We start from the raw sequence: 144,179 nt of genomic DNA, 5'->3' as shown, positions 1-144,179 counted from the left end.
TCTTCACTGTTAAGAATGATGTTTGCTGTGGGTTTGTCGTATATGGCCTTTATTATGGTGAGGTAGGTTTCCTCTATGCCCACTTTCTGGTGAGTTTTTATCATAAATCGGTGTTGAATTTTGTCAAAAGCTTTTTCTGTATCTATTGAAATGATCGTATGGTATTTATTCTTCAGTTTGTTAATGTGGTGTATCACATTGATTGATTTACAAATGTTGAAGAATCCTTGCATCCCTGGGATAAATCCCACTTGATCATGGTGTATGATCCTGGATTCAGTTTGCTAATGTTTTGTTGAGGATTTTTGCATCTATGTTCATCAGTGATGTTGGCATGTAATTTTCTTTTTTGTGTGATATCTTTGTCTGGTTTTGGTATCAGGGCGATGGTGGCCTCATAGAATGAGCTTGGGAGTGTTCCTTCATCTGCAATTTTTTGGAATAGTTTCACAAGGATAGGTGTTACCTCTTCTCTAAATGTTTGATAGAATTCGCCTGTGACGCCATCTGGTCCTGGACTTTTGTTTGTTGGAAGTTTTTTGATAACAGCTTCAATTTCAATACTTGTGATTAGTATGTTCTTATTTTCTATTTCCTACTGGTTCAGTCTTGGAAGGTTGTACTTTTCTAAGAATTCATCCGTTTCTTCTAGGTTGTCCATTTTATTGGCATATAGTTGCTTGTAGTAGTCTTTTATGATCCTTCGTATTTTTGTGGTGTCAGTTGTAACTTCTCCTTTTTCATTTCTCATTTTATTGATTTGAGTCCCCTCCCTTTTTTTCATGATGAATCTAGCTAAAGGTTATCAATTTTGTTTATCTTCTCAAAGAAGCAGCTTTTAGTTTTATTCATCTTTGCTATTTTTTTTGTTTGTTTCTGTTTCATTTATTTCTTCTCTGATATTTATGATTTCTTTCCTTCTACTAACTTTGGGTTTTGTTTGTTCTTCTTTCTCTAGTTCCTTTAGGTGTAAGGTTAGATTGTTTATTTGAGATTTTTCTTGTTTCCTGAGGTAGGCTTGTATTGGTATAAACGTCCCTCCTAGAACTGCTTTTGCTGCATCCCATAGGTTTTGGATTGTCGTGTTTTCGTTGTCATTTGTCTCTAGGTATTTTTTGATTTCCTCTTTGATTTCTTCAGTGATCCAGTGGTTATTTAGTAACATATTGTTTAGCTTCTGTGTGTTTCTGTTTTTTACATGGTTTTTTTTTTTTTTTTTTTGCCTGTAATTGATTTCTAATCTCATAGCATTGTGGTCAGAAAAGATGCTTGATATGATTTCAATTTTCTTAAATTTACCAAGGCTTGATTTGTGACCCACTGTGTGATCTATCCTGGAGAACATTTCATGTGCACTTGAGAAGAAAGTGTATTCTGTTGTTTTTGGATGGAACGTCCTATAAATATAAATTAGGTCCATCTGGTCTAATGTGTCATTTAGAAATTGTGATTCCTTATTTATTTTCATTTTGGATGATCTGTCCATTGGTGAAAGTGGGGTGTTAAAGTCCCCTATTATTATTGTGTTACTGTCGATTTCCCCTTTTATGGCTGTTAGCATTTGCCTTATGTATTGAGGTGCTCCTATGTTGGGTGCATAAATATTTACAATTGTTATATCTTCTTCTTGGATTGATCCCTTGATCATTATGTAGTGTCCTACTTTGTCTCTTGTAATAGTCTTCATTTTAAAGTCTATTTTATCTGATATGAGTATTGCTCCTCAAGCTTTCTTTTGGTTTCCATTTGTGTGGAATATATGTGTCCATACCCTCACTTTCAGTCTGTATGTGTCCCTAGGTCTGAAGTGGGTCTCTTGTAGAGAGCATGTATATGGGTCTTGTTTTTGTATCCATTCAGCCAGTCTATGTCTTTTGGTTGGAGCATTTAATCAATTTACATTTAAGGTAATTATCAATATGTATGTTCCTATTGCCATATTCTTAGTTGTTTTAGGTTTGTTTTTGTAGGTCTTTTTTCTTCCCTTCCTCTTTTGTTCTTTGTTCTCTTCTCTTTTGGTTTGATGACCGTCTTTAGTGTTGTGTTTGGGTTGCTTTTTCTTTTTTGTGTATGTATCTATTGTAGTTTTTTGGTTTGCATTTCCCATGAGGTTGTTTTTTTTTTTTTTTTTTTTTAAGGAAGGAAGGAAGGAAGGGAGGAAAGGAGGAAGGGAGGGGCAACTGACAGAGTGATTATCTTGTTAAATACATATATGCGTTACCTCATTTAATCCTCACAACAACCTTATGAGGTTGGTACCTTTATTTTTTTTTTAATTAATTAATTAATTTTTTTATATATATTTATTTTTGGCTGTGTTGGGTCTTCGTTTCTGTGCGAGGGCTTTCTCTAGTTGCAGCAAGTGGGGGCCACTCTTCATCGCGGTGCGCGGGCCTCTCACTATCGTGGCCTCTCTTGTTGCGGAGCACAGGCTCCAGACGCGCAGGCTCAGTAGTTGTGGCTCACGGGCCTAGTTGCTCCACGGCATGTGGGATCTTCCCAGACCAGGGCTCGAACCCATGTCCCCTGCATCAGCAGGCAGACTCTCAACCACTGCGCCACCAGGGAAGCCCTCCCATGAGGTTTTGATATAGCAGTCTATATGTATACAAGGTTGCTTTAAGTTGCTGGTCTCTTAATTTCAAATGCAGTTCCCATTTCCTGCATTTGTACTCTTGTCTTCTTACTGTTGCTGGTTTTGATATCATATTTGTGTATGGATGATGTCCTGCTGTTATTGTATGTTTGCTTTCACCAGTGAGCTTTCCCATTTGTGATTTTCTTGTTTCTACTTGTGGCCTGTTTTTGTTTCTCTGCCTAGAGAAGTTACTGTTTCATTCGTCATAAAGCTGGTTTGGTGGTCCTGAAGTCTCTTAGCTTTTACTTGTCTGTAAAACTTTTGATTTCTCTGTTGAATCTGAATGAGAGTCTTGCTGGGTAGAGTATTCTTGGTTGTATTTTTTTCCCTTTCATCACTTTAAATACATCATGACACTCCCTTCTGGTCTGCAGAGTTTCTGCTGAAAAATCAGCTGATAACCTTATGGGGATTCCCTTATATGTTATTTGTTGCTTTTCCCTTGTTGCTTTTAATGTTTTGTCTTTGTATTTAATTTTTGTTAGTTTGATTACTATGTGTCTCAGCATGTTTATCCTTGGGTTTATCCTGTATGGGACTCTCTGTGCTTCCTGGACTTGGGTGACTATTTCCTTTCCCATGTTACAGAAGTTTTTGGCTATAATCTCTTCAAACATTTTCTCAGGCCTTTCTTTTTCTCTTCGTCTTCTGGGACCCCTATAATTGGAATGTTGTGTGTTTAATGTTGCCCCTGAGGTCTCTGAGACAGTCCGCATTTCTTTTCATTCTTTTTTCTTTATTCTGTTCCACAGCAGTGATTTCCACCATTCTGTCTTCCAGCTCACTTATCCTTTCTTCTGCCTCAGTTATTCTGCTATTGATTTCTTCCAGTATATTTTTCATTTTAGTTATTGTATTGTTCCTCTCTGTTTGTTCTTTAGTTCTTCTAGGTCTTTGTTAAACATTTCTTGTATCTTCTTGATCCATACCTTCATTATTTTTCTGACATCTTGGATCATCTTTACTATCATTACTCTGAATTCCTTTTCAGGTAGATTGCCTATTTTCTCTTCATTTAGTTGCTCTTGTAGGTTTTTATCTTGTTCCTTCATCTGCAACATATTTCTCTGTCATCTCATTTTTTCTAACTTATGGTGTTTGTGGTCTCCTTTGCACAGGTGGCAGGATCATAGTTCCTCTTGTTTCTGGTGTCTGCCCCTTGGTGAGTGAGGTTGGTTCAGAGGCTTGTGCCATTATCCCCTTGATAGAGGGTTTGACTTGTGTGGTGACCAGAGCCTGCCCTGGATATTGAGCAGGGCCTCCCTTTTGCTCTATGGTTCTCATTGCCCTTCAGGGGCGTGTTCTGCCCCCTAGTTGTTGGAGTAGAGGCCCCCTAATCTGTTTCTTCACTGTGTTTCTGATCTGTGATGCAAGCTAGGTGGGATTAATCACTCACACTAGGAGGGAAGTGACTGAGTATTCCTCTTCTGGAGCTGTTCATCTGTAGGTATTCTCTGTTGTGTCACCTTTCACCCTTTGTGCGAGCTCTCAGATTACACTGTTGTTAACACTGCTCTTGGCTACACCTCAACTCTGAGTATGTTAACAGTTGGCCCTGGTGTCTCTCAGACGTTTTCACCAGTCCACCAGCACAGATTCACTGAAGTTGGTCCCAGGATTGCAGTAATCATGGATCTGGACCCACTGTGGGTGCTACTGGGGCAACTCAGACTCTAGCCTGGCCCAACCCCCATGTGTGTATGCCCACAAAGTCTACAGCTGCTAAAGCCAGAACCGTCTTGGCTTCAGGAGCACTTGTTGTTCATTCAGATGTCTGTAGGCACTGAGTTTACAAAGCCAGTTGCAGGGGTGTCAATTCGTGGTTTGCACAGCCGCAAGGAGAGATCTGAGCTTTTTTTCCTTAGTTGTATGGCCCCCTGGAGCTCAGCTGTGGTTTCAGCTCCATCTTTACGTGTGGACCACCCACAGAGTCTGCTCCCAAGGCTGCTCTGGAGACACAAGTCTACCCTGGTGAAGAGGGTGTGTGGAGGTGGCATCGTGGATGGGGTAATGGGATCCTAGGCAGCAATGGGTGCACATGGGAGCTGGGAGCCCCAGGTAAAAGAGAGTCGGCCCCAGCAGGGGCCCTTCCTTGTGCCTGGCCACAGGCATGAGAGAGCCAGCCCTGGTGGTGACAAGTTGTGTAAGGGAGCCAGAGGTTGCAGGCACAAGAGAGCCAGCCCCAGTGGGGGTCCCTCCCAGTGTCCAGGGAGGCAGGGCCAGTGCATAGGGAGAGAGGCTGCAATGGCAGCCTTGCCCCTTGTGTGTCACTTAACAATGGTGCTTCGTTTCTATGGCAGTCCATGTTTCCTCCACAAGCATTCCTGGTTGCAGACTTCCTCACTCCCATCCCCTCAGGCCTTCTCCTTGCAGCCAACAACAGTCCTCTTCCCGGGTTTGCTCTCCAAACCCCAGGTTCCAGCACCCAGCCCCCGTCTGCACTGGCAGACACATGTTTCAGGCTGGGATGTGCAGGGCTGTGGCACGGACTGTCTGTGTAAGTCTCACTGTGTCCTGCCTGCCACAGCCCGGTTGCTGCACTCTCCTCTGATAGCCCCCGAACCTCCCCTTCTGTCCCAATTGATCTCACCACCAGTGAGGAGACTTCTATGGATGCAGGAACCTCTCCTCTCCTTCAGCTACCCCCACCCCTGGGAACCGGTCCTGTCCTGCTTCCTCTTCTCTTCTTTTTCCCTTCTTTCTTTCATCCTACCCAGTTATACAGGGATCTTTCATGTCATTTTAGGTGTTCGAGGTCCTCTGCTAGTGTTCAGCTGGTGCGCTGTGAGAATCGTTCCCTTTGTAGATGTATTCTTGATGCATTTGTGGGGAGAGATGAACTCCACCTCTTCCTACTCCTCCACCATCTTGACCTCCTTCTAAACAGCATTTTTGATAGCTGTTTTCCTTCCATGAATCATTACAAAGGTGCAGCAGTGTCTCAGGATTGAGGTCAGCCCTTTTCCTCAAGGACGTGCGTTATATGAGAAAACCACCACTTTTTTTCCACTTTCTGTGACTGCCCCTCCCTCCTGAATTTTTATTATTGCACAAACTAGACTTTCTAACTATGAGTGAGACTTGAATCTTTACATGGCACTCTCTCTTTGCCATGCCTTGCTGGGGCTTTGGAAGCCAGAGGAGGAGGAGAAACTAGAGTCCCTACCCTCAAGGGCCTGCCAGTCGTTTGGAAGAAAAGTCTAGTACCTCCACTGTGACATTTAGCCAGAAGAGGAAGTAGTTCAGGACCAGAATGGGTGTTGTTAAGTTCAGAGATTGTTGAAGCCAATGATCTCCTCTCTTTCTCTTTTCCTCTCTACACTGAGGACCCTGTGGTGAGGACCTGCATTATGAATCCTCTGCCCAGCTCTGCCATCCTGGGGCTGCCTTAAGCCTGGTAATGCTCTCCAGGGCCCAGGGAGGGGGCTGATGTGGCAGTCCCAGGTCTGAACCACCCTGATTCTCCTAGGTCACAGATGTTCTCTGCTCTCCCTCCCCCACAACAATTCCCCAGCCATCTGCAAGGCACCAACTCCTCCCCCACATCTCATGTCCCTCCTGCTTCTGTCCTTCTTCAGCATCCAGTCTTCTCTGGGCACTGACCTGGCTCCATACTCATCCTGCATGCTGCTGCCATGCTTCTGAAGACAGATCAATCAGTAGTAACCATCATCTGAAGTCCCTCTTCCTTCCCTCCTCACGTCCTGCCCCTGCTTAGAGGTGGGACCACATTGTGGTCCTCATTTTACAGGGGACGGAGGCCCAGTAAAGGTGGGCCATGATGTGGATACTAAGTAGCAGTGTCAAACTAGAAAGGATGTCTCTGGCTCTGATCTATTCACTTAGAGAGTTGGGGAACATTTCGTTCTTTAAGTTTCCTTCTGGTCTAATGTCCTCCGTCAACTGTTGTATTTCTCAACTGCTAGCATTTCAGTTATCAACTCTAGCCCACAGCACTCTAACAGGTCTTTGTGAAATGAGCGGGGCCCTGTGGTATGAAACACTGCCCCCATTTTAGAGATGAGGCCACAGAGTAAGAGAGAGAATTACGTGACTTCCCCAAGTCTCCCAGGCTCACAAAGACTCTCTTGCTCATGTGTTCCATGGGAGCCCCAAGCAAGAAACCTGGGGTTCATTGCAGATGCTGCTTCCTTCTCCTTTACCCCCCACATCAAATTGGTCATTACGGCTATCTGTTCTCTCTCATCACTGTCTCAAGATTCTTTCTCCTCCTCTTCATTTCTGCTGTATTACTGTGTAGTATTAATTTCTGTATTACTGTGTAGTATTGATAAGAAAACAAGATACATCTGTGTTTCAGGGAGGAATCTCTGTCCTCAGACTCATATAAATGAAATATAACTTCATCTAGATTTACTTCAATTTCTATTTGGAGCCCCACGACCACCAGGAATGCCACTTTCCATAGGAAGAGTGGAAATTTAATTCCAATATATTTTGGTTCATCCCTGCCCCACCCCACAGCTCTCTGCCTCCTCTGTGCCATCTCTCTGATATCACTGCTTGTTCACTGGCCTCGGGTCCTCTAAGATCTCTCTGGAGTCTGAATGCCCTTTGCTCTCCCCACTCACCCAAGAACTCTGCTCAGTTAGCATCATGCATAGACCCTCTCTTCAGGACCCATCCAATGCTCTGGGCTTCAGAATTGGGAACAACCACTGGGAGGCTATAACCATTCCTTTCTGGAATCTTCCTACTCTTCGGACTCCCAACTTCCTCCCAGCCCCACCCCACCCAAAGGAACTCTTAATTATGGTTTTAGGTTTAAAGGCACTCCCTCTATTGTGGTGTTTACCCTCAGATACATCTCACTTAATCTCCTTAGTGAATTTGAGCTTTAGCCAGAGACTAGCAGGATGTTTTCTGCTCTTGCTCTTCTTCCCTGGGACAATTAAACTGGACCAACTTCTGGGATGGAGATGGTTGAGGGAAAGTTCAGAAAAAATAAATAAATAAATAAAGGAAAATACACAGAGGAGAAAAACATCAATTAATATCTCAATTAATATTACTCTAATGCTTGTATTTATTTGTATTTCCTCAGAAGAGGGCTGGTGGAGGGAGGGAACAAAAAGTGCCCACCAAACTGAGAAGGCATCTTGAGATTGAAAAACGAGGCAGGCAGCTCCATATAATCAATGGATCAGTTTACTATAGGGTAACGTATTCACCGGGTGGGATCAGGCAGATGACGATCCGAAAGCATTAACAAATGCACTCTGCACCACCAAAGGGCCATTGGGACAATTTTGTAGTTAACCTAGGGTATGGGGGTACGTGCTTGGAAACAGAATATGCATTCCCAAGTCAACATTTATGAATGGGTAACTAGTCTCATGGGTGCCAGGACTACATCAGCAAAGGTCTTCATTATTGTTTGGGGACTAACAGAGCATCGAGGCAACCTGGTCCTAACGATTATTAAATAATATGTATTAACTACAAAGCCCTTGATAACAGAGAAGTGATTTGCCACATAGTACAGTCCTGGGTAGGGTCAGTGGAAGGGCAGGAGGAACTCTATGGGCCCAAGACGGCATCATTTATGCTAATAGCCATACAAGGACCCTATCTCTAGCTCAGATGATTTTATTGTACCTGGGACTGCCAACTCACCACTTCCACTTAGATATCTAAGAAGCACAATGATACAACATAATTGTTGCTGTTTTGAGCATTAAAAATCTCCATTGACACTGAACCCCTGACACAAAGCAGGATTAAAAATAACCTCAAATCTACACTTAAGCCATACCTGGTTTATTCCAGTATAGGTAGCATCAACTTTCTAGTATCCTCATCACAGAGAGGAGCCCCGCACCAACTGGGAAGCTGGTTCTTGTGTGTTGAATAGCTACAGGGGTAGAGGCCATTATCCGTTGGATGATAATCACTTCTGATTGGGTAGTTGTATGGTACTAGCTAATTAAGAACTTTGTGAATTATGCTTTCTCTGAGAAATATTACTTAATGGGTCCCAAAGTGCTTTGTTAAATTTGTGGAATGTAATTATAAGAAATATATTCTCCTGAAGGACTGTTGGATGGGGAGTGGGAGAAATCTCTCCATCAACAAAATAGGAATAAACTTCCTAATCTCAACAAAGGCAAATGGCAGAAGCTTAAGATTACACTTTCAGGGACCATTTCTATTGTATGTTACCAGAGAAGTGTTTCTAAATAACGTCAGGCTTCAAAAACCCTAATGAGCTGTAGTGCTTTTTTCTGAGTGTGAAGCTGGCCAGTAGTGCCACCTGGTGGGCCGACTGCTTGCTCTTGATTGTTCTTTTTTTCCTTTGGGAAGGATAATAGGGAGAAAACTCAAGCCGAAGGATTCATTTCTGATGTAATTGCTTATGTTTTGTGCTACATCCTCACGGTTTGTTCCCTTTCCTGAAGAGGAAAGGGAAGGGGTGACATCGGGTATATTCTTTTATTTTAATTTTCTTATGGTAATATTACGGGTGTGTATTGTAACAAAACTCTCAAAAAGTTAGGAATTCCCTGGCAGTTCAGTGGTTATGACTCCCTGCTTTCAAAAAAAAAAAGTTAACAGTTTAACTCCTTCATGGCTACTCACCCTTTACAAAATGTTACCAAATATTTCCTTTCTGTTATAAGGCAAGCAGTTCTTTTCACTCTGCTTATTTTTATATGACACTGTATGATACTGCTTTGCTTTTTTTTTCTTTTTTGGGGGGGATCTTAGTTCCCTGACCAAGGATTGAACCTCAGCCCTCAGCAGTGAAAGGGCAGAGTCCTAACCACTGGACCACCAGGGAGTTCTCAATATTGCTTTACTTTTGAACCTACATCTTCTCACCGAATGTCCACATCAGTACATATGTAAGTAATTTTTAAATCTGTTGTGTAATGTCGTAGGATAGAACAAACCACAGTATATTTCGCTGTTGATTTGTCACACTATACTTAACCATCAAGTTTCTTTCCATTCTTTGTTACAACAAGCATTTCTGCAATGAACATTCTTGTGTGTGTTGTGCATATGTGTGAGTTTTCCTTAGGAGTAGATAAGATGTGGAATTACTGAGTCAAAGAGTATGTGTACTTTAAGTTCTAAGATACTGCCAAATTTCCTGTTACCTCAGTACTGAAATCTTAAACCCTGTTAACAATGTGTGGAGTAAATACCTTGTCTCCACTTGTATTCTCTCTCTGAAGAAATAATCTTACTGTTGCTCTAATTTTAATTCCCCTGATTACAAACTAGATGGAAATTGTTTTCAGATTTCATGGTCATTTATATTATTTTCTCCTGTGAATGCTTATTAATATATTCTCTACAGTTCAATATTGAAGTATGTGTGTTATTTTATATGTATGATTTCTTTGTATATTCTGGATATTAGTCGTTGGTTATAACTACTCAGTCTTTAATTTTGTTTATGATTACTTCTGTTATTCGTATCAGTATTGATATACAGGCATACCTCATAGATACTACAAATTTGGCTCCAGGCCATCACAGGATAGTGAATATTGCAATAAAGTGAGTCACACGAATATTTTGGTTTCCCAGTGCATATAAAAGTTATGTTTACAGTATACTGTAGTCTATTAAGTGTGAATAGCATTATGTCTAAGAAAACAATGTACATACCTTAATTAAAAAATACTTTATAGACCAGAAATGCTAACCATCATCTAAGCCTTCAGCAAGTCACAATTCTTTTGCTGGTGGAAGGTTTGAAATATTGCGAGAATTACCAAAATGTGACACAGAGACACAAAGTGCGCAAATGATGTTAGAAAAATGGCATTGATAGACTTGCTCAGTGCAGGGTTGCTACAAACCTTCAATCTGTAAAAACTGTAGTATCTGTGAAGCACAATGAAGCAAAGCACAATAAAATGAGGTACACCTGTGATCAGGTTTATCAACCTCCCTCATAGTTTTTCATTTTTGTTTTAAGTGAATTTTACATGCCTGGTTTTTTTTCTTTTAATTTTGTGACTGAAAGTTTGTGATCTTTGACCAACTTCACCCCTTTCTCCCATCCACCCACCCAGCTATAGCAAGATAGAGGGAGAGAGCGAAGATAGTGCCCACCAGTCTCCAACCCAGCATCCTGGTAGAGTGTTCTAGTAGACTCATAGTTTGGGTGCGATAGGCTGCTTCTGCCCTGGGCCCTGGAGCAGGTGAGTTCTTGAAGACCCGTTTCTCAGATAGCTACAGTCTTGTGGAAGCGAGTCCTACTGGTTTTCAAAACTAGATGTTTTGGGGCCTCATCTCTCTGGTGCAGGTCTTAAAATTTGGGGTGCCCAATATAGGGTTCAAATCCTTCACTCTTCAGAGAGAAGCTTCAGGTTTTGAATTCCCTCTTGATTGCGAGTTATAAACTGGGGATGAGGTTTATAATGAGATTGTATCCCAGCCTCTCCTACCCACTTCAATGTGGTTTTCTTCTTATTTACCAGTGTGTAGTTGTTGCTTAACCAGCCTTTAGGTTTTTTCCAGGGGAAATTGTTCCATATGTAGCTATAGCCTCAGTGTGTATGTGGGAAGAGGTGAATTCAGGACCTTCCTATGTCACCATCAAACTGGAATCTTCAAATATACATTCCTTTTATATTTCTTCTATGACTTTATAATTTTTTTATGACTTTATAATTTTTATATCAATTTCTTTAACCATTAGGAACATACTTCTATACTTGGTTAAGGATCTAAACTTTTTTCTGTATGTATGGACACAATTTTTTGAGTAATTTACCTTTCTGAACTGATTTGAATAGCCACGCTTTTTATATACTAAATTTCAATATATACAAAATTTCAAGGTCAAAAGAGATATCTTGGCTAGAGATGCAAGATTGGTACAAATTGGCATTTACATGACATTTGGATCTTGCAAGTGAAAACAATCTCTGAGGTTAACGTGTAGAGTAAGAAGAGGAAAATTTGAAAGAGAAGACAATTAAAGAAGGATGAGGTATGGAGTAGAGATTCAGTGCCTGCTGCATCTAAACCCCAGGGGGAACCACATTCCTACCCTAGGAGCCCCATCAGGGACCCAGGTTCCTGCCTTCAGATTAGGCTCAGATCAGCCCTGACGGTTCCTGTGACTGTACTTTGTCCCTTGATATCCCTGGGTCTCTGATCAGCATTAACTCCTTTCTAGCACCACTTGTGGGACGAGAGGTTGGTTCTTACAACTAGGGGGCACTACTGACATTTCATGCATGCAATCATTGGATGCTGGAACCATCTTGCACAAATGCACAACTGTCTTTCTCAAAATGCCAATAGCATCTCCTTTGAGAATCCATGGAAGAGAGATTAGTAAGGAAGATATTGCAAATCTACTGGAGAAATGATGAAGAGCTGAGCCAGAGAAGTGGCAAAGAATTCAGGGGAAAGAATAGGTATAAGGAATATTTATGTAGTAAAATCAACAAGAGTTGGTCTTAGATGGATGATCCAGGATAAGCAAGATGGAGGAGTCAATCAAGATTCCCAAGGTTGTACTTTGGGCAGTGGGGTGGCTGAGTATTTCATCCATCAAGATAGAAATGCAGGAGCAGGAACGGATCTGGAGAGGTAGGAAATGATTAAGTCAATTAAGAACACATTGAATTTGAGATTCCTGTGGGAGATTGTATGGGAATACCCAGCAAGCCAGGAAACAGGTACAGATAAAAATCCAATACAAGAGACTGAGAGGGAACAGCCAGGTTTGGGAACCACTCATGGCCTATATCCATATGGATTAGTAGCCTCTGTGGGAAACATCCCACTAATACGTACAGACCACTGTGTTACATGCTTCTACAGCCAAGGCTGCCTGTGGCCTTGAGGATCCAGCACACTGATAGTCTGGATGCTCTGCTATTCCAAGCCTTTTCTTTGACTTGCTCAGGTTTTACAGAATACTGGGGAAGAGGCTAGGGCTTAGAAGTGGACAGGCTCTGTGAGGAAACTCTCACCATGTTCAAAGGCAGAGGACATTAGCACCATCTCTGGGACACCTGAAGGATTGTCCTTGAGAATTTAGGAAATGGGGGCCCTTCAGTGACCCCCCTGAGAGAGTAATCCCAATCCCAAACCGTGAGGTCGAGAATGTGTGAGAGGTTTTAGGTGTCCCTAACAGGAGTATTTGTGTCCCAGTTTCAAAAATATTATCACCTGAACTTTAAGTGTGATTCCCGTGGCCGTCCATAAACCTTTCTCAAAGTTTAGGAGGTAGATTTTCCTTGTTATTTTTTTTCACATTTCCTAGATGAAGTATTATTGGGAGAGAGTTTTCCATGGGTCTCTTGAGCTCCTACGTGTCTTAGTGGGTATGCTATCAAGACCATTTATCAAGACTGAGTTTACAATGAGCAACCTTGAGGGATAAATGTCCATGTCTCACCAGGACAAAGCACAGGCTTGTTTACTGCTTGCTATAAAAGCAAAGGATTTAGTAAGTTCAGTGTTCCTCAGCTGTGAAGCAAACCCATTGCATGTACACCATCCATCTGTGCCCATGGTGTCAACGTGTGGGGTTTGGGGACAAAGGAAACGTTTGCAAACATGCTGATGCTCATGCTGCTTACTTCTTGTGCCATCAGTAATAAAGTCCTTTGTCTCAGGAGTCTCATGTCTTCTACCAATGTCTATGAGACAAAAACAACTTATTCACTTGTAAGCAGGGGAAAATCAAATCCCAGTTCCTTCAAGTATGTGTTACTCCTGTGATAACAAACCAATCAACATTATTATACAGTTAGAAATTATTCGTCTCTAGCAAATTGTTATTTTCCTTCCCTGATTCTCTAGGTAATGTTGATTAAAATGCATTGATATGTGTCTATAAACAAATACCTAAAAAGAAAGTAGAAGTCTAAGTCATTACATTTTATATTTTCTTTCATATAAAACATACTTCTCAAGCTAGTATTCCTCAAATCTTAGTGAAATTCAGTTTTCTAGTAAAAATAATTCTGGGTAGTCTAGGGTTGATCCTTGCAGCCATCTCTTTCCATAGTTGGTATGCTACAGTGATTTCCCCATCTATCTTCCCATATGCCTAACAGTAGGCATGGGATTCTGCCCACACATCATGTATTCCTCCAACTCCCACCCTCCCGTTCTTCTGTAGCAGCTCAATCTGCTTATCTCTCTAGGACCAGTGGCCCTAGCCCATCTCTCTATCTTTATCTTCTGAGGTAAAATGCAAGTGAATAAGACAAGCCTGATCTCTGATCATGACTACCAGTCATAATTATCTTTGTCTCTCCTCCCTTTTTACTTCTCTTAAAGGTTTGAAGTATCCTTTTTGGGTGGGCAGAGAGAGCCTAAAATTAGCTAATCTGAAACTTTGGTTGTGTAATTCCTTGCTATTATAAGTTAAATTCTGTTCTAATCAAGGAAGTTGGAGTTAAAAGAAGACTTTGTCCCTCTTCACAGTACTTTGAATTCTGTCCTCAGAACATGGCTCGCTTTCTTTGAGAATTTTATTTTTTATCTGTCAACTGAAAACTGTGGAAGGCTTTAAACTGGGAAAAAACAAGGACTAGGTATGCATTTCTGAGCCACCTTTTTGGTTTTTATGTGGCGAACGACTGAAGGGAACTGGAGGCAGGAAGACCAATGAGAAGACAGTTGCAGTGGTTTGCAGTGATCCTGAGGAGAAAGGATGGTAAGGATTAGCAATGTGGATGGGAGGATGAGAAAGTTTAAGATATTTGAGATAGTTGATGGTGCCAGGTGTAGTTTTAGGAACTTTTCCTAGGGAGAGACATAAAGGAATCAGAAATGACAATGAGATTTTTGGCTTTAAGCAACAGATTGTATTTTGAAGCCATTCATTGAGATAGCTAATACTGGGGAGGAAGTTTGGAGGTGAACATAGTGTATTCAATATGGACACATTGAGTTTGAGGTTCTTTGGGACATTAATTCAACTGGAATGACCAATAAGTAACTAAGTAATCATCTCACTCTTGTGATGCTCCAAGGACAAAGAACAAGATAAAGTCAAAGGGCCAATATTGCTGGAACAAAGAGTTAGAGGACTCTTATCACTATGTCACATTGCGACCATTACAATGTCCCAGAGCCCTCCCAAGCAGCATGCCCTGTCCCTTTCCCATCCCAAATAAGGAAAGGTATTTGTCCCATTCTTCTCATGCTCTGCACACTGTAAGTATACACACCCTGCCCAATCAGCAGATGACTCCCAGGTTCTCTTGTTCCCTGGCTATAAAAACAGACCAGAAACCCTTGCTCAGGGTTGACTCCCCCCGGCTATCAGGAAGTTGGCCCGCTGTTCTGACAGTGACCCTTCCCTCTAATAAATTCTATCTTCTTTTCATTCTGCCTTGTGTCTAGAAATTCTTTTCCAACCTGCATTCAGACCACGACAACTCTGAGTGTGAAATCCTTCCAGTGGCACACCATTGCCGAGAGTACAAATTTCAAATTTCTTAACAAGACTTACAATTTACCTTTTTAGTTTTCATCTCTGCCACCTATTGGAAGCAGATAGGGTAGAGGGTCCCCAGAGGAAAAGAACCAGTTACAGCTTTTTGACATAAGAGAAGACATTTTGGGCTTAAGCCATTTTGTGATCTTGAAACTGAGCAGGACCCTGTGGGGCCCCTTTGGATACAAAAACCTTTCTGCGTCCCTTGTTTCTTGTTTTTAGGAAATAGGCTTCATTCAGCTTCCTTGACCTTCTGTGAGTTCCAAAGGGCAGATTCAAACCATTACTAATCAGGGAAGGGAGGGAATGCAGAAAGAAGGAGCAGTCAAGAAACAAAACTGCAGCCTTGGGGCAGGGTCCTGGTTCCTCCTCAAGTAGGATACAGAACAATATCTTTGAGTTCTTCTGCAGAACTGGGGCCCCCAACCAAGTGGAGGATGGTAACTTCAAGTTGAGTGCAAGATTCCTGGAGCATCACCCTGTTACCTCACCACCAACCAATCAGAAGAAAGTCACACACCCTGCAGCCCTCACCCCAAATTTTGCCTTCCTTTTCTGGGCCCAGTGATGACAATCCTGTTTGGCCCCTGTGTGTTTCAACTGCTTACAAGGTTTATCTCCTACAGGGTCCAACAGTTTCAGGATAAACTGTTGTTACTACAAGAGTGGAAGCCAGTTTCAGACATGGGATAACTTGATTTAGATCAGGTAGAGAGAGACTTCTACTCTACTAGGCAGAACTACACCCACTCTCAGCAGGAAGTAGTTACAGAAGAAAGAAACCTCTGCCCCAATTCCCAAGATGTATCTTGAGTATGAAGTCTCTCAGTGGGGAGTTGTTAGGGGAACCACTGACCGAAACTACCCACCCTGGCCAGGCACAATAGTAACCACTTGCATACGTTATCTTACAACAGGAGGTCCTGGTAAGGAATGCGGAACTAACAAGCTACCATCAACTGGAAGAATTTGGGAAAGGTCAAAAGGAGAGAGGAGACTCCAGTCCATATGTCCTACCAACCTCCCAGAATCCTTCTCACTGAAATCCATCTTGGCTGAATGATGCATGTGCCACCAAGAAGGACCCTGAGTTACAGTGATTGGCCAGAGATAACCCAGGAACTAACCCCATTACCATAAAACCTGAGACTGCAAGACATGTGGCAGAGCACTCTCCCAGGTTCCCTTACTCTGCTGCTCTCTGCCCACGTGCCCCTTCTCAATAAAGTTTCTTGCTTTGTCAGCACCTGTCTCCTCCAAAATTCATTTCTGAGTGTTAGACAAGAGCCCTGGAAGGGGTCCCCCTTCCACAACAGAAGAATGCTCACAATGGAAGGGAGTGTTAGGGAGTGTTTCAAAGGAGGAAAAATACCAGGTGTACAATATAACATTAACTAATAAGTAATCATTTGTAAAAGCAATTAACTAGGAAAAGAAATCACTTGTGGGAGGCAGGTGAAAGAAAGTGAGTAGAGCATAAAATACTGGAGACTAAAACTGCTTTAGCTAGCTTTTAGCTGCAACATTCTATGCTGGATTCTCCTTTTCAAGCCCCTTCATGAATATGCATGTATGCTTAGCTTAAGACTTCCTCAAATTTGCTGTGCAGGGAGACACTGCTTTGGGAAAGATCCCAGGTGTTCCCCTTACTTGCTGTAAGTAATACATCCTTCCTTCTCCTGATATTGGCTTGGTTGTGTCTCTTGTCTCGACACCCAAAAAAAGGCGAACCCAGTTTTCAGGGTAATATAATCCCTACCTACAGTTGCTCAGCCCAAACTCAGGTTTAGCTCCTCAAGGGAGTAATGCTCACTGTAGTCTCAGGGACTTTGTGCCACCCCTTCTGTCAGGAACCATTTTCTTTTCCTTTTTTTGCATTCAACAAAGAGTGAGGACCAGCTAGATGCTGAGAGAAAATGGTGAGCAAAAGACAAACTCCATGCCCTCAGGAGCTTACAGTATAATGGCGGAGTTAGACGCTAATCCAGTAATTACACAAGTAATTAAAAATTAAGTTAAATTAAAATTGCAAATGACATCAGAGCTGTTAATGGAAGAATGAGAGCCTATAATGAGAATTTTGACATACTGAAGTCTTGCCTGAGAAATTGAAGATAGAGTTGATTCAAAGAGGGAGGAAATCTTTCTAGGCTGAGAGAACACTCCCGTAGAGGGATATACCTTGACACATGCGGAGAACTAGAAAAATACAGTGCACTTCCCCTAAGATATCCGGGCCCTTGTGGGGAGTGGGGGTGGGGTGGGTGGAGAAAGACTTGGCTATTTTGTCCCTTAGCAGGCGCCATCTGACTCAAGTGACCGCGACCTTGTCGCACTGATTACTGGGAATTGTAGTCTCGACTGAGGGAGCAAGCATGGCGGCCTCTATTGCCAGGGGCTGCCGGGCTGCAATGGCCCTGGGCCGGAGCTTTCGATGCGTCTGGGCTCTGCGCCCTGCGCCGGCCTCTGTCGCCTGCCGTAAGTGCAGTGGGGCTTGCTAGCCGGGGACAGAAGGAGCTTAGGGTCAGGCTAGGGGGAGGCGATTCTGGAAGTCAGGGGCGACATGGGAGGAGGCCTCTCGTGGGACCGCGCATTGGGGGCGATTGCAAGGTTTCGCGGGAGCTCTGGGCTGGAGCGAGCAGTCTTGACCTCTGTGGTGCGCTCCCGCAGAGACCCTCGCGGGGCCAAGCTGGCGGCAGATCACTGGACCTTCTGAGCCCGGCGCGTTCCAGCCACCGCCGAAACCGATTATCGTGGACAAGCGCCGTCCCCATCGCCGGGAAAGCAGGTGAGAGCCCGGACCTGGACGCGACTCCTGCCTTTTGGGTCTGTGCGCTCTAGAACCTGTAGTTGCTTCCGAGGTCTGAAACGGGTCTTATCCTGGGGTCTGGAACTCCCAGATAAGAGCTTGTGTTCAGGATTCACGAATGCGTGAAGCGCACCCAACTCAGGTTTGACTTCCTCGCTTCTCCCAAGCCGGCGTTGAACTTTTTCTGCAGTCATATTAGATCAGAATTTCAAGTAGGGATTCCCCAGATTTGAAGCTCTTTGGCCCGTATCGAGAATTTTTCTGTGAAATATATTGTATTTTACCTGTTGACGTTAAGGAACGAATCTTTTCTCCCTAGATGAAATGGATTGGCCAGAACTCACCCTGTTTCAGTTTCCCAACTGTGTTTTAGTGTCCCTGAAAAAGCGATACGGTGGTAAAAATTTCTACTAATTTGTTTCTGAAATTTGCTCTTCAAAACAGTGTGCTTAAAAGCCTGGTTCACTTAAGCAGGCAGTGGTAACTTTGTAGGTATGTGTAAATTTAGATATCTAGGATTTGCAGATAGTGTTTCTGTAGAATTGTATAACAACCTTATTAAAAAGCAAATTTTGGGGAAATTGGTGTGATTTAGGCTTTATGAAAGGGCTCTATATTGTCGATTCGATTATCTCTGCATATGTATTTGTGTTTAATATTTAAAATATCCTGTGGTTCTAAGTTGAAATAAACTTGAATTTATGGACCCTAGAGATTCAGAAAAGATTTCTCTGTACAACTTTTTTTTAAGGTAGAAAAGGGAATATTTCTCTTAAATGGCAACACAATATAATTCAGTTAAATGGGAGTAACTACTTTGGGAAACAATTTGACAAAATTTAGTAAGTTTGAGGTTGTCTGTACCTTCCCACCCAGACAGTATACAACTTAAGGAAAGTAATATGTACAAGGAGACATGTACAAAAATGAACACAAAAGTAATGTTTGTAATAAAAGTTTAGAAGCAGCCTAGATATCCTTCAGTAGGTGAATGAGCAAATACATTCTCATAATGGACTATTATACAGCAGTGAAACATGAATGAACTAGAGTTAACATGGATGAACTTCAACTATGATGTGTGAAAAAAGCAACCTGCAGAAGAATTGACAAGTATGGTAGCATTTTTGTATTGCCCAGACATACATACATATGTAAAGTATAAAAAAATATACAGGGGAAATTCTGTACTTTCACAGAGCAATCAAACCTAGTTTTCCCAATAGCCGTTCAAGTTGACATTATATGTCTCCTGATGTGATGGAATAAGAAGGTCACATCATCACCTCTGTAATATTTTTACCAAAAATATATATCCTTGGTCTAGGCATGTGGAAACAGTAAACAAATTCAGATCCAGGGATGGTTTATAAGATGATCGGCTTTGACTCTTCAAAAAAGTCAATGTTACAAAAATACAAAATGGGGAAGGGTACTAGTTTAAGAGACTAACAACCAGATATAATATGTGAAGCTTGATTGTAGCTTGGATTGAGCAACAAACAGCTATAAAAGACCTTTTCCAGGACCAATTAGGTACATTTAAATATGAACTGTATTAGATTATACTACTGAATTAATGCTGAAGTTCTTAGGTGTCATAAAGGTATTGTGATAAATGTAAGAGAAAGTCCTTATTCTTAGCAGAAGCCTTCTAAAGTTTGAGGGATGAAATGCCTTGCTGTTTGACATTTTCAAATGGTTCTGGAAAAAAATTATATGTACATATAAAGCAAATACGGCAAAATGTTGGCAGTAGGTGAAATTAGGTGAAGTATATATGGGTGTTCATTGTATTACTATTTCATCTTTTTGGTAGGTTTGAAACATTTTAAAGCAGGAAATTGAGGAAAAGGAAGAAATTAATAGGAATAATCATCACACCAAATTTAGTTAATTACCCCACAGTAATTAACTATGGGGGTAGGGAGGGGTGCACAGGGGCTTCAACTATATTGTTAATTTATTCCTTGAGATGGGTGATAGGGACATATATTTTCATTGTAATGTCATTTATACTTTTCTACAGATTAGATATTTCATAATGACTTTAAAATCAGTTTGCTAATAGGGAGATTATTTTTAGTTAGTTTACAATTGATGATTTATATGTTTATATCTTTTCCAACATAATTTACTATAACATGTACAACTCAGCGTGAGGCCTGTGGGTCACAGGCTTTGGAATCTGACAGACATGATAAGTTTATAGCTAATGTAGTAATAAGTCTGTTAATCTTGGCTTGATAAGTTTATAGCTAATGTAGTAATAGGTCTGTTGTTTACCATCTCCAAGCTTCATTTTCTTGATCTGTGAAAAGGAGATGATGACACCAAACTCACCTTGTTGTTGTAGGGTTTAAGTTATGCTATAGATGTTTAATAAAGCTTTTAACACAATGCCGGGTGAGTACTCAGAAATTGTTAGCTATTTTCATGAGAATTGACAACAATTTTAGAAATAAGATGGACTTTTCTTATTTAGAGAAGGAAGAATAAAACATGTCAGCATCCTAATCTTTCACTTTTTTTGGTAAAGCAGTGGTTTCTCTTTTAGTGGTCTTTTAAGTTTGCTTTTAATTTATTTTACTCTATATTTTTCACAGGTTCTTGAGTCCTGAATTCATTCCTCCAAGGGGAAGAACAAATCCTCTGAAATTTCAAATAGAAAGAAAAGATATGTTAGAAAGGAGAAAAATACTTCACATTCCAGAGTTCTATGTTGGTCAGTAAGAGCTGGATGCTTTTATTATTAGTGGTTGGAGGGTTAGTTTTCTCGACAAAGAGAAAATTGTTTTTCACCTATCTGTGTTTTGCCCATATGAGGTACTTATTCCTAATATTATATTAAAATATTTAGGAAGTTTGAATTACCTGGAAATGCCATTGTTTGATTCTGCGTCTCATGTAAAAGTTCACTTTTCTTTTGAATTTGTAGGAAGCATTCTTCGTGTTACTACTGCTAACCCATATGCCAATGGAAAAACCAGCCAGTTTCTGGGAATTTGCATCCAGAGATCAGGAACAGGACTTGGAGCTACTTTTATCCTTAGGAATACTATTGAAGGACAAGGTAGGTTTCATTTCATTATTTTGATTTTCTGGAAAATGTTATCTCAGGAGTCTTTTTTATTTTCTGCATCCTGGGTGAAGACATCTGGAACTTGAAAGTGAAAGGGAGCTCGGAGGGATGACATGGAGCCTGTGGCCTAAGAATGGTATGAGAATTGAGGTTGCTGAGTAAATACAGTTGGTGCTTTGCTTTCTCCTGAAGGCTTCTTTTGTTATAGGGACAACAACCATTAGAAGTAGACTTTCCAAATCATGGCAACATCAAAGGAGGAGACAAGTGACTATAAAGCAGTACGGGGACATTCATTTTAGGAGCAAATAACCCTTGAAAACATTAAGATAAGCATAATGATGTCCTTGCAAGTTAACTTTCTCCTAAAATGAATGGCCCCCATTTTGCTTTATATTACAACAGTCACCACAATTATTAGTTTTATAAGAATTGGAGGAATTTTTTAAAACGCAAAATTACATTTGTTATGCCAATAAGATAGGGGAACAAGTGGTAAAATTCTAGAAAAATTATGAATCAAAATGGCAGGAACATGGATGGACTTGGAGGGTATTATGCTAAGTGAAATAAGTCAGATGGAGAAAGACCAGTACTGTATGTTATCACTTCTATGTGGAACCTAAGAATACAACAAACTAGTGAATATAACAAAAAAGAAGCAGACTCACAGATATAGAGAACAAACCAGTGGTTGCCAGTGGGGAGAGGAAAGAGGAGAGGGGCGATATTGGGGTAGGGGATTAAGAGGTACAAACTGTTATGTATAAAATAAGCTACAAGGATATATTGTACAATATGGGGAATATAGCCAATATTTTATAGTAACTATAAATGGAGTATAACTTTTAAAAATTGTGAATCACTATATTATATACTTGTAACTTATATACTATTGTATAGCAACTATACTTCAATAAAATAAATAAAATAAACATGAATAAAACTAAAAAAAATTTTTTTAAAGAAATAAAGCCAAAAAAAATTGGCAGGAACAGTACATTTTTCATACTTAAAGTTGTGTGCTTCATGGTCCCCAACAGTGAAGTAGTATATTGAAAGAAATTGAACATGTGAGAATCGTTACTGTCTTCCTTATCCTATAATGACCTGTGGTGCTGTGCATGTAGGAACTCAGCAGAACTTGATTACAGAAACTTGGGCCTCCAATCAGGTTGTGTACTTGGAGAAATCTTGTAATAGAAAGGCAGGAGCAAAGGTGTGATAGACCTGAGATGATTTTTTTCTTTAAAATTGAGATAATAGTTTCTACCTCCCAGGGTTGTGGTCAGTTTATTGTGATGTTCTATATGAAGTACTGGACACAGAATACTCAGAAGTATTAGTTCTCTCTTGCTATTTTCTACCATTAACATTTTGACTGTTTGTGACCTGCCTGTATCTTCCCCATTGATACTTCCTACTTTGATGATTCTTTCTAGTCCATTGGCTTTAAATACCATCCATGTGGTATTAACTTCCCAGATTTATGTGTCAAGGACTGACCCTTTCCTTGTTCCAAATTTGCACATACAACTACCTATTTGACATCTCCATTTGGGCATCTTATAAGCATAAAACAAGTTCAAAACAGAACTCTTTGTTAACTTCACAATGTGTTCGTTTAACAGTTCTTTCTATTTCCATAAGTTGTACCACTCCGCACCCATTTATTTAAACCCAAAACTTAGGAGCTATTTTTAGTTATTCTCTTTCACACATCCAGTCAATCAGCAAGTTTTCATGGCTCAATTTCCAAAAATTTTATCCCAATTTTGCCTGTTTCTCCATCTCCATTGCTACCACTCTTGTCCATGCCACCATCGTCTCCTGCCTGCAACTGTGCAGTATCTCTGGCTTACTTTCCTGGCCCACCAAGTTACTATGCTCCAGCCAAATGGACCTTTTTCTAGTTTTTCCAACATGGCAGGTTTGTTAAGACCCCAGAGCCTCTGCATTTGCTGTTCTTTCTGCCTGGAGCATTCTTGGCTCTTTATAGTATCAGCTTAAATGTTATCTTTTCAGAGAGGCTTTCCCTGACTATACTATTTAAAGTTGCCCCTGGGAATTCCCTGGTGGTCCAGTGGCTAGGACCCGATGCTCTCACTGCCAGGGGCCCAAGTTCAATTCCTAGTCAGGGAACTAAGATCCCGCAAGCCGTGCAGTGTGGCATGCATGCATGCATGCATACATACATACATACATAAATTTGCCCCCTCCCCAGTCACAATGTCATCACCCTGTATTGTCTTCACTATATGAAAGTACCTTGTTGGTTTATTTATCGTTTGTCATCCACTAGAATGTAGGCTTTATGAGAAGAGAAGAATTTTACCTATTTTGATTTTGCTATAGGCACAGCTCCTAAATCAGTGCCTATACCAGAATAGATGTACAGTGGATACTGGATTAAATCCTGACATTAAACACTTGATGTTAACGTTGATCATATGTTTTACTATTTATATTTCTCTTGGAATTATTCCAGGAAACCTCAGAATACACTCTTCCCTTTAAATGTTTGATGATACAGATGATACATATTAACCTTTTATGTCAGCATCTTGGAAACACTCAAAGCTGTTTCTCCTATGGAGGGCTCCAGAGTGTTAACAAACCTAGGCCATCTTAAGATGACTTCTAAATCAAAGTTAGAACTTAAAAATGTACTTACTCTTTTTGCATCATTAATTCTGTTGCTCAAAATGTAGAAGATAGAGTCAAAATGTAAAAGATAGAGTTTTATTTAAGTAATTGGGAAATAAACAAGAACATAACAAAGTGAAGAATTTATTCAAACTTCCAACTAATTTAATACTATCAAAATCGAAGAAATAAATGGCTCAATATATTTATAGAAGACAGTTTTCTTTAGACTTTATCATTCTAATTCAGGTTTTCTCATTTTTTAATCTACATGATTTTGTTCATTTCTATTTCTTTCAATAATCTTCATTTTAAAGATTACAAATTTATATCACATTTCCTACATGCAAAACTCTGAGCTAATTCCTTCATGAAATAGCTTTTTTATAGTATGAGATGTATGCAGGAATCTGAATTTAGATTATAAGAATATGTTTTCTTCTCTTTTAGGTGTTGAGATTTGCTTTGAACTTTATAATCCTCGAATACAGGAGATCCAAGTAGTCAAATTACAGAAACGGCTGGATGATAGCTTGCTATACTTGCGAGATGCCCTTCCTGAATACAGCACTTTTGATATGAATATGAAGCCAATAGCACAAGAACCTAGCCAAGAAGTTCCTGTTAATCAGGTATAAGTTGTACATTTGGAACTGGAAGTTCAAATATAAACTAAGAATCATCTTAAAGAAAACTTTTAGAAGAATTTTTGCTTGCAACTCTCAGCCTAATTTGTTCCTTTCCTTATATCTTCCTTAGCTGAAAGTAAAAATGAAGCCCAAGCCGTGGTCCAAACGCTGGGAACGTCCAAAATTTAATATCAGGGGGATCAGATTTGATCTTTGTTTAACTGAAGAGCAAATGAAAGAAGCCCAGAAGTGGAGTCAGCCATGGCTTGAGTTTGATATGATGAGGGAATATGACACTTCAAAAATTGAAGCTGCAATATGGGATGAAATTGAAGCATCGAAAAATTCCTGATCTGAGAATGAGTTTGGTTACTTGCAGAGGATATACTGTCTCTCAGAGGATTTATTTAGAAACCAATTTAATCTCATATATAAGGACATAGTCATTAAATCAACCAAACATTCATTATTTTATGAATATTATTTAAAAAATTAGCACACCAGTTTATTACTTTAAAAAGAAAAATGTACATGCCAAGTGGTCTGATGTCCATTCTCTTAATGGAGGCAAAGCTACAATAGAGTCAAACTGTTACCAGAATGGTCTTCATTGAGCTTGGAATCTGAGCAAGGAAGTGGATAGGATGATTTTTTAAATTTGTGAAGTAAATTATAAATTCAAAAAGTGTATGATTTAAAGAGTAATAATAAAATGAGCATTCATATACCCACCATCAGGTTAAGAAGTAAAACATTTGTAATATCTAAGAAGGTCAAGAAATAGAGCATTTACTAGAATCTAAGAAGACTGTTGTGTGTTGTAATTGCATCCCTCCCCTCTTCCAGATGTAGGCACTATCCTGACTTTGTGTTAATCATTCCTTTGCATTTCTTTTATTTTATTATATACACATACACTCTTAAACAATATATTTACTTTTGAAAAATCTGTTGGCAGGTATAAAAGGACAACATTGTCATTATTACATGAAAGCTTCAGGGAGAGCATAACGAAGTCTTTGGGTCATAGTCTGGCTTCAGCTTCCATGAGAGTTCACAAAAATCACTTTTGAGGAAGTTCGTGGCTAAGCTCATGAGTGAGTCCTGCTAAATAGAAGGCTCACCAGAGGGTATCTGGAAGGGCCTATAGTGTGGACTGCATAATTGATGTCTGACAAAAATGTGGTTGGAGGGAGTAGACTTCTTTGTATTTACTGGTTCTCAGTCCATGAGGAATTAAATTCTAGCTCAAAGGAGTAGGTCAAGACAGTACTTCCATAGGGTGATGTGAGTGTCTTTGCTGATCCTTGTAGCTGAGATGGAATGGAAAGCTGGCATGTAATCATACATGGTAAAGACCAACCTACAGATAATTAGGACCAGTTTCACCTGGGCATGCTGTTCCTCAAGTTTAAAAGAGTACAGTACTAGCACAGATCTTGATGAGGGTAACCATTAACCTGTCTCTTGAATTATTCTGCTTAAATCTATGTTCTTGTGCCTAAGCTTTTGGGATTTGCATTTACTCTTCTCCTGTGCTGATCTGTTTTCTGGAGTTTTTGTTTTCCATTTTACTGGCTTTATTGTTTTCCATTTTGGTGAAGCACACCCTTTGTTAGCTTCTAGAGAAAGTATCTATATAGGTAAATTTTTTGACCTTGCATATCTATCATATTTGATTGATATTTTATAAAATTCTGGGTGGGAGATAATTTTCCTTCAGAATTTTGAAGGTATTGCTTCATTGTCTTATTTCCAGTTGTGTTGAGAAATCCAAAACCATTTTGATTTCTGCTCTTTGAATGTGACTTGAAAGCTTTGTAGAATACCTTGGTTCTCAGGGTAGTGCAATTTCGCAGCGACAGGCCTTGGTGTGGGTCTATTTTTATTCATTATCTTAGGTGTTTGATGAACCCTTTCCATGCGGTAGCTCATATCTTTCAGTTCTGGGAAACTTTCAGTGTTCATTGATTTCCTCTCCTCTGCTTCTCTCTTTCTGGAACTGATATTTTGATGTTGGATTGGATCTCTGTTTTCCTACCCTCTCTCCATCTCTTCTTTAGCTCTTTGATTCAGTCTTCCAACTCTTTGCTATATTTTTAGATCTCAAGATCCCTTTATGATTTCTGAAAGTTCCTTTTCTTATATAGTACTCGGTTCTTATTTTATATTCTTGTCTATCGATTTGTTCTGTTACCATTGAGGATGTTCATGATAGTGTTTGTGTTTGTTTTTAATATTTATTTATCTTTATTTTTTTTGGCTGTGTTGGGTCTTAGTTGTAGCACACGGGATCTTCATTGAGACATGCGGATCTTTCGTTGGCTTCTCTCTAGTTGTGGCATGTGGTGGCCCCCAAGCTGTAAGCTTATTCAGCTTTCTGCTTTCCGGAGAACTGCTTGTCTCTTTCTTGGTATGCACTCCTGACGCTGCAGTATTGAGCGTTAAAAAGGAAAATGGCTTGCAGCCAGTTTCGTTCCAGGTGCCTGCTCTGGATCTAAGAGCCCCTGGTTGTTCCCCAGAAGAAGGACGTGCTGCCCTGAGGGGGAAGTCTGTATCTCCAAAGAATGGCCCATAAGGCATGCTGACGCATAGATAGTGGCGACAGAATTATGTGGAATTACAGGGTTTACTGATTTATTGTCTAATATTCGTTCCGTACTAAACCTATATATACATTCATGCTCTTTGAATAAACTTGCCTTGCAATCATCAGTTGTCTTGGCCCTTCTGACCCCATACTGGTGCTTTTCAGTTCCTTACCCCTCACCGCCAGGAACTTCTAGCTTTCTGCAGCCGGTCTGCGGCAAGTGGCGCCCGAACAGGGACCTGAGTGCGTGAGACATTTTCGGAAGATTTCAGGTAAGTAGAACTCTCGAGTGAGATAGTGTGGCCACAAGAAATAATTTCGTTTTTAGGACGGTAACTTGAGAAAGAGTCAGAAGTAAAATAATATGGGACAAAAGGGCTCTAAGGAGCATGATTTATTTGCTCAGGTTTTGCTTTCAATGTTAAAAGCCCGTGGAACTAAGGTAACTACCTCACAACTTCTGGAATTTTTGCAATTAGTATATGATGCTTGTCCTTGGTTCCCTGAAGGAGGATCAGTGGACTTAGCAATTTGGACTCGTGTAGGAGATGAGTTATCTAAATATCATGAAGCACATGGACCATCTTCTGTTTCAGTTTCCATTTTTAGCTTGTGGAATTTAATAAGAGATTGTTTTAATCCAATTTATGATTCAGTTCCAAAATTAACAGCTAAATCTGTAGAACATATTGCTGCAGTAGCTACTGCTCCTCCGTTGCCACCGAGGATAAAGAGTGTTAATTCACTTGATGATGATGACTTTTCTTTTGATCTAGCGGATGAAGAAGCCAAATATGAGGCTGAAAAATATCCTGATGAAAATATTCTTCCACGGTTACAGCAATTACATGTCTCTGTCCCTATTCCTCCTAAGCTTAGTCCTTTACAACAAGCAGTACGGGGAGCTCTTAATAGAGGGGAGGATCCTTTATTCTGCTGTCCGGTGGTGGAACGACCCAATCCTCAAAATCCACAACAAAATAATCAGGAATATCAGCCTCTCTCCTTTAAGGTTTTGAAAGATTTAAAAGCAGCCTGTGCACAATATGGGCCTATAGCCCCTTTCACTATTACTATGTTGGATACTATTGCAACAGAAGCATTGCCTCCAGCAGACTGGAAATCTATTGCTCGTGCTTGTCTCACTGGTGGCGACTATTTACTTTGGAAATCAGAATATTATGAAAAGGCTGCTGAACAAGCTGAAAGAAATACTGCACATAATGTGCTAGTAAATTATGAGATGTTGACTGGGGAAGGACAACATCAGTTATTACAGGATCAATTAGCTTTCCCTTTTGTGGCTTATGCTCAGATCAATCATATAGCTCTACATGCATGGAAACATTTACCTGCCTCCACTAGGACTGAAGACCTTGCTAAAATAAGGCAAGGGGCAGATGAACCTTATGCTGATTTTGTGGATAGATTATTACAGGCTGTTAATAGAATTATTTCTGATGGTCCTTCTGGAGCAATTATCGTCAAACAATTGGCTTTCGAAAATGCTAATAATATTTGTCAAGCAGCTATACGTCCATGGAAAAAGAAAGGAAATTTAGAGGATTATATTCGAGTTTGTTCTGATATTGGATCATCTTACTTACAGGGAGCAGCTATAGCTGCAGCCCTAACTAAGGCAGGATTTGGGCCAAATGCTAAAAGTAAAAACTGTTTTAAATGTGGGAATCCAGGTCATTTTGCAAAAAATTGTACTGTTGATACTCCTAATATGCCTATCGTAAATTCTGTGCCTCAAGGTAAATCTCCTCCTCCCACAATTTGTCCCCGATGCCAAAGAGGACGGCATTGGGCTAAAGAATGTCGATCAGTGACTCATAAAGATGGAACTCCCTTGTCGGGAAACTTCCGGAGGGGCCTGCTCCGGCCCCATCAAACAATTGGAGCAATGTCAATAATCCCCCCACAACCTGCTCCACCGCCTCCAGCTCAGACCTTTGTTCCTCAGGGAATGGAATCTCCTCCCTTCAAAGGGCCACGCCAAATAGTGCAGGACTGGACCTCTGTGCCTCCACCCAATTCTTATTAACCTCGGATATGGGACCCCAAGCCCTTCCTACGGGAACTTTTGGGCCTTTACCCCAGGGAACGGTTGGTATAATCCTTGGAAGAAGTAATATGTCTATGAAAGGCTTAACTATTATTCCTGGGGTGATTGACGCTGATTATGAAGGGGAATTAAAGGTTATGGTTCAAACATCAAAAGGATCTTTTCTTATCACGCCCGGTATGCGAATAGCTCAGCTTCTATTAATTCCATATATACCAGAAGGAAAAATTTTACAACATAACAAAAGAGGAACTGGGGCTTTCGGTTCCTCTGATGCAGTTTATTGGAGTCAACAAATTGGTAGGGAAAGACCACAATTGGTATTAAAAATAAATGGAAGGCCTTTTTCTGGGTTATTAGATACTGGTGCTGATGTTTCTGTTATTTCGTTTATACATTGGCCAAAAAATTGGCCCGTGCACCAAACCATTACACAGTTGCAAGGTATTGGCCAATCTAATTCTCCACAACAAAGTTCGCAATACCTACATTGGCAGGATGCTGAAGGTAATCAAGGAATATTCAAACCCTACGTATTGCCCGGATTGCCAGTTAACCTTTGGGGAAGAGATATATTACAAGAAATGGGAATCCTATTGCTTAGTCCCAACCCTACTGTAACTAATATGTTGTTAAATCAAGGGTATGATCCTAGGAATGGTTTGGGAAAAAATCAACAGGGAAATAAATTACCCTTACAGACTAATAATAAATGGGATAAAACAGGCTTGGGTTTTTTCTAGGGGCCTTGGATTCTCCTCCACCACATGCTGACCCTATAACTTGGATTTCTGATAATCCTGTCTGGGTGGACCAATGGCCCCTTTCTAAGGAGAAATTAATGGCGGCCCATAATATAATTAATGAACAGCTTGCTTTGGGCAGACTAGAAAAGTCTAATAGCCCTTGGAATACTCCTATATTTGTTATAAAGAAAAAATCGGGAAAATATCGTTTATTGCAAGATTTACGTGCTGTTAATCAAACTATGGTAATTATGGGAGCTCTGCAACCAGGTTTGCCTTCTCCCGCAGCCATACCTAAAAATTATATGATTATTATTATTGATCTTAAGGATTGCTTTTTTACTATTCCTCTATTTCCGGCTGATAAGTTGCGATTTGCTTTTAGCTTACCCTCTTTAAATTTTATAGAACCTATGCAACGTTATCAATGGAAAATGCTGCCTCAGGGTATGGCTAATAGTCCTACTTTATGTCAACAGTTTGTAGCTCAAGTTATTGCCCCTGTTCGTAAACAGTTCCCTCAGATATATTTTATTCATTATATGGATGACTTATTACTTGCTTATTCTGATAAACATATTTTACTTAAGGCTTATAATTCCCTTCAAAGTCATTTGTCACGATCAGGACTAGTCATTGCTGCTGACAAAGTACAGATGAACCCACCTTTCTCATATCTTGGTAAGTATATCACAAATTATAATATTACACCTCAGAAGATAGAGATACGGACTGACGTTCTTAAAACTTTAAATGATTTTCAAAAGTTATTAGGAGATATTAATTGGCTGCGACCTTCTTTAAAATTAACTACGGGTCAGTTACAGCCTCTTTTTAATATCCTAAAGGGAAGTCCTGATCCTTCTTCCCCTCGTATTTTAACTTCTGAAGCTCAACAAGCACTCAAGCTTGTAAACAAAGCAATACAATCTGCTCAGCTAACTAGAATTGAGCCTTCTTTACCTATACTATTAATAATCTGTGCTACGTCACATACCCCAACCACCTTATTATAGCAAGAAACAGGAATTCTTGAATGGATTCATATGAAAAATACGCCTAATAAAGTCATTACACCTTATTATGAGTTAATAGCAACCCTTGTTCAATTGGGTCGTAGAAGAAATATTCAGTTGGTAGGATATGAACCAAATTCTATTATTATACCTTATACTACTTATCAATATTCTTGGCTATTATTTGTCTCTGATTTTTGGGCTCTTGCTTTTGCTGGATATTCAGGAATTATTGATAATCATTATCCTTCTAATAAGCTCCTTCATTTTGCTACTCAACATCTATTTATTTTTCCTAAAACTATCTGTTCAACTCCTATTCTCAATGCCCCAAATGTTTTTACTGATGGTTCTGCCAATGGCATCGCTGTGGTTATTTCTGATGACTTACTTCATAAAGAACAAACAGATCATACCTCTGCCCAACGAGTTGAATTACATGCGATTTCCTTGGCTTTTCAAATCTTTTCACATTGTTCTTTTAATCTCTATACGGATAGCCATTATTTGGTTACTATTTTGCGTAACATAGAAACCGCTATAATTGGCAATACTGTTGATTCTCAATTGTTTCAGACTTTCTTTCAACTACAAAAGATTATTCATCAGCATGACTTTCCTGTAGCCATATTACATATTCGAGCCCATTCAGGTCTCCCTGGCCCATTGTCTTTGGGAAATCAATTGGCTGACGAAAATACAAAGATTATAGCCTTAAGTTTATCTCAACCTCAGGATCTTGCTACACAATCACATAATTTACATTATCAATCTGCTGCTATGCTTCAAAAACAATTCTCTATTTCTAGAGAAACAGCCCGATACATTGTTAAGTCCTGCTCTAAATGTTTACCCCACCTTCCTGTTCCACAATTTGGAGTCAATCCTCGGGGTTTACTCCCTCATCATCTTTGGCAAATGGATGTTACTCATATTCCCTCTTTTGGTAAATTACAATTTGTTCATGTAACTGTTGATACTTACTCTAATTTTATATGTGCTACGCCTTTGGCTGGGGAATCTACTAAATATGTAATTACTCATTTATTTCATTGTTTTGCATCTATGGGAATTCCTAAAGCTTTAAAAACAGATAATGCTCCAGGATATACGAGTAAAGCTTTTGCCAATTTTTGTGCAACTTTCCATATTTCACATAAAACAGGCATTCCCTACAATCCTCAGGGTCAAGGTATTGTAGAACGTGCCAACCAACAATTAAAAATTACATTACAAAAAATAAAAAAGGGGGAATATGATAGATCTCCTCAGATTATGCTTAATCATGCTTTATTTATTTTAAATTTTTTAACTTTAGATGCATTTAGTCACACGCCTTATGAACGATTGTTTACAGGTCTTTCTGGAACCCCTCCTGAAAAAGCGCTTGTTAAATGGAAAGATCCCATGACTAACCTTTGGCATGGACCAGACCCTGTTTTAGTATGGGGCCGAGGCCATGTTTGTGTTTTCCCTAGGGAGGCAGACTCTCCTCGGTGGCTCCCGGAGCGCTTGGTTCGACATTATCATGCCATCACCAATAAACACCCTGACTCGAAGAATGCGTCGCCTGAGGCTCTCGCAATCGACCACAGCACACCCCAACCGGTTCCCCCGGCGGACAAGAAGAATGCGGCGACGGAGTAGGAGACAACTTGTCAGGGAGGCGAGGGGAGATCGAAATCAAATTACTTGGTATCAATTGCAATGTTTAGTATTTCAAGCACGTATGATTATGGAGGAGAGTGCTCATCCTCGCTCTCTTCTTACCTTTTTTTTAGCCATGATAGCTGTATTGGCAGCCCCACCTATAGAGGCTAAATCTTATTGGGCTTATGTACCCGATCCTCCTTTATTACAACCTGTTACATGGTCTGAAGCTGACCTTCCAATTTTCTATAATGATTCTACTTTTGGAAGAGTGCTAGGAAATTTGCCTATTACTAATACTTCTGTTAATTACTCTAATTGGTTTAATACTCCCCCTGTTTGTTTAAGTCCTATGAGTACCAATTCGGGTTGTGTTAAGGCTGTTGCTTTAGAACATGCTATTTCTTAGCAAACCACTGTAAATTCTCAATTTTTTACTCATTTACGTAAAAATTATAAAGCTGTGGGATCTAATATTTGTCTTCCTTGCAAACAGACTGTTTCTAGACGAGAAGATTTAACCACCTTTGTATTTCGGTATAAGGATAACGTTCCCATTCACATGAATGCTAGAGTAACTAAGCTTGCTTCTAATACTTCGTTGGATCATTCTCTGTGCATATATCGCTTGAGGATTAAAGATACTGGACATTATTTGTGTATTGAAACTACCATGGGTAATCAAGGGACGTTATTAGCTGGACATCAAATTACGGTCATAAAGACTGTCACAGGGCTACAATTTCCTGCTTTTATGGCTTCTGAATTCCCGCAGTCTGATTTTCCTGTTTGTAATGATACATGGACTAAAGCCTCTGTCTGGTGTACTTTAGATTATGATAATGGCACCATACTAGTTTCTTCTGTCCCCGTTAATAATAACAGCCTTGTTTTTTACAAGCAATGGGAATTCTGGAAACTTGCCTTATCCTTTTCTTATAGACCGGTGATTACTTGCGTCGCTCCTCCTTATGCTTTATTGATTGGAGATTTAATTGTAGAAAACACTATGAATCCTATAGGTTATAATATTACTTGTGTTAATTGTATCTTTAGTAGTTGTGTTTTGCCCGTTAAAGGATCTGCATCTGTTATGATTATGAAGCAACATTCTTATATAATGTTACCTGTTAATTTGTCTGAACCATGGTATCATAACACTGGCATGCAAGCCTGGCTGGAATTGACTGAAGCATTAAAATGACCAAAGAGATTTATAGGTGTTCTAATATGTGCAATCCTAGCCTTAGCAGCTTTAACTGCTACTGCGGCCACTGCTGGGATTGCTCTTTCACAAACTATTCACCAGGCTCATTATGTTAATCAGTTATCTAAAAATACTAGTGTAGCATTAGCCCTACAAAGTCATATTGATACCCAACTAAAAACGGAAGTAGATGAATTAAAAAATGTTCTAATAGGAATAGGGGATCAAGTTATGGCTTTAAAATTAAAAATGCGTTTGATTTGTCATGCCAAATATACCTGGATTTGTGTAACTCAACATTTATATAATGATTCACAATGGGATTGGGAAAAAGTAAAAATGCATATATTAAGTGTATGGACTGATGGACACATTAGCCTTGATATTCAAAAGTTAAATGCCAAAATACAAGCTATTCAAGAGGCCCACCTGGACGAAGATGGACCCCAGAATTTGATTCAAGGATTATTAGATCAACTACAATGGCTAAATCCGATACAATGGATTCATGGAGGGCTCTTGGGCCTGATATCAATTGGTGTACTACTTTCATTGGTGATCGGTTTATTACCTTGTGTTGTCAGATTTGTAATGGGGCACCTCGCTGTCTTGCGTCAGGATGTTCATGGCTTAAAACTACATTATCAAGCTTTAAAAAATAATAAAAAGGGGGGAAATGTGGTGGCCCCCAAGCTGTAAGCTTATTCAGCTTTGTGCTTTCCGGAGAACTGCTTGTCTCTTTCTTGGTATGCACTCCTGACGCTGCGGTATTGAGCGTAAAAAAGGAAAATGGCTTGCGGCCAGTTTCATTCCAGGTGCCTGCTCTGGATCTAAGAGCCCCTGGTTGTTCCCCAGAAGAAGGACGTGCTGCCCTGAGGGGGAAGTCTGTATCTCCAAAGAATGGCCCATAAGGCATGCTGACGCATAGATAGTGGCAACAGAATTATGTGGAATTACAGGGTTTACTGATTTATTGTCTAATATTCGTTCCGTACTAAACCTATATATACATTCATGCTCTTTGAATAAACTTGCCTTGCAACCATCAGTTGTCTTGGCCCTTCTGACCCCATATTGGTGCTTTTCAGTTCCTTACCCCTCGCCGCCAGGAACTTCTAGCTTTCTGCAGCCGGTCTGTGGCAGTGGCACAGGGTCCAGGGCCTGTGGACTCCGTAGTTGTGGTGCGTGGGCTCTGTAGTTTGTGGCACGTGGACTCTCTCATTAAGGCACACGAGCTCAGTAGTTGTGGAGCACGGGCTTAGTTGCCCCGCGGCATGCAGGATCTTAGTTCCCCAAGCAGGGATTGAACCCACGTCCCCTGCATTGGAAGGTGGATTCTTTACCACTGGACCACCAGGGAAGTCCCTGTGTTCTTTCTTTTGAAATTGTTTTTCTGTAGAATCTGTTATCTCCAAATTTCTTCTCATGTATTTATTTCTTTTTCTATGTTTTAGGCTTTTCTAGGACATCTAGCAATCCTTGGCTGTCTACTTATGGTAGACATATAGTGGACTAAAAAGCTGATTAGAAGCCTTGGACTTGTGGAAGGGGTTTGCTTTAGGGTTATCTGGGTGGGCTTTTTTTGGGAGTCCCCTCCTCCACATGAATATCTTGCTTTGGTCAGATTCTCCAGAGTAGAGGTTTCCAATCTCCTTCCTGGAGGCTAAGGGTCTGTCTGCTAGTGTTCCAGTTGCCATATTAGAGAAGAACGGGATGTCTGGCATTCTACATTTTTATGGCCATCCTGTCCATCCCCTCCCACACATACACTTTTGGCTTAGTACCCAGTGCCTGCAGTCCAGAAAACTGCTTTAACTGCTCTAGAGAATAAACCTCTGGACTTTAGCTGGTGTGGGGGAAGGTCAGACAAGCAGTGGTGGGGAGTTGGGAAAGGGATATCAGGAATATAACCTCCAAATAGTTTTCATCATGTTCTCATTATTTTAGCCACTGTCCAGTACCCCCTGAGGTACTGCATCTGCTGACTGGCAATTGTGAGAGGTGAACTGGGTTGATTCTCATCTTTCTCCACTGCTGGCTTGATTTGCCTTTCTTGAGTCTGCCAGTCCATCCATATGCTTTTTCAGCTTTCCGAATTTTGTTCTGCTTGTTTCTTGTTCTGTTCTCTCTTGTGGTTTTATATCTCATCCATATGTTTCTCAACATTTTGTACTACTTGCATCTTGTCCTGTTTTCTCCTTCCTTGAAGGTTTGTCTTTTTCCCTGTGGTATATTCTTGTGGTTATTTGAATAATTCATCTGACAAATAAACCTATTTAGCTACTTTACCCAGTAATAGATTTCTTTTGAGAGAAATATTCAGATATTAACCCTTGGGGTTCTTAACATTCAGTGCTACCTTGCTTTTTCACTAAAAGTTACACAGCCATCTAACTATTTTCAAAAAGCAATGAACATACCATCATATACTTATTTAGATTACTTGCTGAGATAGCCTCTCAAAGTAAAATTTTAACAGCCTATATCCTATATTTTTCTTCTGTTTAACTTGTCAGAAGAGAATCATTAAAGCTTGTTCATTTTTTACCTTGATAAACACTCTGCAGTCTTCTTGGTAGAAGGGCAGATGAATGGTACATTTCGAGATCTAAAGCTGTGCAAATGTATGATTGGCTCATAAGTACCTGTGCTCATAACAACAAAGCAAGTCATGTTTTTACTCTGTAAGATTCTCTTTAAAATTCTTGTGAAATTTCCCTCAGAAAAAACAAATCTTAATACATTAAATTTTTTATTGAGGTAATATATATGTATATTTTACCATAATAAAATTGTTATTAAAAATGTTTAAATAATATATATAACATAAAATTTATCATTTTAACCATTTTTAAATGTACAGCTTCAGTGGCGTTAATTACATTCATGTTGAGCAGCCATGACCATTATCTTCAAAACTTTTTCATCACTCCAGAGAGGAACTCTAACCAGTAAGTAATAACTCCCTATTCCTCTCTCCCCATCAGCTCCTGGTAAGCTCTTATCTACTCACTTTCTATATGAATTTACCTATTCTGCTTCTTATAAGTGGAATCATACAATATTTGTTCTTTTGTGCCTGGCTTATTTTGTTTAATATGTTTTCAGGATTCATCCATGTTATAGCATGTATCAGAATTTCATTCCTTTTTATGTCTAAATAATATTCTATTGTATATGTATGCCATATTTTTGTTATCCATTCATCTGTTGATGAACACTTGGGCTATTTCCACCTTTTGGTTATCATGAATATGCTGCAATAAACACTGATATACAAGTTTCTCTTTGAGTTGCTTTTTTAATATTTTGAAAATATATACTCCAGATATATACATACTTTGGAGTAGAATTGCTGGATCATATATTTTGAAATTTTCCTTATACTTTCTTCTTTGACCTATTGGTTTTTAAAGAGTGTGTTGTTTAATTGACACATTTAATATGCCACAAGTGAATTTTCCACTTTTCCTTTTGTTATTGATTTCTAGCTTCATTCCATTGTGGTCAGAGAATATACGTAGTATGATTTCAGTCTTTTAAAATGTACTGAAAATTGTTTTGTGGCCTAACATATGGTCTATCCTGGAGAATGTGCCTTGCGCCCTTGAGAAACGTATATTTTATTGTTGTTGGTTGGAGTGTTTTATATATGTCCATTAGGTCTAGTTTGTTTATAGTGTTATTCAAGTCTTCTGTTTCCTCATTGATCTTCTGTCTAAAGGTTTTATCCATTTTTTGACAGTGAAATATTGAATTTTCTAACAATTCTTATAGATCTATCCAGTTTTCTCTTTAATTCTGTCAATGTTTGCTTCATATATTTTGGGGGCTCTGTTGGTGCATAAATTATATCTTCTTGATGAAGTGATTTTTTTATCAATATGTAATATACATTTTTGTTTCTTAAAACAATTTTTGGCTTACAGTCTATTTTATCTAATACTAGTATACTCACTCCAATTCTCTTTTGGTTACTATTTGCACAGAATGTCTTTTTCTATCCTTTCACTTTCAACATATCTGTGTCTTTGGAGCTAAAGTGAGTCTTTTATAGACAGCATATAGCTGGATCATTTATTTTTATTTCTCTATTATCCATTTTGCCAATCTTTGCTTTCTGTTTGGAGAGTTTAATCCATTTACGTTTAAAGTAATTAGTATGGGACTTCCCTGGAAGTCCAGTGGTTAATAATTCACCTTCCAATGCAGAGGGTGCGGGTTCAATTCCTGGTTGGGGAGCTAGGATCCAACATGCCTTGTGGCCAAAAAACCAAAACATAAAACAGAAGCAATATTGTAACAAATTCAATAAAGACTTAAAAAAAAATTGTCCATGTCAAAAAAAATCTTAAAAGTAATTAGTGTAAGGAAGAACTTCTGCCATTTTATTTGTTGTCTTTATGTCTTATACCATTTTTGTTTCTCATTTTCTCCATTACTGTTTCCTTCTGTGTTGATTTTTTGTGGTGAACGATTATGATTCCCTTCTCATTTCCTTTTATGCGTAATTGTTAAATGTTCTCTTTGTGGTTACTGTGGGGATTATAGTCAACATTATACAGTCTAATTTGAATTGATACCAATTTGAATTCAATAGCATACAAAATTGCTACTCCTATAAAGTTTTGTTCTCCCTTTATTGATGTCACAAATTATATCTTCATATATTGTGTGCCTGACAATATAGATTTATAATTATTTTGTATGCATTATAGATTTATAATTGTTTTGTATGCATTTGTCTTTTAAGTCTTGTAGGAGATAAAAACGAGTTACAAGACAAAATTACAACAATAATAGCTATATTTTCCCATGTATTTACCTTTACTGGAGGTCTTTATTTCATCACAAAATAGATGTAGATTCAAGTTACTTCCTAGAGTCCTTTCACTTCTGCCTGAAGGACTCCCTTTAGCTTTTCTTGTAGGACAGTCTAATAGCAATGAACTGCCTCAGGTTTCGTTTAGCTGGGAATGTCTTTATTTCTCCCTAATTTTTGAAGGCCAGTTTTGCTAATAGGGAATTCTTGGTTGACACAACTTTTCTTTCAGCAAGTTAAATATCTCATCCGCTGCTTTCTGGCCTCCATGGTTTCTGATGAGAATTGTCTGTTAAATTTTTTGAGAATCTTTTGATCATGAGGGGTTTCTCCTCCTTTGCTGCTTTCAGGATTCTCTCTGACCTTTTCTTTTGCCAGTTTGATTATAATATGTTTTGGTGTGCACCTCTGAGTTTATCCTGCTTGGACATTGAGATTCTTGGATCTGCAGATTCATGTCTTTCATCAAATTTTGGATGTGTTTGCCCATTCTTTCTTCAAATATTCTTTCTGCTCCTTTCTTTCTTTCTTCTTCTGGGACATTCATAATGCACATGTTGGTCTTTTGAATGGTGTCCCATCAGTTTTGTAGACCGTGTTCACTTTTCTTCATTCTTTTTTTCTTTTTGCTCCACAGGCATGATCATTGTAATTGTCTTGGTTTTAAGTTTGCTGATTCTTTTTTCTGCCTGCTTATACAGGTTGTTGAACTCCTCTAGTGCTTTCTTTTAACGTCAGTTATTGTACTTTTCATCCTCAGAATTTGTTTGTTTCCCTTTTATAATTTCTATGTCTTTATTGATATTCTCATTTTGTTCATATATCCCTTTTCAAATTTCCTTTTGTTCTTTTCCATGTTTTCCTTTAGCTCTTTGAGCATGTTCAAGACTGTTATTTAAAGTCTTTGTTTGTTAATTCTGATGTCTCTACTTCTGCAGCAATTGTTTCTATTTAATTCGTTCCTTTTGATGGCCATGCATTCCTGTGTCTTTGAATGTATTGTGATTATTTTTGTTGAAAATTGGACATTTAAATATTCTAATGTGATTCTGGAAATCAGATTTGCCCTCCTTCCCTAGGGTTTTCTTCATTTTGATTATTGGACTGTAGTAGTCCATTTGCTTAATGATGTTTTCAAATTATTTTTGCAAAGAATATATTCCTTGTGTGTGATCACTGAAATCTGTTTCTTACCTTGTCTTTAGATAGTGTTTTGATAGGTTTCCTTAAAATTCAGGAGCTAAAACAAACACACCTCTCCCAGTTTTTGCAGGTTATCACTTTTCTAGGGTACTCCCTCAACACTAAACCAGGCTTTCACTAAGCCTAACAATTAGCCTGAATTGAAGGCTTAGGGTCTTTTGGGTCTTTTTAAAGCATGCTTCTTGCCCTGTACATTTGTGGCTTTCTAAATTTCCCTATATATGCTTTTGAATATCCTAATTGCCCAAAGTAACTCCCCACCCACAGCTTTTTCCCAGTCCTTAGATGGTCTATCATGTATCTCAACTGTAATCTTTTGACCCAGGCATTTGTGGATTGTTGGTTTGCCTTACATTCTGGCCTGAGTTTCGAGTTAGGCAAAACAGAAACGAGTGCTTTGCTTCAGTCCTTAAGGAACCCCCAGAGAGGCTAGAATATAGACATATACAATAATTTGTGAATGAGGTCTGCTCTGCACCATCCAGAGACAGGGACTGAAGTTCAACACTGAGAATGAAGCTGTCATTTTCAAGACAGCTGCCACATCAAGGAGGGGTGGGGGAAAGGCAAGTAAAAATGTCACAAAGTTTCCCTACCATTTGTTTCTGTTAAATTTTTTTTCTAGTTTTATTGAGATATAATTGAACACTGTGTAAGTTTAATGTATATAGCTTAATGGTTTTACTTTCATATATTATGAAATGATTATCACAATAAATTTAGTTAATATCAATCATCTCATATTTATACAAAAATTAAAAAAATTTTTTTCCTTGTGATGAGAACTTAAAATCTACTCTCTTAACAACTTTATAGTATACTATACAGCAGTGTTAACTATAGTCATCGAGTTGTATATTTCATCCCCAGTACTTATTTATCTTATAACTGGAAGGTTGTACTTTTTGGTCATCTTCATCCAGTTCCTCCACCTCCTGCCCCCTGCCTATAGCAACCATGAATCTGACCTCTTTTTGAGTGTTTGTTTCAGATTTACATATAAGTGAGATCATACAGTATTTGTCTTTCTCTGACTTATTTCACTTAGCATAATGCTCTTCAAATCCATCCTTGTTGTTGCAAATGGCAGGATTTCCTTCTTTTTTATGGCAGAGTAATATACCATAACTTATCTATTTATTTGGTGATGGACACTTAGGTTGTTTCCATGCCTTGGCTATTGTAAATAATGCTACTATGAACTTGAGGGTGTAGATAATTCTTTGACATAGTGTTTTCGTTTCTTTGGCTATATACCCAGGAGTAGAAGTGCTGGATCATATGGCAGTTATATTTTTAATTTTTTGAGAAATCTGCATACTATTTTCCATAGTGGCTGCACCAATTTATATTCCCATAAACACTGCACAAGTGTTCACTTTTCTCCACATCCTCCTCAGCATTTGTTACCACATGTCTTTTTGATGGTAATCATTCTAGTAAGTGTGAGGTGATATCTCATTGTGGTTTTGATTTGCATTTCCCTAATGATTAGTGATATTGAGCACATTTTCATGCACCTGTTGGCATATATCTTCTTTGGAAAAATGTCAGTTCAGGTGCTTTGCCCATTTTAAATTGGATTATTTGTTTTGCTGTTGCATTGTATGAGTTCTTTATATATTTTGGATATTAACCCCTTATCAGACTAGTGGTTTGCAAATATTTTTTCCCATTGCATAGACTGTTTTTTCATATGTTGATCATTTCTTTTGCTCTGTAGAAGTTTTTCAGTTTGATGTCTCCATTGTTTATCTTTTATTTTGTTGCTTGAGCTTTAGGTGTCATATCCAAAAATTCATCACCATGACTCATGTAAAGGAACATTTTTTCTGTTTTCTTCTAGGAGTTTGAAGGTTTCCAGTCTTACATTTAAATCTTTAATCCATTTCATGTTAATTTTTGTGAGTGGTGAAATACAGGGGTTTAATTTCATTCTTTTACATGTGAATATCCAATGTTCCCAGCACCATTTACTGAAGAGACTGTCTTTTCTCTGTTGAGTGTTCTTGGCTGCCTTGTCAAATATTAGTTGACATATATGCATGGGTTTATTTCTGGGTTCTCAGTTCTGTTGCGTTAGTCTTTGTGTTTGTTTTTATGCCAGGACCATACCATTTTGGTTACTAAGCTTTTTAATATAGCTTGAAATCAGGAAGTGTGATGCTTCCTGCTTCTCCTTTCTCAGGATTGCTTTGCCTCCTGTAAAAAATGCCATTGGAAGCTTAATAGGGATTGCATTGAATTGATAGATGGCTTTGGGTAGTATGGGCATTTTAACAGTATTCATTCTTCCAATCCATGAACGTGGGATACCTTTCCATTTACTTACGTCTTCTCCAGTTTCTTTCATCAGCATCTTAAGTGAGAGATCTTTTAACCTCCTTAAGTTTATTCATAAGTTTTTCTAATTGTTTTTGATGCTATTGTAAAGGGGATTGTTTTCTTTCTTTTTCAGATAATAGTTGTTAGTGTACAAAAACACCACAGATTTTTGTTTGTTAATTTTGTATCCTGCAACTTCACTAAATTTATTGATTAGATCTAATACTTTTTTGGGGGGGCATCTTTAGGATTATAAAATCATGTCATCTGCAAATATAGCCAATTTTACTTCTTTCTTTCCAATTCTGATGCCTTTTATTTCTTTTTCTTGCCTGATTCCTCTGGCTAGGACTTCCAGTACTTTGTTGAGGAGGAATGACGAGAGTGGGCAACCTTGCCTTGTTCCTGGTCTTAGAGGAAAAGCTTTCAATCTTTCACCATTGAGTATGATGTTAGCTGTGGTCTTGTCCTATATGGCCTATATTATGTTGCTATTTGGTTCTTCTGTACTTAATTTCCTAAAAGTTTTTATCATCAACAGATGTTGAATTTTCTCAAATGCTTTTTCTGTGTCTCTTTAGATGATTTTTTTCTTTAATTCTATTAATGTGATATATCACATTTATCCCTTTGTGGATGTTGAGCCATCCTTATAGGGATAAATCCCACTTGATCATGGTGAATGATCCTTATAATGTGCTATTGAATTCAGTTTGTTAGTATTTTATTGAGAATTTTTGCATCCATATTCATCAGGGATATTGGCCTGTAGTTTACTTGCAGTGTCCTTTCCTGGCTTTGGTATCAGGGTAATGCTGGCCTCATAAAATAAGCTTGAGAGTATTGCCTCCTCTTCAATTTTGGGAAGAACTTGAGAAGGATTAGTATTAATTCCTGTTTAAATGCCTGGTAAAATTCATGAGGGAAGCCATCTGGTCCTGGACTTTTCTTCTTTGGGAGATTTTTGATGATTAATTCAATCTCCTTACTAATAATTGGTCTGTTCAGATTTTCTATTTCTTCCTGATTCAGTCTTGTTAGGCTGCATGTTTCTAAGAATTTTTCCATTTCAAGGTTTTTCAGTTTGTTGGCATATAATTGTTCATAGTAGCTTCTTATGATCCTTTGTATTTCTGTTATATCAGTTTTAAATGTCTCCTTTTTCATTTATAATTTTGTTGTTTGAGTCCTCTCTTTTTTCCTTGGTTGCCTAGCTAAAGTTTTGTCAACTTTGTTTATCTTTTCAAAGAACCAACTCTTTTGTTAATATTTTCTATTGTTTTTCTGTTCTCTATTTCATTTATTTCTGCTCTGATCTTTATTATTTCATTCCTTCTGCTAATTTTGGGCTCAGTTTGTTCTTCCTTGTCTAGTTCCTTGAGGTGTAGAGTTAGGTTGTTTATTTAAGATCTTACTTGTTTCTCAATGTAGGTGTGTTTTTTTCTATGAACTTCCCTCTTATAACTTCTTTCATTGCATCCCATAACTTTTGGCATATTGTGTTTCCATTTTCATTTGTCTGAAGATAATTTTCTTATTTCTCCTTTAATTTCTTTGATCCATTGGTTGTTCAGGAGAGTGTTGTTTAACTTCCCTGTATTTGTGAGTTTTCCAGTTTCCTCCTGTTATTTATTTCTAGTTTCATACCACTGTGGTCAGAGAAAGTACTTGGTATGACTTCCATCTTCTTGAATTTGCTTAGACTTGTTTTGTGGCTTAGTATATGGCCTATCCTAGAGAATGTTCCTGTGTGCTTGAGAAGAATATGCTGTCTTGGATAGAATGTTCTATATATGTCTGTTAGGTTCATTTGGTCTCTGTTGTTCAAATTCACTCTTTTCTCTTTGATTCTTTGTTTGGATGATCTATCTATTATTGAGTCAGGTATAAAAATTCCCAACTATTATTGTATTGCTGTTTACTTCTCCTTTTAGCTCTGTTAGTTTTTATTTTATATATTTAGTTACTCTGATGTTGGGTGCATAAATATTTAGAATTGTTATATATCTTGATGGATTGACCTCTTTATAATTATATAATGACCTTCTTTGTCTCTTTTACCATTTTTAGTTTAAAATCTATTTGGTCTGAAATAAGTATAGCAGCTACTGCCTTTTTTTTTTTTTTTTTTTTTTTGATTTACTTGAAATATCCTTTTCCATCCCATCATGCTCAATCTATGTGTATTTTGTAGGCAGCATATCAATGGGTCTTTTTGTTTATCCTTCCAGCCATTCAATGTCTTTTGACAGAAGAAGTAATCTATTTTTGTTTAAAGTAATTATTGATAGGTGGGAATTACAATGGACGTTTCATTGTTTGTGTTCTTGGCTGTCTGGCTGGTTTGTAGATACATTTTTTTCCTTGCTTCTTTTCCTGTTTTTTTGTTTTGTGTTGTTTGTTTGTTTTTCTTGTTTGATGTATTTTGGTATCAGAGTTTTTGACTTCTTTATCTTGTTCTTTTGTGTAATCACTACAGGTTTTCCCCCTTGTAGTTATCATGAGGGCTACATAAAAATCTTAAAATTATAACACCCTATTTTAAACTGATAACAACTTTGATAACATCCCTACAATTTACACTTTGACTTTTCCCCCTCATATTTTAGGTTATTGATGTTATAGTTTCTATATATTTTTTTTATATTGAACAGCCAACAACAGGTTATTGTAGTTATGGTTATTTTCACTATGTTTATTTTTTTAACTTTTAAACTAGAGCTGTAAGTGAATTACATACCACCATACCATATTACAGAATCTAACTATATATCATCAACAGTGAGTTTTACACTACCTTGTTTTGTGTCCTTTTAGTTCTATTCAAAGTACTCCCTTTAGCTTCTCTTGTAAGGCAGAGTAATGCTGATGTAGTCCTTAAGCTTTTGTTTGTTTGAGAAAGTTATCTATCCTTCATTTCTGAAGGACAGCTTTTCCAGGTATAGAATTCCTGGTTGACAGTTTTTTTGTTTGATATTTTTAAAATATTATCTCATTCTCTCCTGGCTTGATAACGTTTCGTGAGAAATCCACCGATACTATTATGGCGTTCCCTTGTATGTTACTTTTTTTTTTTTCTACTTTCAAAATTCTTTGTCTTTGATTTGACAATTTAATTATAATTTATCTCAGTGTTGTCCTTTGGGGCTTATGGCTCTGAATAGATATGAATCTCATTTCTCTCCCAAGGTTATGAAAGTTTTCAGCCATTGTTGCTTTAAATATACTTTTCCCCTTTCTCTCTTCCTTCTGGAATTCCTATAATGCAGGTATTATTTCTTTTGATTGTGTACATAAGTCCCATAGGTTTTTTTTTTCACTCTTTTTTTCTTTCTGTTCCTCTGATTAGATAATTTCAAGTGTCTTATAAGTCATTGATTCTTCTGCATGGTTGAGTTTGCTTTTGAAGCTCTCTGTTGATTTCTTCAGTCATTGTATTTTTCAGCTCTAGGATTTCTGGGGATTTTCTTTGGCTTTGTTTTTTGATGGTTTCTATTTCTTTCTTGTACTTCTTTTTCATGTATTTTCCCCCCTAATTTCCTTTAGTTCTTGTAGTTCACTAAATTTCTTTAAGAGCATTATTCTGAATTTTTTTTTTTTCTGACAGTTTATAGATCTCCATTTCTTTAGGGTCAGTTATTAGAACTTTATTAGTTCCTTTGGTGCTGTCCTGTTTACCTGATTGTGATCCTGGACTCCTTACATTGGTATCTGTGCATCTGAGTTAGCAGTCTCCTGTTCTAGACTTTTTAGGTTTGCCTTGGCAGTCAGCTCAGTTTGGGTTTTTGGACCTGTCAACTGGTAACGTCTTAGGGCAGGTGGGTCTTGCTATCAGGGTCTATTTTGTGGTGAGGTCACAGCCTGAGATCTGAGGTTGGGGGAGTGCTGCTGGCTGAGAACAGTTGGAAAGGACTGCTGGCTTAGTTCCCTGCCCAAGCAAGGCTGTATAGGTTCTCTGGTTAGGGTTACTAGATGATCAGGACTGGGTACTATACTCAGCAGTTAGCTTGCCTGATCTGGCAGGGCAATAGAACAGGTCCTAGGTCCTGCACGGTTTATTGTTTGGTGACCTGAATCAGGCAAGACTGTAAACTGAATTCCCTGGCCAGATGGGGCCACTCCTTTTGTTCTGCAGACAGGGAAACCACAGGCTGGCTCTGTGTTCAAGTGCCACTGTAAGCAGAGCTGTTGGATAAGCTATGCAGCTTCCCAAGTTCACTGGTTAAGTTCCCTGGTTGGGTAGGCAAGGCTACAAATTAATTTTCCTGTCAGGCAGAGTGGAATAATCAGATCCAAGGTTGGCAAGGATATCTGTGGTCTTGACTCAGGCCTACCCATGTGCCAAGTTCCCTGGCCAAATGGGGCCACTGGATTTGCAGATGATCACCTGTGCCTGTCAGAGTCTATTGCTGGGCTACAGTTTTCCAGGTGTTCCAGCCAGGATTTGTGGTTCAGAGGGGCTGGGAGCTATACTCAGCAGTGGGTGAGGCTATGAATTAGCTCCTCTGCCTGGGCAGAGAGAGGGAACCAGCTCCAAGTCTGGAAAAGCTCTGTTTGTGGTCTTGAATCAAGCTAACCCTCACCCCAAATTCCCTGGTTGAGTGGTGTCCCTGGCTTTGCTCTGTGGATGATTAGCTCTGCCTACTGTAATCTCTGCTCGAGCATTGTTGGGTTACACAGCTTTACAGGTGTTCCAATCATGCTTCCCCTATGAGATGAGGCCAGAGTGGAACTCCCAAGAAGCAGCCAACAATGCTGGGGGAGCTGGATGTCCACCCTGGGCTCTTTGTTCCCATTGGAGGAATTGTAGGCTCAGTGGAACCCTCTTGGTGTGGTGTTGCCCTTGCCTGGGGGAGGGGCAATGTGCTTCGAATGCAGTTGCTTCTCTTACCCTTCTAATGCAGTCTGTCTCAGCCTCTGTGGTGCTTCAGAGACTGAAGCTTCAGTGCTTCAGCCTCACCTCCATGTTCTAAGATTTTCTCAGTGGTGTCTTGCCTATGAATAGCTGTTAGTTCAACTTGTGAAGGGGAGTGAAGTCAGGAGCAAAGCCTGGCATGTCCTATGTTGCTATCTTGGTGACTTCCTACCATTTAAAAGTTGCCTTTTTTTTTTTGGACTCAGTGTTTACTTGGCTGCTATAAACTTTTGATTGTTTTCCAGAGTTCTGGAAAATCTGGTTGTGAATGTTCCTCATGTTTTCAATGTTTCTCTGGGACATCAAGATCTTGGATGTGCCCAATCCATCATTTTTCTCAAGTGTGTGCTATTTTTAAACCTTGCTTTAGCATTGTGGTAGGACAATTATTATCTTAAAAGAAATAACTCCCTGAGTCTTTTGTATGACTCAGAGTTCAAAAAGTTAGGTTTTCCTATTATACATAGAAAAATGATTTAAAAATTCAGTGTTCAAGGACAGGCTAGTCTGTGTCCCAGTAGAAGGGCTCCTATGTTTCAGACACTGTGCAAGGCATTTCCTGTCTCTAATATTCACAAAAACCTGGTGAGATAGGTGTCTATTTTTACAAATGAGGTAGCTTGGGAGAGGAAAGTAGCTTGTCTAAAGTGGTACAGGAGATAGGTGATGAGGCTAATGTTTAAACACAGAAATGTCTGAGTTTTCAAAACTGTTTTAAACTCAGTTAAAAAAAATATCTCCAGACTATATTAGATTATGATGGGGAAGGTGAGGGATGGATATTCATTTTTAAAAAATCTCTCATTGTGACTCTAATGTACAGCTAGTTTTGAGAACCACTGCATTTAACATCTTGCTCCTAAGGAACAGCAGAATGGAGGTGAAATTCAAGGCAGGTCATTTTGTTCTAAATTAGGCAGCTAACCAAAATGTCCACATACCATTTTCAGTGAAGGGAGTAGAATGACTAACTTGTCCTCGTTTGCTGGGGACTCCCCAATTTTAGTATTGAAAGTCCTGCATCTTGGGAAACGTCTTAGTCCCAGCAAACCAAATGGCTGGTCATCCTACCAGCCACATATTTATGGAATTTAAGTATCTATCTGTAATAGCCTTTTTTTTTTTTTTTTTTTGGCTGCTCCATGCGGCATGCAGGTTCTCAGTTTCCCGACCAGGTATCAAACCTGTGCCCCCTGCACTGGGAGCATGGATTCTTAACCACTGGACTGCCAGGGAAGTCCCTGTAATAGCCTTTTATAATTTAAAAATCCTAGATGTGTTCCTGAAAATTAGAGCACAATAGGGAGGTGGTATTCCTATGTATTCCTTTATGATTTTGCATAAGAAGCCCAAATATGTCCAGAAACATTCTTTGCTTTCCAATGAACAAGGTATCAGTGTTCCCACATTCTCACTTCACAGAGCCCTTAGTTTTTCAGAAATTTTAAAAGGGTGCCCCATCCCTTATCTCTCCCCACACCCCTTGCCAAAAGATACTTAGTGCCCCTTTTTAACCATTTAGATCCAAATATTTTCTTTTTTTAAAACATGTAAATTAATTTTATTGCATCCTTAAATCATAATTACTAATTGGGGTTGTGTTCATCTGCTGGCCACTATGTAACTTGCCAAATCTTGGAATCATATTGAACACTACCAACTTATTTCCACATAGAATTTCAGGTGGTATTTGCTTTTTATCACAGCAACTTCTGAAAACCCAGCTTCACAAATACATATCATCTTCTAAAGTAATGTCACATGATCTAATGTTGAAACTGAACAACCTTGGGCTATAATCTCCAGTGGTTCTGACAGGTACTGCTGTTTTCCTTGAAAATTCAAAATGTCCCACAGGGGTTTCCCTGGTGGCGTAGTGGTTAGGAATCCACCTGCCAATGCAGGGGACATGGGTTCGAGCCCTGGTCTGGGAAGACCCCACATGCCGCGGAGCAGCTAAGCCCGTGCACCACAACTACTGAGCCTGCGTGCTGCAACTACTGAAGCTCGCATGCCTAGAGCCCATGTTCCGCAACAAGAGAAGCCACTGTAATGAGTAGCCCGCACACCACAACTAGAGAAAGCCCGCACACAGCAATGAAGACCCAACACAGCCAAAATAAATAAATAAATAAAAATTTAAAAAAAATGTCCCACAGTGCCTCTTGAGTTCACAGTGGTGCCACAGGGCATCTCAGAAGACAGTTTAGGAACTGTGGGTCCATAGACATTTAATTCTGTCATGCAACCACTGCATGAAAATATTCAAATGAATAGTCAACCTTAATGCTCTTTTGACATTTTGTAAGAAGCCTGTAAAACCTGTGTTAACAAACATTAATTCACATTTCTCTGGCTTAACTCCATGAAACTTATTCAAGTTTAAGAGAATATCATAAAAAATGTTGTGTTTATGACTATCTTACAGAATCTTCCTGGGGCACTTCTGGTTAGCAGATCATACTGAAATATCCAGGGCAGTGATTCTAAAGCACTATTTTTGATGGAAACTTGTTAGGTTTAGGTTTGGGCAGAAAAGAGGTTAAGAACCACTGGTCAAATGGACTGTGTCATGTTAAAAGCAAAAATGTCTCTGAATATCACTATCAGTTTTCCTCCATTAACATCCACTGATGACCTTTGAAAACAGTCTCATGAAGTAAGGTCTTCAATGTTGCTCAGCCCATCTGTAACACCACCAGAGATAGTTCACTATTCCAGACACTTGTCTGACTTAACAAGGTATTTAAAAAATTGATGCATAATTAATGTACAATGAAATACACAGATCTTGGATTTTCTCTTTGAATTTTTAACAACTGAGTATACCCATGTATCCACCATGCAAATCAAGACATAGAGCATTTCCATCACTACTGAAAGTTACCTGGTCTTTTTTCATTTTCCGTCATTTTAATTATGGCTGTTCTTATATTTAACATACATTGAGTCATAATGTATTCTTACCTAACTGCTTTCATTTAATGATGCTTTTGAGGTTTACTTAGTGTATACATTAGTCTATTTCTAATGTTGAGTAGTTTTCCGTTGTATGAATCCACCACTTTATCCATTTTTGTTACAGTTTTGGGCTATTTTTAATAAGGCTCCTATCAACACTCTTGTACAAGCTTTTCTTGTGAACATATTTTTATTTTCTTAGGTAAATATGTAGGAGTGGTATTGCTGAGTTGTATGGTTAGTAAATGTTTAACTTTAATAAGAAACTGATGAACAGTTTTCCAAAGTGGTTGTTCCATTTTACACTTCCATCAGCAAACTAGGAGTGTTCCAATGGCTTCGTATTCTTGGCAGCATTTGTTGATATTAGTCTTTTTCAGTCATTCTAGTGGATGTGAACTGGTGTATCGTTGTACTTTTAATTTGTACTTCCCAGCTGACCTAAGATATAGAATACTTTTGAATAAATTTAAAATTTTGATTAAGTCCAACTTATCCTTTTTTTCTTTCTTTGTTGGTGCCTTCTGTGTCCTACCCCAAAAAAATCTTTACCTACTCCAGGGTCAAACACAGTCTATGTTTCTCCCTGCAAGCTTTTGTTTCTGGGCTTTACATTTAGATCTATGATTCACCTGTGTGCGTGTGTGGAAAGTTAAGGGTTGAGGCTCATCTTATTTAATAGTTATTCAGTTGTTCCACCAATAACTGTTATATTCTCCTTTTCCCACTGTATTAACTTGACACTGTGGTCAAAAATTGATTATATATGTTTAGGTCTATTTCTGGACTCTTGATTCTGTTCCATTGATGTATTAATTTATTCTTATCCTAATATCATAGTCTTGATTACTGTAGCTTTATAGTAAGTCCTGAAACCAGAACGAGCAAGTCTTCCAACTTGTTCTTCCGTTTCAAGATCGGTTTGGCTATTTTAAGGTCACTGTACATCTACATAAACTTTATTATTTTTTTATTTTTTGGCTGCATTGGGTCTTCATTGCTGCGCACAGGCTTCCTCTAGTTGCAGCAAGTGGGGGCTACTCTTCATTGCGGTGCGTGGGCTTCTCATTGTGGTTGCTTCTGTTGTTGCAGAGCATGGGCTATAGGCACGTGGGCTCAGTAGTTGTGGCTCGCAGGCTCTAGACTCAGTAGTTGTGGTGCATGGGCTTAGTTGCTCCATGGCATGCGGGATCTTCCTGGACCAGGGCTTGAACCCGTGTCCCCTGCATTGTCAGGCGGATTCTTAACCACTGTGCCACCAGGGAAGTCCCAGCATGTGGGCTCAGTAGTTGCAGCATGCAGGCCCTAGAGCGCGTGGGCTTCAGTAGTTGCAGCTCGCCGGCTCTAGAGGGTAGGCTCAGTAGTTGTGGTGCACGGGCTTAGTTGCTCCATGGCATGTGGGATCTTCCCAGACCAGGGATCGATCCCATGTCCCCTGCATTGGCAGGTGGATTCTTAACCACTGAGCCATGAGGCAAGTCCCATAAACTTTAATTTTAATATTTTAATCAACCAGTCTTTGTTCTTTTTTTTTTTTTTTAAAGCCTGATAGAATTTTGACAGGGACTGCATACCTATTAATCAATATGGGGAGAAGATACCTTAAACAATAACGGAGTTTTCCAATTCATGAATATGACACATTTTTAAATTTAGGTTTAATTAATTATTTTTGGCTGCGCTGGGTCTTCATTGCTGTGTGTGGGCTTTCTCTAGTTACGGTGAGTGGGGGCTACTCTTCATTGCAGTGTGCAGGCTTCTCATTGCAGTGGCTTCTTGCTGCAGAGCATGGGCTCTAGGTGTGTTGGCTTCAGTAGTTGTGGCACGTGGGCTCAGTAGTCATGGCTTGCGGGCTCTAGAGCTCAGGCTTAGTAGTTGTGGTGCCCAGGCTTAATTGCTCCACGGCATGTGGGATCTTCCCAGACCAGGGCTCGAATCCGTGTCCCCTGCATTGGCAGGTGGATTCTTAACCACTGCGCCACCAGGAAAGCCTTTATTTAGGTTAAACATTTTTTTTTTCTCAGCAATTTTCGTACTCCTCAGTGCAAAGTCTTTCTATAGGTTTGTTCCTAGGAATTTGATGTTTTTCACTGCTACTGAAGTGTTGTTTTAAAAATTTGTTTCCAGTTAAATCACTAGCATGCCCCTGGACTTTAATATTTGTAAGATCTTGCTAAATTCACTTATTTGTTCTGACTTTTTTTTTTGTAGAGTGCCTAAGGTTTTCTACATAAACAATCTTGTGATTTGTGAATGACGACTCTTGTGTTTTAATCTTTATGCCTTTTTCTTAACTGATTGCACGGTTAGGACCTACAGAACAAGGATGAACAGAAATGGTGAGAGCAGACATCCTTGCTTTAATATTTTACCATTAAGTATGATGTTAAGTGTGGATGTTCTTTTGCAGGTGCTCTTTATTAAAGAATTTATATTCCTGTTTTTGTACTGTGGGAGGGTGTTGAATTTTGTCCAGTGCTTTTCCTGTAATCATTGAGATGATTGTATGGGTTTCCTCTTTTATTCTGTTCATAGGTGAATTATACTGATTAAATTTTTAATGTTGACCCAAACTTGCCTTCCTGGAATAAACCCTATTTGGTCATGATGTATTAGTATTTTCCTTTTTATACATTGCTGGGTTCAATTTGCTAATATTTTAATTTTTATTTCTATATTCATGAGGAATATTGGTCTATTTTCTTTTCTTGTAATACCTTTTTCAGGTTTTGTACCGCATACGGTATTTCTTAGGAGTCATCTATGTAAATATCATTTTATCACAAGCCTAACAAATGCAAAACTCAATTGTTCTGAGGTATGTTTTCATGGCCATTGAAAGGTTCCTAAAAGCCATATGAAAGAAGTAAAAACAAAAAGGTCATCTGTCTGATTCTGTAAACATTTTACATTAAGTGAACAAAAAGCTGAAAAAACCCAGGGAGAGAATTGAGATGTGAGATAAATTGCTAACTCAAAGACTTGTTTTTGCTAGTTGTTTTGTCTCCTTCATTCCATCCATTTCACAGTAACAGGAAAAAAAGGGGCGGGGGGTTGGAAAAAGGAACTCTGCACTGAGGATTAGGCAAGCTTCACAAATGTTTTTTTTTTTTTTTTTTTAATTTTATTTATTTATTTATTTTTGGCTGTGTTGGGTCTTCGTTTCTGTGCGAGGGCTTTCTCTAGTTGCGGCGAGCGGGGGCCACTCGTCATCGCGGTGCGTGGGCCTCTTCACTATCATGGCCTCTCTTGTTGCGGAGCACAGGCTCCAGACGCGCAGGCTCAGTAGTTGTGGCTCACGGGCCCAGTTGCTCCACGGCATGTGGGATCTTCCTGGACTGGGGCACGAACCCATGTCCGCTGCATTGGCAGGCAGATTCTCAACCACTGCACCACCAGGGAAGCCCCACAAATGTTTTTGAATATCCTCAGATATAGTATATGATGCATAAAAATACTGAGATTCAAACTGCAAGCATAATGAAATTTAGTTGAAAACTATTGCGAATTTAAATCAATTTAGTTTTAAAAGCAGTTCTAATATTTTCCACTCTACAAAAATCAAGAGAAATCTCTCTGCCCAAGTTAAAAATGTAAGGGATCATCTAACACACCTTTAATTACAAATGCAAAAATTACAGGGAAATTTCAAATGTACACTTTAACAATAAAAAAGTTACAAATTTCATACACAATAAAGTATCTGCCATTTACATAAAAAACAAAGGTCTGTGTGTGTGTATACACACATACGTACTTTTTAAGTAGAGAAAAGGTCGGAAAGGATAACAAAATGAAAACAGCAGTTACCTCTGGGAACAATAATTGTGTAAGAATGCTAAATCCTTTTTAGCAATGGCTTGAATTTTCTAGATGAGATTCTACTCTTCATAATTTGTGTAACCAAAATAAACTTTAAAAAACTGTTCATACCAGTGAATCATGAGTCTTCACTGCAGTAGAAATCACACACCAACCTGCTAAAATAAATTACATGCAGCTTCAAAACTAGGGGTGATAATGTCAGAGGCCACATGCTCAAATCCTACACATAATCAATTTTTTCCTGATTATCTTTTGGGCAACAATTTGCATAATACATTTAGGATGGCCCTCAAGTTATTTAAACAAATAGATTTAACAGAAATTATTTCAGTAAACTCACTTTGAAAAATGTTCTCAATTTTTTTTTTTTTTAAATTCTCATACACATAGCATGTTTCAAAGTTTTTATTTTATAGTTATTCAGAGTGCCACAAAGAACCTTTTTTTTTTTTTTTTGGCTGTGCTGGGTCTTCATTGCAGCACGCGGGGCTCTTTGTTTAGGGTCTCTCACTAGTTGCCGCACACAGGCCTAGTTGCCCCATGGCATGTGGGATCTTAGTTCCCCAGCCAGGATCGAACCTGAGTCCCCCGCATTTGAAGGTGCATTCTTAACCACTGGACCACCAGGGAAGTCCCTCAATTTCCTTTTGATTCAATGACCTTGCCTCACTTTCTTAATCACACAAATTTTTTATTAGAAAATGAATCACATGTGCTGAATATTTATTTATTTTTAATAAATTAATTTTATTTATTTTTATTTTTGGCTGCATTGGGTCTTTGTTGCTGCACGCAGGCTTTCTCTAGTTGCGGTGAGCAGGGGCTACTCTTCATTGTGGTGCATGGGGGCTTCTCACTGCGGTGGCTTCTCTTGTTGCGGAGCACAGGCTCTAGGTGTGCAGGCTTCAGTAGTTGTGGCGCACAGGCTTAGTTGCTCCATGGCATGTGGGATCTTCCCGGACCCGGGATTGAACCCGTGTCCCCTGCATTGGCAGGCGGATTCTTAACCACTGCGCCACCAGGGAAGTCGCTGTGCTGAATATTTAAAATACTTGTTTCCTGTCTAGGCCTACCACCAATGACAAAAAAACCACAACAAAAAATAGTAACTACCTAACAAGCGATAACTTAGTACACCAAAAACATACACAAATTTAAAGAAAATGGCAAATGAGGGAAACTATAACATAGCACAGCCAAAACACAAGTATCTTTGTTTTGTTTTTTGTTTTGTTTTTGTTTTTATTTTTGGCCGTGCTGTGTGGATTGCGGGATCTTAGTTCCCCGACCAGGGATCGAACCTGTGACCTTGGCAGTGAAAGTGCAGAGTCCTAACCACTGGATGCCAGGGAATTCCCAGAACATCAGTATCTTTAAATTATAAAGCTCTTACAAATCCATAAGAAAAAGATGAATAGATATTTCAAAAAGAATTACAAATGGCCAAAAAACAAGTAGTCACTCTCTAATAGCCAAAACAAATAATTAAAATAAGATTTTTTTCACCTATTAAGTGCCAATGAGTTAAAAAAAAATGATAATACCTATCGCTGGTAGAGATTCATTGGCCTTCCTTAGACTTCTGTTGGTACAATACATTGGTACACATTTCTGAAGAACAATCTGACAAGCATTAGTTATCAAAAGCCCTAAAATGCCTTAATCAGAATACTTAACAAGTAATTCATCTCGATTAAGATTTTCATTTAAACTCATTTGTAAACAGAGATAGTTAAAATGAAGAGAACTAAAAGAGGTTTTTATGGTTCAGGACAGAAGACCAACCAAAGCCAAAACAGCTATAACAAGCTTCCTTCAACTCCTTTCTTAAGCTGGAAAAGTCGATGGAAAAATCAAATGGAAATGGAAATATGTTAAACTCTTACTGTTCCTGTGTGTCTAATTCCTGCAAACACTGCAAAAAAAGGGGCAGCCTTTCATGATACCAGAAGGTAGAAGGTGGAAGGAATGGAAAGACAGAGTCCTTGCTTTTCGGGTTTTGCAAATCCTCCCCTCCATTACTGGGAATAAAGAAGTGGCAACACTTTTTTTTTTTTTTTCTTCTTTCTCCAAGCAAAAGAGCCAAGTGTGACTGTATTAAAACCTCATTTTAGTACTTTCCTATAAAGTTCACTCAAACTTCTTTAATTACTGATTTAAGATGGTCTAGGTGATATTCTTCTATGAAGGATTCTGCTTGATTCAAAGCTTTTATTTTCACCAGAATAAGAATTATTTCTTTGACTTCATCCCTGAAAAAAAACAACAAAAAAGCATTTTCCCTCTTAGAAATGCAATGTGTAAGGGCACAGTGAATCATAAGTAGTTAATCTGAAACAAAAACTTTACCGTATGCCAATATCTAAAATAGCATAAAATATTTAGATGCTACCTTCTCCACATAATCATGAAGTTCCAATACAGACTATTAGTGGATGTATTCTGGCAAATTTTAATGTGAATGACTATAAAAAAGGAGAAAAGCACAGAGTAAATCTATCAGGAATCTGAGTTGTGGTTTGCTGCTACCAGCAGCTTATATGGGCTATCCTGGCAGCAGTATTTATCCACAGATATCATCAAATGCTACAATTTGAGGTTTTAACTTTTTTTTTCTTTTTGGAGAGGTGGTTTACCAGAATACCACTGTATTTAAGTCCTTAAACATCTAGTGCTGTGAATGAGATATCCAAAACGGAGATCTAGCTACTGCTGGGTAAACGCCAGGTTGCAGACCTGTACTTAACAAATGTTGAGATTTTGAAATGGCTAGGAAAATTAAGAAGACATTAAAAACATGCTTGTTAAGAGGCTTTTGATTTATAGTTTTAATTTTAAATTCCCCTGTGATACAGTTTTCTGGAAGTGCTTATTTTGGAAGAGATTTACATTTAAAAATATGAACTAATATGCATGAGGTGTGAATATAAAATATTGAGTGATTCTAAAGGTCATACATGAAAATATCTCCTAACTCTTCAGTAACAGTCTCAGATTTTTAAAAGTAAAGTACAAATCTTTCTAAAAATTGCTGAGAACGGAACCCTAAACTATGCTTATGGAGGTACAAATAAAATATGCATTACCTGATTTCACTTGTAGATAATTTACGTGCAGACTGCAGTAAAAACTGGATGAAGTTTTCTAGCTGGGGAAAAGATGTTCTCATGGCAGAATTTTGGAACCATTTGTCTGGTAAACATGCTGCTATCTGATAATCAAAACACATTATTTTTAATAATGACAGTTATTATCTGAGGACTTTAGCTAACATAATTTCATTTAATCCTCATAGTACTCATGTTGGTTGAGTATTATTCTTCCATTTTATAGTTCACGGTTAAATAACTTTTGAGAATTTCCCCTTTATTTGTCAAGGTTTTATACTTTAAAAAAAATCATATTTTGATACTGAGAGCTTAAAATAGACTACTCTTTATAAATACTTCCTAGTACTTGTGATACTTTCAATACTCTGTATTCCTGAGCGATTACATTGTACAAAACATTTATAACTAAACACCAGAAATGTGTAGACACAAAACACTTTTAGTTAACATACCTACATTTGACCCTTAAACAATGCAGGGGGTTATGGGCAGTGACCCATTCGCAATTGAAAATCAGTGTATTAACTTTACAGTCGGCCCTCCATATCTGTGGTTCTGCATCCAAGGATTCAACCAGCTGTGGATTGTGTAGTACTCTAGTATGTATTTATTGAAACAATCCATGTAGAAGTGGACCCATGCAGTTCAAACCTGTGTTGTTCAAGGGTCAACTGTATAAAATAGGTACATTTAATATGATTTCACAGTAAGAAATTGGGTGAGTTTGTGTATAATCTACATGAACAAATAAATCAAGGTCATTCTAAGATACACTGAGTGAAAAAAATTAATTATGGCTTTGATTTTCTTGTAATTTAATACATTGCTTTAAATGTCCATGGCAGCATAAAGAGTCAATGTATGTGCATTCATTTTTTTTCTTTTGGGGGGGAAAAAACCCCAAACAACACTTATCATCATCATGCCAAAGGTAATACATGATTTGGGGAAAAGTTTTGGAAAAAAAGAAAAATGTTAACAAAATAAAAAAGAAAAGAAAAACTTCCTCATAGCAGAAGGAAGAATTTTTTTTAAAAAGGAAAGAGAATGGGAGCAAGGAAAAATCTGAGATCATACTATTTAAAGAAATTCTTGGTTTTGCTATAGTTGGTAAGATCAAGATCAGTACGTACTTCTAGAAAGTAGAAAGTTGCACCATATATGTATTATAAAATATGTTAAATTTAAGTTCTGGAATGCACTCTTTCTAAAATAAATCTGACTGGTCAACACTGAAAACACAGTTGAGGAAAATGATTTATCCTATTTTTTAATCACCTTTTTCAATTATCCAGAAAAAATACAGACAAACTGATTGCCTAAGGCAGAAAGTCCTATAAGTCTTATTATGCAAACTGTATCTTTTTAAAGTTTAAAAACCAGCCCTTACTGGCTTGGAATTTAATGTCATTTGCACTTGCTTTCCCCTTGTTTTGTACCACAAGTCTCAATAAAATTCTGAAGGAACTATCTAGCTTTTCCATAAATGATCCTGGGACTTATAAACACATTGTCTTGGCCTGGTTTTCTGGCCACAAGCTGTGGAAAGAATGTCATATATCCTCTTCCTTACTTCCGTATAGTAGAGCCTATGGTCAAAGAGAACTAAACTGAAACCTGAAAGACACATAGGATGGATGATGATTGAAATTTCTGGTAGATAATGTAGTTTAAAACTACATGAAATAGGGCTTCCCTGGTGGCGCAGTGGTTGAGAGTCTGCCTGCCAATGCAGGGGGCACGGGTTTGAGCCCTGGTCTGGGAAGATCCCGCATGCCGCGGAGCAACTGGGCCCGTGAGCCACGACTGCTGAGCCTGCGCGTCTGGAGCCTGTGCTCCGCAACGGGAGAGGCCGCGATAGTGAGAGGCCCGTGCACCGCGATGAAGAGTGGCCCCCGCTTGCCGCAGATGGAGAGGGCCCTCGCGCAGAGGCGGGGACCCAACACAGCCAAAAATAAATAAATAAATTAAGTTGAAGCAGCCCAGAGACATAATTACCACTTTAAAAAAAAAAAAAAAAAACTACATGAAATAAAAACCACAGCTAGAAAAATGGAGGTTGTCTAGGAACTGCTAAATAACGTTACATATATATTTATATTTTTAAAAAATTTATTTAAGGATGTAAATATTTTCCCACATTCTTAAAAAATTTTCCTCATGACTTTTATCTTATGGATAGACACTAATGTTTTTAGACATTTAGATTCTTTCCAACTGTCTTCTATTATAAATAATGCTACAATAATATTCTTTGTATGTAGAAACCTTTATGCACGTCTGATTTTTTAACATAGGATAATTTCCTAGAAGTAAAACTGCTAAGTAAAAGGGTATAAACTTTAAAGGTTTTATATCAATCATTCCAAAATAGTCTCCAGAGTTGTATTCCTCTTTCCACAGTGCAGAAACTATTTCCCAGAATTGCCACTCCACACGTTCTAGATGAATGGTATCCCTGGAATGATGTGGGGCTGTTGTTTCCCTGTGCTTATGACAATACTGGGAATTATAATGGAAATAACAGCAAAAAGTTTGCCAGCATAACAGGTAAAAACAATATCCTTAGTATATTATTTGCAATTCTCTGATTATTAGTACTGTTAATATTTTCCACATGTTCAGAAGTTATCTTTGCATATTCTTTCTTTGGTGAATTAGGCAATTCACCATGTTGCATGTCTTTTGGTCATTTTCAATAAGAATATCTGAATTGTTTACTGCTTTTTAAAAATGTGGGTACTTAGCCTCGTTATGCATTGTAACTTATTTCTCTGTTTTTCAACTTTCTTTTTAACTTTTCATTATAGAAAATTTCAAACATAAACAACAGGAGAAGGAATAAGTATAGTGAGCCCAATGAACCCATCTTCCAGTTTTAACAATAATCAAATAATCCTGATACAATTTTGATTTACTGAAGTTTTATATTTTTGTCAAATCTATTATTTTTTCTCACCATTTTTGCTTTTAAGTTCAGAAAGGACTCCCTTAACATCAGGTATAGTCATTTATCTTCTTAGTACAATATTTTATAGTTTCATATTTTTACACTTAATTCTTTACTTCACCTGTAATTTACATTGGTATGTAGTGAGAGGTGAGGATCTAACATTCATTTTGTAAACAGTTAACCAGTATACTTTTTTTAAATACTGGGTTCTTCTGGGTTTCTAGTCTGTTAAATTAATTTGTTGTTAATGTGAGTACCACAATTTTAATTATTTTGCTACAAAATTGATTTTAATAACTAAATTTTAAAAATGATAAAATTAGAATCAGTTTCTATACAACTTACCTGGTTGCACTTTTTAACAACATCTGGCCCAGGTATGGCATTGAGAAGAGCTATAATAAGATAACGATTCAGCAGCTTCCCTAGTCCTAGCTCTTGCAAGGTGTCTTCCGGGAGGAGTTCATTCCAAAGAAGAATATTGCGGAAGAGCTAAAACACAATAAAATGTCAAGTGACTATGTACCTTTTCTCCAAAGGAAAACCGTAATAGTATCCAACAAACATAAAAAGTTGGTCAAACTCTTTTAAGCTCTCACTACAATTGGCACTGTTGGAACTGTCAATTTTAGAATCAACAGAAAACATTTCTGAATAAACACTTGATTCTTTCCAACCTCCATATATTTGTTCATCCTATTTTCATTTTTTTAGGACAACCGCTCAAAATCTATTTCAAATTACCTTGCTGGAGCCTTTCCTGATCAATAATCTTCCTTCTCAATCCATACTCTCCTGGAGGCTCGGGCCATCAGATACAAGACCGCAGGACCTCAGGATTCATAAAAGCACTGCTGTTAAAGCCAGTGCTACTGTTACCAATGTGTGACCTTGAGAAATCAATCAAACCTGAGAACCTCACTGCTCTAATATAGAAAATAAGATTAATAATAATCTGTGACTTTGGAGATACCTTGGGTAAAATACTTTTAAGAAAATCTAATAAAAGTAACATGGGTTGCATTTCCCTCCTCTAAATGCAGATCTTTCTGTGAATTTTATGGTATCTTCCACTTTCTTTCCAGTAATATATTTATCACGCTAGGTGCTAAACTACATCCAATTGTACTAATACGCAATGCCTTTTCACAATGTCATTTTTGATGTTGCTCCCTCTTCCTGAAAAGCCTTTTTCCTGACTCAACCACATGACAAGTATTGATTCACCCTATCAAAATTGTTCTTGCTGAGGTCACCCATTACCTTATCATCATCAAATCCAGTAAAAAAATTTCAGTCTTCGTTCCAATTCTCTTCAGCGGCATTAACACTCTGTCTTCATTCTTGAAAGCCCTTCACTTAGTTTCCCTGATGCCACTCTCTTATGACCATTCTTAGTTTCACAACTCATTCTTAAGGCCTCTCTGAAGACTCCATTTTCTCTGCCCACCTCTTATCTCACTATCTCCCAAGGGTCTATCCTTAGCCTTCTTCTCATGCTTCATGCAATCTCCTCAGAGGTTGTTATTCATGACCATGCCTCCAAATACTGCCTATATGTGGTTGACTCCCAAATCTCCAGCTCAGATCTGTCCCCTGCAATTCAGACTCATATATCCAATTGCCTCCATTTGTCCCATAGATATCTTAAATTCACCATGTCCAAAACAGATCTTATCTCTCCTCCCAAACCTTTTCTTCTTCCTGTAACCCCTCCAACGCCCTCAAAGAATGTCATGATAAGTTACCAGGTTGCCAAAGTCAAAAACTTGACTAGAACCCTACATTGTTCACACGTAACTAATATCTTTTGAATCCATCTTTTCCTTACCTTCCTTTGCCACTGACTTAGCACCGACTTCATCCTGTATCGTTTAGACCAGGGGTGAGACAACTATGGCTTGTGAGTTAAATACAGCTTACTGCCTGTTTTTGTAGAGTTGGTGAACTAAGAATGTTTATTTATTTATTTATGTATGTATTAAAATATTTATTTATTTATTTGGCTGTGTCAGGTCTTATTTGCGGCATGAGGGATCTTCATTGCAGCACGAGGGACTGTGGCATGTGGGCTATTTTAGTTGTGGCATGGGGGATCTAGTTCCCTGACCAGGGATCAAACCTGGGCCCCTGCATTGGGAGCGTGGAGTCTTAACCACTGGACTGCCAGTGAAGTCCCAAGAATGGTTTTTATAATTTTAAATGATAGTAAAGTTTACTGAACCGAAGACATGCGCTCATTTGTTTACATATTGTCTATAACTGTTTGTACTACAGTGGCGGAGCTGAACAGTTCAACAGAGACCTTATGACCTACAAAGCTTAAAATATTTACTGTCTGGTCCTTTACAGAATTTTGCTGATCTTCACTCTATAGTAAACTTTTTAAAAAATAAAAACAATTATTTTTATTTCTGCCGTTTTCTGCTTACCTTTAGACCTGACCAGAACTGTCTTTCTTGGAACTTTGAATGTGGTGACATTCTGTTTTCTACAGCACTAATTTGAAGCAAAAGAAAGAGAAAGAAGAAAATGCAAATGACTGTTCATCTTTCAGAAACAGAGTTTAAAAAACTGAATGGTTTTTTTTTTTTTTAAATCAACCAAACTAAGCCTTAACAGAATATAAAGGGAGGTGTTCTGGTGATATCTACTAAAATTACAAATGCATGCACACTTTTGACTCAATAAATCCATGTCTGAGAATGCCTTCTGCAGATACATTTCCACATGTACAGAAATAATATGTCCATAAAATTATTCCCAACCTTGTTAGTAATGGTTTACTGCTTACATGCTCATCAATTACAGTACATCTACATAATGGCATATTGTGCAGCTTAAAAAAGACTGAGGAAACAACTTATGTGACGACATAAAAAGATCTCAAAGATGTACTAAGTCAAAAAAGTAAGGTACAAAACAATGGTTATGACTACAATATACTTACTTTATAAGTAAATATATAAAAAAGGAGAGGAAAATAAGATTAATTCTAATTGCATTGTAAGTATTAAAATTCTATAAGTATTTAATTCTAATTGCATAAAGAAATTCTGAAAAGGTATAAAAATTTACCAACATTGAGCATTCTTGCATGCATGTATGTGTCCAGAGAAGGAAGGGCAAAAACTGGATGGATGGAGGTCAGGAATGGGAGGGAGTAAGACTTTTCATTTTAAACATAAACAAAATTTTAAAATACACATTCATACTTTTTAACCATGGGACTATATTACTTATCTAAAATATTACAAACCTTACAGGGGGGGAATTTTTACATGCAGGCATCTCTTCAGGATTCACATTAACTAGCAAGCTTAGAAGTTCCTTTCTTTTCTTTCCATACAGCTCTTCCATCCTGTAAGTACTCTACAGCTTCAGTTCATGGTCCATTACTATAACTGATGCCTTCTTAGCAAATATAAGAATATGTATCAAATACTACTTGTTTGATCATTTAAAGGTAAATATAGAATTCAAAGATGCAGTTTCTGGCCCCTCAGTGATGTTCCAGGCCTTATGCTGGGCTTTCCATGTCAGGCATTGTTCTGAGCACTCCCTTCATCTTCACAACGTCCTGTGAGGCAGGCATTAATTTAATGCCCAATTTTATATACAAGGACACTGATGCGCAGAAAGGCCCAAGGTCAAATATCTAGTAATGGTGAATCTGGGCTCCAGAATCTGTGTTTCTAACCACTCTGCCATGCCAACTGTCATGTTCTTAGGAATATCATTAAAAAACAACCACCACCCCCAACCAAAAAAAACCCCTAAAACCTATGTCCAAGTGCCAGACATCATACACGGCAATATAAAAGGTGACTGAAAAATATTTGTTGAAATCTCAATTTGCATCTTAATAGGTATGTGTGTTTTGAAACCACTTAATACTGTTAGTTTCTTCTACATTACACTCTTAAATAAATCTGTATTGCAGGAATAACTATTTCATAAAATCTAGAAATTAGCAACTCTTACCTCTCTGGATATAGAGGAATAAAAACATCATCATCTATTGCCTTCTTCATTCTTGAAACAATGGGTTTAAGTAAATCCTATTTTAAAAAAAAATTAAAAGCATCACTGATAGTTACAGGTAGAAATGTGTTTACCAAAAGAAGCAATTTTAACAGAATAGTGCAAATTTGTACACACTCACAGACTTAGGTGTTAAAATAACTATCAGTTAGGTACAAGAGAACTTCATTCATCCATGTTGTTGCATGCTGCAGTAGTTGGTACCTTTTCACTGCAGCACAATATTCTGTTGCATGATGGAACATTTATTTTGATGGTCTTCAGTTTAGGGGTTACTATGAATCATGTTGCTATAAAACTTCTTGTAGAACATGTCTTTTAGTATGCATAGGTATACAATTCTAATGGATATATGTAGAGATGGAACTGCTGGAATACAGTTCATGTTTATATGTTCAACTTTGTACAGAACGCCAAATTGTTTTCTGAAACAGTGGTATCCCATTTATATTCCCACTAGCCATGTATGAGAAATCCTGTTTCTCTACACCCTTACTAAATCCTGGTATTTTTAGGGTTTTTAAATGCTTGCAATTCTGGTATGTAGTCATATTTTATTATGTTTTAATTTTTATTTTCCTATTGAGTAATGTGATGTTGAGCATCTTCTCATATTCTTATTTACCATTTGGATATGCCCCTTTGCAAAGTACCCAATTAAGCTGCTTGTCTACATATCTGTTTTTTTTTTTTTTTAATTTAAATTAGGTTCTATCTCTTATTGATTTGTAGATGCTTTTTAAATACAGTTTCTTCACTGGTTTGTCAATATCCTTTGACATAGTATATTCACTTTGGCAAACTCATTTTATTGTTTGTATATCAAAAATTGAAAATAACCAAAACATTGAATCATGGGAACTTTTAAGGACATGTTATGTCCATCCAGTGCATGAAGTATTTAGCTAAAGTTTATGAAGACTGTAGTAACATGCAAATTTAAATGTTTAATATTTAAGTGGAAGAAGTAGGATACGAGTGTACATGTCCATTAGTATTATAATTCTGAAATAAAAGGTAGGCTGAAAATATCCTACAATGGTATCAGTCTTTGTACTAGGATAAAAATTTCTATAATAAGATACTGGTCTTACACTTAAAAAAGGAATCCATATTTGAAAAATGGAAACAGCATACTACATATTAGAGGGAAAGTTATTTTTTTAAGTCAGTGACAATGTGTGTAGCACAAATTAAGCTGTCATATACCCTATACTAAGCAAGTTACTCATAAATGTAGAATTCAACCAAATATATTTTTTCATAAAAGGTATATCTAACTGAAGTCCTGTTTCTCTTTTCACTTAAATATCTGTAACATATTCCTCAAATGGCTGCATATCAATATTAACATTAAAAACAAATAAAAACTCAATTTTCTTTTACTCTCTCAAACATTTTGAATTCTTTTAAAATACAATTATGCTTTGATTTTTTTCCACTTAATGTAAATGATTTTGAATCTCAGCCTTGATAAATATTTCCATATTAATTTTTGTTTCTTAAAAATAGTTCTCTAAAAAATGCTATAAAGGAGTTTATTGAGTCAAATGACAGAAGTAGAATATGGATGGTAGATTAAGTACTGTTAAATTTACTGAAATTGCTAACTGTACTATGGTTATGTAACAGACTATCCTTAGCAAATACGCAACTTACTCTCAAAGTGTTCAGGAGAAAAAAAATCGTGTGTGTGTGTATATCTAATGGGAGAGCAAATACTAATGCAAATGGGGCAAAATATTAACGACAGGTCAATCTGGGTAAAAGGCCTATGAATATGCTATTTTTATTCATGAGAGTTTTCTGTAAGTTGCCATTATTTCCAAATAATTGTTTAAAACAAAAGAAAACTTAAATTCACATATTTTATAACTCGGAGCTCATTAACTTTTCCAAGTAGTAAAATACCTTTGGTGGAAAAAACAAGTTCTCTAAAGAGTAAAGTTTTAACAACTACACACACTTCTGTATATAGACTTTATTTTTATTTTATTATTTTCTTATTGAAAGATTCTTTGAATTCTACAATGCTTTACAATTTTCAAAAGTTTCACACACATGATAAAAATATGGGATGCTTCACGAATCTGTGTGTCATCCTTGCACAGGGGCCATCCTAATCTGTGTATCATTCCAATTTTAGTATATGTGCTGCTGAAGCGAGCACTATATAAAGACTCTAAAACAGCTCTGAAAAGGCACTTAAAAGCTCTAGCTAGTAGTTTTTATGATGCTCTGCATATCCATAGTGATAATCCTGGGTGGCATGGGCAGATGTTGAGGCCCTCAGGGGAGAATGAGAGTAGGTGCTCACCACAGCAAGAGCAGCATTACTTTTGTGTGTGTCTGTGTACAGGGGTGTGTAAGACTGTATTTGAAAAAGTTTCTGTGGATAGAAAAAGAAATCTGAAAACTACTAATCTATCTAAGCATTCATCTGATGTCACTTTCACATTTCCACTAACCGGTCAACCAACCCTTGCACTATCCCCTGAGGCTGTGTATAACTTCAGGCATCTTTTGACTATTAGATTTCAGTTAATGAGAAACAAACTTCTCTCCCCTACACCTTCCATACGTTGGTCCTGGTTTACTTCTCAGGATCATGCAGAGCAAATCTAATCATCCTTCCATATGAAAACTCTTCAGGTTTAAGATTGATATCTCACTTTTCTACATTTTCTCTTTCCCATACCATCTTAGACACTCTCCATTTAATATACTTTAACCTAAAATTAAATGCAAAATACCCAGGGAAGTCTTACTTGTGAGGAAAGCACATACAACATTTTTACTCAAAAGAGCAGACACCTAGTAGGATGAACTCCCATTAGTCTTTCTGCTACTCAAGTGACACTGTTGACTCATATTGGGTTTACGGTTGATTATAATCCCTCTCTGTGTTACCTATGATGCTTCAAAGCTGTGCCTCTCCCATCTTTTATTTATGCAGTTGAATTTTTGAACACAATGGTAGGACATATGTATATTCCTTTTACATTTTATGTTTTGAGAGTCAGTCCATTTTCTCAGTATTTTGAAATTCTTTTGGATTCTAATTCTATTATCCATAGATCTATGATAGAATTCCTAGCTTTCAGCATTGAGAAATTTTATTAGCATGTATTTTACATCTTCATCCAGTTCAATAAAAATACTGAACAGGACAAAGCTGAGAAGATTCTGGCCCTATGGGTCAGTATTCTTTAGGTATACTCTACCAGTTTTCTTTATATCTAACTATACCATATCTTTTCCCATTTGATCTATAAGAAAATCTTAACATATTTAAATACATTATCTACTGTACCTGTACAGTTCCTTATTTATCAGTGAAAGTAACTGAGATAATATGGAAGAATATGCTTTGATAAACAGTTGTTTGTATTTAGGAACCCCATCAATGAAAGATTACAGTAAACACTGCTTTCTTATTTTAAGTGCTTGTAATCCATCTCTGTAATAATCTATTTTAGAACATTAACCAGAATCAAAACTATTCTCACCAGACATTAGTTTACAGAATCATTTGCTTTTCACTTCAAAATCAGGAACTATGCTGTCTGACTTGTTCTTCTGGAACCTTTCTCATTCTCTTCAATTCTTAAATATCACTGAAAAAAATTGAGTGAGCTCACTGGCAAACTGTGTTACTAACCTGGAATATTACATAGTACACTGATTCTCAAGTAGGGGTAATTTTGCCATGCCTCAGAATATTTTATAAGTCTAGAGATATTTTTGGTTGTCAAGACGGGGGAGTGCTACTGGCATCTAGTGAGTAGAGGCCAGGGGAACTTAATGCATAGGACAGCCTCCCACAAAGAACTATCTGTTCCAAATGTCAAGAGTGCCAAAGTTGAAAAGTCCTGATGTAGTTCTAGTCTCCTACGAATGCAAAGACCCCATTTTCAACATTCAGAGTGGGAGGGCTTCCAGAATTAAAATTACCAGTATAAAAACTTCATGAGTGAATCCATAACACGGTTGAAAGACTTTAGTGGTTACAAAGTGCTGGGTCTGCCACTTTTATCTTTTAAAAGTGACTTGGAACTCTGTGCCCCAGCTTCTTCACCTGTAAAATGCAATTAAAGTCAACACATTTTACAAGGTTGTCAGGATCAAATGAGAAAATGTGGAAGTGTTTAAAAAATGGCAAAGCACTATTTACATTTGGGCTATAATTAAATAATCCCACATAGAGAGCAAATACAGGATTATATAGCCGCTTCCTTGTAGCTCTAACCTACTAATCTTGGTTCTATGCTTTATAACAACACAGAATAAATCTATTCCTTCTTCAAATATAAACACTATCTCTATGCACATCTTCTTTTAAGTTGAATCTTTCTAATTCATGCATGATTTTCACATGTTTTTATCCTGTTGGAGGTAAGTGGAAAATGCCCTTACTCCATCAGTTGCTACTGTTCAAATCCTATTCCTTCCTTCAGGGTCCCTGCTCAAATGCCACATCTAACAAAAATTCTTTCACTGCAGAAAGTAATTTCTCTCTCCTGCCTCTCTTTTGAGGTTTCATAGCCCTTTATCTGGGCCACTCATGGGGGGGGCAATGTGGTCAGTGAGATGAGCCTGGGCTTTAAAGTAAGACTAACCAAGGTACAAATCCTAGTTCTGACTCAAGGCTTTACTGTGAACAACTTTTCAAGATTCAGATTCTTCAACTGTAAGATTAAGCTGTCACCGTTGTTAATAGGATTGCTGGGACTAAGTGGGATGATACAGGAATAAGACCTAACAGAGTGTCTAGTACATAGTAGGAATTAGATAAACAAGTGTTCCTTGTCACTCCCACTTACTTCCTATTTGAAATAACAGTTTATGTACATCTATCTTGTTTCCTCTAAGATAACATGCTTCTTAAAGGCAGAATCGTGCTAGTATCCCTATTCTCCCTCTTATTTCTTACAGCTTCCCTCCTTCATGACAGCAATTCCAAGTGCTAAAACTTACTGGTGTTCAAAATATGAATATGACATGTCTCCTTGCTTTTTCAACCACCTTGGTTATTCCACTCTGGGTACCCTCCAGTCTGTCAATCTCTCTCTTAATTCTCTTAAAACTCAACATAAGATTGGTTTACTTATTTAACTGCATGAGTATACAATATTATTATCAACAAACAGAATGATAAAAAAGAGTACTACAATAAGAGTAAGATTCAACACTCTCAACAGAGCCTCTAAAAAGTTCCTTCCTCTTTATGTCTTATGTTCAGTGAAACTCAATTCTAAATTATGCTAAGATGAGAATCTATCCTATTGAAGCTTGAATCCTCAAAGAGATTACTGTTCTCAACTTTGGCAGATTATAGAAAACTAGTTAATATAATAAATGTTAGCCTAGTTTTAAAATCATTGTTAAAGTAAGGTCATAATACTACTAGACTTTTGCCAAAAAACAAAGGTAATTAGTTTTTTTTTCTTTTAGAAGGAATGAATTTGCACTAATGTATTTATGCCTTTTTGTCTCTGCAGGGCCAATGTATATTCACAAACCTGAAAGACAGCTGGCTGGGCCATGAGAACACAAAGCAGACCACTGAACAGAGAGAAATAAGCTAATAAGAATGAAAGTAATAATCTGGATCTTATTGAATGTATGTGTATCCTTTTATAAGCACTACCATTCCTGTAAGAATGTTCAGAAATATCAAGGTGTATTCTTTCATCTTATTAATTATAAAGAGCAAAAAATGGTCAATCCTAAATATTTTTCCCTAAATAGTTTTCTGATAATTACTTCTTCTGCATCTTCTGTAAACAAAGATTTATAATAAATTATATTAATTTACAAATATATCAAGAAATTCATAATTCTAGAAATTATTACCTGTTTGCCTTTACTAATAACTTCATTTTCACAAGTGGAATGTTCTTCAAGAATCATTCTGCTCTGTGTTATTAAATTTGTTGTCTGTGAGGTTGACAAGGGATCCCAAATGAATTCTACAAAGTCTGAAACAAAAATTTTGGTGGTGCACAATTTAGTTACTAGACTAAGCTTTGCTTATCACATATAAACAATTGAGGCCTTTAGCAAACACTACTTCCCTCCTTATGTGGTTTAAAATCCATGACAATCAGTACCATTACGTATTTGCATACACTCTCTTTTGTTGCAGTCTGGCTCAACTGCAACCCTAGTTAAATCACCTTGTCACAGCATCTGTGCCTGCAACCATGCAGCTAAAACATAGCTGGAAAAAAATACACTTTAAATTGATCACCATGAAACTCCAGTGAGACCTTAATGCTGCCCAGCAATCACATTCTGTTTCCCTGATCCATTCTCTTTCCCTGTGGCCTAGACAATTATTTCCTGCCTTATCCTTCCCCCTTGCTCTCAGTTAATGGACTTTACTCTTCCAGGTGACTATTTCTTATGTTTTCTTTTCTCCACACTTGCTCTCACTCTCAGCTGATTACTTCCCCATTTGATGAGAAAAATAGAATCAATCAGAAGAGAAGCTCCACAAGCTCCTCCTACAGCATCTACACAACTACCAGCACCTGTGCTCATAAACTCTAACTTGTCTCCCATTCCTATGGACAAAGCACTACACTCCTTGCCAAGGCCAACCCTTTATTTGTACAAAAGACCCTAACCCCTTTGGCTTTCTTGAAGATCCTGTTCCTGGAATTCTGCCCTCTCACTTCTACTGGATCTTTTCTATCACTCTACAATTATTTCTCTTGTATTAAAAATAATCCCTCTCTTGACCCTACTTTCCCCTCCAGTGCTGCCTTCTTTCTTTCCTTCATTTTATAACAAAATTACTCAAAAAACTTCCTATCTCCAATTTCTCTCCTCAAACTCCTGAATTCACTTCAGTTAGGCCTTACCTCCAACTATTCTCCTAAACTACTCTTACCAAGTCACAGATAACCTTCACATTTGTAAAATCTAATGGTTGATTCTACTCCCCATCTGATTTATCAGCAACAATTGCAACACTTTTCTTTACTTGGCTTCCAGGATACTATTCCCGTTTCCCACCTACCTCTCTGGTCTCCTTTACTGTTTGCTTGTCATCTTGTTGACTTTCTAAATGCTGGAGTACCTCAGGACTCAGGTCACTTACCTTCTCTTTCCTATTTATATTTATACTTTATACAGAATTCAACCACTTTCCAGACACCTCCACTTTTAACACTCAAGCCTAAGCTACTATCATCTGTTGCTTGGATTACTGCAAAAGCTTCCTAACTGGTCTGCCTACAGTTCATCCTCAACACAATAACCAGAGTAATTCTGTTAAAATGTTAAGGCAGATCTTGTCACTTCTCTGCTCTAAACTCTCCAACTGCTTCTCACTCTTTCACTTAAGTAGAAGTCCTTACAAATGATTATAAGGCCCCATATGACACAGACACTTCATCCTGCTCACCACTTCTTAGTCTCCCCCTTGCTCATTCTACTAAAGTTACCCTGGCTTATGTGCTGTTTTTCAAGCAAATCAGGCTAGCTCCTGCCTCAGGGCCTTTGTACTTGCTGTCTCTGCTGCCTTGGATACTGTTACCTCAGATATTCATATGGGCCACTTCTTTACTTCCTTTTGGAATCTGCTCATTTGTGACCTTCCCAGGAAAGCTTTCCCTGGCCAACCTATTTTAAATTGCACTACTCTTTCATAATTTGTATCTCTTTCCCTTACTTTATTTTTCTCCTTGGCCATTTTAACCAACGTACTCTAGATTTTATTTATTTATCTTGTTTATCATTTGTCTTCTTCATGGAATGTAAGCTCCATGAGAGCAGGGATTATTATTTTGTTCATTGCTGTATACACTGAAGTAACAACTGTGCTTGACCCTTGTAAAATACACGTTAAATAACTTTTTAAAATTTAAATAGGTTAAAAAGAAACACCCCAAGTCAAATATAAAACAGTGATTTCTCAGGCGTCTAGAAGTTTAGGCTTGTAATAACCTTAGAAATATTTGGTCAACTAATACTGAGAGCCTACTATGTGCCTAGCATTAACGACAGGAAACAAAGCAATAAGTAAGACTAGGTAACTGCCTCTGAACAATTCTGTCTAATGGCAAATACAAAAGTTTAGGTAAGCAATTATAATTAAATGTGTAGATGCCACCCTAAGTATGAGTTCAGAGTGCTACAGGAATCCTGAAAGGTATGCCTAATCCAGTTCCTAGAAGTGATGTCCATACTGAGTTCTGAAAGATGAGGAGAAGTTAGCTAGATGAAAGAGGTAGAGTTAGGGGATTTGTCAAGTGGATGGAGGGTAGAAGATATAAAGGCCAAGGAGAATATAGCTGAAGTCCAGTAGAGGTGGAAATGAGGGGAAGAAGGAACCGAGCTTGGCAGGAGATGGGGCTAAAGCACTACTAAACAGAGACAAAATCCTGAAAGGCCTGGAAAGCATGTTAAAGAGTTTAGACTGTCCTAAAGACAGTTAAGAATAATTAAAGTGTTTTACGTGAGGTATGACAGAATCAGACATATTTTAGATAGATCACCATGGTTTTTGTATAGAAAATGGGTTAGAAAAAGGAAAAAAAAAACAGACTTGGCAATTGCTTCTATAAGGAGGTAAGAAAAAGGGAGGAGTGGATGACTTGAAAGTTCTGGTTTGAATATGTGGGTAGATGGAGGTACCATTTTCTAGACAAGGAATATAAGAGGAGCAGGTCTGCAGCAAAGATGACAAGTATAATTTTGCATGTGGAGTTTGAGTTGTCAAGTAGATGTACTCAGAAGGTACTTTGATAAGAGAGATCTGGTGCTCTAAGAAGACATCTGGACTTGTTCTTCCAGTTCTTTTTGATTTAAAATGAAGCAGAATAGTACCATCCAAAAGAACTTTCTGTGATGATGGAAAAAACATCTTACATCTGCACTATTTAATATGATAGCCATGAGTGATATATGGCTATTGAAGATTTAAAATGTGACTAGTGTGACTGAGAACTGAATTTTAATTTTACTAATTTGAAATTTATATTTTAATAGCTACATATTGCTAGTGGTTACCATACTGAGCAACACAGATAGAGATGGCACTAGAGGAGAGTCTGCAATTACCCAGGGAGCTCATGAAGAGTATGAAGAAGGTCCAGGATAGGACTTGAGAATAAATATACAGTATTAATTTCTCATAATGCTACTTATTTGAGGAACTGTTTACTTGTAAGTGAAATATTTGGAGTTTTCAGATGAGTACTTAAATGAGGCACATATATTCTATGCTATCATTAATAGTGCTTAATAGCTAAAAGTAAATAGTTAAAAGTACTATCTTTCTAAGATACCCCATGATTGCACTGCAAGTTATATGAAGAAAAATCTTTAAAGTATAGTCAAGTTGGCTGAGAAGCAATATAAAGTAAGTTGCTTCATCTTTTAAGACTTCTGCAGACTTTGCTGTCAGAATCCATTCTCAGTGACATGGTGGAACAGATCCTTATCAAGTACAATTTCAGATAAAACAAGTCTTCAGACTGAAGCACAAGCATCAATGCCCAAGGGCTTCTGAGTGCTAGTGGCAGATGTGAGGGAAATGTAGTAATGTTTTTTAAAGAAAGAAGAAACACACCATACACAAAAATAAACTCAAAATGGATTAAAGACCTAAATGTAAGGCCAGCCACTATAAAACTCTTGGAGGAAAACATAGGCAGAACACTCTCTAACATAAATTGCAACAAGATCTTTTTTGATCCACCTCCTAGTGAAAATAAAAACAAAAATAAACAAATGGGATCTAATTAAACTTAAAATCTTTTGCCACGCCACATGGCTTGTGGAATTTTAGTTCCCCAACCAGGGATCAAACCCAGGACCTCAGAAGTGAGAACATGGGAGTCCTAACCACTGGACTGCCAGGGAATACCCTAAACTTGAAATCTTTTGTACAGCAAAGGAAACCATAAACAAAACAAAGAGACAAGCCTCAGAATGGGAGAAAATATTTGCAAATGAAGGAACCTACAAGGGATTAATCTCAAAATATACAAACAGCTCATGCAGCTCAATATCAAAAAAACAAATAACCCAATCAAAGAATGGGCGGAAGATCTGCATAGGCATTTCTCTGAAGAAGACATACAGATGGCCAAAAAGCACATGAAAAGCTGCTCAACGTCACTAATTATTAGAGAAATGCAAATAAAAACTACAATGAGGTATAACCTCACACCGGTCAGAATGGCAATCATCAGAAAGTCCACAAACAGTAAGTGCTGGAGGGGATGTGGAGAAAAGGGAACCCTACTACACTGTTGATGGGGATGTGAATTGGTACAGCCACTATGGAGAACAGTATGGGAGGTTCCTTAAAAAACTAAAAATAGAACTACCATATGACCCAGCAATCCCACTCCTGGGCATATACCTGGAGAAAACCATAATTCAAAATGATACATGCACCCCAATGTTCACTGCAGCACTGTTTACAATAGCCAGGACATGGAAGCAACCTAAATGTCCATCAACAGAGGAATGTATAAAGAAGATGTGGTACATATATACAATGGAATATTACTCAGCCATAAAAAAGAACAAATAATGTCATTTGCAGCAACATGGATGGACCTAGAGATTGTCATACTGGGTGAAGTAAGTCAGACAAAGACAAATATCACGTTATCGCTTATATGTGGAATCTAAAAATAAGGGTACAAATGAATTTATTTACAAAATAGAAGTAGAGTCATGGATATGGAAAACAAACTTATAGTTACCAGAGGATGGGGGGGAGGGGTAAATCAAGAGATTGGGATTGACATGTACATACTACTATATATAAAATTGATAACTAATAAGAACCTGCTGTATAGCACAGGGAACTCTACTCAATACTCTGTAATGGCCTATATGGGAAAAGAATCCAAAAAGAGAGTGGATATGTATAACTGATTCACTTTGCTGTACATCTGAAACTAACACAACAATGTAAATCAACCATACTCCAATAAAAATTAAAAAAAAAAAAAGAAACATAAGGGGAGAAGTTAAGGGAAAGAAAGAAATACATGTAGTAGAGATGAAAGTGTGCCCCTAATAAATGACTTATAAAAAAGTAACTAATGAAAGTAATGCTAGGGCTTCCCTGGTGGTGCAGTGGTTAAGAATCCACCTGCCAATGCAGGGGACATGGGTTTGAGCCCTGGTCCAGGAAGATTCCACATGCCGCAGAGCAACTAAGCCCGTGCGCCACAACTACTGAGCCTGCACTCTAGAGCCCGCTCGCCGCCAACTAGAGAAAAGCCTGTGCGCAGCAATGAAGACCCAACGCAGCCAAAAATAAAATAAATAAATTTAAAAAAATAAAAATAAAAGTAACACTAATGTCACAAATACTAAAGATCCAAAAGTATCAGGAGTTTGATAGCCAATCACTTGCACAAACAAGCATTTTTAATCAGCTTAAATTATAACATCTGTTGATTTTTACTGCATATTACAGTTCTTGTGTTCAAAAACGTCTAAAAGGGGGCTTCCCTGGTGGCGCAGTGGTTGAGAATCCGCCTGCCAATGCAGGGGACACGGGTTCGAGCCCTGGTCTGGGAGGATCCCACATGCCGCGGAGCAACTGGGCCCGTGAGCCACAATTACTGAGCCTGCGCATCTGGAGCCTGTGCTCCGCAACAAGAGAGGCCACAATAGTGAGAGGCCCGCGCACCGCGATGAAGAGTGGTCCCCGCTTGCCACAACTAGAGAAAGCCCTCGCACAGAAACGAAGACCCAACACAGCCATAAATAAATAAATAAATAAATAAATAAATAAATATTAAAAAAAAAAAGTCTAAAAAAATTTGTGACTGTAACAGAAATTAATAATCTTATACTTTGCCAAAGAACAATTTAATTTTACCAAGATTACAAAACAGTACCTGTAAGTCGAGGAATAATTGTTTTGCTGATGACAGTAGATAAGATTTTCTTATCAGAACTATCTTCCTTCTTTGAATCTTCCATACTGCTATCTATAAATTCCTCTATAGATATGAACCATGGCATCTGTTTTAGACCTATGGAATCAAACTTATAAATAAAATTATCCAAGTTATAAATAAATTCTTAAACATTAGTTTATTTTTAAATAGTTAACTTTTTCAGTAATTACCAGAGCTTTTCTAAGGATCAAAGGAGAATAATTCCATATTTTAACCCAATATATACAGTACTAGACCACCAAGGGTAGGCAGGATGACATGACTAAGACATGATGTCTAGGCAGTAGGACAGAACACTGCGTTTCATGCATTCATTCATATCCAGAAATGTCCACTATGTGTTCAGAGCCTACTACATGGCAGGTACTGTTAGGAGCAAAATATACGTTTATAACAACAGCAGTTAAAATAGCCATGGACTTTGTTTATAAAAATACACTTACCTCACGCAAAATTCACTTCTGGCTCTCTCAAGTCTCATTGGCACAAATGTATACTTTGCATGTGGTTTAGCTTATTATTAAACAAAGAGCAGATGGCCAATTATTATTTGCTGAATAACTGAATGAACAGATCTTTGCTAGATGTAACAGAGTACTCAGTTCAGCTGGAGTGGTTAACAACTAGGCTGCTTTCCGACCAACTACCTACCACTTTCTTAGGGATAAGCTTGGCTCCTAAACTATGAACACTGCATGGCCCTAACACAGAGCCTAAAGGCATGCATGACTAGAGCAGAGGAAGATAAAACGACAGGGATCCATCCTTTACTTTGTTAAATCTTTATTTTCAGCTCTCCTTTCTTCCTAGAGTTTCATTTTCTCATTTCTGTTTGCTTAACAGGCATATCCACATGGATGTCCCATCATCATTTCATTGTCTATAAAGTAAAACTTCCATCAAAAATGTTTTCCTCTCTGAAAAGTCACCATTTTTATGAATGGAACTACCATTGTACTAATAACTCAGACTCCAAACCTTGGGGTCATCTTTTTGATGTGTTGTGTTAGGGTTATTCTCAGTATTTTACTGATTCTTACTTCATAACGCCACTTGTAATCAACACTTTCTTTCTCTTCCCTTGTAATCAACACTTTCTTTCCCTTCCCTTTGTCACTATCACCCCACGTGACGAATTCTTCACCCTGCACTTGGGCTACAGCAATAGCCTTTCAGTATATACCTTCAACTCTTTCTCCCTAGCCTCCAAGTTAGCCTGTTGCTCAGGGCTTCCTAAAACATTACCTTCATCATGTCACGCCTCCCATTACCTATCAAAACAAGTTCATATCTCTTAATTTAGGATCTACGCAGTCTCTACTAAACTAATATTTCTCCCTATGTACCTTTATGAAATACCCTTTCCTTCCTCTGTCTTCCTGTTTAAATTCTATATATCCTTCAAATCCTCATTTAAATTCCTCATCTTCATTGTAGCTTTCCTAGCCAAGTATTCCCATTATGTCATCTCCAACTTCAGAACTCTTGGTACCTATTTTAATTTCACTCAAACAGACAGTAAAATTCTTAAGGTCTAATACTACCTTTACTTTTTTGAGTGATCTTAAACTTATCATAGAAGAAGATTTAAAAGAAAAAGTGTTTCTTTTACTGATGTTAAGTGTCACTCAGCCTTAAAAACAGAGTGAGAACCAAGAAAAGACGAGTGCAGACTATTACTCCAAAGCACAAATTATCAATTCCAACGTTAAAGGTAAGGTACTTTATAGTTAACCTGATAACTAGAGGATTTAAGTAACTAAATGTGATCAGGATTATTTTTTTCACATGTTAAGCTTATGTACCTTAAGAGGATTCCAATCAATCAACTGAAATCGTATTAGGGGATTTAAAAGCTTCGGAATGCATAAACTAATGAAAGCTTCATAATAAGAATCAGGAAACTTTTCTCGCCATTGTTGAAATTTCAATAAAATATTCTGGATATTACAAAAATCATCGTGTACATCTTCAAAAATCTTCTTATGATCCTGTAAAATGTCACCTGTGAAGAAAATGAGTCTCTGTATAATATGCATTTTAAGTTTATGATCTTGAAGTTTGCTTCCTATAAACATAGTTATATATAACTTATGTAATCAACTGAGCTGAAAATTATCCTTTGACGTTAACATATAAATTAGGTTTTATTAAAAAAACAGTTTAGTAACAATTGACACTAGTAAAGTCTGCCGTTTATTGAGCCCCTGCTATATGCCAAAACATTATAAATACATTATCTCATTTCATCATAACTATGTTCCCTATAAGGTAGGTGCTTCTAGCCTACCTATTTACAGACAAAGAACAAGCAAACAAACAACAATATCAGATATAGTGAAGTCAAGGAATCTGCCAATGATCACACAGACTAGATCCCCTCTTTGAACTCATCTGGTTGACTGTAAAGCCCACACTCAACTATACATATTTTACCTTATAATGCTAAAACTGGGCTTTACTAAATTCAATTATTTTAAATTAAAAATTATAATATAGAAAGTATGCAGTAGGGAAATGAAGCCAAAAATGTTCATGGTTCCTTTATAACAGGAGATGAAAAAGGTTGACGGAGAAAACTCAGGAATACTCATCATGCTCCTCCATTTTATCCATTTTTTCAGAGGTAAGGACAAGTCATATATGCAAAAAAAAAATGTATTCCTTTTTTCCTGAATTTTACCAACTATTTTACATAGCTTAAATAATTAAGGGCAATCACAGTAAAGCATTTTCCATCATTTCAATACTTCAAGACACATTAGAAACTTGATAACTGACCTTGGCTTTTTTGGAAGTCAATCATGTCTGAAGATAGTTCATCATCACTAGATGTTCCTTCCTGATGAGTACAATTCCCAGAAAGAACCCTTGCTTGTCTTCTTCGTGCCCTATATTTTGCAATAAACCAAAAACAAATAAAAAACAAATAGCTCCTGTTGAAAAGAAATGCTTTAAAACAAAAAGTAAAGTCATCACTTACTTAAAATACCCAGAAATAAACCATCACATTTGCATGCAATTTTATGTTAATATTTTTGACATTTTAGCTTCATTAATCTGAATTGGTTCTCCCTCTTTTTTCCTGTAAGACATTCCCATAGCCTACCCAGATTTGGAAGAGCAGGTAACAATGTAATTAGGACCGGCTTCTAGGTATGAGCCATTCCCAGCCTGACAAATGTCATTTTACCCATTCCTTCTGACTGATCCAAATATACCAGTGCATCTTTAAACCATAAATTTTGGTTTTACATCATTCTCACAAATTAATATGCTAGGTTATGGTTATTTATACTATATGGTTAATTGTATTTAAGTAGCAAAAAATACTTGCTCAATGATGCTTTAAGTCTTTATATAGTTACCTTCGAGATTCAATCTCTTCTAAAATCCACTGAGTTTTTTCATCCATAGCCAAGCTTCTATTTGTTGACATCTCAGCTTTGCCTGTTAATGAATAAAATTGATTTCATACTGCAAATTCTCAAAAGAAATACAGTGAAACACTTTGAAAACAAGTTATATCTTAGGTATATATACATATCTGTATATATAAAGACACACACATAGAATATGCTTAAATTGCATATTTCATCATGCAATGAAATTGCAATGTTAACTCCCTATCACAATATTAACAGTCATTGAGTTTGCTAGTCTAAGAAAATGTACCTTGTATGGTGAATATAGTTCAGCACTTGAGAACAGTAACAAAATTTAATATAAAGTTTCTTTCCCTCGTATTCTTTTTCAGCAGTTTTCACCAGTTTTTTTTCTGTCCCTATAGTCAAATGCTAGAAACATCTGCATTACCAATATGTCATTCATATTATTTCCTATTTTAGCATGTACTGTAATTTATGACCAACTGAATGTCATGTATTTGAGTCATTCTCATTTTGCTTTTATCATCTACTTGATGCTATGGTCCCATTTCTTTCACTATACCCTGACAGCACCTTAATCAATGGAAGACATCTCTGAAAATACAAAACCAGTGTGAGAACTGAAGGGAAGCATCCAAATCTTTTATTAATATAATAAGATCTTACAGATGATTCTATGCTGAACCCACCAGAATTTCTTTAACCTCCACAAACAATCTGTGGACGGGCTATGGAAAATTTATAAAGTTGTATTTCTGACACAGTCTACATATTTATGTCAAGTCATCTCCAAACAGTCATTAAATGGTCCTATAAATATTTTGTTTCAAATACTAAGTGATTAGAAGTTATAATTTTCATTTTTTAGTTTTAGACTGCATTTAAGACATTTTGAAGCCCTAGCTTAAATGGTTTGGGATTTTTGGAAGGGGCTAAGTGAAAGTTTAGTGGGAAAATACTCAAAAAACATTTTTTATACAGGAATAAAAATATTTTTATCTTTTAGCTGATAATTTAGCTTAATGAATAAAAAATCACATTGAACATGAAAAACACTAACGTGATAACTGTTGTAAATACGCTGATTCATGTTTTAATTCATCTTGCCTGCGTTTCATAAAGATCATGGCTTGTTTTACAAGGAGTGCATGCATGGCTGATTCTATTTCTTGGATGTTGATAATCTGAAATACATATATAAGTAACATTTTGTGGGTCATCATTAATGAATTATAAAAAATAATATTTATCTATAAGCACATTACATGCTCAATTCTCATATACAGAAACATTTTTTATACCATCTCATCTCAATTAAAAGAACATTGTGAGGAACAGACCTAGCTTCCAATACTTTTAATACTAATAAAACTAGAAAATCAACTTAGTGTATTAAAACAGCTATAAATAATAAAACCTAATGGGCTGGAGTCAGGAACATGGTAAGAGTGGATAGATAAGAAGAAGGATTCTTTTTTGAGCTAAAAGAGAAGGAGGAAATGATGACTGCAGCTATTTTTCACAGGCTGAGCAGGGGCAGACTGTAGGGAACACTTGAGGAAACTGGTAAAATTTGAAAAAAATAGAGAACGGAAGAGACCTAACCAGACAAGTAAGAAAGCTGTCAAGAAGAATTGAGTGATTAGTTGAAATTGGCATTTTTATATTTCTTGGGCAACAATCCCCCCAACTCCAACGATGTTCCATAGCTAATGCTATGGATTCAAGCCTTTGACAGTGGAATTCTTCAAGGATGAATGAAGAAAGTTACATTGTAATAGATATTTCAGAAAAGTAACTACCAAGTGATATTAAAGGTAGTCAACTTAAAACAATAGGGCAGAAAATACAATTATTTATAATATTTTAAAAGTAAATTAAAAGTAATGCAGAAAGTAGAGTATATTTTTAAAATGATTAGTCTACTTTAAAAAAAGGACAACTTAAGACCCCAGTGTAAGGACTTAGTATGTATAAAACAAAAACAGAAATTATAATGGAAAAGAATGATTCATAAATCTGATTAACACAAAAATTTCAAAACATCTGATGACATTGCTAATTACTAGAGAAATGCAAATCAAAACTACAATGAGGTATCACCTCACACTGGTCACAATGGCCAACATCAAAAAGTCTACATATAACAAATGCTGGAGAGGGTGTGGAGAAAAGGGAACCCTGCTACACTGTTGGTGGGAATGTAAACTGGTGCAGCCATTATGGAAAACAGTATGGGGGTTCCTTAAAAAACTAAAAATAGAGTTGCCATATGATCTTGCAATCCCACTCCTGGGCATGTATCTGGAGAAAACTCTTAATTCGAAAAGATACATGCACACCAATGTTCACAGCAGCATTATTTACAATAGCCAAGACATGGAAACAACCTAAATGTCCACTGACAGATGAATGGATAAGGAAGATGTGGTGTACACATGCATGCACACACACACACACACACACACACGCAATGGAATACTACTCAGCCATAAAAAAGAATGAAATAATGCTATTTGCAGCAACATGGATGGACCTAGAGATTATCATACTAAGTGAAATAAGTCAGAAAGAGAAAGACAAATACCATATGATATCACTTATATGCAGAATCTAAAATATGATACAAATGAACTTATTTACAAAACAGAAACAGACATAGAAAACAAATTTATGGTTACCAAAGGAGAAAGGGGGTGGGGGAGGGATAAATTAGGAGTTTGGGATTAGTGGATACAAACTACTATATATAAAATAAACAACCAGGTCCTACTGTACATCACGGGGAACTATATTCAATATCCTGTAATAAACCATAATGGAAAAAAATATGAAAATGAACATACATATACATAACCGAATCACTTTGCTGTATACCAGAAACTAACACGTTGTAAATCAACTATACTTCAATAAAAAAAATTAAAAATAGGGGCTTCCCTGGTGGCGCAGTGGTGGAGAGTCTGCCTGCCAATGCAGGGGACACGGGTTCGAGCCCTGGTCTGGGAAGATCCCACATGCCGCGGAGCGACTAGGCCCGTGAGCCACAACTGCTGAGCCTGCGCGTCTGGAGCCTGTGCTCCGCAACAAGAGAGGCCGCGATAGTGAGAGGCCCGCGCACCGCGATGAAGAGTGGCCCCCGCTTGCCACAACTAGAGAAAGCCCTCGCACAGAAACGAAGACCCAACACAGCCATAAATGAATAAATAAATAAAATTAAAAAAAAAAAAAAAAAAAAAATTAAAAACAAAAAAACATATCTAATGTGAAAAAACCATTGCAAACAAAACCAAAAGACAAAGCAAATTGGAATGTTTACCTACATCAAATAGGATAAAGCACTAAAATTTTTAAGCAATAAAGAACTGTTCACCATATACTGGAAAAAGAAAAAAGGAAAAAAACCCCACAAAAAACCTCCGTATAAACCAAGAAGATAGCAGGGCAAAGGACACAATTATTCAAAAGAAGAAAAACTACATGTGTTAACAAAACAAAGGGTTTGTTTGAGATCAAAATAAATATGTAAAAACAAAAACCATTTTTTAATGTAGTAAACTAGATACAATCTTTCTGGAGGATAATTTAGCAATGTTTCGTAAGCCTTAAAAATATTTAGACCCTTTCACTTAATAATTTACTTTCTAGGAACTTTTCTTAAACAGATGGAATTTTTAAAATGTATACTGCTATTTATAAGTTGCAAAATGATTACAAAAAACGTCTAACTGTCCAACATTGAGGGAACACTTAATACTCCAGTATGTCAAAAATGTGTAGCAAGAGTCCTAGATGAAATATTTACTTATGGGATTTAGACTTTTAAAAAAATCACATTGTAAGGGAATTTCTCCATAAAAAGGAAATGATTACATATTTATAGATATGTACCTTTTTATTAAGACAGTCAATTAAATTATCCACATAAACTTTCATGCTTTTATAGAATTTAAAATTTAGAACTTGATTTGATGAATTCTCTAGGTTCTGGATGGTACTCTTTGAGCTCTTGACATCTTGTATATATTTTTCATATTCCCTCAGGTGTGAGCGGTGAGTATCCTGTAGTAATGTTAATCTAAATAAATATAAAATAAAAATAAATAAAAATTGCTTTATATTACAAAGTTTTATTTCTATTATAGTAAGTAGCGGTCTAATGAAAAATTTTTTCAAATCTACCTTATAAAGACCACCAAGTAAACTGACAATCATATGAACCTGGGTTTATAAGACTTGTAGAGCAAAGGAAAACACCAGGATAAAAGAGGTTTCAAAGGGAAAGGTAGGAAAGGACACTTAAAGATTTTTAGGTGCTGGAGCTAATCATAAGTTAGTCTTAGAGGAGAAGTTAGTAATTGTGGATTGATCAGATTTTATAAACAAGGTGAGTTCCTGCAATAATCAGTGGTTTTATATTTGAAACACAGGAGTCCATGTGGAGTTACTGTTAAATCAGTCTGTGGTCTTCCTTGCAATATGGGTATCTGAGCTGGTATTAAAACCATTTGAGCATGTTATGATTTGATATAATTTATCTGTTTTGTGACTCATAATGGTTTCTGTTTTGTCATTAGAATTTGATGTTCCGTGAGGTGCATTTCATTCCCTCTGTTGTTGCTGTAGCCCCTATACTGCTCTGTTGATGTTCAGAAAGCCCAGTTTCTTTCAGCTCTTGTGAATATCACATGTATCAACTGATGTAACATAAAAAAACTCTCAAATACAATTCAACATCTGCTTATCTTTTAAAATTCACTTACCCCTTACATATAAGAAACACACAAAAAATCTAGAATGTGTTTTACACTAATATTTGACACTGTGAGCACATTAGAATTAGAGAATTAACTAAATGAAATAACAAATTCATAGTATTTGGACTTGAATCAAACAATTAAAAAAAATTAAACTTCTGCTAACCTCCTCTAAAATGAAAACTCATTAGCAAGCACTTGCTTAGGCCAAATGTCCTCTTCTCAAGTTTCCCTTGAACAATGACTACTGCATTTGTCTCTGAAAGTCTTTCCTTGCTTTATATAAAAAACAGAGGCAGTTAAGAAATAAATCAAGATAATAATGTACAGCAAGCATTATTAATGCTTTAAGTGTAGTATTAAAGTGTAGCTTTAAATGCTTTAAGTGTAGTATTGCCGGTTACAGCAGTAAATGTGTAAGTACATATATGGAAAAACAAGGTATGGAACAGGGTATATAAGTGTGCTTCAATTTTGTATTAAAAATGGGGCAATATATAAGTACATATGTGCTTACACAGACATACATATATATTACTTCTGTAAGGAAACATAGGAAACTGGTAGAAATGGTTTCCTCTGGGGAAGATGACTTCCTTTTCTCTGTATAAGCTTTTGTACTGTTTGACTTTTCTGTCTTTAAACCATAAAATATATTTTCTTTTAAAATAAAGAACCCCGTTAATAAAAAAAATAAAGTACACTAAAGTTAAAAATAACATTTATCTGGATAAAGTGAAATGCTAATCTATATCAGTGGTCTGCTATTTTTTTCTGTTCTATTACTCATGCAAGACAACTCTCTCAAACACAATCTCAAAAAAAAAAAGTTCTGAGTTATATGTGATTCTAGATGCAATCTATCTATAATTCTAGCTCTGTATCAGAAGGAGAGTAAATGATAGTGAAAACATTACAAAAATCATCTTTAATCAAGATAATCTCATCACTTAACATCACTACTGAAAAACAATGACCTAGAACAGAGGCTGGCAAACTTTTTTGGTAAAGGGCCAGATAGTAAACATTTTAGGCTTTGGAAGCTCGATGGTTGCTGTTGTAACTCCTCAATTTTATGCTGTAGCACAAAAGCAGCTACAGACAATACATTGCACAAGCATGGCTATGTTTCAATAAAACCTTACATACAAAAAGGGGCAGTAGGCTGGTAGTTTGCCAACCTCCTAGAATACAGAGATAACCTGAAATCTAAAAATGGTACATCTAAAATTTTCATATCTTTCACAATAAAATGTTACAGAAGGTCCTTTTCTGCATCAAACTATTTAAATAAACCATGACCAACATATTTTAGTTGCAGTGTGATCAAGGAATGAAGCTACTGTAAACCTGATTTATACAAAAGATACAGGGGGAGAAAATTCTGAACCTATTCCAAGGTATTAGAAAAAAATTCCCAGGTATAAAAAAAAGCAACGAAAATGTTCTTTAAGAATACTTGCTTTGGTGGCAGGAGAACCAAGCTCTCTCCTTGTATTAAATGTTGTAAGGACTAATGAGACTTTTACTGTCATACTCATTCTTTCATATATCTAAAGATGCACACTAGATCCTAAGTAGTAAAACAGAAAATATATAAATATTTAAAACAAAATAAACTATTACGGGGTTTGCCTTATTTTTAACAAAAAATACTATTTATAAACGTGAGATTAATACTATTTAAGAGATAACTATTAATAGCAATAGATAATGAATGGTTAGCTGTGCTTTAGAAATGTATTTGTATCAAGAACCATAAAAATATGCCTAATTTTGCTGCAGTTAACTTTCCCCAGAAACTTATCTTAAGAAATAATATAACCGTTTCGGGACTTCCCTGGTGGTGCAGTGGTCAAGAATCGCCTGCCAATGCACGGGACACGGGTTCGAGCCCTGATCTGGGAAGATCCCACATGCTGCGGAGCAACTAAGCCTGTGCACCACAACTATTGAGCCTGCATTCTAGAGCCCGTGAGCCACAACTACTGAGCCTATACGCCTAGAGTCCGTGCTCCGCAACGAGAAGCCACCACAATGAGAAGCCCGTGCACCACAATGAAGACCCAACACAGACAAAAATAAATAAATAAATTTATAAAAAAAAAGAAAATAACAGTTTAAGTGACTTATAGGAACAAAACGTTCATAATGAACATCTGTAGCATTATTTATAATAGACAAATTTAGAAATCAAAATGTCAATGTCTAACACAGAAATACTTAAATAAATCATGATATACTAACTGTATCAATGAACAAAATGTTACTAATATGCTTATTATTTTTTATTGCAGTCAAAAACATATAACAAAATTTACAATCTTAACCATTAAAGTATATTACAGTAGTGTTAACGATATGCACATTGTTGTATAACAGATCTTTAGAACTTTTTCATCTTGCAGAACTGAAATTCTATACCCACTGATCAACAACTCCCCATTTCCCCCCACCCTTGGCAACCACCATTCTACTTTCAGTTCCAAAGAGTATGACTACCTTAGATACTTCATATAAGTAGAATCATGCAGTATTTATCTTTTTGTAACTGGTTTATTTCTCTTAGTCCTCAAGGTTCATCCATGTTGTGGCATGACAGGATTTCTTTTTTTTTTACCACTGATAATACTCCATTGTGTGTAAATACCACATTTTCTTTACCCATTCATCTGCTGATGGACATTTAAGTTGCTTCTATCTCCAAGCTATTGTAAATAATGCTGTAATGTGCAAATATCTCTTGAACTGTTTTCTTTTGAATTCTTTTGGCTATATATCCAAAAGTTGGATTGCTGGATCATATGGTAATTCTATTTTTAACTTTTTCGGAAATTGTTCTCCATAGCAGCTGACCATTTTACATTCCCACCAACAGTGTATAAGAGTTCCCTTTTCTCTATATCTTTGACAATACTAGTCAATTTCTGTATTTTTCATAGTGGCCACCTTAATGGGTATGAGGTGATAGCTCAGTGTGGTTATGATTTGTTAATTCCCTGATTGGTGATGTTGAGCATCTTTTCATGTTTGTTCACCACTTGTATGTCTTCTTTGAGAAATGTCTATTCCAGTCCTTTGCCCATTTTTCAGTTGGATAGTCTGTTGTTGAGTTATATGAGCTACTTATATATTTTGGGTATTAACCACTTATCATATATATGGTTTACAAATATTTTCTCCTATTCCGTTGGTTGCCTTTTCACTCTGTTGATTATTTCCTTTGTTAGGCAGAAACATTTTAGTTTGATGTAGTCCCACTTGTCTATTTTTGCTTTTGTTGCCTGTGCTTTTTCTTTCTTGGGTCCTTTGAGATTCCATATGAATTTCAGGATTTCTTCCTATTTCTGCAAAAAATGCCATTGGGATTTTGATAGAGAATGCATTGCATCTATAGATTGCTTTGGGTAATATGGACATTTTAACAGTATTAAGTTTTCTAATCCATGAACATGGGATGTCTTTCCATTTACTTATGTCTTCAATTTCTTTCAGCAATGTTTTATAATTTTTGATGTACAAATCTTTTGCCTCCTTGACTAAGTTAATTCCTAAATTTTATTCTTTTTAATTCTATTGTAAATGAGTGTTTTCTAAATATATAGTTTTGGACTTTTCATTGTTAGTGCATAGAAACAACTGATTTTTGTGTGTTGATATTTCATTCTGCAATTTGCTAGATCTGTTTATTAGCTCTAACAGGGTGTGTGTGTGTGTGTGTGTGTGTGTGTGTGTGTGTGTGTGTAAGTGTAGTCTTCAGGCTTTCCTACATAAAAGATCATATCATCTGTGAACAGAGATAATTTTACTTCTTCCTTTCCTATTTGGATGTCTTTTATTTATTTATTTATCTATTTATTTTTCTTGCGTGAATTCTCTGGCTAGGACTCCCAATACTTTGAATAGAAGTGACAAGAATAGGCATCCTTGCCTTGTTCCTGATCTTACAGGGAAAGATTTTGGTTTTCCACCACTGAATATGATGTTCGCTGTGGGCTACTCGTATATGGCCTTTATTATGTTCAAGTAATTTCTTCCTATTCCTAGTTGGGTGAGGGTTTTTATCATGAAAGTGTGCTTAATTTTGTCAAAGGTGTCTTCTGTATCAATTGAGATGATCATGTGGTTTTTGCCCTTCATTCTGTTAATGTAGTATACCACACTGATTTTCTTATGAATCATCCTTGTATTCCAGGAATAAATCCCACTTGGTCATGTGTATAATCCTCTTAATGTATTGTTAATTACATTTGCTAGTATTTTCCTGAGGGTTTTTACATCAATATTCATCAGGGATACTGGCTTATTAACTTTCTTTTCTTGTACTATCTTTGTCTGAGATTTTGGGATCAGGGTAATGCTGACCTCATAGAATGAGTTTGGGAATGTTATCGCCTCTTCAGTTTTTGGAAGGGTTTGAGAAGGAATGGTGTTAATTCATCTTTAAATGTTTGGTAGAATTATACAGTGAGGTTATCTGTCCTGGGCTTTTCTTTGTTGGTAGGTTTTTAACTACTAATTCAATCTCCTAACTAGTAACAGGTTTTGTTCAAATTTTTCATCTCTTTATAAATCAGTCTTGGTAGGTTGTATGTTTCTTGAAATTGATCCATTTCTTCTTGGTTATCTAGTTTGTTGGTGTATAATTGTTTAGAGTAGTATCTTATGATCCTTTTTGTTTCTGTGGCATTAGCTGTAACATTTCTCTCTCTTATTTTTGTTATTTGAACCTATTCTCTTTTTCACTTAGCCTGGCTAAGGGTTTGTCAATTTTTTTGATCTTAAAAAAAAAAAACAACTTTCAGTTTTGATTTTTCTTCAGTTGTTTTCTATGCTCTATTATGTTTAATTCTGCTGTAATCTTTACTATTTCCTTCCTTCTGATAATTCTGGGCTCAGTTTGTTCTTTTTTAAGTTTTTTGAGGTACAGTTAGGTTGTTGATTTGATATCTTTCTTCTTTTTTAATGTGTTCATTGCTATAAACTTCCCTCTTAGTACTGCTTTTGCTGCATCCCATAACTTTTGGTGTTTTTGTTTTCATTTGCCTCAAGATACTTTATAGTTTCCATTTTGATTTCTTCTTTGGTACATTGGTTGTTCAAGAGTGTGTTTAGTTTCCACACATTTGTGAATTTTCCCTTTCCCTTTCTGTTATTGATTTCTAGTCTCACTGCACTGTGCTTGGAAAAGGTATGATTTCAACCTTAAATTTGTTAAGACTTGTTTGTGACCTAATGTGGGATCTATCCTGCAGAGTATGATCTGTGTGCTTGAAAAGAAAGTATATTCTGCTGCTGTTGGGTGGAACATTCCATATATTTGTTAGGTTCATTTAGCTTTGTTCAAGATCACTGTTTCCTTAAGATTCTCTGTTTATTTCATCAATTATTTGAAAGTGTGATATTGAGGTCTCATACTATTATAATGTTGCTATTTCTCCCTTCAGCTCTGTCAATATTTGCTTTATACAGTTAGGTGCTCTACTGTTGCATACATATATATATAAATAATTGCTAGATTGTCCCAATAAATTGACCCTTTTATATTACATAATATACTTGTCTCTTGTAGTTTTAAACTTAAAATTCTTTTCTCTAAGTAATGCCACTCCTCTCTCTTTTGTTTACTGTTTTCATGGAATATTTTTGCAATCCTATCACTTTCATCCTATATGCATCCTTAAATCTAAGTGAGCCTCTTGCAGATAGTATATAGTTGGCTCTTGCTTTTTAAAATTTTTTGGCTGTGCGGCTTGTGGGACCTTAGTTCCCTGACCAGAGATCAGACTCAGGTGCTAGGCAGTGAAAGCACAGAATCCTAACCACTGGACCACCAGAGAATTCCCGGATCTTGCTTCTTTTATTTTTCCCAACCTATTCAGCCACTATATGTCTTTTGATTATAGAATATAATCCATTTACATTTGAAGTAATTACTGATATGGAAGGACTTACAATTGTTATTTTTAAATTGTTTTTTGTCTGTCTTGTTATTTTGTCCCTCTCCCTCTCTTGCTGCCTTCTGTTTTGTTGATTTTTTTTTGTAGTGATGTGCTCTGGATCATTTTCATTTTCCTCTGCATATCTTCTGTAGGTATTTCCTTTTTGTTTACCATGGGGATTACCAAAAAACATCTTATAATTCTAATAATCTATTTTAAACTGACAACATCTTAACTTCAATCACATACAAAAACTCTACTCCTTTATATCTCCCCCTCCATATCTTGTTATTGATATCACAAATTACACTTAAAAATTTTGTATCCATTAACGTTATAGTTATTTTTGTGCTTTTACCTTTAAAATTCTATATTAAAAGGGATTTTCACACCACTCTTACAGTATTACAGGATTCTGTATTTATATATTTATTTACCTTTACCAGAGAACTTCGTATTTTTGTATGCTTCATGCTACTGTCTCGTGTCCTTTCATTTCAACTTGAAGGATATCTTTCAGCAATTTTTGTAAGGCAGGTCTAGTGCAATGAACTCCCTCAGCTTTGTTTACCTGAGGTCTTTATTTCTCCTTCATACATGAAGGACAGTTTTGCTGGATACAGTAATCTCTGTTGGCAGTTTCTTTCTTTCAGTGCTTTGAATATATCATCCTACTCCCTTCTGGCCCCTGTAATGCTTCTGTTGAGAAGTCTCCTGTTAATCTTACGGGGCTCTCTTGTACATGATGAGGTGCTTTTGTTTTGTGGCTTTTTAAATTCTTTGTATCTAGAAAGTTTGATTATAATTGTCTCAGTGTAAGCCTCCTTGTGTTCATCCTTGTTGGAGTCCTTTTAACTTTTTGAAGTTGAATGCCCATTTCCTTCCTCAGGCTGATAAGTCTTTGGCCATTATATCTTCAGATAAGCTCTCTGTCCCATTCTGCTACTCTTCTCCTTCTTGGATTCCCATAATGTATATGTTGTTCTGCTTGATAGCATCATATAAATCCCTTAGGCTTTCTTCACTTTTCTTTATTCTTTTCTCTTTTTGTTACTCTGACTTGGTAATTTCAAATGATCACTCTTTGAGGTCTCGCTTGTTTCTTCTGCTTGATATAGTCTGCTACCTTCAGTAATTTTTTAGTTCAGTTATTACACTTTCAGCTCTAGAACCTCTGGTTCTTTCTTAGTTTCCAACTCTGTTGGTATTCCAACCTTGTTCATGTATCATCTCCCTGATTTCTTTAGTTGTCTGTGATCTCTTATGGCACATTCATCTTCTTTAAGAAGATTATTCTGAATTCTCTGTCAGGTAATTCATAGACCTCTGTTTCTTTTAGTTCTGGAATTAATTTTGGCCCTTTGATTGGGCCATGTTTCCTTGTTTCTTCATGTATCTGGTTATCTTTCTCTTGTGTTTTGTGTATTTGAAAACGCACTTAAGGGGACTTTCTCCCCCATATGAAGCTGTTTCCCTTAAGTGCATTTCAATCAGCCTGACTGGAGATTCCCAGTGGTGTTGTGTGGGGAAGAGTGTCTTCTCAAACCTTTCCTGGGGGATGCACCTTCTCTGGGCTTCTATATGAAATTTCCTAATTATAGAGATTTGTGGGTTTCTTTTTCAGGATTCTGTAGTCTCTTGTTCCCTCTGGTGTTTGTAGTACTGCAGACTTTCTGGCTCTGCAACAGGCTGCTTAGCTCTTTCTTGTCCTCTGTGGCCCTCAGGCATCTAATGTATGATGGTTCCCCATCAGTGCTCTGAGACAGACAAGACAGAAACAAGTCCTTTGGGCAGTACTTCCAAAAGACAGTGTTCCACTCTTCTTTCTCCTTCCCAGTGGAAAAGCTATGACTTGGGTTTTTTCTCTCCATCAAAAGCAGTGCTGGCTTGTGAGAGGGGCTAGATGCAGTTGGAATGAAATGGTTTTTCTTACCCATTACGATGTGGCTATTTTGGGCTTTGAGCTTGCCTGGGGTACTACAACTTCCTGATTTCTGGAGTACTCATAAAGGCTTTTTGGACAGTATGTTGTTGTTAAGTTGGTATCTCTGTGAGGCAACGAAGTCTAGGGCTTCTTATTCTGGCATCTTGCTGCCATCACTCCCGACACATTATTTTGAAAAATTAAAGGCTATTTAACAATGCAGATAAATGCTAACAAAAATAGTAAGTGAAAAAAGCAGAACTGGATTTTATTGATTATAACTATATGATAACACTAAAAGACATATAAAAAAGGAAATCAGTTATGTTAATGTGGTAACACAGGTGGTGCTAATTTTTTCCTATAAATCTGTTTAATACTAATATTTAATAGTTAAAAAGATTATAGTGCTAATTTTTTTTACTATTAAATGTCTATGACAAACGTAAATTTTAAAATTAATATTACTTACCTAGTATTTAGTTGCTTCTTTATAATTTCTAAATTTACTGGTGGAAATGAAATGGAAGCATCGAACTTCTTCACTGTTTGAGATTCACTGCTATGAGAGAGATCTATGTCTCGTCCCTAAAAATAATATGAAAATTTATATTGTTTTCAACATTCATTAGTGTTACAAATATTAATAGCATGAAAGCAGATTGGATACACCAAGGTCTCACCAGCTCAAAATTCCATGCCTCTGACATTTTTCATGGTTGTAATAAAATGTTTTTAAAATTTGCACACAGTTTTAAAATTTAGAACTTTAAATTCACATGCAAGAGGCAAATTACAAAATCTTATTTTTCACAAAAGCTTGGTTCTCAGTGTTTATATAGCTAGTTCTGTTTATGATCTAATATACTCTCAAAAAACCACATACTGGAGGCTCCAATCAAGGTGGCAGAATAGAAGGACATGGAGGTCACCTCCATCCACAAATACATGAAAAATACATCTCTGTGGAACAATTCTCACAGAATACCTACTGAACCTGGCAGATCTCAGAACCTAAAAGTGCAAGAAAGATCTCCATGTAATTGGGTAGGATGAAAGAAAAAAAAAAAAGGGAAGTGGGATGGGCCCTGTGTCCCTGGGAGGGAGTCATGAAAGAGGAAAAGGTTCCCATACCTCGGAAGCCCCCTCATATGGGACAGAAAGGGAGCTTCAGAGGCTCAGAGGAGACAGCAGCAGCCAGTTTGCATAGAGAGACCAGAACAGATGGTCTAGGCCACTGCCCTGCACTCCCCAGCCTGAGATGCACATTGGCTGGTGCACACGGGGGCTGGGTGCTGATACTCCAGCTTTAGAGGACAGACCCAGGGGGAGGACTGGAGTTGGCTGTGTGGAGACAGCAGGAAGGGGCTGGAGTGTGGTACAGCGACAACTGGTGGGTATACATGGAAGAAGCCTGGGCCCGCCATAGAAGCGAAGTGTCATTGTTAAGGGGGTGTGAGAAGGGAGGGGCGGTGCCTGCCATTAGCAGCCTCACACTTGGCATGCTCACAGAGGGAGTGGGACTGCCACTGAAACCCCATTGTTAACGTGCATGTGAGTGAAGGGAGGGGCGGGGTCGCCATAGCAGCCTCCTTCTCTGCATGCTCTCAGCTGGCTTGGCACCACCTCTACAAGCTCTGGGAGCACGCAAGTGCCAGGGGGTTGCCCACAAGTGGAGGCAGGGCTGAAATCCGAGTTGATTACCAGAGGTCACACAACTTAGGAAGCGGGGCTGAAATCTAAGCCATCTCCCCACAACTGTGTGATCTGCAGATTTATGCCACGGCCACTGGCTTTGTAAAAACTCAGCAACTGCACAACATCTGAATGGACAACGGGTGCTCCTGCAGCTCTGATGGGTCTGGCCTTAGCATCTGTGGGCTCTGTGGGTGCACGCACATGCAGGCTGGGACAGGGTCTGCGTTGCTTCCATAGCTCCCATGGTGGGTCCAGGTGTGCAACTACTGCAGTCGTGGTACCTGACTTCAGTGGATCTGCACTGGTTGATTTGCGCTGGTGGCTTTGTAAACACAGGGCCTGAGGGACACCAGGGACTACTGCCTGCATTCCCAAAGTTGAGGTGGGGCCAAGGGCATGCCACCAACAGTATACTTTGTGAGCTTTCACAATGGGTTTCAGGTGACACCATGGCACGCACTTCACAGTGGAGAGCTCCGGTAGAGGAACACTCAGTGGCTCCTCTCTCAGTGGGAGTGCTCCAATTCCACCTATCTCACACCACACATCAGAAACAGATCTGAGGGTTTCTACTCCAACAACTAGGGGGCAGACACTGCCGCCAACAGGGCTGTGACAACCACAGAGCAAAGAGGAGGCTCCGCTCAACATTCAGTTCAGGCTCGGGTCACCACAACACCAGTCACACCCCCTTTTAAGGTGATAACGGCCAGCACACACTGAGGAAAGAGGCAGCCATACTAAAAACAGCCCTCCCACCAAAAATATTAAACCTATGCAGGCTACACATGGATACTCCCACATAAAAATTGCCCTCCAAGACCACAGTAGTTAACTGTTTCTCCTAAACTCATAGAGTAAGAGAAATATAAGTAAAATGAAGAAGCAGAACAACCACTCCCAATTAAAACATCAAGAGAATTGCCCTGAAAGAACAAACAGTGAAACAGACATCTTCATCTAATAGATACTGATTTCAAAAAGGAGATAGTGAAAATACTGAAGGAATTAAGAAAGGCTATAATTGAAATACATATTACTGTAAAAAGGAACTAGAAACTATATAGAGGAGCCAAGAAAAATTAGAAAACTCAGTTGCCCAGATGAAAGCTGAGCTAAAGGCAATAAATAGCAGACTGAATAATGCAGAACAAATGTGTTCTGAAAGACAAAATAATGTAAATCACCCAATCAGAACAGCAGACAGAAAGCCAATATAAAAGAAATGAAAAAAATGGAAGCAATATAAAAGATCTATGGGATAATATAAAGCTTGCCAGTGGTTAGAGGTCCTGCTCTGCCAACAATCAGCCTGGCAGTGGTCCTCGCTGCGGAGAGTGCAGTGAGAGGAGGATCACAGCCTTCTCCCTGGGCCCTCCAGGCCCTCTGGCCTCAGGCTGGAAGGTGAGCTGGGGGCTCAGGGACAGGCTGAGGGCTGTCCTGCAGAGCTCCAGAGCCCTCGCCAGGGTCACCCACTGGTGGGGCCCAGGCCTTGAAGCAGCCCCGAACCTCTCCCCCATCCCCACCTCTGGGACTTAACGGCAGCAGCAGTCTCCATGGGTCACAGTCCGTGGAGGCCCCAGCAACTGGAGTACATGGACACTGCCGTTAAGGTAGGATACTTCCGCTCTCCCTTGAAGCCGGGCACAGCCACATGCCTCCTTGCAGCTAAGGAAGTCTGAGTAGAAGTGACATGTATAGCACCCAGGCCAAAGCACTGAACTGCAGTACTTGACTCAAAGGCCTCTCTTCCCTGCTGCAAGGACCTCGGAGGTTCTGACTCCAGTCATGCTTGTGGAAAGTTCTACGCTCTCCTTCCTGCTCCTGCTGCCTCAACAATGTTGTTTCAATTAAAATTACTGTTCCTTGAAGAGTGGGTTCTGTCTCCTCCAGGCCCACAAGGGCCAGGGCAGGATGAAGGCTCCTCCTCAGCCCACAGCCCCACCCACACTTTGGGCAAAGATGACTTGCGCTACAGTTGCTTTTATGTACCAGGAGTGGTGATTTTTAGTATGGTCTGCTGTTGTCTCAACTTTACAATTTTCAGTTAGTTCCAAGGGCTTTTTTTTATCACTTCACTGGTTCCTGGACTAAAGATTTAGAAGGCAGTTTACATTTAGTCCAGACATTTATGGTCTTAGGGATAATCGACTCTATAAATTGTGGAATAAACAGCTTATGCTCATAGAACTGTACAACACAAAGAATGAACTGCAATATAAGCTATAGACTTTGGTTAATAATAATGTCTCAGTATTGTTCATCAATTGTAACAAATGTACCACACTAATGCAAGATGTTAATAATGGGAGAAACTGGGTGAAGAGGGAGAGGTGGGAATGCTGCATATTATCTGCTTAATTTTTTGTGAACCTAAAACTTCTCTAAAAAAAAAAAAAGTCTATTAACTAAAACATAATAATATGGGCAGGGTGAGTACATGAGGGCATCGATGAAACAAAGTTAGCCAATAGTTGGCAATTTTTGAAGCTGAATGATGGTCCACAGAGGGGGATTCATTATATTATTATATGTCCACAATAAAAGTTTTTAAAATCTTAAATATAAAGTGTGCCAATCTAGGCATAATAGGAATTTCAGAAGGGGAAGAAAGAGACAAGGGGATCGAAAATGTATTTGACGAAATTATGGCTGAAAACTTCCCAAACCTAAAGAAGGAAACAGATATCTAGGCACAGGAAGCACAGAGGGTCCCAAACAAGATGAACCCAAGCAGACCTACACCAAGACATATTATGATTAAAGTGGCAAAAGTTAAAGATAAAGAGAGGATTCTAAAGGCACCAAGAGAAAAAGGGTTAATTACAAGGGAACCCGCATAAGGCTATTACCTGATTTCCCTATAGAAAACACTGCAGGCCAGAAGGGAGTAAAAAGAGTTAATTGCAAAGGAACCACCATAAGGCTATTACCTGATTTTCCTATAGAAAACATTGCAGGACAGAAAGGAGTGGCAAGATATAGTCAAAGTCCTGAAAGGAAAAAATCTGCAATCTAGGATACTCTACTCAGCAAGATTATCATTTGGAATACAAGGAGAGAGACAGAATTTCTCAGAAGAGCAAAAACTAAAAGAATAACAGCAATACTAAACCTATACTAAAAGAAATAATTAAAGGCCTTCTCTAAATAGAAAAGAAGCAATAATCTATATAAAAGAGAAAATCAAAAATGGAAAGTAAATCACTTAAGCCAGGATACAGATTAAAGTAAAAAACAAAAACATTTTTGTGAAAGGGATGATAAGCAAAATGAACAGAAAAAGGATAAACATGAAGATGTAAAAGAGGGTATCAAAATCATAAAATGCCGGGTAGGAGAGTAAAAAAATATAGATTTTGTAATTTTAGAATGTGTTTGAGCCTATATGATTATCAGTCTAAAGCAAGTAGATATAGTAATGGGTTAACATACTTGAAAACCATATGGGTTACCAAAAATCAAAAAACATACAACAGATTCACAAAAACCAAAAAGAAGAGAACAAGTATAATACAAAAGAAAATTATCAAACCACAAAAGGAAAAACAAAAAGAAAGGAACAAAGAAAAAATACAAAATCAACTGGAAAACAAGGTTAAAAATGGCAATAAATACATACCTATCAATAATTACCTTAAATGTCAATGGACTAAATGCTGCAATCAAAAAATACAGAGTGGCAGATTGGATTAAAAAACAAGAGCCTACCATATGCTGTCTACAAGAGACCCACTTCAGAGTGAAGGACACAGACTAAAAGTGAGGGGATGGAAAAAGATATCTCATGCAAACAGAAATGACAAGAAAGCAGGGGTAGCACTACTCATATCAGGCAAAATGAACTTTAAAACAAAGGTCATAAATAAAGATAAAGAAGAACACTATATACTGATGAAAGGATCAATACAAGAGGAGGATATTACATTCGTCAACGTATATGCACCCAATATAGGAGCACCCAAATACATAAAACAAATACTAACAGACATAAAGGGGAAAAGGGATGGGAGTACAATAATAGTAGGAGACTTAAACACCCTACTCAAATCAATAGACAGATCTTCTAGACAGAAAATCAATAACGCAGCAGAGATCCTAAATGATACACTAGAGCATTTAGACTTAATTGATATTTTCAGGACATTATATCCAAAAAATCCAATACACAGTCTTTTCAAGTGCACATGGAACATTCTCTAGGGTTGACCACATACTGAGGCACAAAACAAGCCTCAACAAATTTAAGAGTATAGAAGTTTTTTCAAGCAGGTTTTCTAACCACAACAGCATGAAACTGAAATCAACCACAGAAAAAGAAATGAGAAAAAAAAAAAAAAAGATTACATGGAGACTAAACAACATGCTACCAAAAAAACCAATGGGTCAATGATGAAATCAAAGAGGAAATTAAAAAATACCTTGAGACAAATGACAATGAAAATACAATCATACAAAAATCCATGGGCTACAGCAGAGCAGTTCTTAGAGGGCAGTTCATTGTGATACAGGCCTCCCTCAAAGAACAAGAAAAATCCCAAATAAAAACCTACCCTAACACCTAAAAGAATTAGAAAAAGAAGAACAAACAAAACCCAAAGTAAGCAGAAGGAAGGAAATAATAAGGACCAGAGAGGAAATAAATGAAATAGGGGTTAAAAAAACAATAGAAAGAAATCAATAAAACCAAGAGCTGGTTCTTTGAAAGGATAAACAAGATTGACAAACCTCTAGATAGGCTCACCAAGAAGAAAAGAGAGGGGATTCAAATAAACAAAATGAGAAGTGAAAGAGGAGAAATCACAACTGATACTGCAGAAATACAAAAAACCATAAGTGAATACTATGAACAATTATATGCCAACAAATTGAACAACCTAGAAGAAATGGACAAGTTTCTAGAAACATCCCACCAAAATTGAATCAAGAAAAAATACTTTGGACAGACCAATCACTAGAAGTGAAATAGAATCTGTAATAAAAAAACTCCCTACAAAGAAAAGTCCAGGGCCTGACGGCTTCACAGGCGAATCCTACCAAGCACACAAAAAAGGACTCATACTGATCCTTCTCAAACTCTTCCAAAAGCGTGAAGAGGAGGGAAAACTCCCAAAGACATTCTATGAAGCCATCATCACCCTGATACCAAAACCAAACAAAGACACTACAAAAGAAGAAAATTACTGGCCAATATCTTTGATGATTATAGATGCAAAAATTCTCAGTAAAATACTAGCAGACTGAATCCAACAACACATAAGAAAGATCATACACTATGACCAAGTTGGATTCATCCCAGGGTCACAAGGATGGTTCAAAATATGCAAATCAATCAATGTGATACACCACACTGACACAGAAAAGACAAAAACTACATGATCATCTCAACAGATGCAGAAAAAGCATTTGACAAAATTCAACATTCATTCATGATAAAAACTCATACCAAACTGGGTATAGAGAGAACATATTTCAATATAATAAAAACTATGACAAACCTACAGCCAATATAATACTCAATGATGAAAAACTGAAAGCCTTCACGCTAAAATCTAGATCAACACAAGGATGCTCACTCTCACCTCTTCTATTCAACATAGTACTGGAAGTCCTAGCCACAGCAATCAGACAAGAAAAAGAAATAAAAGGAATCCAAATTGGAAGGGAAGAGGTAAAACTGTCATTATATGACATGATATGTAGAAAACCCTAATGACCCACAGAAAAAGTATCAGAACTGATAAACGAATTCACAAGGTAGCCAGGATACAAGATTAACACACAGAAATTCGTTGCATTTCTTTACACTAACAACAAAATACCAGAAAGGGAAAGAAAAAAACAATCCCTTTTAAAATCATATCAAAAAAGAAAATACTTAGGAATAAACCTCACCAAGGAGGTGAAAGACATATGCTGAGAAATATAAAACATTAATAAAGGAAATTGAAGATGATTTAAAGAAATGGGAGATATCCCATGCTCTTGGATTGGAAGAATTAATATTGTTAAAAAGGCCATGCTACCCAAAGCAATCTACAGATTTAATCTGATCCCTATCAAATTACCTATACCATTTTTCACCGAACTACAACAAATAATCCTAAAATTTATATAGAACCATAAAATACCCAGAATTGCCAAAGCAATCCTGAAGAAAACGAACAAAGCTGGAGGTATAACCCTCCCAAACTTCAGACAATCCTAGAAAGCCACAGTAATAAAAACAGCATGGCACCGGCACAAAAACAGACATATGGATCAATGGAAAAGACAGAGACCAGAAATAAACCCACACACCTATGGTCAATTAATCTTCAACAAAGGAGGCAAGAATATACAATGGAGAAAAGACAGTCTCTTCAGGAAGTGGTGTTGGGAAAGTTGGACAGCCACATGTAAATCAATGAAGTTAGAACATACCCTTACTCCATACACAAAAAATAAACTCAAAATGGCTTACGGACTTAAATATAAGACATGACACCATAAAACTCTTAGAAGAGAACATAGGCAAAACATTCTCTGAAATAAATCCTACCAATGTTTTCTTAGGTCAGTCTCCCAAGGCAACAGAAATAGAAGCACAAATAAACAAGTTGGACCTAATCAAACTTATAAGCTTTTGCACAGCAAAGGAAACCATAAACAAAATGGAAAGACAACCTACAGATTGGAAGAAAATATTTGCAAATGATGTAACTGACAGGGGCTTAATTTCCAAAATCTACAAACAGCTCATACAACTCAGTAACAAAAAAAACCAACCCAATAGAAAAATGGGCAGAAGACCTAAATAGAAATTTATCTAAAAAGACATACAGATGTCCAACAGGCACATGAAAAGATGCTGAATACTGATAATTATTAGAAAAATGCAAAACAAAATTACAATGAGGTATCACCTCACACCAGTCAGAATGGCCATCATTAAAAAGTATACAAATAACAAATGCTGGAGAGGGTATGGAGAAAAGGGAACCCTCCTACACTGTTGTTGGGAATGCTAATTGGTGCAGCCACTGTGGAAAACAGTATGGACGTTCCTCAGAAAACTAAAAATAGAGTTGCCATATGATCTTGCAATCCCACTCCTGGGCATACATCCAGAGAAAACTATAATTCAAAAAGATACATGCACCCCAATGTTCATTGCAACACTGTTTACAATAGCCAAGACATGGAAACAACCTAAATGCCCATTGAAGATGAATGGGTAAAGATGATGTGGTACATATATACAATGGAATACTACTCAGCCATAAAAAGGAATGAAATAATGCCATTTGCAGCAACATGGATGGCCCTAGATATTATCATACTAAGTGAAGTAAGTCAGAAAGAGAAAGACAAATACCATATGATATCACTTATATGTGGAGTCTAAAATATGACAGAAATGAACTTATCTACAAAACAGAAACATACTCACAGACATAGAGAACAGACTTGTGGTTGACAAGGGGCAGTGGGGGAGGGAGAGATTGGGAGTTTGGGATTAGCAGATGGAAACTATTATATACAGAATGATAATCAACAAGGTCCTACTCTATAGCCCAGGGAACTCTATTCAATATCCTGTGATAAATCATAATGGAAAAGAATATGAAAAAGAATGTATATATATGTATAACTGAATCACTTTCCTGTACAATAGAAATTAACACAATATTATAAATAAACTATACTTCAGTAAAATAAATTAAAACAACAACAAACCAAACACCTGTTTTTCATGATAGATGTTGCCACCTAACTCCAGTCTAATGAAAGGAAAGCAAATGGAAGTCTGCTGGTGGGTTTCTAGGTAAAGCTTTTAATTTTCTTTAAGCCACCATTATCTGGGTTTTCTGTTACTTGCAGAGGAATGCCTTCCTAGCTCATATATGTTGTAACTCAGTACATTTCATATTACTGTCCTCTGGCTCATCATAACTCACTCATCACCATCATGCTTAGAATGTTGAAAAGGTTCTGAAGAACCTGTTTTAGAAAAGGATATGTGAAGAAGTGGACCAGATAATTAGTCAACTCAATGGCTTAACTATACTTTTTATATTTTCCATGAGACTCCATCATTTCTCATATAAATTCTTAGCAAGTCTCCTATCCAGTTCGAATCATACCTACAAATTCCCAAATTAACCAGACCTTTTCAAACTTCATGTCTTCACCCCTGATATCCTCTTCTGCTTCAAATCCCTTACATCATAAACATCTTTCAAAGACTCATTCAAATTTGACCATTTTCTTACAGGCTTTTCCAAACCTTCCCATCCACCCTCTCGCCTATAAAACTGACCACTCACTTGTTCCTTTGTGCTATTTCAGAACCCTGTACAGAATTCTGCCACAGAACCTTGTAAAATTTTACTACAATTATTTGGTTTAGCTGTCTCTCCCCTGCAAAGATTGTACATTCTTTTGTCTACCACTGTTAAGTAGTTACAGAGGCTACACGGTGATCCCCAAAAGATATGCCCAGGTTCTAAAATCCCAAACCTGTGAATTAATATTACCTTATATGGCAAAAGATGTGATTAAGTTCAGGTTTTGGAGAATAGGAGCTTATCCTGGATTAACTAAATGAGTCCTAACTGTAATTACATGTAGCCTCATAGAAGAGAAGGAGAGACAGTTTGGGATGCAAAAAGAGGAGGTGATGTGAAGATGGAGTAGAGAGATACAGCTATACACCAAGGAATGCCAACAGCCACCAGAAGCTAAAATAGTCAAGGAATAGATTATCCTCTAGAGCTTTTTGGAAGGAGTGTAGCTATATCAACACCTTGATTTTGGACTTCTGGCCTCCAAAAGTGTGAGAAAATAGAATTTGGTGCTTTCAAGTCATTCAGTTTGCAGTAATTTGTTAGAGCAGTCACAGGAAATGAATACAGTGTTATGCAGTAAATCTTTAATAAAGAAATCAGTAAATGTACCCACATCAGTAATAAAAATGCAAATCAAATAAACTTGAGATTCCATTTTCACCAAGTGAACTTATACCTAAAGCTGGCAAGATTATGGTAAAACATTCCCATAATAACAGTGGCATTACGGAGTGATCTAAATTTTCTCTAGAAGACAACAGAGAAAAATGTAGTAAGTGCCATAAAAATGTTCATCTTCTTTATTAGTAATACCACTCTTGGCCATTACCTTAAGAGAAAAGTTCAAAAAACACACATCTGAACAAAAGAAAGAAAAAAAAAAAGGAAGGAAAAAAACCAAGCAAATATTTACCAGTTCTTACTAATAGCAAAAAAATTCAGATTGCAAATAACTAAAAAAAAAAAAAATGGCTCAGAGACTTCTAAATTGCAACTGAAGGCTTACTTTTACTTAGCTTTTTAGTTTTAATAACATGAAGATCATACAATACTTTCTTGCTTAAAAGAGCAAAAAATCTTTCAAAGCATTCCTATTAAAAAGATTAAAAATAAAACTTGCATTTGTTATAAAATTTATAAGCACTTTGACTTAGATTAGATCATTATAACTTTGAGCCTTACAGCCACCTACTCAGGTAGGTAACATTATCATTCCCACTTTATTATTCCCACTTTATTGATGAGAAAACTGAGATTTAGAAACATGAAATTATTTTCTCAAAGTCACACAAATAATTATTGAGCTCTCACAATATTAGGCACTATGGGATATAAAACTGAAAAAAGTAGTTAATAATTCTTGACTTCAGAGAGAGTATTTTTTAGTGGTAGAGCCACAACCCAAATCTAGGACTTTCCACCCCAAGTATAATACTTTTTTTTGTTTGTTAGTTTTGTTTTAACCCTCACTATTTATTTGTTTGAACTTCACATTTAGGCATCTACCATATAACTGTAAAATTAAAAGTAAAAAAGATGGTTCCCTCAAGGGACTTACAATATGTAGAAAGTATTTATAATCTAGTGGGAAAAGAACATAACGCACATGGTATAGTGGGTTGAATGATGACCTCCCAAAGATAGGTCTATATCCTAACCCCTGGAACCTCTGAATATGACCTTATTTGGAAAAAGGGTCTTTGTGGTTATAATTAAGTGAAGAATCTCAAGATGAGATCATTCTGGATTAGCCAAGTAGGCCCTAAATCCAATGACAAGTATCCTTATAAGAGACACACAAAGTAGAGGCATAGAGAAGGCCATGTGAAGAAGGAGGTAGAGATAGAAGTTATGTAGTCACAAAGCAAGGAATACCTGGAGCTACCAGAACTTACAAAAAGCAAGAAAGAATTCTCTGCTGGGAGATTCAATGCAATCCCTACCAAAATACCAATGAAATATTTCATGGAACTAGAACAAATAATCTTGACATTTATATAGAACTACAAAAGACCCTGAAATAGCCAAAGCAATCTTGAGAAAGAACAAAGCTAGAGATATCAAACTCCCTGATTTCACACTATATATTTCAAACTATATTGTAATCAAAACAGTATGTTACTGTCACAAAAACAGACACATAGATCAATGGAACAGAATAGAGAGCCCAGATATAAACCCATGCTTATATGGTCAATTAATCTACAACAAAGGCGACAAAGATATACAATGGGGGAAAAGATAGTCCCTTCAATAAACGGTGCTGGGAAAACCGGACAGCTACATGCAAAAGAATGAAACTGGACCACTTTCTTATACCATATACAAAACTCATTTTTGAAACCATAAAACTAGAAGAAAACATAGGTAGTATGCTCTTTAACATGAGTCTCAGCAATATTTTTTGGATATGTCTTCTCAGGCAAGGGCAATAAAAGCAAAGATAATCAAATCAGACTACAAATTGAAAACCTTCTGCACAAGCAAAGGAAACCATCAATAAAACAAAAAGGCACTCTACTGAATGGGAGGAGGTATCTGCAAATGATATATCTGATAAATTGTTAATATTCAAATTATATAAAGAACTCATACACCTCAATATCAAAAAAACAATCTGATCAAAAAATGCACAGAGGATCTGAAAAGACGTTTCTTCAAAGAAGATTTACAAATGGCCAACAGAAATATGAAAGGATGCTCAACATCACTAATCATCAGGGAAATGCAAATCAACACCAAAATAAGATACCTCACACATATTAGAATGGTTATTATCAAAAAGACAACAAACAACAAGGGTTGGCAAGGATGTGGAGAAAAGGGAACCCTTGTGCATTGTTGGTGGGAATGTAAATTGGTGCAGCCACCATGGAAAACAGCATGGAGATTCCTCAAAATATTAAAAATAGAACTACCATATGATCCTGCAATTCCACTCTGGGTAATTACCTGAAGAAAACGAAAATGTTAATTTGAAAAGTTATATGCAACCCTATGCTCACTGCAGCATTATTCACAATTGCCAAGATATGGAAGCAACTTAAGTGTCCATTGATATACAAATAGATAAAGAATATGTGGTATATATACACAATTGAATATTATTCAGCTATAAAAAAGAATGAAATCGTGCCATTTGCAACAACATGGATGGACATAGAGGGTATTATGCTAAGTGTAACAAGACAGAGAAAGACAATCTCTTTGATCTCACTTATATGTGGAATCTAAAAAATGAAACAAACAAGACAGAAACAGACAATATAGACACAAAGAGCAAACTGGTGGTTGCCTGAGGGGAGGCGGATGGGGGTAGGGTGAAATAAGAGAAGGGGATTAAGAGGTACAAACTTCCAGTTATAAAATAAATAAGTCACAGGGATATGATATACAGCATAAGGAACATAGTCAATTACACTGTAATAATTTTGCATGGTGAAAGATTGTTACTAGACTTATCATGGTGATTTATTTCATAATGTATTTAAAAGTCAATCACTATCTTGTACACCTGAAACTAACATAATACTGTTATGTCAACTTTACTTCAATTAAAAAAAGAAAAACGGGGGAGGGGGAAAAAGGAAAAAAGAAAGAATTCTTTCCTAGGGCCTTCAAAAGGAGCACAGCCCTGCCAACACCTTGAATTGAGACTTCTAGCCTCAACAACTGTGAGAGAATAAATGTCTGTTGTTTTAGCCATCAAGTTTGTGGTAATTTGTTACAGTAGCCACAGGAAACTAATACATATGGCATAAAAGATTATTACCTTTGTGATTTTAACTGCTTTTCTCATCTGCTGCTGTTCCCAAATATCTTGATATTTTTTATCTTCTTCACTATCTTCACTTGTTTCTTCATTTCTGGCTGCTTGAAAAAAAAGTTCATGTATAAATATTCTATATTTTTCCATTCTAATAGCAGCAGCAATTAGCAATTGGGGAGCTTATAAATGGCTTAGCAGCTCTTTATATGTGTTAATCTTTTCTTCACAATTCATAATTCACTCTCTCTTTATAAACAAAGAAACTCAGATATCAGCATGTTACATAACACAGTCCTATATCTAAGGACTGTGTTGAACCTAGGACCTGAATCTAGCAATCTGACTTCAGAATCTGCATTTATCACCAAACTGTCTCACTCAAAACATCATGGTCTCACATATAAAAAAGCTTGGAAAAAATGCAACATTTGGTTTTATCAGAGATTCTCAATTCTACCTGAGAATCTAAACATGCAAAAATAACTTCTGGGTTAATAGGAACCAAGAGTCTCATTCTGAAATAGTATTATTTGAAATGACAAAAACTTAGTAAAACATTATTGTTTATAAATGAGAAATGTGAAAATAGTTCTTTGATACCTAAGGATTATTGGTTGAGGAAAACTTTTTACTAGAGCAGGGAAGATTTTAACACATGACACCAAAATCCTACCGATGTTTCCATGTTAAAAAAAAATCTTATAAAGGTGACAATGAAAGTTTTCAATATCAAAAATAAGAAACTCTACAAATTTTTTAACCTGCCAAGAAAGATCAAGTGGAGATCAGATAACAGTAAACATTATTATTGCACGTACCCTTTGATAACATTTTGATACAGACATGTATTTTAGAAGCCATGATGTCAGTAAGTAAATTGGTATTAAAAAAATAAATAACCTTTAGAACAGGAGACACTACATTATGTTTTTATGGATATTTTTATCATAATATTATATTCTAAGGAAAAATGCCTTAATGTTCATTTATTATAAATAAATTAAATATGTACCTGTTTCTTCAGCCATCTTTTGTCTAAGTGTTTGAAGCTTCGGGGTAAATGGTATTATATTTTCATGATCATCAGGCTCACTCTCAGGATATTCAGTGTTTTTCCTCATACCAGAGATGGTGAAGGCATGTTTTACATCCAAAGAAATATAGTCCTCTTGGGCCCTGGCCAATTCACATTTTCGGTAGGCCGCCTGAATAAAAGCTGCATCAGGGATATTTACTGAAAGAAACAAAGAGGAGGACATTGAAAACAAAATACCAACAGAAAGAAATATTCCTCATATTTAAAGGAAAAGAACACTGTTTTTCCAATTTTTTCACTATTTTGATATGAATAATGACTCAAAATTTGTATCAATAGAAGATAATTATTTTGATAGAGATTAACTATAAATTAAAGAAATGAAACAAATCTAGAAGTATCAGAAAATATTGAAATGACTCCAATTTATCTTTTATCTCTTTTCTTCATCAGGTGTTGTTGCTGACTTTTTGTTGAGGGCTAACTACTTCTCATTAACAGAAGCTCTGAGATTATCAGGGTAGGGATGTGGAGAGGGCTGAGCATGGAGTTACTCTTGGAGCATGGAGGGTAGAATGATAAGTGGTAGAGCAGTCTGCCTTATAAAGTAACAGGGACATTCTACTATGACCTGCCCCTCGCCTTTGGGCATCCAGGCACATAGGGAGTGAGAAACAGACTAAAACACAGCACACATTCAAATCAGCCTCCAAGGTCCTGTGGCGATTCTCACATGAATAAACATAAGTTAAAAAGTATAAAAGAAATAATCAGGTAATTTACCAGGTTTAAAATATTTAAGGGACAACATCTTTTAATAGAGGCTTGTTTTATTTTTTCTTCATTTTATTCAGTACAAACTTCATTCATATAGACTCTTCTAACTCAAAACAAGTTTCTTCATGCATGATCTAAGCTTAAATTTATCTTTACACTCTGGAAACAAATGGTTTCTTAAGCAAAATACTAAGGTAAACAAAATAGCAAGAGAAATCATTGTTTCAAGCACTTCAAGATATTAATTAGGGATACCAAGCCACTGAGGAAAATTTTCTAACCTTTCCCACAAATTGGTCCAAATCCTTTGAGAAATAAATAGAAAAGATGCCATATGCCAGGAGATACACAAATACTCTGATTTTTGAAAGAGACAGAGAGATTTCAGAAATTATAGATCAATATACTTGACACTAGAACTAAGGAAAACAAGTAGTGCTTGAATTAATTATGAAGCAGTAAGTGATGAGCCCTAGAAAGCAACATACGCTCCTTAAAAACAAGGAATATCAAATAAGTGATTTATTTTTTATAGACTAGAAATTTTTGTAGAATAGTACCAGGAAAATGATGCAGGTAAGGTGTCTCTTCATCCTCCCAAAACACTCAGGATAATGCCAGCATTTCTTGACCCTGGCTATATGCATTAGAATCACCTGGGAAGGTTGATAATCTGATAACTAGGCTCCCATCCAAAACACGGGATCTAAATGCAGTTGATCTGAGGTGGAGTTGAGCAGCAGTATGTTTTTATATCCCTCTAGGGGATTTTAATGGGTCACCAGAGTTAAGATGATGCACTTAGGTTCAAATATTCAAGTGTATGAATACAGAAACAGAAATACTTGAAGCAATTCACCGGCAAGTGATTTGTTGGGGTTTAATTAATAAATCACAAGCAATGGACTCACTAGTGAAATACTAGTGTTACATAAAGCTAATCCTCTCTCAAACTACAATAAAGAAATACAAGTTCAAGGAAGAGAAGAGTATTCCATCCTGTCCTGTCTATATCTAACACCTAGCTCAAGGGTTCCCACATAGCACATAGCAGATGTTGGTCAGACATGAGATGAATTAATAATATTAGCATATTGCTTTATAATAATAAAAACATCATGTTTTTGTAGATTTATAATTCATAAATAATTTTCACATACATCATCCTATCTGAAGAGTAGAGGTTACGAGGGGGATCAAGATGGCAGAGTAGGAGCTCACCTCTCCCCATGAACACATCAAAAATACATCTACATGTGGAATAATTCCCATAGAAAACCAACTGGAAACAGGCAGATCTCCCACATAACCAAAGCTGCAAGAAGGATCTCCATGTAACTGGGTAGGACAGGAAAAAAAAAAAAAAAAAAAAGCGAAAGGATCTGTGTGCCTGGGAGAGATCTGTAAAGGAGAGAAGGTCCACACGGGCAGACCCTTGCCTGGGGAGCCCCCTGCCAGCTGGGAAATCTGCTGGGACAGACAGAGGGGCTGGGGAAGCCTAGACTACACTTGTGAGGAGTGCAGGCATGCTGGCTTCCTAACAATCAGGATGGAATGGGACCAGTGCTGGTGGCTGATGCCTTGCTGCACTTCCCAAGCCTCACCTCACTTCCCAATCCGAAGCATGCGCCAAGTGGGACCACAAACACGTTAAGTGCTGAATCTTGGGCAGACAGGATGTGGGAGAGGACTCCATTTACCTGCGTGGAGACAGTGGAGACGGCCCTGATGGCCTGGGGTGTGGTCCAGGCTGTACCATGGAGCCCACTGTCAATGTACACAGGGAGGGGTGGGTCCAGCTGTGGCACACTTTGTCAGTGAGCACACCAGGTGGTATCACAGAAATGCACAGTGGCTGGGCATTGAGGTTCGGTGGAAAGGTCCTGGGCAGCGGCATGCAGTGGTTCATCTGCCGGTGGGAGTGCTCCAGCCCTGCCCACTACACACCTCAGCTTGGAGCTGGAATTGGGGTGGACAGGTCCTGGGAGAGGTGTGCCACAGAGGCAGCCCAGGCAGCAGCACAACCACCTTGATCCTGCAGCCACAGCGCCGCAGCCTCCAGCCACAGCCCACTCCACAAAAGAGCCTACCACTAGGTCTGGAATGAACACAACAGAGAAAGGGACACAACACTGCACTGAGTCTGAGAGGAACTGCAGATTCCTGCCTAGGCAGTGCATGGGTTCAGTGTGACCATACAGGCCCCACGTGCACCAACAGTCGCCTCCTTTGGGGCAGGGCATGCACTCAAGGGCAATGAAGTTTCATCAAACACAAACTTCAGGGCTTCTACTCCAACAGTTGTGGAGCAGTCCCCACCCTCAACAGAGCTGTGATAGCCTCAGATCAAAGAGGAGGTCCTGCCCACCATAGAGCCCAGGTTCTAGACCCTTCAACACCAATCACACCCCCTATCAAGGGGTTAATGGCCAGCAAATGCTAAGGAAAGAAGTGGCTGGCACCCACATCAAAACCAGCCCACACACCAAAAATATTTGACTCACACAGTCTACACAGGGATGCTCCCACATAAAAACACCCCTTCAAGACCACAGTAGATAAATGTTTCTCCTAAATTCACAGAGAGAAAGTTAAGTAAAATGAAAAAGCAGAGGAACTACTCTTAATTAAAAGAACAAGAGAAATCCCCTGAAAGAACAAATAATTTCTGAAACAAATCTCACCAGTCTACTAGACCTTGAGTTCAAAAAGAAGGTAATAAAAATGCTAAAGGAATTAAGAAAGGTTATCAATAGAAATGCAGAGCACTGTAACAAGGAACTAGAAACTATGAAGATGAACCAAATCAAAATTAGACAACTCAACTGCTGAGATAAAAACCAATCTAGAAGCAATGAATAGCAGACTAAATAACACAGAACATGTAAGTGATCTGGAAGACAGAATAATGGAAATCACTCAATCAGAACAACAGACAGAAAGACAAATGAACAGAATATGAAGATAACATATAAGAACTATGCAATAATATAAAGCATGCCAAACTATGCATAATAGAGGTTCCATAAGGAGAAGAGAGAGAAAAGGGGATTGAAATTATATTTGAAGAAATTATGGCTGAAAACATCCCAAACCTTGAAGAAAGAAACAGATATCCAGGCACAGGAAGCACAGAGGGTCCCAAACAAGATGAACACAAAGTGACCCACACCAAGATACATCATAATTAAAATGGCAAAAGTTAAAGAGAGGATTCTAAAGGTAGCAAGAGAAAAACAAAGAGTTAATTACAAGGGAACCACCATAAGGCTATCAATTGATTTCTCTGCAGAAACTCTGCAGGCCAGAAGGGAGTGGCATGATATATTCAAAGTCCTGAAAGGGAAAACCCTGCAACCTAGGATACTCTACCCAGCAAGATTATCATTTAGAATAGAAGGAGAGAGAAAGAATTTCTCAGACAAGCAAAAACTAAAAGAATTCAGTATTACTAAACCTACCCTAGAAGAAATATTGAAAGGTCTTCTCTAAATAAAAGAGAAACAAGAATCTATAGGTAAGGGAAAATCACAATGGGAAAGCCAATATATAAAAGGATTGAAGACCACTTAAACAAGCTGGTACATAGATTTAAAAACAATAATTAAAAATATTTTTGTAAAAGCAATTATAACTACAATGAACAGCAAAAGAATAAGCATGAAGATGTAAAATATGACATCAAAATAAAAAACTGTGAGGGAGGGGGACTCTAAAGATGTAGATTTTTTTTTACAATGTGTTTGAACTTGTATGACTATCACTTTAAAGCAAGTATAGTTATGGGTCAACATACTTGAACCCCATGGTAACCACGAATTTAAAACATACAATCGATTCACAAAAACCAAAAAGAAAGGAACTCAAGCATAATATAAAAGAAAACCATCAAACTACAAAAGGAAAAACAAAAAGAAGAAACAGAAAAGAACTACAAAAATAACTGGAAAACAAGGTTTAAGATGGCAACAAATACATACCTATCAATAATTACTTTCAATGTCAATGGACCAAATGCTCTGATTAAAAGACACAGAGGGGCAGGTTGCATAAGAAAACAAGAACCCATAATATGATGCCTACCAGAGACTCACATCAGGGTGGAAGACACACACAGATAGAAAATGAGGGGATGGAAAAAGATATTCCATGCAAATGGAAACGATGAGAAAGTGATGGTAGCAATACTCATATCAGACAAAACAGACTTTAAAACAAAGGCCATAAAGACAAAGAAGGATATTATATAATGATAAAGGGATCAATACAAGAAGAGGGTGTTACACTCATTAACATATATGTACCCAATATAGGAGCACCTAAGTATATAAAGCAAATACTAACAGGCACAAAGGGAGAAATTGACAGGAATACAGTAATAGTGGGAGACTTTAATACCCCACTGACATCAATGGACAGACCTTCCAGAGAGCAAATCAATAAGGCAACAGAGGACCTAAATGACACAACAGACCAGTTGGACTTAATTGATTTCTACAGGACACTACAAACAAAAAAAGCAGAATACACATTCTTTTCAAGTGCACATGGAACATTCAGTAGGGTTAACCACATACTGGGGCACAAAACAAGCCTCAAAAAATTTAAGAGTATAGAAAGTATTTTAAGCATTTCTGACCATACTGGTATGAAAGTAGAAATCAACCACAGACAGAAAAATGGGAAAAGAACAAACACATGGAGACTAAACAACACACTAATAAAAAACCAATGCATCAACAATGAAATAAAAGAAGTCAGAAAATACCTCAAGACAAATGACAATGAAAACACAACCATATAAAATCTATGGGGTACAGCAAAGCAGTTCTAGGAGGGAAGTTGATAGTGATACAATCCTTCCTCAAGAAACAAGAAAATTCTCAAATAAACAACCTAACCTACCACTTAAAAGAATCAGAAAAAGAACAAACAAAACCCAAAGTCAGCAGAAGGAAGGAAATAATAAAGATCAGAGAGGACATAAATAAAATAGAGATCAAAAAAACAATAGAAAAGATCAATAAAACCAAGAGCTGGTTTTTTGAAAAGATAAACAAAATCGACAAACCTCTAGCCAGGCTCACCAAGAAGAAAAGAGAGAGGAGCCAAATAAATAAAATAAGAAATGGAAGAGGAGAAATAACACTGATACCACAGAAATACAAAAAATCATAAGAGAATACTATGAACAATTATATGCCAACAAATTGGACAACCAAGAAAGATGAACAAGTTTCTAGAAACATACAGTCTGCCAAAACTGAATCAAGAAGATATAGATACTTTGAACAGACTGATCACTAGAAGTGAAATAGAACTGGTAATAAAAAAACTCCCTACAAACAAAAGCCCAGGGCCTGACGGCTTCACAGGGGAATTCTACCAAACATACAATGAGGAACTTATCCTTATCCTTCTCAAACTCTTCCAAAAGACTGAAGATGAGGGAACACTCCCAAATTCATTCTATGAAGCCACCATCACCCTGCTACCAAAACCAGACAAAGACACTACAAAAAAAAAGAAAATTATAGGCCAAAATCTTTGATGAATATCAATGCAAAAATCCTCAACAAAATAGCAAATCAAATCCAAGAATACATAAAAAAGATTATATACCATGATCAGGCTGGATTCATTCCAGGGTCACAAGGATGGTTCAACATACACAAATCAATCAATGTGATACACCACATTGACAAAAGGAAAGCCCAGAATCACATGACTGTCTCAATAGATGCATAAAAAAGCATCTGACAAACTTCAACATCCATTCATTATAAAAACTCTCACCAAAGTGGGTACAGAAGGAACATATCTCAACATAATAAAAGCTATTTATGACAGACCCACAGCCTATATAATACTCAATGGTGAAAAGCTGAATGCCTTCCCACTAAATTCTGAACAAGGATGCCACTCTTACCACTTTTTTTTTTCTTAGTCAGTATACATTCCAGAATTTATTCCAATACATTACCAAGTACATGGGTCAAAGGAGAAAAATATATTACCATCTCATAAAATAATCATGAGAGATTTAATTCTGCTTACATTTTAAAGAAATGTAATGATTCTAGGCAACGGTGCTATGTGTACTTGATTTTTCTACAAGGAATGCAAATAAGAATTGTGTCTCTTATTTATTTATTTATTATTTTATACTGGAGTATAGTTGATTAACAATGTTGTGTTAATTTCAGGTATACAGCAAAATAATTCAGTTATACATATACATGTATCTATTCTTTTTCAAATTTTTTTCCCATTTAGGTTATTACAGAGCATTGAGCAGAGTTCCCTGTGCTACTCAGTAGGTCTTTGTTGGTTATCTATTTTAAATATAGCAGTGTGTACATGTCAATCCCAAACTCCCAATCTATCCCTCCCTCCCACCCTTCCCCCCTGGTAACCATAAGTTCATTCTCTAAGTCTGTGACTCTGTTTTGTAAATAAGTTCATTTGTATCATTTTTTTTAGATTCCGCATATAAGTGATATCATATGATATTTGTGATATTTATCGAAAAGAATGAAATAATGCCATTTGCAGCAACATGGATGGACCTGGAGATTATCATACTAAATGAAGTCAGTCACACAGAGAAAGACAAATATCTTACCACTTCTATTCAACATAGTTTTGGCAGCCCTAGACACAGCAATCAGACAAGAAATAAAATGTATCCAAACTGGAACATAAGAGATAAAACTGTCATTATACATAGATGACATGATACTCTATACAGAAAACCATAAAGATTCCACATAAAAACTATTAGAATAAATAAATTCAGCAAGATAGCTAGGATACAAGATTAATATACAGAAATCTGTTGCATTTCTTTAACAATGAAATATCAGAAAGAGAAAGTAAAAAAACAAACCCATTTAAAATCACGTCAAAAAAAAAAATTCCAAAAAAAAAAAAAAAATCCTAGGAAGAAACCTAACTAAGGAGGTGAAAGACCTATATGCTAAGAACTATACATAAAACAGTGATACAGGAAATTGATGATGATTCAAAGAAATGGAAAGATATCACCTGCTCTTGGATTGGAAGAATTAATATTGTTAAAATGGCCATACAAGGCAATCTACAGATTTAATGCAATCCCTATCAAATTGCCCATGATATTTTTCACAGAACTAGAACAAATAATCCTAAAATTTATAAGGAACCACAAAATACGCAGAATTGCCAAAGCAATCCTGAGGAGAAAGAAGAAAGCTGGAAGCATAACTCTCCTGGACTTCAGACAGTCCTATAGAGCTACAGTAATCAAAACAGCATGGTATTAGCACAAAAGAAGATATATAGATCAATGGAAAACAATAGAGAGCCTAGAAATAAATACACACAACTACTGTCAATTAATCTATGACAAAGGAGGCAAGAACAGAACAAAAACAGACTCACAGACATAGGAAAAAACTTATGTTTACCAGAGGGGAAAGGGTGTGGGGGAGGGATAAATTAGGAGTATGGGATTAATAGATACAAACTACTATACATAAAAGAGATAAACAACAAGGACCTACTGTACAGCACAGGGAACTATATTCAATATCTTATAATAACCTATAATGGAAAATAATCTGAAAAGTATATATATAACTGAATCAGTTTGCTGTACACCTGAAACTAATACAATATTGTAAATCAACTATACTTCAATTTAAAAAAAAAAGAATAAAGGTTAATATCATGCCCAATTGATAAGCAGTCTCTGCAACAGTGCACATCTCAAGGCCAATATTCCAGTACTGGATCATTCTAATAGTTCTATCATCTGAACAAAAAAATAAATGCACTCCATCTTCTACATACCAGTCCTTAAACTTATCTCATTCCCTCTTACTCTTTTCCTCTCCAGAAAAAAAGAAAAAAAAAAAAACCACAAAGTGTTCCTTACAGGACAAGTTTTCATCTTTCAATCAGTGTTTCTCAAAGGGGCATCAGAGGAGGGACAATTCTTCACCTTGGTAAACTGTCCCACATTCTTTATCTGTATCATCTCTTGCCCTCAGGGCACTACATGCCAGCAACACCTCAGGCACTATGATAATTTAAAACTATCCTACATATTTCCAAACACTGCATTTTCTCCTTAGGTTCCCAATGCTACCTACACTTTACAATTACTGCCTTACACTGTCTAATCTGCCATCTTCTACAGCACCACTGTTCAGTACTGTAACCACCAGCCATATGTGACTATTTAAATTTAAGTAAATTAAAAGTCCAGTTCCTTAGTCACACTAGCCACATTTCAAGAACTCTATAGATACATGTGGCTAGTGGCTAATGTACTGGACTGTGAAGATACAGAACCTTCACAGAAAGTTTTATTGGACAGCACTGTACCTAGTGTCTAGACAAAGCTTCACTTGTCTACTAGGCTTCAATTCTTAATACTGGCTTCATCACTAATTACTTCTGTAGTTTAGTGAACTTGTTTAAGAAAAAAAATTAGAAGAGCTTCTGGATCCTGTTACTTCACATGTTAATAAAGCACTTACTACTATACTACAAATCTTTAAAAAAATATTTTAACAATTATACTTCAAATTAATGTTTCCTTTATAAAGCTATACATTTTACTTTGTTTTCCTCAGAAGGGGTCTTAGGCTTCATGAGACTGAAAAGAGTCCACAGCACAAGACAAGTTAAGAACCCCTGAGCTAGAGTAGAAGGCCAATAAATATTTCTGGCTTTTTGGGCCATAAAGTCTCTGTTACAACTTCTCAGCTCTGCCATAGTAGTGCAAAAGCAGCCAACGACAATACATAATTGAATGAGCATGGCTTTAATAAAATTTCATTCACAAAAGCAGACAGTGGCCCACATTTGGTCCACAGGTGGTAATCTGCCAACCCCAGAACTGGATTTATCTTTCTAAAACACAAAAATGGTCATGTCATCTATTTGCATAAAATTTTCAGTAGTTCCCTTAAAACCCTGTATTATCTGACTCCAGTCAGTCCCTCTGCTTTTTGTTCTTCTTTATTAAACTTAAACCAAGTATTTTCAGTCCAACAACTACATTTTAGTTCTCTGCACGTGCTATGTTATCTTCCCTAGGGTTTTATATATGCTACATCCTATACCTGAAACATCCTCACAGACAAATTCTTACCATTTTTAGATACTGCCATGAATCACCCAGTATAGCACAGTGGTTAAGAACCTAGGCTCTGGAGCAGATTCCCTGGGTTGGAATCCTAGCTCTGCCTCTTATAAGCCATCTGACCGTGGCCATGTTATGTAATGGAACCGAGCAGCCAATTTTGGTCCCTTGACAATCATTAGTAATGACTTATTTGCCCCACACTTCGCTAGAGTTTATTAATAATAAGAATCACTGGTATAGGAGATTGGTTCAAGATGGTGGAGTACAAGGACGTGCGCTCACTCCCTCTTATGAGAGCACCAGAATCACAACTAACTGCTGAACAATCATGACAGGAAGACACTGGAACTCACCAAAAAAGATAAACCACATCAAAAGACAAAGGAGAAGCCACAATGAGACGGGAGGTGGGGCACAATCACAATAAAATCAAATCCCATAACCACTGGGTGGGTGACTCACAAACTGGAGAACAATTATACCACAGAAGTCCACCTACTGGAGTGAAGGTTCTGAGCCCCACGTCAGGCTTCTCAACCTGGAGGTCCGGCAACAGGAGGAGGAATTCCCAGGGAATCAGACTTTGAAGGCTAGCGGGATTTGACTGCAGGACTTTGACAGGACTGGGGGAAACAGAGACCCCACTCTTGGAGGGCACACACAAAGTAGCGTGCACATCAGGACCCAGGGTGAAGGAGCAGTGACCCCATAGGGGACTGAACCAGACCTACCTACTAGTGTTGGAGGGTCTCCTGCAGAGGTAGGGGGTGGCTGTGACTCACCACGGGGACAAGGACACTGGCAGCAGAAGTTCTGGGAAGTACTCCTTGGCATGAGCCCTTCCGTAGTCTGCCATTAGCCCCACCAAAGAGACTGTAGCCTCCAGTGCTGGGTCACCTCAGGTCAAACAACTAACAGGGAGGGAACTCAGCCCCACCCATAAGCAGACAAGCGGATTAAAGTTTTACTGAGCTCTGCCCACCACCAGTCCTTCCCATCAGGAAGCTTGCACAAGCCTCTTAGATAGCCTCATCCACCAAAGGACAGACAGCAGAAGGAAGAAGAACTACAATCCTGCAGCCTGTGGAACGAAAACCACATTCACAGAGAGACAAAAGGAAAAGGAAGAGGACTATGTACCAGATGAAGGATCAAGATAAAACCCCAGAAAAACAACTAAATGAAGTGGAGATAGGCAACCTTCCAGAAAAAGAATTCAGAATAATGATAGTGAAGATGATCCAGGGCCTCGGAAAAAGAATGGAGACAAAGATCAAGAAAATGCAAAAAATGTTTAACAAAGACCTAGAAGAACTAAAAGAACAAACACCTTGAATAATTAAAGAAAAAACAGACATGAACAATACAATAACTGAAATGAAAACTACACTAGAAGGAATCAATAGCAGAATAACTGAGGCAGAAGAACGGATAAGTGACCTGGAAGACAGAATGGTGGAATTCACTGCTGCGGAACAGACTAAAGAAAAAAGAATGAAAAGAAATGAAGACAACCTAAGAGACCTCTGGGACAACATTAAACTCACCAACATTCACCTCATATGGGTCCCAGAAGGAGAAGAGAGAGAGAAAGAACCTGAGAAAATATCTGAAGAGATTATAGTCGAAAACTTCCCTAACATGGGAAAGGAAATAGCCACCCAAGTCCAGGAAGTGCAGAGAGTCCCAGGCAGGATAAACCCAAGGAGAAACACGCCAAGACGCGTAGTAATCAAACTGAAAAAAATTAAAGACAAAGAAAAATTATTAAAAGCAACAAGGCAAAAATGACAACATACAAGGAAGCTCCCATAGGGTTAACAGCTGATTTCTCAGCAGAAACTGTACAAGCCAGAAGGGAGGGACACGATATATTCAAAGTGATGAAAGGGAAGAACCTACAACCAAGACTACTCTACCTGCAAAGATCTCATTCAGATTCAAAGAAGAAATCAAAAGCTTTACTGACAAGCAAAAGCTAAGAGAATTCAGCACCACCAAACCAGCTCTACAACAAATGCTAAAGGAACTTCTCTAAGTGTGAAACACAAGAGAAGAAAAGGACCTATGAAAACAAACTCAAAACCAGTAAGAAAATGGTAATAGTAACATACATATCGATAATTACCTTAAATGTGAATGGATTAAATGCTCCTACCAAAAGACACAGGCTTGCTGTATGGATACAAAAACAAGATCCAAATATATGATGTCCACAAGAGACCTACTTCAGTCCTCGGGACACATACACACTGAAAGTGAAGGGATGGAAAAAGATATTCCATGTGAATGGAAATCAAAAGAAGCTGCAGTAGCAATACTCATTTCAAATAAAATAGACTTTAAAATAAAGAATGTTACGAGCCACAAGGAAGGACACTACATAATGATCAAGGGATCAATCCAAGAAGAAGACATAACAATTATAAACATATATACACCCAACATGGGAGCACCTCAATACATAATGCAAAAGCTAACAGCTATAAAAGAGGAAATCGACAGCCACACAATAATCGTGGGGGACTTTAACACCTCATGTACACCAATGGACAGATCATCCAGACAGAAAATTAATGAGGAAACACAAGCTTTAAATGACACAATAGACTAGATAGATTTAATTGATATTTATAGGACATTCCATCCAAAAACAGCAGATTACACTTTCTTCTCAAGTGCGCACGGAACATTCTCCAGGATAGATCACATCTTCGGTCACAAATCAAGCCTTGGTAAATTTAAGAAAACGGAAATCATATCAAGAATCTTTTCTGACCACAACGCTATGAGATAAGAAATAAATTACAGGAAAAAAAACGTAAAAAACACAAACACATGGACGCTAAACAATATGTTATTAAATAACCAAGGGATCACTGAAGGAATCAAAGAAGAAATCAAAAATACCTAGAGAAAAATGACAATGAAAACATGACGTTCCAAAACCTCTGGAATACAGCAAAAGCAGTTCTAGGTGGGAAGTTTACAGCAATAAAATCCTACCTCAAGAAACAAAAAAAATTCCAAACAATCTAACTTTACACTTAAAAGAACTAGAGAAAGAAGAACAAACAAAACCCAAAGTTAGTAGAATGAAAGAAATCATAAAGATCACAGCAGAAATAAATGAAATAGAAACAAAAAAAAACAATAGCAAAGATCAATAAAACTAAAAGGTGGTTCTTTGAGAAGATAAAATTGATAAACCTTTAGCTAGACTCATCAAGAAAAAGAGGGAGAGGACTCAAATCAATAAAATTAGAAATGAAAAAGGAGAAGTTACAATGGACACCACAGAAATACAAAGCATGCCAATAAAATGGACAACCTGAAAGAAATGGACAAATTCTTAGAAAGGTATAACCTTCCAAGACTGAACCAGGAAGAAACAGAAAATATGAACACACCAATCACAAGTAATGAAATGGAAACTGTGACTAAAAATCTTCCAACAAACAAAAGTCCAGGACCAGATGGCTTCGCAGGTGAATTCTAGCAAACATTTAGAGAAGAACCCTAACCCTAACCCTAACCCATCCTTCTCAAACTCTTCCAAAAAATTGTAGAGGAAGGAATACTCCCAAACTCATTCTACGAGGCTACAATCACCCTGATACGAAAACCAGACAAAGATACTACAAAAAAAGAAAATTACAGACCAATATCACTGATGAATACAGAGGCAAATCTCCTCAACAAAATACTAGCAAACAGAATCCAACGACACATTAAAAGGATCATACACCATGACCAAGTGGGATTTACCCCAGGGATGCAAGGATTCTTCAATATATGCAAATCAACCAATGTGATACACCACATTAACAAACTGAAGAATAAAAACCATATGATCATCTTAATAGCTGCAGAAAAAGCTTCTGACAAAATTCAACACCCATTTATGATAAAAACTCTCCAGAAAGTGGGCATAGAGGGAACCTACCTCAACATAATAAAGGCCATATACGACAAACCCACAGCAATCATCATTCTCAATGGTGAAAAACTGAAAGCATTTCCTCTAAGATCAGGAACGAGACAAGGATGTCCACTCTCACCACTATTATTCAACATAGTTTTGGAAATCCTAGTCATGGCAATCAGAAAAGAAAAAGAAATAAAAGGAATCCAAATTGGAAAAGAAGTAGTAAAACTGTCACTGTTTGCAGATGACATGATACTATACATAGAGAATCCTAAAGATGCCACCAGAAAACTACTGGAGCTAATCAATGAATTTGGCAAAGTTGCAGGATACAAAATGAATGCAGAGAAATCGCTTGCATTTTTATAAACTAACAACAAAAGATCAGAAAGAGAAATTAAGGAAATAATCCCATTCACCATTGCAACAAAAAGAATAGAATATCTAGGAATAAACCTACCTAAGGAGGTAAAAGGCCTGTACTCAGAAAACTATAAGACACTGATGAAAGAAATCGAAGATGACACAAACGGATGGAGAGATATACCATGATTTTGGATTGGAAGAACCAATATTGTGAAAAATGACTATACTACCCAAAGCAATCTACAGATTCAATGCAATCCCTATCAAATTACCAATAGCATTTTTTATAGAACTAAAACAAAAAATCTGAAAATTTGTATGGAGACACAAAAGACCCCGAATAGCCAAAGCAATCTTGAGGGAAAAAAACGGAGCTGGAGGAATCAGACTCCCTGACTTCAGACTATACTACAAAGCTACAGTAATCAAGACAATATGTTTCTGGCACAAAAACAGAAATACAGAATAATGGAACAGGATAGAAAGCCCAGAGATAAACCTATGCACCTATGGTCAACTAATCTATGACAAAGGAGGCAAGGATATGCAATAGAGAAAAGACAGTCTCTTTAATGAGCGGTGCTGGGAAAACTGGACAGCTACATGTAGAAAAATGAAATTAGAACACTCCCTAACACCACACACAAAAATAAACTCAAAACGGATTAAAGACCTAATGTAAGACGGGAAACTCTTAGAGGAAAACATAGAACGAACACTCTTTGACATAAATCACGGCAAGATCTTTTTTGATCCACCTCCTAGAGTAATGGAAATAAAAATAAAAATAAACAAATGGGACCTAATGAAACTTAAAAGCTTTTGCAGGGGCTTCCCTGGTGGCGCAGCAGTTGAGAATCTGCCTGCCAATGCAGGGGACACGGGTCTGAGCCCTGGTCTGGGAAGATCCCACATGCCGCGGAGCAACTAGGCCCGTGAGCCACAACTACTGAGCCTGCGCGTCTGGAGCCTGTGCTCCGCAACAAGAGAGGCCGCGACAGTGAGAGGCCCACGCACCGCGATGAAGAGTGGCCCCCGCTCGCCGCAACGAGAGAAAGCCCTCACACAGAAACGAAGACCCAACACACCCAAAAATAAATAGATAAATAAATTAATTAAAATAAATAAATAAAAAAGCTTCTGCACAGCAAAGGAAACTGTAAACAAGATGAAAAGACAGCCCTCAGAATGGGAGAAAATATTTGCAGACAAATCAACGGACAAAGGATTAATCTCCAAAACACATAAACAGTTCATGCAGCTCAATATTAAAAAAAACAAAGAACCCAATCAAAAAATGGTAGAAGACGTAAATAGACATTTCTCCAAAGAAGACATACAGATGGCCAAGAGGCACATGAAAAGCTGCTCAACATCACTAATTATTAGAGAAATGCAAATCAAAACTACAATGAGGTGTCACCTCACGCCAGTTACAATGGGCATCATCAGAAAATCTACAAACAACACATGCTGGAGAGGGTGTGGAGAAACAGCAACACTCTCGTACTGTTGGTGGGAATGTAAATTGATACAGCCACTATGGAGAACAATATGGAGGTTCCTTCAAAAACTAAATATAGAATTACCATATGACCCAGCAATCTCACTACTGGGCATATACCCAGAGAAAACCATAATTCAAAAAGACACATGCACCCCAGTGTTCACTGCAGCACTATGTACAATAGCCAGGTCATGGAAGCAACCTAAATGCCCATCGACAGACGAATGGATAAAGAAGATGTGGTACAATATACAGTGGAACATTAGCCATAAAAAGGAACGAAACTGGGTCATTTGTAGAGATTTGGATGGACCTAGAGACTGTCATACAGAGCGATGTAAGTCAGAAAGAGAAAAACAAATATTGTATATTAATGCATATATGTGGAATCTAGAAAAATGGTACAGATGAACCAGTTTGCAAGGAAAACAGTGACACAGACGTAGAGAACAAACGCAAGGACACCAAGGGGGGAAAGTGGGGTGGTGGGGGGTGGGATGAATTGGGAGATTGGGATTGACATATATACACTAATATGTATAAAACAGATAACTAATAAGAACCTGCAGTATAAAAAAAGAAAATTAAACTTAAAAAAATCACTGCTATAGAAAAATACTAATATTAGAAATAAAGTTCTTAAACAAAATTCAGAAGTTACCAACCTAGTGATGTAAACTCTTCTTCCAGCGAGCTAGAGCTATTGGAAGATGAACTCTGATCATCTTTACTTTCTGAAGAACGATGTGTTCCATCCTCTTCGTCTGTTGAAAGATCAACCGCTCTGGATTCTAACAGGATGTTTTTTGAATATAACAAGAAAGAGTCAAGATGTTGCAATCAATAATTGAAATTATGAAAAATACATGGCATATGTAAAATATGGTGTTTTAATTTTACTCCACATATTTAAAGTAGATATGCAGATCTTTCTCTAACTTCCATTCTTTCTGAAATCAATGGATGGTCTAATAAATGTACAAGGATGTATCCTATTTGTGTTATCTACTTAACTAGTAAAATAGTCCCTTCATTAAAGAATGAAACAAAAAGAGGAAAGGGAACATAAGAGAAAAAAGAAAATGACAAAAAGCGAAAGAATATTTAAATGAAAAAAGAAAAATAGTGATAGTGAATAAGTAGAAAAAGAAAAGAATACTTAACGTACATTTCCTATGTGCTAGACATACTGAAGTCTGTTTTACAAGATTTATTTCATTTAACATTCACAACTCTATAAAGTAAATGCTATTACTGATGAGAACACTAAGGATTGGAAAGGCTAAATAACATGTCCAATGTCACAAAGTTACTAAATGGAGAAGCTGGGCTTTCAATCTAATTTCATCCAACTCTGGAATTTAGGCTCTTGTAATATAAATACTAAGTTACATTTCAATGGCTGGTGGTAAGAAGTACTATAATGAGTACTGTAGCCTCAAACCAAATCATGGATCTATTTCCATTGTGTGATTCTGGAAAGGACACAGTCAATTAATCTATTAAACAAAAACAGCATTAAGAGAGAACACCCACAGAGGTATTGTGAGAATCCAATGAGCAAAGTGTAAAGGAATTTATGGTATTATTGACAAAAAAGGACTTGTTAGTTCACAAATATTTTGTAATAGTTGTGAATAACCTTAAGATTTAAGATTACATAAATAAGTACTCTTATACTAAGAACGTTCCTTAATTAGAAAACCTATATAAATTTCAAAAAAGCTGGAGTAAAATCAAGAATTAAAAGACAAAGTAATATATTGCTTCTTGGCCTTTTGGCTAAGATCAAGTGTAAAAGACAAGGAATATAGCTGTAGCTTACATTTTTCTTAGCTACTGCTATTTATGACAACTCCTACATCTTCTTAAAGTGAAGTAAAGTTACACCAGAGCAGTGGTTCTCAGAGTATGATCCATCAACCCTTGGAGGTCCCTCAGACCCTTTCAGCCGGTCTGAGGGAAAAGCCAAACTACTTTCATCACAACATTAACATGTTACTTGCCCTTTTTACTCCGTTGGTAGGTAAAACTGCTAATCTTTTAGTATGAATCATAACAGTGATACCAATGTGCAGAAGCATCCACTGTATTCTTTGCCACCTTGTACTAGCAAGAAAAATAGTCAGTTTCACTTATTGTCCTTAATGAAGCAATAAAAATTTAATTTTATTAAATTTTGGCCCTGAGTACATATCTTTTTAATATTCTGTGGATCAAACTGGAAGCATGCATAAAGCACTTCTGGCACATACTGAAATGCAATGGTTGCCTCAAGGAAAAGCACTTGTGTGATGAGCTGCAAGTTGAACTTAACCACTGTCTTCGAGGAGGAAAACCTTTCTACTTGAAAGAATGACAGACAAACTCTAGTTATTCAGACACGGGTATCTGACAAACATTTTCTTAAAAACGACCAAAGTTGTGCCTATCACTTCAAGAATTAGAGATTTCAAGTCAAGTCTATAATTTTGGGAAAACATACCCTCTACTGTGAACTTGATAGCTTTCCAATACTTAAAGACTGATGATGTTAGTAGTAGCATTAAGAGAGGTTTTTTTTGACATTGTGATAAATTGTACCAACACTTGCAAGAACTGCAACTCGGTGAACCACTACTTTCCAAAGAGTCAATGCATGATGTTACCAATCATGCATGGGTAAAAGAGCCATTCAAAGTGCAAAACACACCGACAGATTTTAATCTAGTGGAGTACAAAAAAACTGACTGATATGGTTTCAGCGTTCTCGTGCCAACTAAAAATTGGCACCTGCCTTCTGCATCTACAAGGATTAAGTCACAAACTGCTGTAGCTGCTGATTTTCAACACACCCTGAAAGGAGTTCAGGACAGAGATGAGGAATGAGGTACTCTGTGCTTTGGGAAAAACTGGCAGAACAGGCCTTCAGACAGATATTTTCAGAAGATTTTATGAGCCCAATCCTTACATCTCCTCATATCTCGAAAAGCACTAAAATCATTAATGGTGACGTCTGCTCCTCATGACTAGCAGCAAGCCTCTGCCAAAATGTGTGTTTGACCCCACAAACCCCTCTTCACTAATATCATATGTAACACTGACCTCTCCCCTGCCTCTGTGGAGCAGTTTCTCAAAGCTACCTGAAACGCTGTCTCCTGGGCTATAGTTCTCATTTTGCCCCAAATAAAACTTAACTCACAAACTTTCACGTTGTGCATTTTCTTCAGTCGACACACATTGCAAACTAACCTTTAAGAACTTACTACTTTTTGAGCTTCGTTGTAATATTAAAGCAGAACACCTTCAATGAACTAAAAAGGCTCTTAAGTACTCCTAATCATCTATCTGTGGTTTTCTTCACACATTCAAACAAAACAACATATTTCAATAGACTGAATGCAGAAATATCTGTGAGAATTCAGCTGTCTTCCATTAAGCCAGACATTAAAGAGATTTGCAAATTGAAAACGTCACTCTTACTATTTTTCAGAAAACAGTTATTTTTCATAAAAATGTTTCTTATCCCTACATATGAGTTAATTTAAAAAAAGAATTAATAAAAATTTATCTTAATTCCTAAGATGGTAAATATTATAGATATAATCCACAGAAACAAAAGCTCTTTAGGATCCTTAATTATTCTTAAGAGTATAAAGGGTATACCTTTAAGACCAAAAGGGTACTCTTAAGACCAAAAAGTTTGAGAACCACTGTTTCACTGTTTTAGAAGGCAAGAGAAGAGGCAACTCCTGGCCCCCCCACTAAAGTTTAACCAGATGACTCTTACATAAAGCAAAAAATATTTTAAAAGTCATCAGAACTTCAGATAAACAGGTGATTATAACAATGACTAAGAAATCACCAAAATCACTTGGACTAAAAATAGTGGGGAGAAAATTTTTTTACCTCAAGACTAACCAAAAACTATATTATTTTTTTTACAGATACTTTTTTATTTATTGAAATTATACCATGTATACTGTCTTGGAAATAACAATAAATTATGTAACATATCATTAGCAACATAGGCTTGTTTTCTACATGGTTATTTCATCCTGTGACAAGCCAGAAATGCTGAATCATCATTCTATTGGTGGCATCATCCACAGGTGACAAATTGGAGATTCTACTCATGTCAACAGGCCAGGGATTACCTCAGTTCATTAAACTTGAGTGTTAGGCATCCTGGAGAAACATGGTTTGCAGACAGAAGTAGGTAAAAAGTGTCACTTATCTGGAGAAGCTGGTTGCTTTTAGGGCCTTTACTACGAGCTTCACTATTGAATTTTTTTAGAAGTTCCTTTTAGAATGAAACATAATCTCAAATATTTTTATGTGTGTCTGAGTCAGAAGTTAATGTATTTAAACTTCAAGACCGTACTTATACAAGTTCCTTCCAAGTCCTTGTTCCTGTGTTTTTATTTCTAACTTTTCCTAACTATATAGTTTTATTTTTAACTATATTATTATTAAACTCCAATTCAAACTAGAACACATCTTATGTAAACAAGTTTATGCTGCTTGAATTCTATTTTTAAGAACGCAAAGGTACTTCAAAATTACTACATTGTATTTAACACCATTATTGGTACTCTACAGGGTCACCAATCTGTTGTTAGTGGCATATATTGCTATTTTTATCTTTTCTTTAAATAACCGATTAAAAAACAAAACGCAAAAGAAAATGTCCCAAAGCCTGTCACCTAAATTTTTCTAGTGTATCGTTTTGCTTGTTTTCGAGGAAAAGAATTGGGGACAGAAAGTACCTTCACCTACCTAGGAGTATCAGGAATTTTTAAACTCTTCTGTGATGATTTAGGTTCTTCATAAGCATAAAGTGCAGCACTAAAGCTATATATAATTGGTGAGGGTTTATCTGACAGTGCAAACACGGACAAGCCCAAACCTTGCAGTATTATTTCTACTCCCCCAAGGGGCCCAATACGGAGATGCAGGCAGCAGGCCAGTGTTCGCAGGCAGGTATCTCCGCGATTCAGCGTTGTTCGTGGTTGGCAAAGGGTTGTAGAAACCTTTAGAGAACCCCGCGGGCTCTTTCCCCATCCTCCCCACACCCCGACCCGGGCACCCACCCTGCTGCCCCGCGTCACCTGGGACGTCCGAGCCTCGGTCCAAGCGCGGAGCCGCTCTCGCGGCGTGCCGGGAACTGGCCCAGACCCGGCCGCGGCTCCGACCCCAGGCCCGGCGTGGTAGTTCCGCCGCTTGTGCGCGGCCTCCTCCAGACGGCAGCCCTTCCTCCGCAGGGCCCAGGTCTGCATGCTCCCGCGGCGCCCCGGGTTCAGCAAATGGCTCCTGGGTGCTGTCGCTGTCACTAGAGTCCGCTCGGCGCTGCCGGAAAGTCCTCTTCGGCCTGTGAGCCATAGCACGTTCACTTCCTGCTCTGGCTAACCCAGGGCTACAGCAGCCACCCAGGCGCGCGCTCCCGCCTCCCGCCTCTCTGCCGCATGCGTGCGCCCGACCCGCGCGTCTTCGACTCGAGCTTCGCCATGCGCATGCGTGCGCCCGACCCGCGCGTCTTCGACTCGAGCTTCGCCATGCGCATGCGTGCGCCCGACCCGCGCGTCTTCGACTAGAGCTTCGCCATGCGCATGCGTGCTTTGCTTCCTTCGATCTGTTCGACCGAGTTCGGTGCCCAGGGCTGAGGTCTGGGCATGTAGAGCGTTGTCTTTATTTTGCAAGCCCAGCTTGTGCACATGGTCTCAGAGAATCTCGCTGACTTCCGGAGGTGAGTTCCACGGAAAGCTGCACTCACAGGCTCTCCCTGTGCAAACCCTATCTGGGAATCAGGCGTTATGCCCACATCCTGGACTGGGACTGGATCTGCTCTTCTGCTTTCTGGAGTGAAGTTCTCTCTCCAACCAAGAATTAAAACAGATAAAAAACAAGCAAAAAAACCGCAGGTGTGTGTGTGTTTGAGATTGTCTCTGAAAGCTAAACAGTAAAATCTACACAGTAAAATCTGAACATAAATGATAGGTGCACAAATAAGCAAAAATCAAATGATTGCTTCCAAGCATCACGGCTTCAATCGAACCTGGTTAAATACGTTGGTCCATAAGAAAAAAAAATGTATTTGAAATATGGGGATGTTATTTAAAAAGAAGCACAGAGATAAGAAGGACAGCCCCACAAAATTACCTTTAGAAACAGGTAAAGAGCAACAAGAGAGCAAGAAACCTTTTTAGGTACCCATAATCATCATTACTTTATATTATTTGCTCTTTCTCATGAATACGAGGAGTTTCTTCCCCCAAGAGGGCATGAATAATGCCATATATCTTACTTGCCCCCACTATACTTATTTACAATACTAGCTTATTAAATTAATCAACTGGTTATTAGGAAACTTTGCATTATTCATCTTTTATATAATTTAAAATTGCAGAGGTTAATAATTGAAAGAAAATTGGTATATGAAATATTCCCAGCTTTTGGAAATCGTTTATCCCCTAGTGAAGTGACGTTTTATTCTGCTTCTCTAGCCATTGATCAGTGGGTTCTGAGCTCCCTCTAGTGAGAAATGTGCTATTTACAGAAGGATCGTGTCAATCTTTTGGAAATTGCCTCCTTTCTCATAATAGAGCTACTTTTAATTCTCTTTTGTTATAAGTAATGGATATATTTTCATTTTTAAGCCAAACCTACATCAGATTTTCTCAGAGAACAAATTTTGAGAAGTCGTATTAATAAGTTATCACTCTCTCCTTTGGGAATTAAAAACTTATTGTGGAAATACATCCACAAAAGTATGGACCTAATTTTGTTTTCATTTTTTCAGTATCTATTTTTGAGCACTTACTATGATGGTCCCTTGTCCTGGGCCCAAAGGATCATGATATACATGGGGGTCATGCTCCCGGTGGTCAGGTGCTATTAGCCAAATTAGCCCTACAGTTTGGCTTGTTGGAAATTACTTTAAAAAAAAATGATGCTCAAAATACTTAACGTAAGATCTGCACTCTTAACAAATTTTTAAGTGTACAGTACAGTATTGTTAATTATAAACACAATGTTGTACAGCAGATCTCTAGAACTTTTTCCTTTTAACCAAAACTTTTTACCTGTTGTACTTTAACTCCCCATTCCTCCTCCTCCTCCCTGCCCCTGGCAATCACCATTCTCCTTTTTGCTTCTGTGAGTTTGGCTATTTTAGGTACCTCATGTAAGTGGAATCATGCAGTATTTACCCTTCTGTGACTTAGCATAATGTCCTCAAAGCTCATCCATTTTGTCACATATAGTGGGATTTCCTTCCTTTTTTAATGCTGAATGATATTCCATTGTCTCTATATACCACATTTTCTTTATCCATTCATTGGACAATAGACATTTAGGTGGTTTCCATACCTTGGCTATTGTGAAGAGTGTTGCAATAAATGTGGGAGTGCAAATATGTCTTCAAGATCCTGATTTCAATTCTTTTGGATAAATACCCAGAAGTGGGTCAGCTGGATCATATGGTAGTTTTATTTTTAAATTTTTGAGGAACTTCCATACTGTTTTCCATAACAACTGCACATTTCACATTCCCACCAACTGTGTGCAAACATTCCAGTTTCTCCACAACCTTGCCAACACTTGTTGACTATTGATTGATTGACTGATTGATACCGGCCATCCTAACAGGTGTGAAGTGATATCTCATTGTGGTTTTGATTGGCATTTCCCTGATTAGTGATGTTCAGCATCTTTCACATACCTGTTGGCTTCTTTGGAGAAAGTCTATTCAAATCCTTGGCCCATTTTAAAATTGGGTTATTTGGTTTTGTTGTTGTTGTTGGTTTTGTTTTGTCATTGAGTTGTAGTATTACCTTATATATTTTGGATATTAATCTCTTATCATATATATGGTTTGTCAATATTTTTCTCCCTTTCCATAGTTTGCCTTTTCACTCTGTTGATCATTTCCTTTGCTGGGCAGAAGCTTTTTAGTTTGATGTAATCCTACTTGTCTATTTTTGATTCTGTTGCCTGTGCTTTTGGCATCATATCCAATAAATCTTTGCCATGACCAATGTCATAAAGATTTTCCCTTAAATTTTCTTTTAAGAATTTTACAGTTTAAGATTTTATGTTTAAGTGTTTAATATATTTTGAAATGATTTTTGTGTATGGTGTAACATAAACATACAATTTCGTTCTTTTGCATGTGGATATCCAGTTTCCCCAACACCATCTGTTGAAGAGACTTTCTTTCCCATTGTGTGTTCTTGGTACTTCTGTCAAAGATTAGTTGACCTCATATGTGTGGGTTTATTTCTGGGTTCTCTATTCTGTATCATTGTTTTATATGTCTGTCTTTTTGGCAGTACCATACTCTTTTGATCATTGTAGTTTTGCAATAGGTTTAAAAATCAGGAGATGTGATGCCTTCACCTTTGTTTTCTTTCATAGAGTTGTTTTGGCTATTCAGGGTGTTTTGTGGTTCCAGATGAATTTTAGGATTTTTTTCCTACTTCTGTAAAAAATGAGATTTTAATAGGAATTGCTTTGAATATGTAGACTCTTTGGAGGTAGTATGGACATTGTAACAATATTGTCTTCCAATTCGTGAACAGAGGATGTCTTTCCCTTTATGGTATTTTCTTTAATTTCTTTCATCAATGTTTTGTGGTTTTCAGTGTAGAAGTCTTTTACCTCCTTGGTTGAATTTATTCCCAAGTATTTTTTTCTGTTTGATGCTATTGTAAATGGGATTGTTCTCCAAATTTCCATTTTTGATTGTTCATTGTTAGAATGTATAAATGCAACTGATTTTTGTGTGTTGATTTTGTATTCTGCAATTTTGTTGAGTTTACTTATTCTTTCTAACAATTTTTGTGTCTGTTTGTATGTGTGTGCTGTATAGTTTTTAGGGTTTCCTATGTATAAGATCAAATAATGACAATTTTACTTCTTCCTTTCTGATTTGGATACCTTTTATTTCTTTATCTTGCCTAATTGCTCTAACTAGGAATTTCACTACTGTGTTGAATAAGAGGTGAGAGTGGGCATCTGTCTTGTTTGTGATCTTAGAGAAAAAGCTTTCACTCTTTCACCATTGAGTATGATGTTAGCTGTGGGTTTGTTGTACATGGCCTTTATTATGTTGAAGTATGTTCCTTCTATACCTAATTTGTTGAGGGTTTTTATCATGAAAAGATGTTGTATTTTGTCAAATGCTTTTTCTGCATCTATTGAGAGGATCATATTGTTTTTACCTTTTATTCTATTTAATGTGGTGTATCACATTTTTGATTTGCATATGTTGAATCATCCTTGCATCCCGGGGATAAATCCCACTTGATCATGGTGCATGATCTCTTTAATATATTGTTGAATTCAGTTTGCTAATATTTTGTTGAGAATTTTTGTATCTATATCCATCAGGGATATTGGTCTATAGTTTTCTTGTAGTGACCTTATCTGGCTTTGGTATTAGGGCCTCTTAAAATGAGTTTGTGATGGTTCCCTCTTCTTCAGTTTTTTTGAAATAGTTTGAGAAGGATTGGCTTTAATTCGTCTCTAAGTGTTTGATAGAATTCATTAATGAAACCATCTCATCCTGGACATTTCTGTGTTGGAAGGTTTTTGACTACTGATTCAATCTCCTTACTTATTATTGGTCTGTTCATATTTTCTATTTCTTCATGATTCAGTCTTGGTAAGGTGTATATTTCTAGGAATTTATCCATTTATTCTAGGTTATCCAATTTGCTGGTGTATAATTGTTCATAGTAGTCTTTTATGATCTTATGTATTTTTGTGGTACCTTTTGTAATGTCTCCTCTTTCATTTCTGATTTTATTTATTTGAGTCTTCTTTCCCCCACCCTGTGGTTAGTCTAGCTAAAAGTTTGTCAATTTTGTTTATCTTTTCAAAAAAACAGCTCTTAGTTTTGTTGGTATTTTCTATTTTTTCCTGTCTCTATTTCATTTACTCTGATTTTTGTTATTTCCTTCCTTCTGCTTATTTTGGGGCTTAGTTTGTTCCTTTTTTTAGTTCCTTGATGTGTAGTTTATTTGGGATCTCTCTATTTTCTTAACATATACGTTTATAACAATAAAATTTCCTCTATTAACTGCTTTTGCAGCATGCTGTAGGTTTTGGTGTGTTGTATTTCCATTTCCATTTGAGATTTTTTAAAATTTTTACTTCTTCTTTGAACTATTGGTTGTTTAGGAGTGTATTGTTTAGTTTCCACATGCTTATAAATTTTCCAGCTTTCTTCTTGTTGGTTTCTAGTTTCATACCACTGTGGCCAGAAAAGATACTTTATATGATTTCAATCTTCTTGAGCCAGCTGTTAATCTTGACAAGTAAGTTGTTTTTACTTGGCTCACAGTCTTACCTTCCAGGAGCAGGTGCTTCTGGTAACAAATATCTTTGTTCAGCCCAGTATTATTTAGCATGAAAAACAGGAAAATATAATTCTTTCAGAATTGTTTAACTTAGGGACCAGAAAGCATATTTGTTCTCAGTAGGGAATTGTTTCAGTTTCACTTCTTATAAGAGTGAGATCTTAAAAGCACTAATTTTTGTAGGCAATAAAATAATAATAGCAGCCAAAATTTATGAGCAACTACTATGTGTCAGGTATTATGACAAGCACTTAACATATATTATTTCATTTTATACTCATAGCATCCTTACTAGTTGGAGCAATATCCCTGCTTTCTTGGATGAGGAAACAGAGGAACAAAGAGAAAAATTAGGAAAAGCTCCCAAGGACAGATGTCAGCATCATGGTGGTGTGAGATGCTCTTTTAATCTGCCCCCTTTAATCTACAACAGTAAAACACCCCTGACTCAACAAATGTTTCTTTGCCCAACACACCGAGATGCTGGAGGGTTCCACACATCTGTACATCTAAAGGTGGGTGGACTGGAACACATAGAAGAGACAAAACCAGGGAAAAGTAGACGTGGTGCTTGTGATCCTGGCCCTCTGGCCATGGGGACTGAGCCCCAGAGAGCCTGGTAACAGCAGGGGAGGTAGCACATGTGACTCCAGCATCTGACCACAGTGACACCTGTGGCCACAGGGAACCAAGCAGAAGCAGCAGTGGGGCCTGTGACCCTGTCCTTCCAGCTGTGGAGGTGCCCACAATTCTGGGCCACAGCATTGGTGCCCCAAAACCTAAAAACCCTGGATATGGCAGAGGTGCCTGTGACCATGACTCTACCTGCCACGCTTCATCTCCCTCTGTGTGACCCAGGCAAACTTGGATGTGATGGAGGCATCTGCCATCCGGTGCCCTAGGTGGTGATACCATTGACTGCAGCAACACTGGCAGCAGCAAGGCAACAGTGACCCTGAAGACACAAGCAGTGACAATGAGGCCATTGGCAACACCTCTGGAAGAGGAGGTAGAGGGTAGAAAGAAGGTGGATTCTCAAATATAGCTGGAGACAGCTCAGGTAAAAGAAATCAAAAGCTTGTGCTCTAGTGCCACTTACTGAAAAGGAAAATAAAGACCTCTAATTACTAACCTGTTGAGTTGTTAGAATCCAGTAGAAAATACTTTACCTAAAGAAGAAAAGTGTTCACTACTTCAAATGCTCTGGCAGAGGAACAACTCATCAAGCACCATGAAAAACCACAATAACACAGTATTACAAAAGAAAATGACAATTCTCCAGAATTCTGATCTAACTGATATCATGAAGAAACTCACTGAGCTCTAAGAAAACTCAGAAAGGCAGTTCAATGAGCTCAAGAATAAAATTAATGAACAAAGGAATACTTTATTAAAGAGATTGAAACTCTGAAAAAGAACCAAACAGAAATTCTGGAGATGAAGAACTCAAAAAATGAGATGAAGAATACATTAGACAGCACTGAAAATCAAACAGACCATATGGAAGACAGAATTTGCAAGAACAAAGATAGATATCTAGAAATGATACAGGTAGAAAAGGAGAGAGAGCTAAGATCAAAAAAATGAAGAAATTCTACAAGAACTATCTGACTCCATTAGGAAGGACAACATAATGATAATAAGTATCTCAGAAGGAGATGAGAGGGAGAAGGGAGCAGTGAGTTGATTTAAAGAAGTAATAGCTGAAAAATTCCCAAACCTGGGGAAGGAAATGGGTATATAAGTCAATGAAACTAATAGAACACTTAATTGCCTCAATGCAAAAATACCTTCTCCAAGACACATATTGAAACTGTCAGAAGTTAATGAGAAAGAAAATTTTAAAGGCAGCCGGGTGGGGGTGGGGGTAACCTCCAAAGGATCCCTCATTAGGCTATCAGCAGATTTCTCAGAAACTCTACAGGCTAGGAGAATGGAATGACATACTCAAAATATTGAGAGATTAAAAACTGTCAGCCAAAAATACTCTATCCAGCAAAGTTATCCTTCAGATATGAAAGAGAAATAAAGGCTTTCCCAGACAAATAAAAGCTGAGGGAGTTCATCACAACTAGATCTGCCTTGCATGAAATGTTGAAAGGAGCTCTTCTCCCTGAAATGGAAAGGCAAAAAAGTACACAAAACTTTGAGTAGGGTGATAAATAGACAGAATCAGAAACTTGCAACTCTGTATCCAAATAGGTTGTTAAACAATTATAGCATAAAGGATAAAGGGGAAAAGCAGGAAAAAATAACTATAGCTACTTCAATTTGGTAATGAACTCACAACATAAAAAGGGATAATTTGAAACAACAAAAACATAAAAGAGACAGAAGAAAAGGACAGAACCAGTAAAGGCAAATGAAGATAAGATGCCATCAGCAGAAAAAGGACTATTTTATCTATGAGACATTTTATACAAACCTCATCATAATCACAAAACATAAATCCGAAGCAGTGACATGCAATATAAAAAGAGAGGAAACAGAAATATCACCAAACCAAAATGGCAGACAAAAACACAAGGAAAAAGAAACAACGGAGATATAGAGTAACCAGAAGACAAAAGATAAAATGGCAGTACTAAGTCCCCATTTATCAATAATCACCCTAAATACAAATGAATTGAATTCATTAATCAAGAGACACAGAGCTGATAGATGGATTAAAAAACAAGCTCCAACTATATGCTGCCTCCAGGAGACTCATCTCAGCTCTAAAAGCAAACATAAGTGCAAAGTGAAAGGATGAAACATGATACTCGAAGCAAATGGCAGCCAAAAGAAAGTGAGTGTAGCTATACTCATATCAGATAAAATAAACTGCAAGCCAAAAAATGTAGCAAGAGACAAAGGTAGACATTATATTATGATAAAGGGGACAAGTCATCAAGAAGACATAATAGTTATTAATATATATGCATCTAACACAGGAGCACCATAATATATAAAGCAATTATTAACAGACTTAAAGGGTGAAATTGACAGCAATACAATAATAGTAGGGGATTTAAAAACCCCACTTACATCAATGGATAGACCATCCAGACAGAGAGTCAACAAGAAAACAATGGCCTTAAATATAGAACATTCCATCCAAATACAGCAAATACAAATTCTTCTCAATGGAACCTTGAAAATCAAGGTGAGACCATATGTTAGGACATAAAACAAGTCTCAATAAATTTTAAAAAACTGAAATAATATCAGCATCTTTTCCAATCACAATGGTAGGAAACTACATATCAACTACAAAAAGAAAGCTGGGAAAATCACAAATATGTGAAGACTAAACAACAGCCTATTGGGTCAATGAAGATATCAAAGGAGAAATTGAAAAATACCTGAAGACCAATGAAAATGAAAATACAACATACCAAAATCTGTAGGAGGCAGCAAAAACAGTTCTAAGAGGGAAGTTCATAGTGATAAAGGCCTACCTCAAGAAATAAGAAAAATCTCAAATAAACAATCTAATTTTACACCTAAAGGAACTAGAAAAAGAAGAACAAATGAAGCCCAAAGTCAGCAGAAGGAAAGTAATAATAAAGATCAGAGTGAAAATAAATGAAATAGACACTACAAAAACAATAGAAAAGATCAATATAACTAAGAGCTAGTTCTTTGAAAAGGTAAACAAAATTGGCAAACTTTTAGCTACACTCACTAAGAAAAAAAGCGAGAAGTTTCAGATAAATAAAATCAGAAACAAAAGAGGAGAAATTACAATGGATACTACAGAAATACAAAGGGTTATAAGAGAATAATATGAATAGCTACACAACAACAAATTGGACAACCTAGAAGAAATAGCTAATTTCATACAACCTTCCAAGACTGAATCATGAAGAAATAGCAAATTTGAATATACCAATCACTAGTAAGAGTAAGTAAGTAAGTAAGGAGATTGAAACAGTAATCAAAAACCAACCCCAAAACAAAAGTTCAGGATCAGGCAGCTTCACAGGTAAATTATGCCAAACATTCAAAGAAGATTTAATGTCTATCCTTCTCAAACTCTTCCAAAAAATTGAAGAGGAGGGAATGCTTCCTAACTCATTTTATGAATCCAACACTCCCCTGATACCAAAACTACACAAGGACAACACACAGAAAATTACAGGCCAACGTCTCTAATGAACATGCCTGCAAAAATCCTCAATAAAATATTAACAAACCAAATACAACAATGCATTAAAAGGATCATATGCCATGATCAAATGGGATTTATTCCAGGGATGCAAGGATATTTCAACATCTTCAAATCAATCAACATGATATACCACATTAACAAAATGAAAGGTAAAAACCACATGATTATCTTAATAGTTGCATAAAAAGCATTGACAAGATTCAACACACATTTATGATAAAAACTCTCAATAAAATGGGTATAGAAGGAATGTACCTCAACATAATAAAGGCCATATATGTTAAGCCCACAGCTTACATCATACTCAGTGGTGAAACTGAAAGCTATCCCTCTACAATCAGGAACAAGTCAAGGATGCCCACTCTCACCACTCTTATTCAACATAGTATTGCAAGTCCTCATCAGAGCAGTTAGGCAAGAAAACAGCAATAAAAGGTATCTACATCAGAAAGGAAGAGGTAAAACTATCACTATTTGTGGATGACATGGTTTTATATGTAGAAAACCCTAAAAACTCCACCAAAAAACCATTAGAAATAATAAATACTGTAAAATTACAGGGTACAAAATCAATATACAAAATATGTTGTATTTCTATACACTAACAACAAACTGAAAGTAAAAGAAATCAAAACAATCCCATTTTCAACTACATCAAAAAATAAAATACCTAGGAATAAATTTAACCAAGGAGGTGAAAGATCCATACACTGAAAATTATAAAACATTGTTGAAAGAAATTGAAAAAAAAAACACTAAGAAATGAAAAGATATTCCATGCACATGGATTGAAAGAATTAACATTGTTAAAATGCCTATACTACCTAAAGCAAACTACAGATTCAATACAATTCCTGTCAAAATCCCAATGACATTTTTCACAGAAATAGAACAAAAAATTCTAAAATCTATGTGGAACCATAAAAGACCCTGAATAGTGAAAGCAATCCTGAAAGAAAAAGAACAAAGTTGAGGGTATCATACTCCCTGATTGCAAATTATACTACAAAGCTATAGTAATCAACACAGCATGGTATTGGCAGAAAAACAGATACATAGATCAATGGAGAATTGAAAGCCCAGAAATAAATTCATACATATATTTTCAGTTAATTTAGCACAAAGAAGTAAAGAACATACGATGGAGAAAGGATAGTCTCTTCAAATGGTATTGGGAAAATTGGACAGAATGAAAAAGAATGAAACTAGATCACTATCTTACAGCATACACAAACATCAGTTCAAAATGGATTAAAGGCTTGAATGTAAGACCTGAAACCACAAAACTCCTAGAAGAAAACATGGTCAGTATACTCTTTGACACTGGTCTTAGCAATATCTTTCTGGATATGTCTCCTTAGGAAAGGGAAACAAAAGCAAAAATAAACACATGGGATTACATCAAACTGAAAAACTGCTGCCCAGAAAAGGAAACCATTAACAAAATGAAAAGGCAACTTACCAAAAGGGCGAAAATTTTGCAAATCACATAAACAGTAAGGAGTTAATATCATATATATTTATATAATATATAACATATATAATATAGCTATATAGAAATAACCTAAGTGCCCATCCACGGACAGTGGATAAGGATGGACAGTGAAATACTACTCAGCCATAAAAAGATAAAATCTTGCCATTTGCAGCAACATGTGTGGACCCTGAAGGTATTATGTTAAGTGAAATAGGTCAGACAGAGAAAGACAAATACCATATGATTTCACTCATATATGGACTGTAAAAAAAGAAAAAATCAATGAACAAACCAAAACAAACAAACAACCCCCCCCATATAGATACAGAGAACAGAATAGTAGTTACCAGGGGGCAAGAGAGGTAGGAGGAAGGAGAAATTGGTAAAGGGGTCAACTGTATTGTGATGAATGGAAAAACTTTTTTTGGTGAGCATGCTGTAGTGTATACAGAAGTTGAAATATAATGTTGTACACATGAAACTTATGTAGTGTTACAAACCAGTGTTACCTCAATAAAACACTTACATTAAAAAAGAAAAGTTCCCAAGTTAAAGTACTAGCTTGAAAGTCATGGGACAGTGATTCAAATCCAGGCAGCATAATCTGAAGCCTTTTGTTTCAACTACTACATGACACATCACAAGGGCAATTTTCCTCAAGGAAATGCAGCAATATGAAATAACTCATACTGTGGTGACCACAGCCTGTTCATGCATTGCAATCAATTTAAGATCAATATACATGGCAATTTAGTAAGATGAAAAGATATAACAAAGAACAGTTTCAAGGGTGATCATGAGTGACTTTCTTCATTTTGTATCTTTTGCTCCTTAATTCTAGAGCTTTGCTTCTATTCCAACAATCAGTTTTCTAAGTCCAAGCTTCTTTTCAGTGCCTCACCTGGAGTTTTTTTTAATTGAGTTTTTATTTCCTATTATGAACTGTGAAATACATCCATAAAAATACACAAAACAAAAATGTACAGGTCATGGACTTATTGCAGAGCAAATCCCTCTGTAGCCACCATCAAATTAAAGAGACAAAACATTGCTAGCACTCTAGTAATCTCTTTTATGGCCCTCCTTTCAGTCCCCATTTCCCTCTCACTGTTTCTCAAAGTAATCATTATAATGATTTTATAGTAATCACTTTCTTGCTTAAAAAACGTTTTACCACCTAAGCATGTGTCTTTAAACACTATGGTGTAGTTTTGTCTGTGTTTTTGAACTTTACATAAATGGAATCACCATGTGTTTATTGTTTTGAGCCTGGACTTTTTCTCTTTTTTGCTTAATATGTGTTTGCATTATATTTCCACATTTCTCTGTGTAACTGTAAACCAAAAAATGGTTTTTATTGCTGTGCAGTACTTCATTGTATGAGCATACCACAGTTTATCTATTCTAATGTTGATGCTTTGGTAGTTTTTAGGTTTTCACCACTGTTTTAAGGAAAAGAGCCCAGTCTTTACCTCCTGTGTAAGGAAGAACACAGTTATCCTCCTGTGTTTTCCCTTTACTCTCACATTACTACCACACTTACAATGCTTCTGACACCAAGTGTTTGGGAGTTTCTCCCACCAAACAATTTTGTGATACCAGTTGGATATTCTACAATTAAACCAAATTGTGACACTGTTTACCTGGGGATAGCATCAGATCCACTGGTTAAGGGCCCAGTCCCATGAGACTATCCCCTACTTCAGATGCCAATCTCAAGTAGTAGGTCTCCAGGTTACCCACAACTTCTGTATGACCTGGCTTAAGATCAAAGGTTCTCACGGCTTTCTCCCTATTGGATTCAATTATTTGCTAGAACAGCTCACAGGGAAAAACTTACCAGTTTGCTAAAGGATATGATAAAGGATACAGATGAACAGCCAGATGAAGAGATACGTAGGGAAAAGTCTGGCAGTGTTTTGAGTACAGGAGCTTCTGTCCCCTTGAAGTTGGGGTGTGTCTCTCTCCTGGTACTTGGATGTGTTCCCTAACCTGGAAGCTCTCTCAACCCCATATAATTGGGATTTTTATGGGGGCTTCATCATAGGCACAATGGATTATTAACTCCATTTTCAGCCATTCTCCTTTCTCAAGAGAATGAGGAGAGCAGGGCTAAAAATTTCAAACTTCTAATCATGGCTTGGTCTTCCCTGTGACTGGCCCTCATCCAGCAGCCCATCCAGAGTCACCTCACTAGAACAAAAGACACTCCTATAACCCAGGAAATTACAAGGTTTTCAGGAGCCCTGTGTCAGGACCTGGGGTCAAAGACCAAATATTAGAACAAAAGATGCTCCTCATGCTCTTATCACTTAGGAAAGTACAAGGATTTCAGGATCTCTGTGCCAGGAACCAGGAGCAGAGACTGTTACTGAACCAAACTTGAGTCCACTCACCCAACACACAGCAAAGCCTATTTACCAACACTGGGTTGTAGTGAAGGAAAGTACAGCATTTACTGCAGGGCCAAGAAAGGAGAATGGGAGGCTCATGCACAGAAGACCCCAAATCCCTGATGGCTTTCAGGGAAAGGTTTTAAAATGCAAGGTGAGGAAGAGGGTTGCAGGGTGCTTGATCAGCTCGTGGATATTCTGATTTGTTGGTGGTGAGGTAACTGAGTGGTGTTTCAGAGTCAACATCATCAACCTTCTAGTTCCAACTGGTCTGGGGTCTACATGCTGGTGGTCAGCAGTTAACTTCTTTCACCTGTTGGGGGTTTTAGTATCTGCAAAACAACTCAAGGATATGGCTCAGGATATTATCTATAACCTTTAAGGAAGAACTAGAAGTCCTTGACTTTGTCTTATGGCTAAACTACTATTATTGTTTCTTGCTTGACTGTTTTCCTTAGTTTCTGCATTTCTCTGATTAAATTTGCTCATTGGCATTCAGGGAAGGTTTTAGGAGGCTAAAGCTCTTCTAAAAACAAGAGGCAGGGGACATGGGGATCTGTTCCTGGGAAGGCTCCATAGGGGCCTATAATAGAAATATATATATTTCTATTATCTCACAGCCATATTGCAAATAATATAGTCATTAAAACTTATACCTGTCTCGGGGTAATGTTCACACAGTTCTGTTGGGTATTGTCCTATGAGTGAAATATTGGGATCATGGATTATCCATATCTTTAATTTCAGTGGAAAATGCCAGCTTTCCAAGGTAGTAGCCACCTACATTTATACTTCCATAAATTTACATGTATAAAAGTTTTCATGATTCTTTATCCTTGCTAACACTTGGTATTGTCAATTGTCTTACTTTTAGCCTTCTGGGTCCTGATGGTTTTAATTAGAATTTCCTTGATCACTAATGAATAAGAACCCTTATTCATATATATATATAAATAATATATATGTATGTATTACACATGCACACACACATACACACACACACACACACACACACACACACATCCTACCTAAAGTTCCTCTTTTGTGACTTTCCTATTCAAGTCTCTTATCCATTTTCTATTGCTTGTTTTTTTCTTAATGGCACATAGCTATTTGTTACGTATTAGGTATATGAGCCCTTTGACTGTTATATGTATTGCAAATATGTTCTACCACCTTGTGGTTTGCTTTTTCACTCTCTTAATGGTTTTTGGTTTTTTGTGTGTGTGAAGAGAAATTCTTAAATTTTTAACGTTAATGTAAAGCAATTTATTTATCCTTTCCTTTATCTTTTGTGCTTTTTGTGTCTTATTTTAGAAATCTTTCTATATACCCCAAGGTCAAAAATATAGTCTCTGATAGTATATTATGGATATAGATCTATAATGTACCTGGAGTTGATTTTTTTGGGTATGGAGTGAGATGACCATCAAATTAATTTTTATATGGCTATCCAATTGACCTAATTTAATTAAAAATTATATAATGGAAAATTTCCAAACATATGTAATAAGTACACAGAAGAATTTAATGCACTCTCATTATTCAGCTTTGATAATTTTCAACTCATGGACAACTTGTTTCATCTCTACTCCCATCTACTCTCTTTATACATTATTTCAAAATATGTCACACACATGGTGTTTCATCCAAAATATTTCCAGTATGTCTAAAACGTAAGGACTATATTATTAAAAAAAATAGTCACAATAAAATTATCACACTTACAGTTGGTAATACTTTAAAAAATTTTTTAAATTGAACTATAGTTGATTTACAATGTTGTCATAGTTTCAGGTGTACATCAAAGTGAATAAGTTATACATATACATATATCCACTCTTTTTAAGATACTTTTCCCATATAGACTATTGCAGAGGATTGAGTAGAGTTCCCTGTGCTATTCAGTAGGTCTTTATTAGTTATCTATTTTATATATAGTACTGTGTATATGTCAGTCCCAATCTTCCAATTTATCCTTCCCCCTCTTACACCCTGTAACCATAAGTTTGTTTTCTACATCTGTAACTCTATTTCTGTTTTGTAGATAAGTTCATTTGTACATTTTTTTAGATTCCACATGTAAGCGATATCATATCATATTTGTCTTTGTCTGACTTACTTCAGTCAGTATGACAATCTCTAGGTTTATCCACGTTGCTGTAAATGGCATTATTTTGTTCTTTTTTATGACTAATATTCCATTGTATATATGTACCACATCTTCTTTATCCATTCCTCTGTTGATGGACATTCAGGTTGCTTCAATGTCCTGGCTATTGTAAATAGTGCTGCAATGAACATTTTAGTACATGTCTCTTTTTGAATTATGGATTTCTCAGGGTATATGCCCAGTAGTGGGATTGCTGGGTCATACGATAGTTCTATTTTTAGTTTTTTAAAGAAACTCCATACTGTTCTCTATAGTGGCTGTATCAATTTACATTCCCACCAACAGTGCAAGAGGGTTTCCTTTTCTCCACACCCTCTCCAGCATTTATTGTTTGTAGATATTTTGATAGTGGCCATTCTTACTGGTGTGAGGTGATACCTCATTGTAGATTTGATTTGCATTTCTCTAATGATTAGTGATGTTGAGCATCCTTTCATGTGTTCATTGGCAATCTGTATTTCTTCTTTGGAGTACTGTCTATTTAGGTCTTCTGCCCATTTCTGGATTGGGTTGTTTGTTTTTTTGATACTGAGCTGCATGAGCTCCTTGTATATTTTGGAGATTAATCCTTTGTCAGTTGCTTCATTTGCAAATATTTTCTCCCATTCTGAGTGTTGTCTTTTTGTCTTGTTTATAGTTTCTTTTGCTGTGCAAAAGCTCTTAAGCTTCATTAGGTCCCTTTTGTTTATTTTTGTTTTTATTTCCATTTCTCTAGGAGGTGGGTCCAATAGTGATTTTTGTCCTAGAATGTTCTGCCTATGTTTTCCTCTAAGAGTTTTACAGTGTCTGGCCTTACATTTAGGTCTTTAATCCATTTTGAGTTTATTTTTGTGTATGGTGTTAGGGAGTGTTCTAATTTCTTTCTTTTACATGTAGCTGTCCAGTTTTCCCAGCACCACTTATTGAAGAGACTGTCTTTTCTCCATTTTATATTTTTGCCTCCACTGTCATAGATTATGTGACCATATGTGCGTGGGTTTATCTCTGGGCTTTCTATCCTGTTCCACTGATCGATATTTCTGTTTTTGTGGCAGTACCATACTGTCTTGATTAATGTAGCTTTGTAGTATAGTCTGAAGTCAGGGAGCCTGATTTTTCTTTCTCAAGATTGACTTGGCTATTCGGGGTCTTGTGTGTTTCCATATAAATTGTGAAAATTTTTGTTCTAGTTCTGTGAAAAATGCCATTGGTAGTTTGATAGGGATTGCATTGAATCTGTAGATTGCTTTGGGTAGTATAGGCATTTTCAGAATGTTGATTCTTCCAATCCAAGAACATGGTATATCTCTCCATCTGTTTGTATCATCTTTAATTTCTTTCATCAGTGTCTTATAGTTTTCTGCATACAGGTCTTTTGTCTCCTTAGGTAGGTTTATTCCTAGGTATTTTATTCTTTTTGTTGCAATGGTAAATGGGAGTGTTTCATTAATTTCTCTCTCAGATTTT

At 37.2% G+C, this 144,179-nt stretch overlaps 2 protein-coding genes and 2 non-coding genes across 7 annotated transcripts; 2 read left to right on the top strand and 2 right to left on the bottom strand.

Moving 5' to 3' along the window:
- The first annotated feature begins 8,782 nt into the window (after nucleotides 1-8,782).
- On the top strand, nucleotides 8,783-8,993 carry LOC118906568. The gene has a single exon (XR_005022548.1). It is a non-coding gene; the product is annotated as a small nucleolar RNA U3 (small nucleolar RNA).
- Nucleotides 8,994-17,444: 8,451 nt separating this feature from the next.
- Nucleotides 17,445-24,933, top strand: MRPL19 (mitochondrial ribosomal protein L19). The gene is made up of 6 exons (XM_036873980.1): nucleotides 17,445-17,567; nucleotides 17,760-17,877; nucleotides 20,505-20,623; nucleotides 20,837-20,971; nucleotides 24,077-24,258; nucleotides 24,386-24,933. Exons 1-6 carry the CDS (start codon nucleotides 17,465-17,467, stop codon nucleotides 24,605-24,607), a joined length of 879 nt encoding a protein of 292 aa, XP_036729875.1. The 5' UTR covers nucleotides 17,445-17,464; the 3' UTR covers nucleotides 24,608-24,933.
- A 30,671-nt stretch (nucleotides 24,934-55,604) lies between these two features.
- Nucleotides 55,605-127,632, bottom strand: GCFC2 (GC-rich sequence DNA-binding factor 2). 4 transcript variants are annotated; one of them, XM_036873525.1, is made up of 17 exons: nucleotides 127,288-127,632; nucleotides 122,863-122,988; nucleotides 106,460-106,681; nucleotides 105,451-105,551; nucleotides 92,123-92,238; nucleotides 82,919-83,105; nucleotides 80,088-80,211; nucleotides 79,007-79,088; nucleotides 78,420-78,529; nucleotides 77,444-77,643; nucleotides 75,576-75,726; nucleotides 69,550-69,674; nucleotides 63,634-63,710; nucleotides 62,082-62,148; nucleotides 59,995-60,141; nucleotides 56,673-56,797; nucleotides 55,605-55,838 (listed from the first exon to the last, which is right to left on the bottom strand). In XM_036873525.1, the coding sequence occupies exons 1-17, from the start codon at nucleotides 127,556-127,558 to the stop codon at nucleotides 55,721-55,723; spliced, it is 2,349 nt and encodes a 782-aa protein (XP_036729420.1). In that variant the 5' UTR covers nucleotides 127,559-127,632; the 3' UTR covers nucleotides 55,605-55,720. The 4 variants fall into 4 exon arrangements, 3 of the variants coding, with proteins under 3 accessions (XP_036729420.1, XP_036729421.1, XP_036729422.1); XM_036873526.1 differs by having other exon boundaries at nucleotides 105,451-105,548; XM_036873527.1 differs by lacking the exons at nucleotides 55,605-55,838; nucleotides 56,673-56,797; nucleotides 59,995-60,141; ... (1 more) ...; nucleotides 63,634-63,710; nucleotides 69,550-69,674 and having other exon boundaries at nucleotides 75,629-75,713.
- On the bottom strand, nucleotides 65,760-65,863 carry LOC118906552. The gene has a single exon (XR_005022533.1). It is a non-coding gene; the product is annotated as a U6 spliceosomal RNA (small nuclear RNA).
- Nucleotides 127,633-144,179: the final 16,547 nt, after the last annotated feature.

The sequence above is a fragment of the Balaenoptera musculus genome, chromosome 13 (assembly GCF_009873245.2).
Source record: "Balaenoptera musculus isolate JJ_BM4_2016_0621 chromosome 13, mBalMus1.pri.v3, whole genome shotgun sequence".
NCBI classification, from domain to species: Eukaryota; Metazoa; Chordata; class Mammalia; order Artiodactyla; family Balaenopteridae; genus Balaenoptera; species Balaenoptera musculus.
Note: the sequence above shows the minus strand (reverse complement) of the source record. Positions and strands in the feature narration are given on the sequence as shown.

Coding starts and splice junctions, on each gene's coding strand:
- MRPL19 (XM_036873980.1), top strand. CDS start 17,465: ATGGCGGCCTCTATTGCCAGGGGCTGCCGGGCTGCAATGGCCCTGGGC. Junction 17,878..20,504: donor CCCCATCGCCGGGAAAGCAG/GTGAGAGCCCGG, acceptor TATTTTTCACAG/GTTCTTGAGTCCTGAATTCA. Junction 20,972..24,076: donor GAATACTATTGAAGGACAAG/GTAGGTTTCATT, acceptor CTTCTCTTTTAG/GTGTTGAGATTTGCTTTGAA.
- GCFC2 (XM_036873525.1), bottom strand. CDS start 127,558: ATGGCTCACAGGCCGAAGAGGACTTTCCGGCAGCGCCGAGCGGACTCT. Junction 83,106..92,122: donor AAGAAGCAACTAAATACTAG/GTAAGTAATATT, acceptor ATATTTATTTAG/ATTAACATTACTACAGGATA. Junction 63,711..69,549: donor TTATTAGTAAAGGCAAACAG/GTAATAATTTCT, acceptor TTTTTAAAATAG/GATTTACTTAAACCCATTGT.